At 36.4% G+C, this 108085-nt stretch overlaps 1 protein-coding gene across 1 annotated transcript; it reads left to right on the forward strand.

Moving 5' to 3' along the window:
* The first annotated feature begins 5066 nt into the window (after window positions 1-5066).
* On the forward strand, window positions 5067-82312 carry LOC149418258 (cadherin-AgCad1-like). The gene is made up of 33 exons (XM_089639828.1): window positions 5067-5182; window positions 30385-30461; window positions 39677-39814; window positions 43489-43745; window positions 44767-45003; window positions 50751-50955; window positions 51210-51286; window positions 51846-52043; window positions 52872-53045; window positions 55982-56175; window positions 56799-57018; window positions 57861-58030; window positions 58156-58334; window positions 60598-60772; window positions 61894-62083; window positions 63891-64032; window positions 65469-65666; window positions 66428-66543; window positions 67280-67507; window positions 68441-68566; window positions 71014-71131; window positions 72201-72295; window positions 72629-72764; window positions 74582-74689; window positions 75403-75575; window positions 75986-76084; window positions 77073-77265; window positions 77836-77945; window positions 78712-78866; window positions 79907-80113; window positions 80389-80559; window positions 81546-81666; window positions 82086-82312. Exons 2-33 carry the CDS (start codon window positions 30389-30391, stop codon window positions 82143-82145), a joined length of 5043 nt encoding a protein of 1680 aa, XP_089495954.1. The 5' UTR covers window positions 5067-5182; window positions 30385-30388; the 3' UTR covers window positions 82146-82312.
* Window positions 82313-108085: the final 25773 nt, after the last annotated feature.

Genomic DNA, 108085 nt, shown 5'->3' on the forward strand with positions numbered 1-108085 from the left:
TTTAATTGTTCTGGGAAGGTTCCTGATTCAAAAGATTTGTTAATTAATATTTCCAACGGGTAACTTAACGCTTCTGCACATGCTTTTATAATTTTTATAGGGATTTTGTCAGTGCCAACACTGCTTTTATTTTTCAGTTTTACGATGATTTTAATAATTTCCTCCCTGTTTACAGGCGTTATAAAGAATGATCGCGACTGTTTGTTTTTGACTGTTTTGGCAGATTGTGGATGTAGAGATGTATTTTGTGGTGGTGGCGGTGGTGCAAAGAAAATGTTAAATTCATTTGCAATGTTTTTTGGTTCTGATACCAGGTTATCATTTATTTTAAGACAGATTTTTGGTTTAATTTTAGAATTAGAATTATTTGAGTTCTCTTTTATTATGTTCCACGATGTTTTGGTTTTATTTTGCGCGTTTTGAATTCGTTTACTATTGTAATTCCGTTTAGCTACCTGTTTTACTTTACTGAGAATTTTTTTGTATTGTTTGTAATTGTTTATGATTGTGAGGTCATTTGTGTTTTTTTGTTTCATGTATAGATGTCGTTTTTGTTTAATAGATATCTTAATACCAGTCGTTACCCAATTTATTTTGCGTTTTTGGGGATATTTATACTGTTTAAAGGGGAAACAAGCTTCATACCATTATTTATTTCATTAATGAAGTATTCGTAGCTGTCATTAATGGATTCAAAGGATTTCAGTGGTTCCCAACATATACACGATATGTAATTGTTAAAAATGTTTGTGTTTTCTGTGTTAAATAATTGTTTTTTTATATACCACGTTTGGTTTATATTATATTCTGTTTTTACGTGCATTAACTGTGCCATATGATCTGATACAGCTAATTCTGTGACTTCCCATGTGTAAGAGCTTTTTGATATATTTGTACCTATATGATCAATTATACTTTTTTTATTTCCTTGTATACGAGTAGGCTTATCAATAATCAAGCGTATGTTGTGAGATTTTAGTGTGTTTTTGAGTGAATCTGCGTTTTTGTTCTTGTAGCTTGTATCAATATTTAAGTCACCGCAGAGTATTATTTGTTTTTTGTTGTTTTTGCAAATTTTGTTTAATAATAGTTCAAGTTGTTCAAAAAAAATATTTATATCAGAGTCATTATAGTAAACTGTACAAATTATCATTTTAAGCTTTGGGATTTCAATACCAACACATTCAAATACAAATTCTTTCGTTATTTGTTTAACACTTTCTAGTTCTGTAAAAGCAATGTTTTCGTTTAGGTAAATGCAGACACCTCCATGAATATGGCTCTGTCGACAAAAAATTGAACCTAATTTATAGCCCTTAAAATTGATAGATGTCGCTTCACCCTTTTGTAACCAGTGTTCGCTAGCACAAAAAACGTCGATATTTTTTTCACACAAAATATTTTCTAATTCTAAGATTTTATTTCGAATGCATTGTACATTTTGATGCATTATATTGATGGTTTTTCCGGCTCTGGCGGATAACTCTTCATGGTGAGCAGGCGAACTTTGTATGTTATGGATGTAAAAACTCTCTTCGTTATCTGATTGGTTGTCCGAAGATAATTTTATGTTACTGTTTACCATAGAGCAGGTCTTTAGTGACATAAAAAATCAATTTTCTTTTTTTCCGCTTCAATTTTTCTCATGTGCACAGAACATTCATCACTCCAAGCAAAATGGTCAGTTGGCAGTTGTAATTTTAGTCGATCATTCATTTTCTTGCAGTTAATGCATTGGATGTCGTTTTGACAGTTTTCATTGTCGTCGTCATGTGTTCCGGAACAACGAGTGCATGCTTTTTCATTTCTGCAATCTTGTGATTTGTGCATGTAGCCATTGCACTTGTAACACTTTAAAAGTGAAATGTTGTCGAATACTCGACATCTATCCCATCCAATATTTACTCTGCCTTCTTGTAACATTCTATGGTATGTTTTTCCGTCAACTTCCGCGAAAATGATGTAGTTAACGTCACCTCGTTTCGTTTTGACTTCTTTTATAAATTTTATTTCAATTTTTGATTCAATTGTTTCGAGGTAATCATTTTGCATTTTAATTTATTATTGTATATACCTATACATACATAAATTAAATATTGTGTGCTAAATAGCAAGGGAAAGGCCTTGGAGATATAATTTTTTTAAAGGTTTTAGAAAATACAAATCTGTTGGAGACACCACCGACTGCAAATTTAACTGGGTCATGTTGTATGTACCCTACGGTCCACCTGTTAAAAAGGTTGCTCAACACTGCTATATGTATGTGGTAGGCAATCAGGCAATATTCTCGATGAACAAGAACAGAACGCAAATAGTTTCTTCTGTAAAGAAATCTATAACATATATTTGTTGTGCTAATTTCGTAATCTTGTTTTATGGTAATATGAAAGCAGACGTACGACAGACACTGTGTGGCGCCTAAAACCATAAACAAATCAATTTATTAAAATCCTTAATAATTTTATTCTCGACAGCGAATAATGTGCATTTATATTTATTGTCAAATTATTTTAAGTTTTTTCGGTAAATTTCATGTTATTGTCAAAACTGAATTTTGTTGATAAGTATATTTTTTGCGTAATGTTTGGAAGTTGGAAGTCCTAATTGCGACCCCTCTCCTCTATTCTGCATTTGTGTTTTTTTTTCTCATTTTCACTATGGCATTTTTCTTTCTTTATTTTGTTTATCGTTGATCATTTTATTAACATTATTTTTATACTATCTATGCAGGTACTTTAAAGCTGTGTGTTTTTTTTAAGATATTCCCTTTCTATCAATCCGCTTTATGTTTATCTTAAATCGTTATGTTTTTGGTATAACATATAAATCTTATGCGGAAACTTCACCGGTTCATTAAACATGTATTTTTTAAATGTAAAATATGTATAACAGTTTGTTTTCCTAACAAAACAAAATAAAATAAGCAAAAGATCAAGGACAATTCCGATGACGTGCAACACATAGGTAATATAATTTATTAGAATGCATCAGGAAGATGTATATCTAGGTGGGTACTATAAATGTTTATTTAATCAATTTTAAAGAACGATTTAATAATTCCACGAATGTTTATACACCTGCAATAAAACTTTTATATCTTAATAAATCTTAATCGACATTTGTTGATGAGTCGTAAATATTTTTCATTCAAGTTGCTCCCTCAGAGAGACATTTAAAAATCTCTATCTCTTTACATAATCAATAATTCTTTTCACTACAGTGTATTATATGTACATATATTGTGTCTATATAATATTATGATGTTTTACCCCTCCAACGTTTGAGGGTCATATATGACCGGGCGTTCATATTTTATAAAAGCATTTTTATCTTTTTTTTATAATACAGAAATACGTAATTTTTTTGACGTTAGAAAGATAAATAATAATTTAAAAATATAACTTACAGTTTGTCTCAAATATTTAATAAAATCAATATTTCAATGAAATTATTCACGTTTAACTTTCATTTGATAAAAAAGTAATGGGGCTTTTACAATGGGAAGATTGAAATTCTTACAATTTTCTACATAAGGGATAGTTATAAATTATAAACAATGGATGCAAAAAATCGGATTAATTATCAGAAATAATATGTTGACATAAAAACTCATATTCAGTAGACCATTATCCGCCGACCGTCGGGCGTCCCCCACAGCATATCTCTGTATATCCTATTATCTCTGGTATTTCCTATTATTGCATTGTCCGCTGCGTACATCACATTATATTCGACTTATCAAAGAGGATGTTAGATTTTAAAATTTCAAGATAATATTGTTTTTTTATTCCTTATAAATAATTGCACATTTTCAAAAATATTTATCAAATTGCATAAGCTTAATTATTTAAAAAAACACCTTTGAAATATATTTGTATTAGATTAGTAGCATGTCAAAAGTGAGAATCAGAACAAAAGAATTGCATTTTTGTAATGGTAAAATAGAATAAAACATTTAGCAATTACTAATTATTTGACCCGTATTTTGAACTGCAGACTCTCGTTGAGAGCATCTCGTTAAAATGCATACAGTTCGATGTCTAACAATAATAATATTATATAGGGTTTTCCAATAAGAAGTGTTATTTTTAATAGCCCGCTATTTCGGTAGATGTTACTTTTGAAGCTGTCATTTTTTGACATTTGACAAGTAGAAACTACGCCATTAATAAAAATGGAACGATACACGATGCTGATTGGGTCCTTGAAATGCGTCAAAATGATCCGAAATTCCATCGAAAAATCATCTTGACTGATGAGGCCCATTTCTACCTCGGTGGCTTCGTCAACAAGCAAAATTGTCGCATCTGGGGCTCGGAAAAACCAAGAGTTATTGTTGAAATGCCTTTCTATCCTCAACGTGTGACTGTTTGGTGCGGTTTATGGTCCAGCGGAGTCATTGGACCTTACTTTTTCGAAAATGATGCTGGAGCAATAGTTACGGTGAATGGATTGCGTTATCGAGAGATAATTAATGATTTTTTTTGGCCGGAATTGGATGGTATTGATCTGGACAACGTTTACTTTCAACAAGACGGCGATACGTGCCACACAAGCAACGAAACCATTGATCTTTTACGATTGAATATCAAAATAACACCTCTTATTGGAAAAGCCTGTATCTATCTATACAGGAACGGGCTCACACTCGTCAGGGAGATCATGTGGAGATTCCCCTTTCGTATTTTGACAATTTGCATACTAAGTTTTAAAAAATCCATTGTCTTTTCAGTCATTAATTATTGTTGTTATTTGCCCCATTCTTATCTTTTTATAATCCCTGGGGTGTCTGATATGTGAAAATATCAATGACTTCATTTATAAATATATGGTTTACACCATGTCAGGGATGTTTGGGTTCTCGACGAAGAATATGTGTAATCACCATTCGAGAGGTTGTTACGTTATTCCCATTTCCGCACAATCCATCGGAATTTTGTTTCGCTTAATTAATTGAGATAGCGGTATCGATTAGAACTAAATTCAACGCTTAACAATACTGATAAATGAATACCTTATCTTTTATCTGACGCAGATAGGATTTTTGCTCAGTTAATCAGCCAACGGCGAAGGTGACAGTGAACGTTATTATTAATCTTAGTGAAATTGTGAATATCTTCGTATTACAACAAGAATTATTAGTTTTGGAAAATACACGTAGCAACATTAAACGAACAAGCAGGTATAATATAATATAATTATTTGGATTGTCGATTGAATCACACCATTCCATTCAAAATCTTGGTATGTGTGGGGCTATTTATGTGATTATAATGATTTGTTTTATATTCTTTTATTCGTAAAGAGTTATGGCATCAGACATTAATAATTATTATATTTATTTTTTGGAATAACTTAATGAGTAAAACCTCAATTTGTAATATTTAATTATTGAAGACAATATTAGCGATTCCTGAACGAAAATCTGAATCAGGAAAATCAGAAAAAGTTACGGTCACATCTAGGACTCGAACCCAGCCTTGCCTTTCAGATTTTCATACAAGAATCGCTAGTATTGTCTTCAATAATTTAATAATTATTTTGTTTTTAATGAACATTCCACCAACTGTATTCTCCTTCCAGCTTTTAAAGGTGGATTTCAAAATGATTGTAGGTACTTTTAATAATACATTTAAAAATAAGTCACCGACAGGTTTTTCATATGTCCATGATGAAGGTAGGCGACACATTACTCTGACGCATCATGGCTACCTCAGGAATGTATGGCGAGGGATATGTTGAAATAGGCCAAGCCACGAATATATATCGCGCTCTGTCACAGACTGAAACCAAATACGTCACCCTTATTCATTGTTAGTTTCGTATGAAACCCGTAGACAGGATTCTCGTGTCCATGATGAAGTTAGGCGACACATTACTCTGACGCATCATGGCTACCTCAGGAATGTATGGCGAGCGATATGTTGAAATAGGCCAAGCCACGAATATATAGCGCGCTCTGTCACAGACTGAAACCAAATACGTCACCCTTATTCATTGTTAGTTTCGTATGAAACCCGTAGACAGGATTCTCGTGTCCATGATGAAGTTAGGCGACACATTACTCTGACGCATCATGGCTACCTCAGGAATGTATGGCGAGCGATATGTTGAAATAGGCCAAGCCACGAATATATAGCGCGCTCTGTCACAGACTGAAACCAAATACGTCACCCTTATTCATTGTTAGTTTCGTATGAAACCCGTAGACAGGATTCTCGTGTCCATGATGAAGTTAGGCGACACATTACTCTGACGCATCATGGCTACCTCAGGAATGTATGGCGAGCGATATGTTGAAATAGGCCAAGCCACGAATATATAGCGCGCTCTGTCACAGACTGAAACCAAATACGTCACCCTTATTCATTGTTAGTTTCGTATGAAACCCGTAGACAGGATTCTCGTGTCCATGATGAAGAGAGGAGACACATTACTCTGACGCATCATGGCTACCTCAGGAATGTATGGCGAGCGATATGTTGAAATAGGCCAAGCCACGAATATATAGCGCGCTCTGTCACAGACTGAAACCAAATACGTCACCCTTATTCATTGTTAGTTTCGTATGAAACCCGTAGACAGGATTCTCGTGTCCATGATGAAGTTAGGCGACACATTACTCTGATGCATCATGGCTACCTCAGGAATGTATGGCGAGCGATATGTTGAAATAGGCCAAGCCACGAATATATAGCGCGCTCTGTCACAGACTGAAACCAAATACGTCACCCTTATTCATTGTTAGTTTCGTATGAAACCCGTAGACAGGATTCTCGTGTCCATGATGAAGAGAGGAGACACATTACTCTGACGCATCATGGCTACCTCAGGAATGTATGGCGAGCGATATGTTGAAATAGGCCAAGCCACGAATATATAGCGCGCTCTGTCACAGACTGAAACCAAATACGTCACCCTTATTCATTGTTAGTTTCGTATGAAACCCGTAGACAGGATTCTCGTGTCCATGATGAAGTTAGGCGACACATTACTCTGACGCATCATGGCTACCTCAGGAATGTATGGCGAGCGATATGTTGAAATAGGCCAAGCCACGAATATATAGCGCGCTCTGTCACAGACTGAAACCAAATACGTCACCCTTATTCATTGTTAGTTTCGTATGAAACCCGTAGACAGGATTCTCGTGTCCATGATGAAGTTAGGCGACACATTACTCTGACGCATCATGGCTACCTCAGGAATGTATGGCGAGCGATATGTTGAAATAGGCCAAGCCACGAATATATAGCGCGCTCTGTCACAGACTGAAACCAAATACGTCACCCTTATTCATTGTTAGTTTCGTATGAAACCCGTAGACAGGATTCTCGTGTCCATGATGAAGTTAGGCGACACATTACTCTGACGCATCATGGCTACCTCAGGAATGTATGGCGAGCGATATGTTGAAATAGGCCAAGCCACGAATATATAGCGCGCTCTGTCACAGACTGAAACCAAATACGTCACCCTTATTCATTGTTAGTTTCGTATGAAACCCGTAGACAGGATTCTCGTGTCCATGATGAAGTTAGGCGACACATTACTCTGACGCATCATGGCTACCTCAGGAATGTATGGCGAGCGATATGTTGAAATAGGCCAAGCCACGAATATATAGCGCGCTCTGTCACAGACTGAAACCAAATACGTCACCCTTATTCATTGTTAGTTTCGTATGAAACCCGTAGACAGGATTCTCGTGTCCATGATGAAGAGAGGAGACACATTACTCTGACGCATCATGGCTACCTCAGGAATGTATGGCGAGCGATATGTTGAAATAGGCCAAGCCACGAATATATAGCGCGCTCTGTCACAGACTGAAACCAAATACGTCACCCTTATTCATTGTTAGTTTCGTATGAAACCCGTAGACAGGATTCTCGTGTCCATGATGAAGTTAGGCGACACATTACTCTGATGCATCATGGCTACCTCAGGAATGTATGGCGAGCGATATGTTGAAATAGGCCAAGCCACGAATATATAGCGCGCTCTGTCACAGACTGAAACCAAATACGTCACCCTTATTCATTGTTAGTTTCGTATGAAACCCGTAGACAGGATTCTCGTGTCCATGATGAAGAGAGGAGACACATTACTCTGACGCATCATGGCTACCTCAGGAATGTATGGCGAGCGATATGTTGAAATAGGCCAAGCCACGAATATATAGCGCGCTCTGTCACAGACTGAAACCAAATACGTCACCCTTATTCATTGTTAGTTTCGTATGAAACCCGTAGACAGGATTCTCGTGTCCATGATGAAGTTAGGCGACACATTACTCTGACGCATCATGGCTACCTCAGGAATGTATGGCGAGCGATATGTTGAAATAGGCCAAGCCACGAATATATAGCGCGCTCTGTCACAGACTGAAACCAAATACGTCACCCTTATTCATTGTTAGTTTCGTATGAAACCCGTAGACAGGATTCTCGTGTCCATGATGAAGTTAGGCGACACATTACTCTGATGCATCATGGCTACCTCAGGAATGTATGGCGAGCGATATGTTGAAATAGGCCAAGCCACGAATATATAGCGCGCTCTGTCACAGACTGAAACCAAATACGTCACCCTTATTCATTGTTAGTTTCGTATGAAACCCGTAGACAGGATTCTCGTGTCCATGATGAAGAGAGGAGACACATTACTCTGACGCATCATGGCTACCTCAGGAATGTATGGCGAGCGATATGTTGAAATAGGCCAAGCCACGAATATATAGCGCGCTCTGTCACAGACTGAAACCAAATACGTCACCCTTATTCATTGTTAGTTTCGTATGAAACCCGTAGACAGGATTCTCGTGTCCATGATGAAGTTAGGCGACACATTACTCTGACGCATCATGGCTACCTCAGGAATGTATGGCGAGCGATATGTTGAAATAGGCCAAGCCACGAATATATAGCGCGCTCTGTCACAGACTGAAACCAAATACGTCACCCTTATTCATTGTTAGTTTCGTATGAAACCCGTAGACAGGATTCTCGTGTCCATGATGAAGAGAGGAGACACATTACTCTGACGCATCATGGCTACCTCAGGAATGTATGGCGAGCGATATGTTGAAATAGGCCAAGCCACGAATATATAGCGCGCTCTGTCACAGACTGAAACCAAATACGTCACCCTTATTCATTGTTAGTTTCGTATGAAACCCGTAGACAGGATTCTCGTGTCCATGATGAAGTTAGGCGACACATTACTCTGATGCATCATGGCTACCTCAGGAATGTATGGCGAGCGATATGTTGAAATAGGCCAAGCCACGAATATATAGCGCGCTCTGTCACAGACTGAAACCAAATACGTCACCCTTATTCATTGTTAGTTTCGTATGAAACCCGTAGACAGGATTCTCGTGTCCATGATGAAGAGAGGAGACACATTACTCTGACGCATCATGGCTACCTCAGGAATGTATGGCGAGCGATATGTTGAAATAGGCCAAGCCACGAATATATAGCGCGCTCTGTCACAGACTGAAACCAAATACGTCACCCTTATTCATTGTTAGTTTCGTATGAAACCCGTAGACAGGATTCTCGTGTCCATGATGAAGTTAGGCGACACATTACTCTGACGCATCATGGCTACCTCAGGAATGTATGGCGAGCGATATGTTGAAATAGGCCAAGCCACGAATATATAGCGCGCTCTGTCACAGACTGAAACCAAATACGTCACCCTTATTCATTGTTAGTTTCGTATGAAACCCGTAGACAGGATTCTCGTGTCCATGATGAAGTTAGGCGACACATTACTCTGATGCATCATGGCTACCTCAGGAATGTATGGCGAGCGATATGTTGAAATAGGCCAAGCCACGAATATATAGCGCGCTCTGTCACAGACTGAAACCAAATACGTCACCCTTATTCATTGTTAGTTTCGTATGAAACCCGTAGACAGGATTCTCGTGTCCATGATGAAGAGAGGAGACACATTACTCTGACGCATCATGGCTACCTCAGGAATGTATGGCGAGCGATATGTTGAAATAGGCCAAGCCACGAATATATAGCGCGCTCTGTCACAGACTGAAACCAAATACGTCACCCTTATTCATTGTTAGTTTCGTATGAAACCCGTAGACAGGATTCTCGTGTCCATGATGAAGTTAGGCGACACATTACTCTGACGCATCATGGCTACCTCAGGAATGTATGGCGAGCGATATGTTGAAATAGGCCAAGCCACGAATATATAGCGCGCTCTGTCACAGACTGAAACCAAATACGTCACCCTTATTCATTGTTAGTTTCGTATGAAACCCGTAGACAGGATTCTCGTGTCCATGATGAAGAGAGGAGACACATTACTCTGACGCATCATGGCTACCTCAGGAATGTATGGCGAGCGATATGTTGAAATAGGCCAAGCCACGAATATATAGCGCGCTCTGTCACAGACTGAAACCAAATACGTCACCCTTATTCATTGTTAGTTTCGTATGAAACCCGTAGACAGGATTCTCGTGTCCATGATGAAGTTAGGCGACACATTACTCTGATGCATCATGGCTACCTCAGGAATGTATGGCGAGCGATATGTTGAAATAGGCCAAGCCACGAATATATAGCGCGCTCTGTCACAGACTGAAACCAAATACGTCACCCTTATTCATTGTTAGTTTCGTATGAAACCCGTAGACAGGATTCTCGTGTCCATGATGAAGAGAGGAGACACATTACTCTGACGCATCATGGCTACCTCAGGAATGTATGGCGAGCGATATGTTGAAATAGGCCAAGCCACGAATATATAGCGCGCTCTGTCACAGACTGAAATTAAATACGTCACCCTTATTCATTGTTAGTTTCGTATGAAACCCGTAGACAGGATTCTCGTGTCCATGATGAAGTTAGGCGACACATTACTCTGACGCATCATGGCTACCTCAGGAATGTATGGCGAGCGATATGTTGAAATAGGCCAAGCCACGAATATATAGCGCGCTCTGTCACAGACTGAAACCAAATACGTCACCCTTATTCATTGTTAGTTTCGTATGAAACCCGTAGACAGGATTCTCGTGTCCATGATGAAGTTAGGCGACACATTACTCTGATGCATCATGGCTACCTCAGGAATGTATGGCGAGCGATATGTTGAAATAGGCCAAGCCACGAATATATAGCGCGCTCTGTCACAGACTGAAACCAAATACGTCACCCTTATTCATTGTTAGTTTCGTATGAAACCCGTAGACAGGATTCTCGTGTCCATGATGAAGAGAGGAGACACATTACTCTGACGCATCATGGCTACCTCAGGAATGTATGGCGAGCGATATGTTGAAATAGGCCAAGCCACGAATATATAGCGCGCTCTGTCACAGACTGAAACCAAATACGTCACCCTTATTCATTGTTAGTTTCGTATGAAACCCGTAGACAGGATTCTCGTGTCCATGATGAAGTTAGGCGACACATTACTCTGACGCATCATGGCTACCTCAGGAATGTATGGCGAGCGATATGTTGAAATAGGCCAAGCCACGAATATATAGCGCGCTCTGTCACAGACTGAAACCAAATACGTCACCCTTATTCATTGTTAGTTTCGTATGAAACCCGTAGACAGGATTCTCGTGTCCATGATGAAGAGAGGAGACACATTACTCTGACGCATCATGGCTACCTCAGGAATGTATGGCGAGCGATATGTTGAAATAGGCCAAGCCACGAATATATAGCGCGCTCTGTCACAGACTGAAACCAAATACGTCACCCTTATTCATTGTTAGTTTCGTATGAAACCCGTAGACAGGATTCTCGTGTCCATGATGAAGTTAGGCGACACATTACTCTGACGCATCATGGCTACCTCAGGAATGTATGGCGAGCGATATGTTGAAATAGGCCAAGCCACGAATATATAGCGCGCTCTGTCACAGACTGAAACCAAATACGTCACCCTTATTCATTGTTAGTTTCGTATGAAACCCGTAGACAGGATTCTCGTGTCCATGATGAAGAGAGGAGACACATTACTCTGACGCATCATGGCTACCTCAGGAATGTATGGCGAGCGATATGTTGAAATAGGCCAAGCCACGAATATATAGCGCGCTCTGTCACAGACTGAAACCAAATACGTCACCCTTATTCATTGTTAGTTTCGTATGAAACCCGTAGACAGGATTCTCGTGTCCATGATGAAGTTAGGCGACACATTACTCTGATGCATCATGGCTACCTCAGGAATGTATGGCGAGCGATATGTTGAAATAGGCCAAGCCACGAATATATAGCGCGCTCTGTCACAGACTGAAACCAAATACGTCACCCTTATTCATTGTTAGTTTCGTATGAAACCCGTAGACAGGATTCTCGTGTCCATGATGAAGAGAGGAGACACATTACTCTGACGCATCATGGCTACCTCAGGAATGTATGGCGAGCGATATGTTGAAATAGGCCAAGCCACGAATATATAGCGCGCTCTGTCACAGACTGAAATTAAATACGTCACCCTTATTCATTGTTAGTTTCGTATGAAACCCGTAGACAGGATTCTCGTGTCCATGATGAAGTTAGGCGACACATTACTCTGACGCATCATGGCTACCTCAGGAATGTATGGCGAGCGATATGTTGAAATAGGCCAAGCCACGAATATATAGCGCGCTCTGTCACAGACTGAAACCAAATACGTCACCCTTATTCATTGTTAGTTTCGTATGAAACCCGTAGACAGGATTCTCGTGTCCATGATGAAGAGAGGAGACACATTACTCTGACGCATCATGGCTACCTCAGGAATGTATGGCGAGCGATATGTTGAAATAGGCCAAGCCACGAATATATAGGGCGCTCTGTCACAGACTGAAACCAAATACGTCACCCTTATTCATTGTTAGTTTCGTATAAAACCCGTAGACAGGATTCTCGTGTCCATGATGAAGTTAGGCGACACATTACTCTGACGCATCATGGCTACCTCAGGAATGTATGGCGAGCGATATGTTGAAATAGGCCAAGCCACGAATATATAGCGCGCTCTGTCACAGACTGAAACCAAATACGTCACCCTTATTCATTGTTAGTTTCGTATGAAACCCGTAGACAGGATTCTCGTGTCCATGATGAAGAGAGGAGACACATTACTCTGACGCATCATGGCTACCTCAGGAATGTATGGCGAGCGATATGTTGAAATAGGCCAAGCCACGAATATATAGCGCGCTCTGTCACAGACTGAAACCAAATACGTCACCCTTATTCATTGTTAGTTTCGTATGAAACCCGTAGACAGGATTCTCGTGTCCATGATGAAGTTAGGCGACACATTACTCTGACGCATCATGGCTACCTCAGGAATGTATGGCGAGCGATATGTTGAAATAGGCCAAGCCACGAATATATAGCGCGCTCTGTCACAGACTGAAACCAAATACGTCACCCTTATTCATTGTTAGTTTCGTATGAAACCCGTAGACAGGATTCTCGTGTCCATGATGAAGTTAGGCGACACATTACTCTGACGCATCATGGCTACCTCAGGAATGTATGGCGAGCGATATGTTGAAATAGGCCAAGCCACGAATATATAGCGCGCTCTGTCACAGACTGAAACCAAATACGTCACCCTTATTCATTGTTAGTTTCGTATGAAACCCGTAGACAGGATTCTCGTGTCCATGATGAAGAGAGGAGACACATTACTCTGACGCATCATGGCTACCTCAGGAATGTATGGCGAGCGATATGTTGAAATAGGCCAAGCCACGAATATATAGCGCGCTCTGTCACAGACTGAAACCAAATACGTCACCCTTATTCATTGTTAGTTTCGTATGAAACCCGTAGACAGGATTCTCGTGTCCATGATGAAGAGAGGAGACACATTACTCTGACACATCATGGCTACCTCAGGAATGTATGGCGAGCGATATGTTGAAATAGGCCAAGCCACGAATATATAGCGCGCTCTGTCACAGACTGAAACCAAATACGTCACCCTTATTCATTGTTAGTTTCGTATGAAACCCGTAGACAGGATTCTCGTGTCCATGATGAAGTTAGGCGACACATTACTCTGACGCATCATGGCTACCTCAGGAATGTATGGCGAGCGATATGTTGAAATAGGCCAAGCCACGAATATATAGCGCGCTCTGTCACAGACTGAAACCAAATACGTCACCCTTATTCATTGTTAGTTTCGTATGAAACCCGTAGACAGGATTCTCGTGTCCATGATGAAGAGAGGAGACACATTACTCTGACGCATCATGGCTACCTCAGGAATGTATGGCGAGCGATATGTTGAAATAGGCCAAGCCACGAATATATAGCGCGCTCTGTCACAGACTGAAACCAAATACGTCACCCTTATTCATTGTTAGTTTCGTATGAAACCCGTAGACAGGATTCTCGTGTCCATGATGAAGAGAGGAGACACATTACTCTGACACATCATGGCTACCTCAGGAATGTATGGCGAGCGATATGTTGAAATAGGCCAAGCCACGAATATATAGCGCGCTCTGTCACAGACTGAAACCAAATACGTCACCCTTTTTCATTGTTAGTTTCGTATGAAACCCGTAGACAGGATTCTCGTGTCCATGATGAAGTTAGGCGACACATTACTCTGACGCATCATGGCTACCTCAGGAATGTATGGCGAGCGATATGTTGAAATAGGCCAAGCCACGAATATATAGCGCGCTCTGTCACAGACTGAAACCAAATACGTCACCCTTATTCATTGTTAGTTTCGTATGATACCCGTAGACAGGATTCTCGTGTCCATGATGAAGAGAGGAGACACATTACTCTGACGCATCATGGCTACCTCAGGAATGTATGGCGAGCGATATGTTGAAATAGGTTAAGCCACGAATATATAGCGCGCTCTGTCACAGACTGAAACCAAATACGTCACCCTTATTCATTGTTAGTTTCGTATGAAACCCGTAGACAGGATTCTCGTGTCCATGATGAAGAGAGGAGACACATTACTCTGACGCATCATGGCTACCTCAGGAATGTATGGCGAGCGATATGTTGAAATAGGCCAAGCCACGAATATATAGCGCGCTCTGTCACAGACTGAAACCAAATACGTCACCCTTATTCATTGTTAGTTTCGTATGAAACCCGTAGACAGGATTCTCGTGTCCATGATGAAGAGAGGAGACACATTACTCTGACGCATCATGGCTACCTCAGGAATGTATGGCGAGCGATATGTTGAAATAGGTTAAGCCACGAATATATAGCGCGCTCTGTCACAGACTGAAACCAAATACGTCACCCTTATTCATTGTTAGTTTCGTATGAAACCCGTAGACAGGATTCTCGTGTCCATGATGAAGTTAGGCGACACATTACTTCGACGCATCATGGCTACCGTAGGAATATATGGCGAGCGACATGTTGAAATAGGCCAAGCCGCTAATATATACCGCGCTCTGTCACAGACTGAAACCAAATACGTCACCCTTATTCATTGTTAGTTTCGTATGAAACCCGTAGACAGGATTCTCGTGTCCATGATGAAGTTAGGCGACACATTACTCTGACGCATCATGGCTACCTCAGGAATGTATGGCGAGCGATATGTTGAAATAGGCCAAGCCACGAATATATAGCGCGCTCTGTCACAGACTGAAACCAAATACGTCACCCTTATTCATTGTTAGTTTCGTATGAAACCCGTAGACAGGATTCTCGTGTCCATGATGAAGAGAGGAGACACATTACTCTGACGCATCATGGCTACCTCAGGAATGTATGGCGAGCGATATGTTGAAATAGGCCAAGCCACGAATATATAGCGCGCTCTGTCACAGACTGAAACCAAATACGTCACCCTTATTCATTGTTAGTTTCGTATGAAACCCGTAGACAGGATTCTCGTGTCCATGATGAAGTTAGGCGACACATTACTCTGATGCATCATGGCTACCTCAGGAATGTATGGCGAGCGATATGTTGAAATAGGCCAAGCCACGAATATATAGCGCGCTCTGTCACAGACTGAAACCAAATACGTCACCCTTATTAATTGTTAGTTTCGTATGAAACCCGTAGACAGGATTCTCGTGTCCATGATGAAGTTAGGCGACACATTACTTCGACGCATCATGGCTACCGTAGGAATATATGGCGAGCGACATGTTGAAATAGGCCAAGCCACTAATATATAGCGCGCTCTGTCACACGCTGAAACCAAATACGTATTTGTTTTAATACTGGGACTGGCCACGCTATACAAGTTACCCTTTGTTTTAACTTAATTACTACAAGAAACTACTATTTACGCAGGGACAGATATATTTTCTACGAACCTTGTGGAGAGATGGCAAAAGATTCCCCTTTATTGAAATTCCCCCAAAAATTGTATTCTTATTTTATTAGTAAATGTTTTATATTACCCACGCTTAGTTTACCTTTTTAACATTTTGTACCTACGTAATTTTTTATTTGTAAAATGTATATGTAACTATGTAAAAAAATCGGGAAAAATAAAGGAAAAAAAAACTTTTTCATCATTTTATATTTTTTATTGTGCGTTTGAGGTTTGCGTTTCGTTTCAATCGAAATATGCATAAATTACTTATTTAACCAAAACTAAGAACCTAATAATAATAATATTTGGATGAGTTGTATATCGCCGTTTTTGTGCAAAATCACCTCAAGGGCTCTGAAAACCTATATTGTGTATGTAAATAGTTGTTTCTTGTAGTTATTGTTGAAACTGTGTAATTTACATAATCTGTATCTAAAAGTAGTGCGGTTGGGTAAATATTTCTGCAATCGTTATTTTTTTCGCTGCTGATTTTTTTATCCTTCGTTATCATTTTGTTCATTTCTGTGTAATATTATAGAATAATAACAATTTGTAACGATTCATTATCATTAAATTATGATAACAAATTTACTTAGGTACCTACTCATACATTCCCAATCAATTCTTTATTTTAAAGTTTTCATTCTTTTGTATTTTTGTACATATTATTAAGATACGTTGAGCCCCAGCTTTAAATAAACCATACAATCATAGCTCGTTCTCGTATCGTCATATCATGATAGTCTACATTGATAAAAACTAAATAATGCATTTAAATAATAAACGAGCACTAGAACAGATAATGTTAATTTACATCAAATGTTTTTAATAGTAAAAACGTAACTTTAGTTTCGTAGGAGAGGTGTTTTATTTAAAATCCCTTTAATCTCAATGGATTTTTTGATTGATTGTTATATAAATCATCTCTCTTGTTGGTTCGGCTAACAGAGCTGGAAGACGTAACAACTCATGAATCATGTCAAGAGTACATACCATAAGTATGAATATGAAAAGGTAGGTAGGTTTGTGATGCTGAAATATAGAAAAGGGGGTATGTGTATTGTGTAAATCGTGATACAGTTAGATAATTGTAGCGGCAAGCTACTACCTAATAAGTTCTGGAACATCGATATGTGCAACGCGCATCGCATTTGGAACTTAACGAGATAAGCGGCGAAAGCACGTCGATCTACTCGCAACTGCCGGGAAGATTCTCGATTCTACCAAACCATATTCTATACTTGTTTCCTATACAGGGTGTCCGGAAACTCGTAGTACAAGCGGGAAACTGGTGAATCTACATCACATTTGGAGTCGATTTTGTAGTATATTTTTTTTTATTTGAGCTTTCGTTATCGAGTAAATCGAGTTTGAAGTTGATTTTATTTTTTTTTTTTTAATCAAATTCTTATAAATTATTACTGAAGATCAAAGTACCCAACTAATTAAAACTATTTGAAAGTAAAACAAATGAAGAAACTCGGATTTGAAGCATTATTTTGAAATCACCCTTCATTTAACCCGGTGTAATCATAAAATATTTCTGCTCTGCAGGGTTAAAACATCTGTTATTCAACCCTAAACACCAGAAAAAACTTTAACCCTAAAATAGCCGAAAAATATTTTTTTTTGGTTTTTTTTTTTTTTTTGAAAATGCTCAAATCAAAAAACTTTATGTTTTTTTTGGGTTCCCCATGTGGTGTAGATTCTCCAGTTTCCCGCTTGTACTACGAGTTTCCGGACACCGTGTATATCATCTACGTCACGGTACTCAGTCCATAAACAGTCCAATAGATAAACCACTCACTACATCGATATCTTCGGGCTTTTTTTATGGTAAAAGTTTGTACCGTAAATAAACCGCTCACTAGATCGATATTTTCGGGCTTTTTGTATGCAAAAAAGTTTGTACCGCAAATAAACCACTCACTAGATCGATATATTCGGGCTTTTTGTATGGAAAAAGCTTGTACCGTAAATAAACGGTCTCAGAGGCCTAAAGGCCTCAGCACGGGTAAGCCACCCAGTGAGGTCAACATTACTGGATAACTATAAAATGTAAAAAAAATATTGTACCAAAAAAAAAAAAAATACAGTGTGTGGCAAGCCTACGCACGACGGAAGTGAAACTTTTAGTATTCTTCTCTCTCTCTTTTCATTATTTTCTCTCTTTTTTTTTGTCTATTGACATATTTATAAGTAGCATGTGATAAAAAAATTAAAAGTTATAAAAGGGGGAGGGGGGGTTGAAGTTTGAAATGAAAAATGTATTGAATTGGTTTTCATTTAATCTGACATCTGACAGTTACGTTTTTCACATTCATACAGAATAATGTGATGGTAATGGCACGGACATTTCTTGATGCATTACCATCATATAGAAAATTTAATATAGGTTTGGGTACTTTTATTTATTATTTCTTAGTTATTAAATTTCTTTATACATCGAGAAACTACAGAAAATACATACAGAGAAATAACATTTCAAAGGCATAATATAAATTAGATAGATATAATATAGGCAACATATGCGTAGAATTTTAAAATCGTCATTGAAAAACAACAAAAAACCTCACATTAAAACACACAGTACTTAAATCATCAGTAACATCAGAAACGAAGTAGGTATTGTTTTTGGTAATTATGCGGGTGTGGCAGAATAGGCAATATTTAGGAAAAAACATTTGAATAGAGTAAATTGTTAAGATCAAATACTAGCATTACATAACATAATGATACCTTAATCAGGAATTGTGTGAAGTAGAAGATTACAGTAAAAACATTCGAATAGAGTAAATTGTTAAGGTCGAATACTAGCAATAGGTACATAACATAGTGATGCCTTAATCTGGAATTGTGTGAAGTAGAAGATTACAGTAAAAACATTTGAATAGAGTAAATTGTTAAGGTCAAATACTAGCAATACATAATATAGCGATGACTTAATCTGGAATTGTGTGAAGTAGAAGATTACAGTAAAAAATATATTTTAATGATAATAATAATCGTATAATTTGTATAGCGCTGTTTTTGTGAAAACTATCTCCGAGTGTATGTCTGATTTGCAGATTAAGGCATCAATAAGTTATATTCATTGTAATTGGCTTCTGTGATTGTGGGTTCTAGTCATACGCCGAAGATTTTAATTTAAATTTAGCAAGGAACAAGAAAATTTGGATTAATAATATCATAAAAATAATAGTTTGGATAATTTGTATAGCGCCGTTTCAGTGAAATATTACGTCAAGGGCGCTTTAAATATAATATATTAGTACAGGTTGAAGACTGATTGAAGTTCATCAGTTTGGCACTTGGGATAATACAGAAGTGAAATGACAGAGGACAAACTGAATATTTAAAGCGTGAATAAAACCTGTACTGTTTAATGCCGAACAAAACCCAGAAGTTCAGTTAATCATAAATACTTTTATCCAATTTGTTAACCAATGTTTTCCCTATTTCAAAATCTATGCAGGCATTTGAAGAAATTAATGTTTTGGAATGTAATATTCCGGATAATGTTTTGGTTGACAAACGGTTTCTAATTTTAGTTTTATTTAGATTAATTTGCGAAAATAGTCTCTCTACTGTTGCACTTGAGTGCGGCAAACACAGCATTGTTAAAATAAATTTTGAAAGCTTAGGAAATTTAAGAGTGTCATCGCCCAATTTTGTTTGACTGATTCTAATCCAAAATTGTAAAATCAAATGGTCGGGCGATGGGCCAAAATCAAAACATTGCAACTCTCTCCACTCTCTATCAAGGTCATTTAAATCTCTCTCTCCTACCAGATTTGGATATAACATTGCTAGAGGAGCGATCGACCTGCATTGTTTTGACTTGACACTAACCGGATCTAATACTTTCAAATGTTTTAATATTTTCACTGTTTTATCTCTAAAGTTAAATCTTTTTAAAATTTGGCTAACGCCTTCAATATAAAATTCTAAGCATCTCTTTCTTAAATTATCTAGACTTTCAGAATCTATTTCAATCAGTCCGTTTGATATTTTGCCAGCCAGTACACCACCCAAGTACACATTTTCTAATGTAAGAAAATAGCGCGGATTATTATATTCAACATCTACTAGCTGGGTCCAGTTTAAATAATTCGGTTCAATATAACAACCTAGAATAGTTTTTAGAGTAGATTCTACACGGCTATATAAGAGATGGATTTTAATTTTTTCTGACTGCATCTCTAAATTGAGATCATAAAAAAAAGATAAAGAAAATTCTAAGAAAAATAAATACATTTTGACTAAGGGATCTCTGAGTTTGTCTAAAATAGATGCGGCTGCGGGAATGTTTTCCTGAAGATGAGCATGTGTAAAAAATAATACGAGTGCTTCGTATTGCTCTAGCAACCTTTTCACAACCGCGATCAAGGATAACCACCTGGTTTGAGATGGGTGGAGAAGTTTGTGTGGTTTGAGCGACAGAAATTCCTGAAATTCGACTAACTCAGACTGTCGCTTATAACTGTTTTTTAAATAGGAATATATGTCCCTTGCTAAATTTTCCACACCGGATGGAATCTTTTCACACGCATTGCTAGCACACAAGTGAAAAGAGTGACACACACATTTCATTATAAAATGACCTGGAATATCATTTTTGAAAAGAGAAGAAAGCGAATGCCTAGAACCCATCATCACATTGGCACCATCTGCAGCAAAGCCCACCATATTAGCAGCATAAGGGATATTATTTTTAATAAAAAAATCTTTAATTTCACTATAAATATTATCGGCAGTTGCAGAAGGCACGGGAACTAAATTCAAAAATAAATCTACTACTTGGTTAACGCTATTATCAAAAACTCTACTTACTAAGGCTAAATGCTTAATGCTGCTAATATCAGTGGACTCATCTACAATCAAAGAAAATTTATTCTCCCTTAATAATTGACACACTTTGTCAAAACCAACTTTCCCCGTGACGTTATTGACAATTGCTGTGCATTTTCTCCTGCAACATGTAACTTTTTTGGCAATTTCCGAGTCTGGGAAAAGAGCTTGGCCCAACTTGCTCAGATGGTCCATGGCATTAAATGGTATGTTATGTTCTACAGCAAAGGCGGCCAACCTGAAATTACAAATAAATAATTAACAAAATAGTAGATATTATACATTTCAAAAAATGTTATAAAAATAGAGTAGATTTTTTTCATATTAATGTCAAATAATTTAAAAATACAGTTTAGAACCAATAGCGTACCTTATCTCAGCTTCTTTTATTTTTGAAACTTCTGCTGTCCTTTTCTGTATAGCTTGCATACCAAATAATGTGGGCTGGGAAGCGGCAGCTCTGATATTCGTAGTGTGTTTGATACTTTTCGCATGTTTTTGAATCTCTGACTTTCCACAAACAAAATCTTTATTGCAGGCATTACAGTAGAAGAATGTTGGCCCCTTTTTGCTCTCTTTTAACCACCCTTTAAAACTTTCATCAGTCTCCCACTTCTCTTGATATTTTTTGGGTATAATAAGTTTTCTTGCACTTCTTGGCCGAAGACGAAGTTGACGAAGCGTCTTCCTCATCTGACAGGTTCCTCCTTAAGCCAGAAGTAGAAGGTGTTGAATCCATCGTTTTGGCCTATAATAAATACTACATTATATTCAGGATGCACTTTTAAGTTGTCTTAATGATATATTAGAAAGTAGCAGCTCAACATTGAACTTATATTGTGTTACACTAACACCTAACACCGTTTTATATGTTTATTAATTGGAAAGAGATTGGAATGATTGGAACGTAGTAGATGTACTTATAATATTGTGCTTTTCCAAATAAAACAGTGTTTACTAATGTAATAATATTGCCAATTAATAGTTTCAAACTATGTATGTACTTACCACAGAATTCCTAGTAAAAACCACTAACTTTGTAATAAAAAATCAAATAATTAACTGCAATCACCGAAAGACAAGATAATTTCTTGCAATATTCATAGAAAAAAACGTAATCGGAAACCTATAAATATCTTTGAGGAATCCCCATTAATGGTTTTTATTTTCATAAATACACATTATTTTGAGTTGTCAGTGTTAAAAAAAATATTATTTAAGAATAATGGGAATCCCAATAATATAAAATTATAATAAAACCATTTTCACTAGCAATCCCAGCTATATTGTAATATGTAAAAAAAATTTTTACCAGAAATCGAAATTTCCCTAGATTTCGTAACATTTTGTGCTAATTTCCCTTTTCACTAGACAATATTTTTCTCCCCTAGATCTAGGGAAATTTCCCTAGACATCCCATCACTGCTACTACCTAGGGCCTAGTAGTCCAAGCGATGACCGTAAAAATCCCATCCCATAGGCCACATGAATCAAATTAGTACTGGGCTTTAACCCCAAATAAGATTAGTTAAAAAAACGCATTCATCCAGATTTCGGCCCGGGAGGAGTCTTGGAAAGCGACGACTCCCGGTGTCATTTTTGGGATGAAAATATCCGACGTGCCACATTACCAAAACTAGGTAACGGCAAAAGTTGATTGCAAATTTGTTATGAAAAAAAAATCGTTCGGCCAACTTTTGTGTGGGGAGAAGTACCTAACAAATGACATTGTAGGTATCCTCCAGATGCGGCAAAATATCTCATCGGCCACACGAATGAAATCGATGTCAGAATTTAGATAAAAATTCCCTGTTTACGAATATGTCGTTCGGCCGAAATTCGGCCGAGGAGAACCTTGTGGTCTACGCAGGGCCGTATTTGTACTTTTCACAAGTATAGGCCACTTCGTTTGCGCCGCCCCCTACCCCCTTCTTGGAAATTGCCACCGATAATATCTACCATAAAAAAAAAAAATTAAAAAAAAAAAAAAAAAAAAAACATAATCACTCAGTTTTAGGCTGCCATTAGGTGACACACAATTTTCAAAATAAATATTCAAATGTAGGAAGTAGGTATTCAAAAATAAAATAAACAAACGAATTAGTACAATTTAATTTAATTAGTAAAATTTAATAAAAGATTTACAATTTTTTTCGGTTTTTTTTTATTGACAAAATCATCTATAATATCTTCATAGCTTATAGTATTCATTAAGTCTGCTTCAACATTATACAGAGATTGTTTCCTCAAAAACTTAAAAAGATTCAGTAATGATGTCGATTCAGGTTTCTCTGTCGTCTTATTAGAGAAAATGTGACTACAAAAGTGTACACATTCCTGAACTAAATCGTCTTTTAAATCATTACAGTAATATTGCACAAGAGACTGAGCTTTTTCTGAGACTCTTTATGTTGAAAGTTACCTCATTCTTGTTAAAAATGAAATTTTTTCTTTAAAGATTATATATGCACCATGTCTTCTCTCTAATTCAGCTCTCAGTCTGTCCAGAATTACCAAAAAGGTGTTGACTCTGAAAGAGTCTCTGGAGGTTGTTTCAATTTCCTCATTTGATGCTTCGTCTATGAAGTTTTTTCTCTTAGGGTTCCTCTTACTCTTGTCGCCCTGATATTGCTTAAGTGCGCTCATTTCAGTTGCACTTTTTTCGAAAAAATCAAAGTTTTCTCGCTCTGCTATTGTAAATTCGAGAAGAGATCCATAAAGATCAGATACCGTCAGTACATCAACAGATGAGTTCTAAATCTGAGCACTCACTTTATTTAATCTGTCCAAAATAGCATTCCAAAATACGATCATAAATGCCGTTTCTAGTTTCTCCAATTTAAGGCGAATTCCCTTTGCTTCAATTCGTGGGATGGGTTTCTATGTAGCGTCATTTTCAATAATTTTTAAAACCGTAAGTACCTACTTCATCCCAGGAATATCTTACACTTTGACAGTCATCTGCTCTTGCTGACCAACGTGTGAGGTTTACTCTCTTCAGCGTCTTTCGTTTTCCTATTTCATTAGCCATTTTTTTCCAACGGTCGGTTGACTTCACAAAGAAAGTATATACCTCTTCCAGCAACATGAAGAAGTGACAGGCTTCTGTACAAGACTCAGCGGCCGAGGTTCCCACCAAATTTAATGAATGAGCTGAACAAGGGACGAAAATGGCAAGTGGTGCTTGTTCTTGAATTTTGGCTTGTAAACCATTATAAATTCCTGACATGTTCGAGGCATTATCATATGACTGACCCCGGCAGTCTTCTAGATTTACGTTCAACTTTTCTAGCTCTAAAGTAATGGCATCAAACATATCTTGAGCCTTGTGTCCTACAGAAGGTAAGAATTTAAGAAATCTCTCACATGGCTCTCCATTATTTAAAACATATCTAATCACAAGTGTCAGTTGATCTACGTGTGCTGCATCCGGTGTAGAGTCTACAATTTATTGACACAAGTATACACAAGAAACTGCCGCTTTGCACTGTCGGCCGGCCCGGCGCGCGCGTGATACGGTATATTATGTGTTCGTACGGGCGCGGGCGGGAAGCGGGGGTGACTGTTCATCACATCACCCGCCCCCGATCCGCCGCCACCCTTTACCCTTGCCGCCCGGGCAGTAGCATAAATATAAGTAACTATCTAACTAAAGTACTAGGAATTAGCGCCTTTAAAAATGATATTTATCGTCTAATAGTTATAAAACTCTGTCTATCCACAGGGACTTTTTTTTGTTTATAATCGCATACACGGCTTACCAAAGCGAGCGAGTGCCGCCCCCTGAACTCTGCCGCCCCTAGGCCGCGGCCTATAAGGCCTATTGACAAATCCAGGACTGGGTCTACGCGATTATTCGAGCGAAAAATACCTTTCTTCTAGCGACATTTTTAAATTACCCGCTTAAGGAGCATCAGCTTGGTGAACGGTGAGTGCCGGTGCTGACAAGGGGCGGCCGCGGCCATCTGCCGGCACTTATGATGACGATTTTTTTTTTCATAACAAATTTGCAATCAACTTTTGCCGTTAGTTTTGGTAATGTGGCACGTCGGATATTTTCATCCCAAAAATGACACCGGAAGTCGTCGCTTTCCAAGACTCCTCCCGGGCCGAAATCTGGATGAATGCGTTTTTTTAACTAATCTTATTTGAGGTTATAAAGCCCAGTACTAATTTGATGATGGATGGGATTTTTACGGTCATCGCTTGGACTATTTGACAAGGGGCGCTAAAATTTTACACGCGCCAGGGACGGCCCTGATTAGACGAACAATTACATTAACGCCTTTTAACTACATACGAGTAGTATAACTTAAATCATAAGACATAAACCATAATATGAGAAATACAAATCGCGTGAGTAATAAAAGCTTGAAAAGATAATAATGTAATAAAAGCTTGTAAAACAGCAAAGGATATTATGAAATGGAAGTTAAGAACATGTATTTAATATTTCTATTTTTGATACTGACAATTCGTGGTGGAATTCCACTATAATGATATATTGAAACAAATTTAAATCTTTTTTCCACTTGTGAAAAATGAATCTAGAGAGAACGTGATTTAAATTAGAAAGAGAATCTTATGCTTTATTATGATATGTTTGTTTAAAGAATAATAATTGTTTCCTTTGACATATCGCAGCTGTTTGTTTAAAGAATAATAATTGTTTCCTTTGACATATCGCAGCTGTTTGTTTAAAGAATAATAATTGTTTCCTTTGACATATCGCAGCTGTTTGTTTAAAGAATAATAATTGTTTCCTTTGACATATCGCAGCTGTTTGTTTAAAGAATAATAATTGTTTCCTTTGACATATCGCAGCTGTTTGTTTAAAGAATAATAATTGTTTCCTTTGACATATCGCAGCTGTTTGTTTAAAGAATAATAATTGTTTCCTTTGACATATCGCAGCTGTTTGTTTAAAGAATAATAATTGTTTCCTTTGACATATCGCAGCTGTTTGTTTAAAGAATAATAATTGTTTCCTTTGACATATCGCAGCTGTTTGTTTAAAGAATAATAATTGTTTCCTTTGACATATCGCAGCTGTTTGTTTAAAGAATAATAATTGTTTCCTTTGACATATCGCAGCTGTTTGTTTAGAGAATAATAATTGTTTCCTTTGACATATCGCAGCTGTTTGTTTAGAGAATAATAATTGTTTCCTTTGACATATCGCAGCTGTTTGTTTAAAGAATAATAATTGTTTCCTTTGACATATCGCAGCTGTTTGTTTAAAGAATAATAATTGTTTCCTTTGACATATCGCAGCTGTTTGTTTAAAGAATAATAATTGTTTCCTTTGACATATCGCAGCTGTTTGTTTAAAGAATAATAATTGTTTCCTTTGACATATCGCAGCTGTTTGTTTAAAGAATAATAATTGTTTCCTTTGACATATCGCAGCTGTTTGTTTAAAGAATAATAATTGTTTCCTTTGACATATCGCAGCTGTTTGTTTAAAGAATAATAATTGTTTCCTTTGACATATCGCAGCTGTTTGTTTAAAGAATAATAATTGTTTCCTTTGACATATCGCAGCTGTTTGTTTAAAGAATAATAATTGTTTCCTTTGACATATCGCAGCTGTTTGTTTAAAGAATAATAATTGTTTCCTTTGACATATCGCAGCTGTTTGTTTAAAGAATAATAATTGTTTCCTTTGACATATCGCAGCTGTTTGTTTAAAGAATAATAATTGTTTCCTTTGACATATCGCAGCTGTTTGTTTAAAGAATAATAATTGTTTCCTTTGACATATCGCAGCTGTTTGTTTAAAGAATAATAATTGTTTCCTTTGACATATCGCAGCTGTTTGTTTAAAGAATAATAATTGTTTCCTTTGACATATCGCAGCTGTTTGTTTAAAGAATAATAATTGTTTCCTTTGACATATCGCAGCTGTTTGTTTAAAGAATAATAATTGTTTCCTTTGACATATCGCAGCTGTTTGTTTAAAGAATAATAATTGTTTCCTTTGACATATCGCAGCTGTTTGTTTAAAGAATAATAATTGTTTCCTTTGACATATCGCAGCTGTTTGTTTAAAGAATAATAATTGTTTCCTTTGACATATCGCAGCTGTTTGTTTAAAGAATAATAATTGTTTCCTTTGACATATCGCAGCTGTTTGTTTAAAGAATAATAATTGTTTCCTTTGACATATCGCAGCTGTTTGTTTAAAGAATAATAATTGTTTCCTTTGACATATCGCAGCTGTTTGTTTAAAGAATAATAATTGTTTCCTTTGACATATCGCAGCTGACGCGTCGTCCCCAAAATCTCCAAACGCGTCTTCTTTTTCCTGTAGCTCTAAATGCCATTCCTCTTACCAAGAAAAAGACAACATTTGAGGCCAATGATTACACATTATTCAAACAAAAGATACCAAACAATGATGGACAAACAAAAAACTAGTCTAGTATTGTAAACATGGTTATTAAATTAGTATTATTCAATTACACAGATAAAACGAATCAAAAATATTATAAGAAAAAGGGGACATTTATATTTCGCCACTAGTTATTGTTTGTGATGGATTCACAGAATTTCTAAGGTCCGAGGAACAAAACTTCTTAAGGTGACACAATACCCTGATTCACTGCTCACATTTTAATTATTTCTGATGTACGTGTTACTAAAATCGTAAATGTTTCTAGAGGGATTCCCAGAGATGCAAGTTATTTATATTTAAGATTGAGATTTAAGAGAGGAAAATATCATTGGAAAATTTTTTTATTAGAAAACACAAATTACGACATCAAAAACGTACGTTGGAGATATATTTTCTGAAAAAACAAAAGTTGGGAATATTTAATTATCCGTGTACATTGTACGCACTTTATATGCTACAGGGTCGTTCGAAAGAATCAGTCAGAATACGCATTTGGCGATAATTTTGTGTTGTTTAATTTCCAGGGAAAATAATCAACTATGGACTATCAGGAGTTTATGTCTGTCATCGATGTTTCATGTATAAATTTTAAAACTTATGCCAAAGTACATGAAACTGTTGGTAGTCAAAAAGTGCCACGAACCAAATGAATTTTGATTCGTGATATGCGATTCGAATCATGTTTTTGTTCATAATTTCTATTCTATTGTCCAATTCACTATTGCATTGGTATAATTCAACATATTTAATATTTTTGTGTTACTTTTTGTCAGTTTCATATTGTCATATTTTTCAATTGAAATTTACCTCGTGAATTTAATAACATTTCGAAAATTAGACGAGTCAGGTATTTCTACCTCCGTTAACCATAAAAACAAATGGTGACCGGATAAATCATAAAAATAATAATTAATCACATCTTTAAAAAGTTATATAAAGTCATGGAAAGTGATGAAACAGAAACTTTATTAACTGGGTTAAGTAAGTTAGGTTAGGTTACTTTTTTTTCATCGTTTCTAATGACTTTATATCACTTTTTAAAGGCGTGTTGAATTGTCGATGTGTTTATTTATCATTGAAACAAAACAAATACATAAAAGCGATACAATATTATGCAATCGCATAACTACGATATGTAGGTAGGTACCGTAGAAAATAGGACATATAGCTAGTCCTAAATCTTCACACACTTAGTCCCAATTTTGAAAATTACACTTACATTCAAAGCTAATTTGAGTTCATTGAACCAGAATTTTCAGACAACAGAAATTAGTATTATTGATGTGATGACACAAAGACTTTATTAAAGGCCTCCGTGGTTTTATTTCACTAACTATTTGGCATCCGTGGTCGAGGTATTAGCAAATATCTAGTACCAAATTTAAGTTTTGTATGAAAAAGGCTACTCAACCGTTCCTCTTACCACGCATACACAACTTAGGTAATTATACAGAAGTAGCAGATATTTTAATAGCACTCGTTTCCACAAACTCGAACCGCGTAGGGAAATAAAATATACAATATTCACGAATACCGGGCTAGCTCAAGCAGGTTTGGTGTCTCCAGTTCGTTTGTATGGAGAGAGAACAGCCGCCTCCTATAGGTTGATAGAATAAGGGATTTCTTGGAAATAAAACAATCTAATTATGGTGCTACAAAATTCCTTCAAGAAGACCTATATTACAACACGTGAATCTACGTGTAGGAAAAGCTTAAATCTCTTTGTGAACGGTTAAAAGAATGGAAAATGATGTTAAATTTATTGGAAGAGGAGCAGAGACAGAAATAAACAGAATAAAACTGGAACGATACCTCAGAGCGATGATTTTGTAGACGTCCAGGGTGGCAGCAGCGGCAAATACTGACTCCAAATATACTAGTAATTATTATAATTTTTGGTGGCAAACACTGTTTTGCAAAGCAAATCTCGAATTCCAAGCGGAGAAGCGAAACAACCTGTGCTCACGAAAGCTAAGAACCAAGAGAGCTCTGCTCGCCAGCACCTCTGGGAATCCGGCGGTTTAGCCCCGCCTACCCCGGTAATGGTTACATCCACTTTTAACGCAGCCACGGGGTTACCATATGAAAGAATTTAAATGGACAAAGTGTTGAGTGTTTTCATTTTGAGAAAGTTCATTTCATAACACACCGAAAGAACTTACAAAAAGCATCTCACGTATTTCTTGAAAAGTTTCGAAGATTTTTCGTAGAATTTTACTCTCAGAGACTTCTAGGTTGGTTTCATCATTTTGTGTGAGGCAGCATGTCTCACAATCTTAAGTCTGATTTTCGATTTATAAATGAGCAGTTTGGTTTTTCGAACCTAGTAGTCCATTACAGGTATGGTAATTGATTAATTAATTTTTTGTATGAAAATTTTCAGGAAACCCGTGCGGTGCACGGCCAAACGCCAAAATAATGCAATTTTTTGTAATATGCACTCTAGAACACCCAAAAGTCACGAGCCGCCAATGATGGTAACATCTGCTTCCTGCAACAAATGTTAATAAGACAAGGTTTTATGCATAACATAAAGGATAATAAATTATTATAAACAATAATTAGTCGCTTTCTCGTCGGCGATATTTATTTTTACTCGGGAGATATTTTCAATTTGTATTGATATTTTAGGCGACTAATTATTGCTTGCAAGGATGTTGGGAGGTTACATATTAATACTTTGGTATGGTACACAAATACAATATAATGACTTTTTTTTAAATATGATAGGAATAATAATAATATAATGTTTAAAATTAAACGTTTGTTACAATACGTAATAATGCATAGTGTAATCTGTATCTTTTCAGAGCCATGGAGGTCGGAGTTCACCTTCGGTGTTTACTCCTAGCATTTGCTTTCACACTCCCCTGCGTACTCAGTCAAGGTAAGTGACCCCACTACATAATTGTGGGTGAAAGTATCGCATAGAAATGTCATCATTTATATATGTGTTGTATATTTTCCTCCAAATACAACATCTGAACAGTATCAATTATTTTACGACAAAACTATAAGTGAAAGTGTAAAGTTACAATCAAAAAATATTATTATTTTCGGTGATTTTAACTTTCCCTCAGGGAAAAACCCAATTGACGTTTTCGATTACTTTTGTTCTTTTTATAATTTAACACAATTCAACACTGTTTATAACATAAATGCACACATGTTAGACCTAGTATTAAGTAATGTAAATTCTAAAAATGCTGTTATCTGCCGCCATAACTCCCCATTAGTCAGAGAGGATATTCATCACCCTTCACTTTCATTCACATTCGATTACACAACTCAATCACATATACAAACAGACACATTGCCTCCAGACATAAACATGGGTTGGATTTTCCACGAAAGCTCAGATAACACACTTAAGAATGCCTTAGAACAACATCACTGGAATCATTACGATTGCCTTGACGTAAATCTAGCTGTCGAAATGTTTTATGAACAGCTCAATAATATTTTCAACATTTGTTTTAAGAAAAGATCTACACGTATGCTCAAAGATGTTAGACAATATCCGAAATGGTTTAGTGGGGAAATCATTCACCTCATACGAGAAAAAACTAAAATGCACTATCTTTGGAAAAAAACAAAATCCGAACATGCCTTAGCTAACTTTAAAACTTTGCGAAAATCAATCAAACGGTTAATTGGTCAGGCCTACACTGACTTTACACGTGAGGCCGAGAACAGTATAATAACAGACCCAACTCGATTTTGGTCTTACACTAACGATAAACGCCGCGGCTGTGACAAACTTAACCACATGGACTACAAAGACAATAAATATGATGGATCGTCTGAGATCGCCGCAGGTTTCGCACACTATTTTCAATCAGTATTTAGCGACAATATACCCAAACTTGACATATCCTCTATAGCTTCATCGTCATTTAACTCTTTACCTGTACAAATTCATGAAATTAACGATGACGATATTATTACAGCTTTCCATAAGCTAAAACCTAAATACTCCGTCGGCCCAGATTGTATTCCACCTATAATCCTCAAAAGATATGCAAGTTATTTTGTTCAACCTCTAAAACATATTTTTAACCTATCACTTCGCAAAAATATATTTCCGGAAATGTGGAAACTAACGAAAGTAACGCCTATACATAAAAAAGGAAAAAAGTCAGAAATAGATAATTACAGACCTGTAGCTGTGTTGTCAGCACCCGCAAAACTTTTAGAAACCATAATTTATTCACAGATATATAACCAAACAAAACACGCACTCACCGAAAATCAGCACGGATTTCGTCCCACACTGTCACCTTCAACGAATCTTATGAATCTCATTACCTATATTAATAATTCATTTGAAAATTTTGTACCTGTTGATGTGATTTATACAGACTTCGAGAAAGCATTTGATAAAGTCGACCATGATATTTTATTAAAAAAATTAAGTGACATCGGATTCTCTCAGAATTTCCTCGCTTTTGTGGCTAGCTACTTACGCAATCGTCGTCAGTATGTCAGTTACGGACACCATATCTCTCACGAATACAAAACTAACTCCGGGATTCCCCAGGGATCGAATCTAGGACCCCTTCTCTTTCTCTTATTCATCAATGACATTGGCAACACTATAAACCACTCAAAATATCTCCTTTTTGCTGACGATATAAAACTTTTCAAAGCAATCAAAAGTTACATCGATTCCATTCTTCTGCAGAACGATCTTGATTCTCTTGTCAAATGGTCGGAACTGAACAACTTACCCTTCAGTATTCAGAAATGCAGTGTCGTTACATTTACAAGGTCCAAAGATACATTCCTGTTCCCCTACCACATTAATAAACATGAATTAACACGTAAAAATGAGATTCGAGACCTTGGCGTAATTTTTGAAGCAAATCTCTCTTTCAAATCCCATATATCTGATATTGTCTCCCGTGCCAACAAAATGCTTGGATTTGTTCTTCGTAATTCAAGATCATTTACCAACGGAATCGCAATCCGAAGAACGTATGAAGCACTTGTTCGCAGTATCTTGGAATATAGCTCCATTATTTGGGCCCCTTCTGAGCAAAACCATATTCTTGAAATAGAAAAAGTACAAAAGAGATTCATGCGTTACCTATATATGAGGGAATATATGTACTACCCTTTCCTGTATCCATCCTTATTCTTAGCAGGAATGCTCGATCTTAATACATTAGAAGCCCGCCGAAAAATATTTTTAGGAAAACATTTTTTTAAGATAATCTCTGGAACTATACATAATCCACCTATTTTGAAAGAGATTAACTTATATGTCCCAGACAAGTATACTCGTGGAAGGTCCCATACCCTTTTTTATGCTCCAAAAGCGAGGACTTCTGCCTATCAGAACGCCCCAGTCAACAGAGCGACTGAACTGCTCAACGAGTCTGCATTGACCATCGACATTTTTAACGTAACCTACAGGCAGTTTAACAATTATCTTTTGACGTATGTCACAAAGTAGTGAAACTGACCTTTTTATGTGTTTTGCTATACTTTTTGTCTAATTTGTAATCTTCTCCATAATGTATTGGTGAATAACCGTTTTACGGAGAACATGAAAAATAAATAAATAAATAAATAAATAAATAAATAATATATATACTTTTTTAAAATCTCATGTTATCATCAGGGGTAGTCATGCAAGCAATGATAGCACTGCTTTCCGCTTGCCTGACAGTTTGACAATAACCAATCGGTGTGAGTTTGTTGACAAAGTTCTTGTCGCTACGAATAACTGATGTCAAGTCGATGTAGTCTTGCACAATCTATTCTAAAGCACTTTTAGGTGTTTGGTATTGTATTTAAGCGCCTTTGCACTACGGCGCTCGGAGCGAACTGTTTCAATTGCGCCCGCGTAGGGTCGGCCTTGTGGGACCTATACCTACACGGTGACCTCCTTCGTTAGTTAACCTCTTATCTCGACAATAGCTGCAATCTACAACTGTACAAGGGTTCTGATCATGGTCGGATCTGTGGGTACCTACACCTCCACGGTAACCTCCTTCGTTAGTTAACCTCTTATCTTGACAATAGCAATCTGTAACTGTACACGGGTTCTGATCATGGTCGGATCTGTGGGTACCTACACCTCCACGGTAACCTCCTTCGTTAGTTAACCTCTTATCTTGACAATAGCAATCTGTAACTGTACACGGGTTCTGATCATGGTCGGATCTGTGGGTACCTACACCTCCACGGTAACCTCCTTCGTTAGTTAACCTCTTATCTTGACAATAGCAATCTGTAACTGTACACGGGTTCTGATCATGGTCGGATCTGTGGGTACCTACACCTCCACGGTAACCTCCTTCGTTAGTTAACCTCTTATCTTGACAATAGCAATCTGTAACTGTACACGGGTTCTGATCATGGTCGGATCTGTGGGTACCTACACCTCCACGGTAACCTCCTTCGTTAGTTAACCTCTTATCTTGACAATAGCAATCTGTAACTGTACACGGGTTCTGATCATGGTCGGATCTGTGGGTACCTACACCTCCACGGTAACCTCCTTCGTTAGTTAACCTCTTATCTTGACAATAGCAATCTGTAACTGTACACGGGTTCTGATCATGGTCGGATCTGTGGGTACCTACACCTCCACGGTAACCTCCTTCGTTAGTTAACCTCTTATCTTGACAATAGCAATCTGTAACTGTACACGGGTTCTGATCATGGTCGGATCTGTGGGTACCTACACCTCCACGGTAACCTCCTTCGTTAGTTAACCTCTTATCTTGACAATAGCAATCTGTAACTGTACACGGGTTCTGATCATGGTCGGATCTGTGGGTACCTACACCTCCACGGTAACCTCCTTCGTTAGTTAACCTCTTATCTTGACAATAGCAATCTGTAACTGTACACGGGTTCTGATCATGGTCGGATCTGTGGGTACCTACGAGTTACATACACCGTGACAACCTTCGTTAGTTAACAATGACAATATAATAAACTGACAATAGCATGCAATCTACAACTGTACAAGGGTTCAGAAGTCGTCTAGGTAGGTGTTATCATCATTATTTGTATATTTGTATATTTGCGTAGCGCAGAATTTGTGAAAAATAATCTCAATAATGTTGTGATAGGTATTATCAGCGCCTTGACAATTTGGCGCCCGTAGCGGATTGCGCCAACATGGAGCCGACCCTAGTTCTGATCATTACTATTTTCTGTGTTATTTCACAAATTACTCATTAAAAATAATATACAGTACATTTGCGGTACGTTCCAGAGTAATATAGTAGGAAGATACTCTCAGTGTCTCATCTGAATAACCATGCACTTCTCCACCTTCCTCTTTCCCATCTCCTTCCTCTCCCCATTGCCTTCAGCCTCATAACATACTCCAATTGGGGATGCCATAGTCTTGCTGGCTCCAGACGGTTCGGAGGAGTTGGGACTCTTGTGCGGTTTAAATTAATATTTTTTAAAATTATTCTTCCTTCTTTCTTTGGTTTAATAAAATCACTTTGATTACAATATATTGTTTTTATCGTATCCATGTTTATGTTTGAATTTACATGACAGTATAGGGTGCTAATATTAAAAAAAACGGCGTGAATTACAGAAATGGGGTTTATATTATTTTATTTGGTACATCATGCCGTTTTATAAATCAAGTTATTGAAGATGACATCAGAAAAATGTCCCCCTGCAATACATTGGCGAAGGCGATTTCTGAAGTTTTCTGCCGCATTATGGAACATCTCGACGGGTACAGCGGCGATTTCCTCCCGAATTCGATACTTTCTAGTTTTTATAAGTTACATTCAAATCAATGATAAAAAACACTTTCCATGGAATTATCTCAAATTTGAATGTTAATTTACCGTAGAATGTAAAATCACCTTCTACTACGACTAATTTCTGAAAGTATACATAAACATACAAACAATTTAAAGAACACCTCACTTTTTACAGGTTGCACCCGTTTGTTTACCTTTCAATCATCATGGTTTAGTTTCTATCGCTATAAGGTTGCACATTCTGTAAGCAGTGGCGGCTCGTAACTTTTGGGTGTACTATAGTGCTAATATTACAAACGAGCCGAGCATTAGCCGAAAACGTCGTTTTTGTATGAAGAATTTGTAAGGAAATTTCAATTTAGCCGCACAGATTTCCTGAAAATCTTCCTACAAAAAATCGTTTTGGACTAAAAAATATCAATAATGTCGAATTTTAACTTAGCACTCTATCACACTCAAAAGTGACGAGCCGCCACTGGATGTAAGAAAAAAACCTCATCTGAACCCTTCGACAGACCACACTATAAGCGCCCTATATTTTTGTAGCTTGGCTTATTTAAGCATATCGTTCGCCATACTTTCCCATTGGAATTGTATGGCAAGCGATATGCTGAAATATCCTAACCAATGATGCGTATAACGTAATGTTTCGCCTACCTTAACTGTACAGTTTGGGATTGTTTTAAGCAGAAGTGGCGCCCTCTGACATCAAAGAGAACCGTTTTCAAACAGTATAAAATGTCAAAATGAAAATTTACAAAACATCAAATTTCTCATTTCATCATAAAAAACTTTTACAACAGTTAAAAAATTCCCACACTTCAAAAACCAATAAGACGATAAACTTCACAATCAAAAAGATAAATATTCTAATAATTTCCAGATTTTTTTTTCAGGAAAATAAAAATTTGAAAACATGGAAAATTTTAAAACTTCAAATGATGTCAAAAAGATATTTGTTTTTATAAAAATTTCCCCACACAGTTCTTCATATTATATAATTTTCCAAATTTCCTGGAGGAATTTTCTGTTCAAAAAAATCAAAATTCCGTAAAATTTTCCAGAAAGTTCACATTTCAAAAAGTCTTTAAATAAATTTCCCCACCTATTTCCCACACCAATTTCACCATCTTCCGAGAAGAAATTGTTACAGAAAATAAACATTTCCCAACACTAAAAATTTCTAGAGTTTGCCAAAGTCAAAATTTAAAACTTATGAATCCAACTTCATGTACAACAATTTTCCTGTACTTTCTCTGTGACTTTGCTACCACTGGATCGCCCAATATTACTTACCGGCTATTTTTGGAATCGGTTCTTTTTGGATTTTATAAATACTCGAAAATTTGAGCTTTGCCTAAGAACAAAAAATGTATGTAAATGGTAATCTTGAAATTTTAGAACTCTTTGGTTTAAAATTGCTATAAGGGGAGAAACTAGAATTTTATGTCAAAATGCCGTTAACTTCAAATGAAAAACTAAATAATTTCAAAAGACGTACATAAATTACGTATTCACAAATGGTTTTCATTTGGAATTTAGGATTAAGTTAAATATTGTATTAATTTGTATGTTAGTGATTTATACCTAAGTATCAGTATGTTAGACTAGATAAGCAGTTCGTAGAAGGGAATGGCCGACACAGGTGTCGATGAGGCTCGCTATCCATCACATCGCCAACCCTTCGGTGGTGCAAAGAGGAGGAAGGAACTCGAACAATGTCGAATTGGTACGTGGAATATTAGAGGAGGTATGGAAAGAAAGGTGAATGAATTGTGTGACACAATGGTTAGCAAATGTTTGGACATACTTTGTGTAACAGAGAGTATGAAATAAGGGAGCGGTACACTGCAGCATAATGATAGGCTCGTCATTTGGTCTGAGAGACCAGAGTCAGTCCAGAGTAAGTCCGAGAATAATGTGGATCAGGTTCAAAATCGGGTTGACAAGGGTGTTTCTTGTTGTTTGTTATGCCCCTGTCAATTCTGAGAGTGACGAAGAGAAAGATGATTTTTGGACTGGTGTGAATGATGTAATGAGACTGAAAAACATTAATGAAAGGATTATAATGGCAGGCGATTTGAATGGGTGGGTGGGAATTAGACGTGACGGATTTGAATCGGCCTTAGGTATGTTTGTGGATAAAAGAACGAATGACAACGGGAACAGAATACTTGAAGTATGTTTAGAGTGGAACCTGTTCGTGTCCAATACTTTTTTCGATTTCGGTTTCCGGAAGTGCTTCCAGTGAAGAGAAGGATCGAGCGAAAGAAGTATATAAGGAATGTAAGAAAAAAGTAAGAGTTGGAGTGAAAGAAAGAAAGAAACGCCTGGAAGAGGAAGAAGGAATGAAAATGACAAACCATTTCCAAGAAAATATTAAGTTGTTTTGGAAGGAAGTCAAAAGGTCCCTGTATTTCCCAGAAAACGGAAGCATGAAAGTGATAAAATCGAAAGATGGAAAAATGTTGACGAATGAGGAAGAAATAAAAGAGAGATGGATGAAGTATTTCGAGGAAGTCTTTGAAAGCGAAGTGAGTGACAGTGATTCCAGCGGCGAATCAGATATGAATGATGATGGAGTGAATGTTACCGAAATTAGCATGGATGAGATAGAAAGATCAATTAAGTGTATGAAGAATGGTAAGGCTGTCGGTTTCGACAATATTGCTGCTGAATATTTTAAAGGAGGTAGCCGTATAATTCTCACATGGGTGTGCAATCTTTTTAACCAATGTTTAAAGGAAGGTTACACGCCTTTAGATTGGAGAAGGGCTGTGATCATGCCATTATACAAAGGTAAAGGGTCACGTATGGAATGTGGGAATCATAGGGCTATTAGCCTGCTAAGTTCAGTTGGCAAGCTGTATGGTAGAATTTTGATTGAAAGAGTAAGAAAGGAAACAAAGGATAAAATATGGGATGTGCAAGGTGCTTTTATGAGTGGTAGGGGTTGCATGGACCAGATCTTCTCATTGCGTATGCTCACTGAGAAGTTTCTGGCAAAAAACCAGAAACTTTTCTGTGCCTTTGTAGATCTACAGAAAGCATACGACCGAGTCGACAGGAAAAAGCTATGGAAGGTGTTGTCCAAGTACGGAGTGAATACGAATCTGACTCAGGCAATTGCGTCTCTGTATGAGGGAAGCGTTGCATGTGTTAGGGTGAACGGTGATTTTACGGGGTGATATCACAAAAGGTGTTAAACAAGGCTGCGTAATTTCACCATGGTTATTCAATCTATACATGGATAATTGTATGCAAGAATTGAAAGAGGTGGGATTGCGCGTGAATTTGAGTAATTTGAAAGTATGTTGTCTCTTGTATACTGATTATGCGGTGCTGATTGCTAATAGTATGGATGATCTGCAGTCTCTCGTGTCTAGGATGAACGAAGTATGCATGAAGAATGAGGTAATGATGAATGTAAGTAAGTATAAAGTAATGGTGTTTGAAAGAGAGAGTACGAAAACAGTGTGCAATATAGCTGTGAATGAGGAATACTTGGAGCAGGTGGATGAGTTTGTGTATTTAGGAAGCATGTTTACGAGAGATGGGAAGGCTGACAGAGATATTGAAAGAAGAGTAAATGCAGGTAACTCTATTAATGGAGGACTGAACGCAGTTGGCGCTAACAAAAAATTGTCCAAAGAAGCGAAGTTAGCAGTCCACAATGGAGTGCTGGTGCCTACCCTGATGTATGGAAGTGAGGCATGGAACTGGCAAAGAAAGGTTGAAAGTAGATTGAATGCTGTTGAAATGAGATCTGTGAGGCGATGTGTGGTAAAACCATGTATGATCGTGTGAGGAATGTGGAGATCCGCAAAGAGTGCAAGGCTGATGTAAGCGTAATGAGTAAGATCAAGAAAGGGACGTTTAGATGGTTTGGGCATGTAGAGCGAATGAGCGAAGAAAGGAGTGTAAGGAGAATATACGATGCAAATGTGAATGGTAGCAGAATTCGGGGACGCCCGAGGAAGACATGGCACGACCAAGTGAATCAGATACTTGAGTCGGGCCATGTCAAGAGTCAGAACAATAGAAGAGTATGTATGAGACGATGTATGAATGTGAATGAGGCAAGGAGTGTGTGCCAAGACCGAGTTGTTTGGCGGTCAGTCCTCTCTGCCTACCCCTGCGTGGAAACAGCGTGATGGTTAGTTAGTTAGTTAGTTTTTAGAAAAATGAATAGTAATAATTGTTGCTGTACATACAAAGAGACAAAATTCTACTATCGAAATTGGGTGAAGCAAAGGATGCAGAAAAGGGTTATTATACTAATAAACAATTCAATTGTAAAGAAAAGAGCAATAGATAACGTTTTTAATTATTTTACTATAATATTTTATTCCAGCATGGGAAACACCACCTTTTCTGGACATTGACCCAAGGGAAGAGTTGGTATATGGAGACGTCACTGCGCAGGGCCAGATTATAACAATGGATGAAGAAATTGTTGGTGAAGTTACTCTCGGCCTATTCAATTACGCAGGTACAGTAAATTAAATTAATAATAATACATGTTAATCTGTTTTCACACGGTAGATAAGTTCCACAAAATACCAGAAATCAATTAAATGAGAAAATTGGTTTACTTTTCGCGCTTTACTTCGTTTGAAATGAACGAAAAATTCATGACTTTTGCCTGAATCAAAAGAAAATGTATGAAGCAGTTAGGCTAGTTAGGAGAGCGAAGGACGAAAATTATAAATGTAGCCAGAGTTTTTTGTTGTTTGTTTTTGGGGTGTTATGCCGTGTTGCGCTAACTCCTTCTTTAGCCGACGTTTCGGACAGCGTTGCAGTGTCCATCATCAGGGCAGATCCGGTAGATCCGAAGATGTGTAATTGATGTGTAACATCTTCGGATCTACCGGATCTGCCCTGATGATGGACACTGCAACGCTGTCCGAAACGTCGGCTAAAGAAGGAGTTAGCGCAACACGGCATAACACCCCAAAAACAAACAACAAAAATGCTTTTGGCCGTGAAAATCTAAAAACTTACCGTAGCCAGAGTTATTCTTTTTGCTAAAATGTATTCAGAGCAGACCAACAGGATTTTTCAATAAGAGGTGCTATTTTGAATAGCCCGCTATTTCGGTAGATGTTACTTTTGAAGCTATCATTTTTTGACATTTGACAAGTAGAAACTACGCCATTAATAAAAATGGAACGATACACGCTTCAAAAACGCATTGAAATTATTAAAATTCACTTGAGTGAATCAAATGCAAATCATCTTGAGTGATGAGGCCCATTTCCACCTCGGTGGCTTCGTCAACAAGCAAAATTGTCGCATCTGGGGCTCGGAAAACCCAACAGTTATTGTTGAAAAGCCTCTCTATCTTCAACGTGTGACTGTTTGGTGTGGTTTATGGTCCGGCGGAGTCATTGGACCATACTTTTTTGAAAATGAGGATGGAGCAACAGTTACGGTGAATGGATTGCGCTATCGAGAGATGATTAATGATTTTTTATGGCCGGAATTGGATGGTATTGATTTGGACAACGTTTAATTTCAACAAGACGGCGCTACGTGCCACACAAGCAACGAAACAGTTGATCTTTTACGATTGAATATCAAAATAACACCTCTTATTGGAAAACCCTGTACATTAAAAAAAATTGAACAAAGTCCCCAATTTATTATTATAAAGTGACTGATACACTGAAGTGATAAAAGTATGTTCTTTGCCGATTTGATCTTAATTCGGAGATCCACAATAAGTAACTAATTATCGCCCAATCTGTCGAATTTGAAACATAGGAGAGAAATGTGAATAAACAATTGCCGATTTCCTAGGAAGTAATAAAATACTACACAAAAACCAGTTCGGTTTTATGAAAACACTCAGCAGACAAGATGCTATAGCTAATGTAACTTCATATATAATGTACGAATCATTAGTAATCACTAATCAGTAATCGGGTATATTGATAATCATTATAATAATCATATAATATTGATGATCATTTTCGATAGTATATCCCATGAGAAGCTAATGAAAAAATTAAATGACAAAGTAATTGAATAGTTCACTACTACTTAAAAAAATCGTTGGCAAGTCGTAAAAATCAATCTTATTAATAGTGTTCAAGATAGACCACGGAATCCCCCAAGGTATAGTGCTTGGACCAATCCTATTTATCATACAATATAATGTGGTAAAAATAATAGAAAACCACATAATATATGGTAAATAATAATTGTAAACCGGTGAATAGATAATATACGGTGAATAGGATTAGTATATTACGACATTTTCTTTCAACCCTTATCAATAACAAAAGAGAAGACAAAAGAAGGGAAAATGTTAAATTATAGGTTACTGAAGACTTAAAACACTATTTTTCAAGTACATTAATTAAAATACCTAACTCAATAATTCAAATCATAAAAGAAAAAGAAATTTCAAATTTTTAACTGAAAACTGCCCAAAATCAAATACTTTATTTGCACAAAATCATTGTACTTACCAAGGAAGATCTTTTTCAATCGCCTGCCAGAAGCATTCAGGATAAGATTCAAATATTGAATTCCATTAAGAAATATTTTAAAACATTCTTATAAAAAAATATATATCCACTTAAGAGGAAGCTACAAGCCAAAAATGTGTATATTCTTAGTACACCTTATATCGTAGGTAATAGGCATTACAATTGCTTGACAAACGGAGTCTAGAAACATTCGATTTCAAGCAAAAAACTGATTTTTACTTATTTTGTAAATAATTTTATAATAAAGCAAAAAAGATAATCAAGTGAAACTGTCACAGATCTTCAGCTATAAAACAAATCAAATCTTAGCTATAAAACTATATTTTTTAAAAGTTTTTAAAAGTAGTTTGTGTTTATATTTTTTATTGAGTAATTTATTTTTTAATTTTTATTCTACTCAAGGGAAGCGATAAGAAAACTTTCAATTTAACTAAAGCATATTTTTGGTTTTCATAATGTACATCAATTCGTTATAAAGATTAATCAAAATAGTGATTTGGCATTAAGCTTCGCCTTAACCCTTAGGAGTCACAGCCCTGCAATTTCAGTGTTGAAGAATTTTGCCCACTCACGTCACAAAGCACTGCAATTTCAGTGTCGACCATTAACATTAATTTCGCCTTTGGATATTACTTCTACTGGGTTTGTTAAACACAAAAATTAAAATGTCACGTATGGTTTTGTCTTCATGTTGGCCTTAACAAAAATGTATTTTTATTTCTTGAATATTCTTGCCGGCTCCTACGGGTTAAATTAATCAAAAATATCCTTGTCTCATTTATTTCTATAATATTATGCATTATTCTTAAATACAATATACTACTCACACTAGTGTCAACTTTACCATACATATACCACGACAGCGCATTTAACTGCAATGTATTTACTATGTACAGCATGCATAACTGCAATGTACTTAATACAGCACACATAACTGAAATGTACTTACTACATCGCACATAACCGCAATGTGCTTATAAGCACATATAACTGCAATGTGCTTACTATAGCATGTAACTGAAATGTACTCACTACAACATGTATAACTGCAATGTATTTACTACAACGCATATATGTACATGAACCATTATCATTAACCATTACTGATATTATTGCAATAATGGACACTCCCCTTTCAATATCAAGCAAAAGTTTCCATGGAAAAACCTATTGTAAAAACCTTTTTTATATGTACCTCAAATTTCCACCAGCCTTTTTACGTGTTAAATGGTGCGTGCTTCTTAAAAATAACAAATTAAAATTGGAAGATGACCTCATACTCTTTATCTCAAACACAGAGTCAAGTTTCGACAAATTAGTTGACCAGCGGACCCGTCGCATTAATTTGTATCACACGGGTACATATTTAATTTCTGTTAGTGACCTACTTCTTCTGTAAAATTATAACCATTGTTTGCAAGTATAACAAGTAGGTCTTTAAAAATATGTTTTACTAATTTTATTTATTGATGTCTCACAACCCACACCTTGAAAAGCACTGTATTAGACACTTGCAATACAATAACTAATTATTATTTGAAGAAAATGAACCGTTTAATAATGAAAATTTATTGGCCGAAACAAAAACTTCGATTGGTCACTAGGTAAATGTAAATACATATTATTCACTATAAGGAATACAATGAAAAGTCTTTATTTATGTTTTTAGGCAATACACCGCCTTCTATCGAGACCTTTTATACGGGCAATAATAATAACTTGGGTGCAGAAATAAGACAAGGAGATGCAGTTGAAGGCAAAACATGGTATCTGTACATCACCAAAAAACAAGATTACGAGATCTCCGCACAACAAAGATATGTTTTAGATTTCAATGCAGGAGGCACTACCAACACTCTGTACTTATTCATCAAGAATATAGATGACAATCCTCCAGTCATTCAAGGAGGGACGTGTCAAGTGGAGGTAAAATATATTTAAATATTAGTCAAAAATCTTAATGTTTCATTTCATTTATTTGTCTCTGTTTTATTGAGATTAAAAATAAATAATAATAAGGTGCAGATAATCAGAATAAAGTGTACTTCATTTTATTTTTATTAACTAACTATGCCAACTAACTAACAAGTGTGGTATTTTTATTCATTTTGTTTTTATTTTTGTGCCCTTCTGGAAAACATCAATTTATTAGCTGTGCTATTTAGACACTATACTATATATTGGCTTGACAGTGGTTGAACCCGCAGTGATAATATTTGGAGATTACCCAGATTTTAAACTGTACTATATATTGGCTGGACAATGGTTGAAACCGCAGTGATTATATTTGGAGATCACCCAGATTGTAAACTGTACTATATATTGGCTGGACAATGGTTGAAACCGCAGTGATTATATTTGGAGATCACCCAGATTGTAAACTGTACTATATATTGGCTGGACAATGGTTGAAACCGCAGTGATTATATTTGGAGATCACCCAGATTGTAAACTGAACTATATATTGGCTGGACAATGGTTGAAACCGCAGTGATTATATTTGGAGATCACCCAGATTGTAAACTGTACTATATATTTGCTGGACAATGGTTGAAACCGCAGTGATTATATTTGGAGATCACCCGGATTGTAAGGCTTCTTTAATACTGGGTGTGTAGCGGAAATTGCAGGCGGGTGTTCCAAACTTGTTTGAACTAGTTGTACACTCGTACCTACAGTTCAACTCGCGATAGTTTCAGATCAGTTTGCATTCAAAGTGAGCTCTGTCAAATGATTTGCATGTACTAAATACACGGTGTCCGGAAACTCGTGATACAAGAGGGATACCTCACAACACACCCCAATTGGGGATGCCATAGTTTCACTGGCTTCAGATGCTTGGGGCCAGTTGGGGCTCTTGTGTGGTGTTACACCCCCTGCCCTTTATCATCACCCCCTCCCATAAAATATTTTATTAATGAATGTTTCCTTTGTCCTTATTCTCCAGGAGCTGTATGTGGGAGAAACAGACTGTGCTTATTATGTGACAGATGCCGACGGAGCACTGAGTATTGACGCCATGAAATTCCGCATAGATTATCGGGCCGGGGAAAAAGAAGTGTTTGGCGAATTCAAGGAAATCAGAAATGATACTTTAAAAATGTCCATGTGGATTATTCTGACAACTAAGGTAGAACTAGATTACGCTGAGAGCCAAATCCACATCTTTACAATTGTCGCAATGGTAAGTCTGACATTTACATTCGTACATAATATTTCATTTCCCTTTATGGGACAACTTTTTTTAAACGATACGCCCTTAATGGTTTTATTTATGTATTCTATATTCATCGTGATGAACAGAAAAACCTTTTTTTTTTTTGCTTAGTCTATTTAGGTAAGAAAAAAACATGATCAAAATTATTTGTTTTCATTACAAAAAGACAGGTTGGTAAGGAAAAATTTACTTTTATTTATTTGCGTTACAGGAGAATAACTGCTTTGATAATTTTATAGAGAAACTGACCACGATGCGATTTTCGTAAATTTACTCAACATGTGCGAACTTCTGGGCGGTTGGTTCGATTCAAGACCTCTGTGCGTTACCTCAGAATGATTACAACCCATAAGGGCGATTATAACTTGTAAACATAAAGAAATATAGACCTTAATGTTGCAGGTCTCAAAACTATCCGTTTTTAGCTTAGAACCTATAAAGGGTTAAAAGTCACTCACACGCTCAGAATAGATCTGATTTATGGAAAATTAATACATATTAACAATAGGTACTAAATTAATAATTACGTCTCATTCTTCTAGCTATAGAACAGCAATAAGTAGTCTGATTGCTTCATTACATTTTTGTTTTACAAAGTCATTTCAACCGGAAGCCTCAAGTTAACAAAATAGGTTGAATACCGAACACCAACCAGTCGGTGGCTCAGTTGTCATCGCGTTTGGTTCCCACCAGGCGTTGTGTATTCAATTCGTCGGCTGTCTAAGTCCTCCATCACAACACAAGCAACATATTCCATTTACTGTGGTGGTAGTAGGAGTTTTTCAAATATTGTCTGGTTATTCGTAACCCGGGAATGTTTGTCTTTAAAAAATAAGGTATACTAGGGAATTGCAATAGAAAACCACATGATAAATACACCAGCCATTTTCCTTACAACAATGACCTGGGCAAAGTATCGGTTCCACCGGATGAATTACTATACAAGTTTAATTAAATACATAAGTCTGGCAGAGGCACATAAAACCAAAATACGTAATTACGTACAATTTTAGTCAATTTTACATTAAAAGAAAATACACATGTCGCATTAATTCGTAGAATGCGTAACTCCCAAATGTAAAATTTTACCGGAGGCACAAAAAACCTCGTAGTGAAAAAAAATGAAAGACGGCTTATTCTTTTTATTTATGTTTCGAACATATAATATATTTGGAAATTTTTTTTCAATCATTAAACTTTTGTAAGTTAAGGCTTTCTATTTCAAATCGGAGTTAGGAAGTTTACGTAAAAACCGAGAATGGAGATACGCATTTTACAAAAGATACATACTTTTCTGCGAACAGTTTTATGAACAACCTAGCGGAAAATTTGGGAGATAGGAATTTTACATTTACAAAATAAAACACAACAATGTATGTGTATGTCGAGGCAGTCTATTTAGATGCATTTTAATGATTTTAATGATGCGGAAGGTTATCGTTAAAGGAGTGGTAATCCTTTTCTAATGTCTGTTTTAAGTCTTGTAAATGCTGGTACTTTTCCTTCCTTAAGGGATTAAATCTGACTCTCAAGTGAAATCTTCAAACTCTGGAGATCATTACAGATTCGGCGACGGTTTTGTGCTGGGTGAGATCTACACTGACCGGGAGTAGTCGTGTCAGAGATGATCGTTAAGTGACGCTTGGAGTTGATGAAGGAGATTGTCGATCACCCTTGTTGTCCTGTAGAAATAAAACTGATGTACTTACTAGGGTTTGCAAGACCCGGGCAAAGAGTAGCCATGACAGGAAACGTTGTGAAAGAGACTCCTCAGAGTGTGAAGATAGGTGGGAGAGACTTGAAAGTGGAACTGGTGAGCAAACATGTGCTTTAAGCGTAGAAACTCTTCATGCTCAGCATCACTTTGGAGTAAAGTGAACGCTTCATCTTGCCCGGCTGGTCGATCTCGAGGTGAGAAGAAAGGACGTCGATAGATGCGTGCGTTCCTGCGTACAATGCAAGACAATTGACCCTCCACCATCATCCCATGAAGCGGGTAATCTTAATGTTGTGACAACCTGGAGTCGCTTGGCAGTTGATGTTACTCATTTCGGTAGGAAATGTTTACTCACATTTATCGATTGCGGTCCAAGTAGATTTGCCGTGTGGCGGGAAATCGAGTCAGATAATGCAGCTTCGATTATCAGACATTTGGAAGAAGTGTTTCGGGAAAGAGGCCCGCCCAAAGTAGTTCTCATGGACAATGGTACTGCATTTTGTTCCTACAGTGTTACAGATAAGTGTAAGAGATGGAATGTTCGTCAAAGATTTTGCGCGGCATACCGACCAGCTGGAAACGGTATAGTTGAACGACATCATCAAACAATAAAGAGAACTGCAGCCAGAAGTGGAAGCGATCCCCTGCAGGCAGTGTTTCGGTACAATCTTTGGCTGCAAAAAGTCAGGATGATCGAGGTATTGCGCTGTCTAGTATAGTTCACACTTCACACTCGTGGAGACACCCTTCTGCGCAAGTGAATATAGAAGAGGAAGTATTGACTGAGCTCTAAGTGGGCGATCTTCTTGCGGTTAAACCATTAGATGGGAGATGCACATCGTGCATGGAAGGGTGACAGGACTTACTTCAGTCAACAACATCGAAGTAGATGGCATACCAAGACATGTGCTTGACCCGCGGAAGATGCCTGACAGAGAACGGACTGTGTCTGAGGAGAGACGAGATGGAATTGCCGCACGTTCCACCGTAAATATTTTGGGTTTGTTTGAAGAGGACAGTGAAGAACCGGTTCCAGATATGCATTAGGAGGAGATCCACTTGCAAAGAGATGGTGACCTTGAAGAAGAGATAATCACAGAACAAGGACCTATTAGGTATTTACGAAACCGCAGAGGCACATAAAACAAGAGAGCTACGGCAGAGCGTCACACGGTGCAGAAGACGTCAGTTTAGACTACAGATACAAAACACTATTCGTGACTTCACAATTAAAATTAAGGTTATAAAATGTTCAAAATTGATTAATCAACTTATCTCAGTTAATTTCACGGTAAAACTATTACACCGTAAATAAATTTCCTCAGTCAAAAACACAACAAGCGTGCACGGCTCACCGGCCAATACTGAATTAAGGAGTTACGAAGTATTCGCGAGTAAAAATGGCACCATGGTGTTACGCAGTTTCCTAATTTGTGTTTATCTAAAAGGTTATTTTTTTTTTAATTTTCGAGTTTTACTAGTCGATGCGGGTCTAATTTTAACACCAGATGGCATTAAAAACGTATTTTCGAAAAATTTGGAGTTACGCAGTCTACGAATTAATGCGACGATATAGAAAACTACAAACTAAAATGAAAAAACTTTTTTTTGTATAATCCTCCTCTCTAGGCTGAGCCTGTAAAAAATAAATTGAATTTTAAAATCCTAAAATATAAAAAAAGAAAACAAAATATATACATATAGGCGTGAAGTTTGTTGTTGTTTCTAGCTCATCTTTCAAGGGTGTTCTAGGCCATCATTTAAAATTATGGAGAGAGGGAATGTGAATTTATACATCAATTTAGTTAAAATTGCCAAATTTAAAAATTATATGGAAGATTGGAGTCGAATTCAGACTTAGAAGAGATGAGATGTTGAATGGAGGGGAGGCAATTATAGATAAGGCTTGATAGAAGAGAGGATATTTTTTTAGAGAGGGACAACCAAAAAATATGTGATCTAAAGTTCCCACTTCTAGACCACAGAATGTACAATCTGAGGAGTCAAGTAACTGAATTTTACAATGTCCAATCCTTATTCGAATAAGTGATGAAATTTATTTTTTGGAGAAATCGTGGAATTGTTGAAACCACAGTTTTGATGAGATAGTCCTTTGTATTGAGGCATATCAGGCTCCCTTGGATTGACTAGCAATGTGCCAATACTCCGACCAAACATTGCGGGATCTATCTTTGAGGATGGAAAAATGTCAGATAGGGGAATGTGGTTTTCAAGGGTAGATGCTCCTTGTTTAGTCAAGGAATCCGCAATATCATTACCCAAGATGCCAAGATGTCCAAATCAGGTTGTACCAAAGCTTTGAATGGAGGCTATCAGCATTCAAATAAATTGAAACATTTCGATAGTTACATTGGTCAGATTGGTGTTTTTCTCCACATTTAAAACATCCGCATGCAGCTTTGGTATGAGCACAACGGCAGCAAACAAAACATTGAGTGGTGAGATAAGTGTACATTGTACAGCCGGTAATGAATTGAATAATAAGTATATATGAGATGGAAGAGATTGCCCTTCAAAGGTAATGTTTGGTAGGAAATGTTGCCCTCAAGTTTGTTGTTATATTGTAGAAGACCTGAATATCTGTCCGCAGTAGATATGTAATGCCTTTGTAGACTATCAATGTACGAAGTTCGTGTTTGAGATAATAATTTTAATGAAGGCTTTTTTGGCAGCACCACCCCAACAAAGCATATAATGGGTGTGTGGGTTTGTTTTTAGAGTCTTCGTTGATATTATGCTACGCATGTTCTTAAATAAATAGATAAGTTTTTTTGACTTTAACTGCTGTTTTATTTATTTGTTCTGTCCGTCTAAAATAGTTATCATTGTAAATACCTAAGTATTTGATTACCTTGTTGGTGGTGTGCACATGCAGTTTTTTTCAAATGTGCAATTGTGTATTGTTAAGTTTTGTTTTCTTCTGGGAGCCAAGCGAAATATTATGTACTTGTTTTGTCTATATTTAGTGTCAGGGATGGTTGTTGTCGGAGATCTAACCTAAATGTCATGTACTTTGTTTTGTCTATAGTTAGTGTCAGGGATGGTTGTCGTCTGAGATCTAAGCTAAATGTCATATACTTTGTTTTGTCTATATTTTGTGTCAAGGGTTGGTTGTCGTCTGAGATCTAAGATAAATGTCATGTACTTTGTTTTGTCTATATTTAGTGTCAGGGATGGTTGTCGTCTGAGATCTAAGCTAAATGTCATGTACTTTGTTTTGTCTATATTTAGTGTCAGGGATGGTTGTCGTCTGAGATCTAAGCTAAATGTCATGTACTTTGTTTTGTCTATAGTTAGTGTCAGGGATGGTTGTCGTCTGAGATCTAAGCTAAATGTCATATACTTTGTTTTGTCTATATTTTGTGTCAAGGGTTGGTTGTCGTCTGAGATCTAAGATAAATGTCATGTACTTTGTTTTGTCTATATTTAGTGTCAGGGATGGTTGTCGTCTGAGATCTAAGCTAAATGTCATGTACTTTGTTTTGTCTATATTTAGTGTCAGGGATGGTTGTCGTCTGAGATCTAAGCTAAATGTCATGTACTTTGTTTTGTCTATATTTAGTGTCAGGGATGGTTGTCGTCTGAGATCTAAGCTAAATGTCATGTACTTTGTTTTGTCTATATTTAGTGTCAGGGATGGTTGTCGTCGGAGATCTAAGCTAAATGTCATGTACTTTGTTTTGTCTATATGTATTTAGTGTCAGGGATGGTTGTCGTCTGAGAACTAAGCTAAATGTCATGTACTTTGTTTTGTCTATATTTAGTGTCAGGTATGGTTGTCGTCTGAGATCTAAGCTAAATGTCATGTACTTTGTTTTGTCTATATTTAGTGTCAGGTATGGTTGTCGTCGGAGATCTAAGCTAAATGTCATGTACTTTGTTTGGTCTATATTTAGTGTCAGCAGGTTATTTTGTCTAACAAATATATTATACAGAAATTTAAATACAGGAGTTGAATTTGTATATTTGTTTCCAGGATTCACTTCCTAACGAGGGGAGTGTCAATGCAGTTGTCCAGGTGATCGACATGCCTAATCAGCCTCCTATCTGGAAAACTATTTTTGCATCTCAAAGGTTTAACGAAAAAACAGAACAAAACTTCAAAGTGTTGGCGGTGGACGGTGATACTGGAATCGATAAAAAAATCTTGTATAGATTACAGTTCAACGAAGAAGATGATTGTAAGTGTGTTCATATTCCGCATATAACTCTGTGATCTGTATCCAGGGCCAGACCTGTGAGGGTGAGTGTTATTTAATTATCAGAGCCTTGGCTCCTTCGTTCATTGGCTCCCGAAGTGGACTGCTTCGATTGCACCCGAATAGGCCATACCACAGAAATCAATCCCGTATAGCTCAAAACTATATTAACAGCTTGACCAACTAACCGGAGTTAAATTCATTCAAATTATAATTAAGATTATTGATTTTTTCAGATCCATTTTTTTCAATTGGCAATGAAGATGGAATTCTGCATGTCGATCCGATAGATCGTGATGAACTTGAGCAAGAGGTTTGTCACTTCAAGTAAAACTATTTCAAGGAGAAAAAACTCCACACTATTATGCATCACGATGAGAATATAAAGACAATATTTCATAATTATTAACATTTCTTTCAAATTTCAACTTCTCACTCAATTTACTCGAAAACAAAAGTTCAAATCAAAAATATAAATATTTATAATCCAATCAAAAATATACATAATATGTAGGAGAAGATAATATGTACTAATAATCTAATTAGTAGAAATACATTTTTAATTTGATAATAAATTTATTGCAAATATTTATGTACTATAAATATACATATTTATAAAGTATGCTTATATTAGGCTTTATATTTTCATCATGTACAAATTTTGGCATAGAAACTAATTAAAAAAGGTTATTCCACAAAATCGACTCCAAATGTGATGACACCATGTACACATAACATTCCATCATGATGATATCTGCACTGCCGAATCCTCCCAAGTCTCTTGACAACCTTTAGTCCTTTGTTATTTGTCTGTTCAAACAAGCAGCTTTTGTTACGGATGTATTTCTAGGTTATTTTGTATTTACTCGCAGGTGTTTGAATTCGTCATAAGTGCCTACAAGATAGACAATGACACATGGGAAACCACAAGCAGCGTGTTCATCATCATTGATGACATCAATGACCAATTGCCCATTGTACTAACTCCCAGATTTGAAATGGATATCGAGGAAGAAAAATTTACATCGCTAGAATTTAAACCAAGTATTTTCATCCACGACAGAGATTTGGTATGTTATTATTTGAATAAACATCTATCAATTTTACAACACGAAATTTTTTGTTATCGATTTACATTTTAAAGAGGTGATAAGTAGAACAAGCAAAGTTGTTTTTTATTTTGGACCTCTTATATGTGTTGCTATTTTGAAACAAAAATTCGGAAAATTCAGTGCCGTACGCACAGACCTCTTTTGAAGCCCAGTTTTACGATATCCATTTTGTCCAACTGGTTTTCTCTCACATGTGAAGGGCCTTCAAAAAATATTGAATCAGTAATTTTGGCGATGTGTAATAAATTACAAGTTTTTTTTTTTATAAAATGAGATAAAACTTTATGTAAAAAGCAGAAATTTTCAGCAATAATTATTTGTGTGAATGCCAAATTTCATGTTAGTATGATTTCTAACAGCGGGGCATGTTTAAACTGTTATTTCTAATAGCGGGATATATTTAAACTGTTATTTATAAAAGCGGGATATATTTAAAGCGTTATTTCTAATAGCGGGTAAGTAAGTAAGTTTTAAGTGACCTCCTTGTATAACTTATTCTAATCTGGGTTGTACCTATTATGACATGCGAATCTCGTAAATATTATTCTTAACTGTTTTGTAAGTAATGTTTGAGTCTTGTTACTTTGACTGGCTCTTAAAACCTGTGTTGTACGAAACATGTAGCAGGGCCGGCCCTAAGCCAAACGGCATCCCTTGTCTAGGTAGGTGAACACTGTAATTAATAATAATCAGATTGTCTGTAGTGTGTGAGTCTTGCAATTATAACCTGTATTGTTTGTAATAATGTCTAACAATTCTAATCTGTTTTATATAATGTGTGATTAGGGTGACAATGCCCAGTATAATGTGACTCTGGAGAGTGTGAACCCGCCCGACGCAGCCGACTCTTTCATCATCATTCCCGGGGATGGCTACCAAAACCAAGAATTTAAAATAATCATTGTGGAAGCATCTAACTTGGACTATGAAAACGTCCCTTGGCAGAAAATAGAGCTAACGGTATTTATTCTGTTTTTACCACTCGGCAGAATATTGAGCTAAGATTGACAATAACTATTTATTTCAATTGAATTACTCGGTTATAATCAGGAAATATCTCTTGGCAGAACATGGAGCCAAGATCGACAATTATTTGTTTAAGTTTAATCACATTTTTTATAAAGTTGCAAGTAAGTAAATACCCTGATGAACATTGATGGAACGTCCCAAATACATTATTACAGTAACAAATGATTTCATACACTTTATTTTGTCCTTTTAACTAGTAAAAATATACATTTGTAGAAGAAGATAATACTAATAATCTAATTAAATGCTAAGAACTTTTTTCCATAGGAAAGCTCATAGCTCAGAAATGCACAAAATAATTTGCAAGGCAGATAGAAATATTACACCTTTAAATTTATACGATGAAAATGCCAACATTTTTATAAATCCCAACCAGGAATTATTAGATTCCTGATCAAATAAAATTTTACACGCAAAACACTTTAATTATCTCAACCAAACGTATGTTGACAAATTTTCGTCAAACAAATGGTTGAGTATTGGAGAGTTGAGCGCAGAAATAGAAGGATTTATGCTTGCCATTCAGGATAGAGTCATTAATACTAAAAATTATAGGAAACATATAATCAAAGATACAAATCAAATTGATGATTTGTGTAGAAAATGTTTGGCTTTTCCGGAAACTATAGAACATATTATATCGGGATGTTCTATATTAGGACCGTCCGAGTATACATTTAGGCACAATCAAGTTTTAAAAATAATTCACCAAAGTTTGGTAATTAAACATAATTTGATTGACTGCCGTAATATAATTATTATGAATACGAACCAAATTCATTTTTAGAAAACGATTTTTTTTAAATATACATATTATGATTAAACTATACTAACAGACCGAACGATTAGTCATAATAGACATGATATAGTTTTACATGACAAAATTAAAAAATAACTTATATCATTGATGTCGCTATACCAAATTCCTGTAATATTCAAAAATCTGTTAATGAAAAAATAAGAAAATACACAGATTTAGGAAATGAGATAAAAAGAATTTGGCATTCTCAGACTTTAAAAATATTACCATTCGTTATTTCGGCTACTGGCATTATACCTAGCTCTCTCATTAAAAATTTAGGCGTATAAGATCTATCAAAAAATTTATATATAAAGATGCAAAAGTCGGTCATTTTGAATACATGTAGGATAACGAGAGATTTTTTAAATATTTATGTTGAGGGATCAGTAGGATTTATAGGCCCTGTTAGAAGTTCTACCGAGCCGAACCCTCTGATATGAAAATATCTGGAGTCAGTGAATTATTTTCCCATTTGATCTCTGGTGAGATGACGTGTTGTTCTTGTATTGTTTTGTATTTATTTTGCTTATATAATGCACTTGCATAATGTTGATTGACTAGATGATCATTTGTGGAAAAGTGTGTGGAAGGGTTTAGTTTTTCCTTTGGGGAAGATTTGACTCGGACATAAAATCGGAAGTGAAATTATATATATACACATATTTAATTTGATAACAAATATATTGTAAATATTTATGTACTATAAATATATATAAAGTATATTTATATTAGGCTTTATATTTTCATCATGTGCAAATTTTGCCATAGAAACTAATTAAAAAAGGTTATTCCACAAAATCAACTCCAAATGTGATGTGGATTAATCAATAATTTATAAATTAATCAATAGTTAGTTGAGAATGGCTCACGTGCGTTGTGTGGTGGTCTAGGCCACTTATTTTTTTATTTAAACAAATACCATAGGGTTTATTTGTCGAAGAAATACACCAAATAATGTCCCTTTATAAAATCATCAAATCCATTGCCATTTTATAAATGCCAATCATAAATATATTATCGTTTTTGTCACAAGTTAAAAAGACAAATTTGTGTTTAACTTATTTAAAAGACCTAACTAGCAGGTACTTAATTTATTTTAAAAACCTACCTAGCAGGTATTTAATTTAGATTAAAATTTCTGAATTTGTTGGTACATATTTAAAAAATTTTTTTACCAATTTTGCATTTTGCAAGAAGCTCATTCATTCACTCAATAAGATTTTGTTCTCAAACTGAAAACATCCCATCCACTTCAAGAAGTCAAGGCAGGTTCAAAGTCAGCAGCCCTGCTGAAGTAATAACAACATTTAACATTGCACTCTCGAAATATAAAATTCTGACATCCTGGATCTGACGTATTCGTAACCTATTGACTGGTGGGATTTGACTGGACGTGTTTATCTATTGGTTTTGATTTTATCCGTCATTTTTTGTGTTAAAGATACGTACACCGGTTTATCGGGACAGCGGGTTATTTGGGACAAAACCCAAGGAACAGAAACTAAGAAATTAATTTTTTGGACAAATTCCAATCTGAAGTTGATGCAAAAGTAAAAGAATTTTAGGCGGGCATGCGGTATGCAACGCGGTTGTGGGGAGTGGTTTGCGCCATTTCATTCGGCAGTAATTCGGTAGACTTCACTGTTTGGGTTACTGTTATTATGAAATGTTATGAAAAATTAGAAAAGAATAAAATACGACTTTGTATTTAATACCACTTTACTGTATATATACCGGTTTCAGTTCACCCCGAACCTTCATCAGTGTTATATGAAAACATATTATTAAAGATGTTTGAACAATTTGAAGTTTATGTTTGGACAATCTAGCAATTAGACTTGTCAAATAGCTCCATTTTAAACATATTCACCTCCCATCCACCTACTTTCACCCCTACCTCCCCCACACCCCCCATCTATATATACCCACTATCGCCCTCAGCCTTTTACAAATTTTGTTTATTTGCAAGTCCCATAAAGTTGCTTTGATTCCAATTATTTTGCTTATTGTTTGATTTGATTGTTGTTTCATCTTTTGATTAATGCAATGTTTTTATTATCCTCAGATAAAATCAACTGAAAAAAAAGATCCCACTCACATAGGAACTGCGAGTGTCCATTTGAACTTGATCAACTGGAATGACGAAGTGCCTATATTTACGGAAGATGAATACACTGCCGAATTTGAAGAAATTGTAGGAAAAGGATATAAGGTAGCGACGGTTTTAGCTAAAGACAGGGACATCGGTGACAGCGTAAAGTGAGTTACTGTTAAGTAAAAATCATATAATACAAATACCACAATTAAATAATAATAATATAACAACTCGTATTATGTACGAGTAAAAAGTCATAAAACCCAAACTCCGAGACTCGAAAGCGGCGTAAGTCGCAAGTCTTTACCCGTGATTTCCGAGTTTCTCTTATGCTGCCAGTACACGTTGGCCCAAAATATATAGAACCACTTGGTGTATATTGGCCATTACACGCATTGGCTGCCAACGGTAGTCACCAACAGTAGCCAACCAGGAAGCAGTTGTTGTTAATAAAAGTACAAACATAGTAAAAATAACATATAATTGACCAATTAAGTTCCGTTCAATGCATCAATGCTGTTTATAATTACAAATAACAAAATAATAAACAAGAGATAAATACAATTTTTAAGACAATGAACATATGGAAGAAATGCTATATGGCCAATTCTCTATGAACTAATCACTGGAGCGATTTTTGGCATATTATGCCAAGTTCGCAAAAATGGTTTGAGCGATCACTTGCAATATAAAAATATGGAATGGACTGTGAAATGTAGGTGGATTCGTTGGCTAAAACTAAACCTGTCAATGTAACTCAAATATAAGACCCTTTTTTCTTTTACAGGCATTCCCTGGTGGGAAGTGTTAACAATTATTTAGAGATTAACGAAGAAACTGGCGTGATCCTCGTCTCCAACGATAATGCGTTTAGTTACAACCGACAAGATGAGATAATAGTCCAAGTCATGGCTAAAGATACCCTCGGAGAGCCCTACCACACTGAGTATGCTCAGCTGACCATTAAACTCATAGATGTCAATCACCAACCACCAGAGATCCAAATGGTAAGTCTAAATCTCCCACCCAGGCGTCGTGAGTTCAATTCCTTGGCTGGCTAAATCCTCCATTACGACAAAAGCATCATTTTTCGCTTACTGTGATTTTTTAAAATATTGGCTGGTAATTCATAACCCGGAAATGTGTGTCTTTCTTAAGCCGTGTCTCCTGCGACTCTGTTTGTGCAAACATTGAACCAAATGTTCGCGCAAACATGCAAAACCATTGCGTCTGCATACAAAAATGTGTACAGCCGCGCACCCATTTTGCATGTTTGCGCGAACATTTAGATAAATGTTTATGCAAATAGTGTCGCAGGAGAAGCTTTTTAAAAAAAACAAAAAAATTGATGGCTTCATTTTAAAAAGGACTTCTATTTAAATTTGTTGCAAGATGTTTATCCTAATCTATAGTTGGCAGACAGAAATCAAACTAATGAACTTATTGTACAATTTGATTTGACACATTGCTGGCCAATCTGAGGACACAAACCTAAAGAAACTCAGCCACTGGGCAAATGGAAGAAGTGGAAGGCCGAAGAAGCAAAGTTGGACTGGTCATATATCTCAGGCGTTCGGAAGGTCGGTGTCCACAGTGCAGGATTGCGAGGAGTTGAGGAGCCTTATCCTCTAGGGAAATCGGAGTGAGGGTCACAATCCTCAGCATTGAGGAGATGACTATGATGGGAGTTATGTATAAATTTAAATTGTGTTGCAAGTTGTGACGCTATTGTGGTTTGAGTTTCTTCTTTGGCTGCCCGAACAGTTATTTTGTAGATCTGCAACAATACGCTTGTTGCGATCATTAACAAATATTTAGAAACTTAAATTTCATTTTGAAATCATTGCAGCCCCAAGAAACGGTTCGTGTGGAAGAAAACGAACCCAAGGGCCACCAAATAACAAACTTAATCAAGGGAAGTGATCCTGATAAGAAAGGTGTAGTTAAATTCTCCATAGATTGGTCTAAATCTTCTGCCACCAAACCAGGCAAAAATGTGAACCGAGAAGATTTCGTTGAGTAAGTGATTTATGAAAATTTTAATAAAATTTACAATTCATTACTGAATTAGTTATTGAGACAAATGAACTAAAGAAGCTATCTAACGTCTTCCCACCAATAAAAGTCACTCATTTTAATTTTAGATGTGTTGAAATCGAAACTTTTATTACGGATCCTAACAAGTTGGGAGAAGCCTTGGGAATTTTGAAAGTAAAGGAGTTGCGGGACAACGTCACAATTGACTTTGAGAAATTTGAAACCCTCTACCTTTCAATTGTGCTCACCGACACTGCTCAAACCATTGGAACTAACTTTGCTACTGGTAATCATACATACATATTTTAAATGTTTTTTAATGTACATATATTATTTGTTTATTTATTATAATTTTATACATCCACGGGGCTTTTAAATTAGGTACATAGGGTTAGTAATAAACTGTTGTTTAACTAGGTTTACAATCGGATAAATAAAAATAGTAAAAAAATCTAAACATTTTCGGAAATAATATTTTGACATTATTTAAGTAAGTTTTAAACATCATATTTGTTGTGTTAAATAATGTTATGAAGGGGAGGAATTGGCGAGTTTGCTATATAAATTGTTGGTGAAGGATTACAAATTATACTAAACTATATTTAATTATATTAAACTCCTGAGTACCAGACTCGGGAGTTTGCAATAGTCTAGCTCCTAACTACAACTCTAGTCGAATAGGTGATTATTTCTGCGCTGTTATGTAATTATGTGCAGTATTATTTTGAACAATATGTTTTTTAGATAATAGAAAGAAAGGAGGATGGGACAAAAGTATTGTCAATACTGGTCACCGTCTGTGCAGTTTGGTCGTAGCTCTGCGACAGTGGACACGCTTGCAAGCTATATCTCCCTTTATTTCTATTATCTATGCACGAGGGCTATTATTGTTTGTAAGGTCCTGCTTGTTTGTCAGCCTTTTTGTTCAGTCACAGTAAATTCTTCCAATGGAGAGGTCGTTGAGCGCTCCCGTGGGATATTGTCACCACCCCCCCTATTCACCCAACTTGGCGCCTTACGGACTATCACCTTTTCACTAAACTAAAGAAGATTTTGGGTGGGAAACGTTTTGCCAACGATCACGAGGTCAAGGAAGCTGTGAAGAAGTGCCTGAAAGCAGTGGCGGCATAGGGTAGATTGGCACCCGGGGCGGTTTTGTATTGAGCACCCCTACTTAAAATAAAACACCGAATACTAAACATGTTTACGAGACTTTATTTTACTGAAATATTCGATGACATTATCAAAATTTATTTTCCTGTCTCTTTCAATTGATAAAATCGAAAGATTGGTTAGTCGCGCTTGGCTAATTGTGGATTTTAAATAAGATTTTATTAATTTTAACTTTGAAAAGCTTCTTTCACATGAAGCCACCGAAACACAGATTGTCAAAAAAATCTTAGACACAGCGCTAAACTTGGAACTGACTCAGAATAGCCCCATTTTACAATGAATCTGAGGAGCTCCAATGTAGTCCATTGAACTGCTTCGTGGGCAGAAATGTTGGCGGCTTCTAAATGGCGCCTCAATCGTAATATCTCCAACACGATATCCTCTGCTGAAAATTCATCCTAAATTTTTAATAAATTTGGAATCATTCCACGAAGATCTCCTTCTGGTTATGTTACCAACGTTTTTGTCTGAACAACACTAAATATAACCAGAATAAAATCCATTGCCCTGTAACGATGGTCTAGTTCTTTGTAAAATCTATCGTGACATTCTAACATTGCTCTCTGCAGCTCGTCTGGTAATGTAAGACCAGCATCTCGGGCCATTTTCGCAGTGAGCAGCGCAGCAGTCTTAATAGGGAGATTTTGTGCGCATTATGTAGGCGTCAGACACAGCTATAAAATATAAAAGATGATCGCACGCCAAATATCGCTCTCCATACAATTCCATGAGACCTGTCACACCTAGCGCTTTTATGCGCAGATGAACCATATACCATCTTACGCCGTAACCGCTCCTGAAGTGATATATGAAAAGTTATCACCCCCACTCCGCGGTGAACAGGGGACGGATCTGCCTAAACGGGCGGATGACAGCTGTCAATTCAGTACAAAGAAATGGAATTTCGTGGCAGCTCTCTAATTCGTCTGACTCCTTCCCCTACACTAGGAAAAAATATTTTATAGCGTCTTGTGACTGTAGAAAAGATAAGCGCTCGCGGTTCAAAAGATATATGCTTGCGCTTTTATAGCTGTGTGTGACGCAGGTCTTATTTGGCTGCACAAGTGTGTTGTCGTTGTCACCCCTTGGTCCTTGGTACCCGGGGCGGACCGCCCCCCCGCCCCCCCGCCCCCCTTTTACGCCGCCACTGCCTGAAAGAACTGGCGGCGTCGGTCTATGACACTGGCATATAAAAGCTTGTGCCACGGCTACAGAAATGTCTCGATTTCGATGGCGATTATGTTGAAAAATAGTTATATTTGTGAAGTATCCTGTGAATTTCAATTAAATGCAAGCATTTCTCGATCCTACATAAATGTTGTAACCTTACTTTCTGGGTGACCCTCATAATAACTAGTTTGTGTTTCTTTTGACAGGTACGCTGTCTATTATTATTGACGATGTGAATGACAATCCGCCTGTGTGGGTTCCTGGAAGTCTGGAAACCAAACGCATAGTTCGAGAGCTCTCAAATCAGGGTGTATTCATTGGTTCCGTCCAAGCAACGGATGAAGATGGGCCTCTCTACAATAATGTCAAATATTATCTGAAGTAAGTACTATACAACTGATTTTCTTTAACAGCTCAAAATTTCAACACAAGCTACCAAATTATTGTAAAAGTAGGTGAGCATTATGATTTAATTGGAGAAAAGGTATAAATTGCAAGAATAATGCAGCCCTGCTAACCTGGCATATTTTTCAATATTGAGTTTTAGAAACCAATCCTTTGTCGATTGATATACTTCATTTAAGTCGTTTTGCAGCTGGCCGTAATGTATATGCGGGTTGGCAAATAATTTTGTATCATCTGCGAAACAGCTGGAATTCGATCGACCACCATAAAACGAGCATGTGCCTAGCATGGGGGTCGAAAAATCCTCAATGCATGTAACAAATAATTTCAATGAATAAAGAAACTTAAAAAAAAAAAAAAATGATGTTACGCAGATGTTACAGAATAAACAGAACTGGACCCAGAACTGATCCTTGAGGGACACCACTGGTCACATTTCGCTCAGTTGACAGCTGGTCGCTAATTCAAAATGTTCTCTCAGTGGGGAAGGATTTGATCAATTCGAGAAGTCGTCCTCTTATTTAGACATTTAAGTTGAACCAACCGTCTATCGGTTGGAACAGTATCGAAGCTTTTCAAAGTCAAGATATATTATCATGGGTGTAAGAGAACAATAGCACGAATATTATCGGGGCCTTAATATATTATTATTACTGCTAATGGAGTGAATTCGATTTCGCATAGTGTTTAGTGAGTTATCTACGTACAATGCTCGACCAATAGTTTCTCAAATTGTTTTGCAAGGGTGTTTGCCATGTCTATCTCACTGGTAACTGTTGCATTAGATAAGCTATAAATGTTTGTTTGTTGTTTATTATATGTTTGATGAATAATTTCACCAGAAGTAAGGAAAAATTGAGCTTAACTTCCTGTACACGGTGTGCGGAAATTCGAAGTACAAGCGGGGAAACTGATTTTCCGTCACCGTGTACATAAAACTTGAAAAAATAGGTTTACCTACCTAAAAAAAGTGCTCAAATTTAATTTAATTTTAAAAAATCTAGAACATCGAAAAATAGATTTTAATTACATATTCCAATGGATCAGTTGGTAAACTATATGAGTAGAGAGGACTGAGGTATTTGTAAATATTTTAGAGAAGGAAAGGACACCCCTGCAGGTCTGGTGGCAATTGACGAGAAGACAGGGCAGCTAACAGTGGACGCTAACCAAGAGATCACGTGTGACTACCCAGACCCAAGAGAAAAACTATTTTACGACATAACAGCTTCAGACTGTGATGATTATGGCGATGAAGAAGAAATGTGTTTCAGAACTCCAGGAAAGGTATAATCCTTTTTTATTTGAAAAGAAGGGGAAGAAATTCTGCGATGGAAAAAGGATCTGAGGGTCTAGCACGGTGAAATAGATAACTTTACGATGTCGGAACGGTAGGCCTAACTACCGATGATTTTATACCAATCCATAAAGCCCTATGTCAATACAGTTTGTACGTCATACAGTTATGTAAAAGTATTAATAAATTGGGAATTCTGAATTGAAATACTAACCTAAATATGTATTTACTTTATGGCACTAAAAATAGAGTTCATTAGTTAACTCGTCTCTTTATGGTGAGGAAAAGCTATTATTATTTACCTTTATAACACTGCATAATATGTATAATTGTATATTTATTGTAAAAAACATACAAATATTAAATAAAAAAAATAAAATAAAAAAATCTTGAGGTCTGAGCCCAAACAAATGTAGGATTATTGGCCCGAACGGATTAAACTCGCTGCGAATACGAATTCTTTCCATTCTAAGAGCTCTGTTCGTTAATAAGCCAGTTTTTTTTTGTGTACTTTTCATGAAATTAAGTATTTACCACATCATTCCATTCATTATTAAACCAGTAATTTTACATAAAGAACGATATTATTAATTACATATTGACATTAAGTTATGTTTATCAACAGTCAACCGAAGTTTAACTTACAGCTAAGAAGAAGTCGCATTAGATTTGGCGGGCTCTTTTGTCATTGACCGTGCTCTCGAATTTAGCTAACTGGCCGTAGATCCCTAATTCAGTCAATATTATATTGACATAGGGCTTTACCGATCGTCCGTGCTAGACCTCCTGAGGTCAGTGTGTCCAGGAGTTAAAGACGTGTGCAGTGGCGCACCCATGAGTTTAAATTACTTCAACTGGTAGATACTACTAGATCTTTTTCTCATAATTATTATGGGCTGCAGCTTGCGGCACGAAAATACAGAAACGGACTGTGCCTTGCGAAGATCAAAGAATTGCTTATGTGTTTCACCATTCATTGGACTGCACTTTATGGTTAGAAACATTTCCGAGACGGAATGTGCCTTGTGGCGTTAAAAGAATTTTTGTATTTGCTGTTTTTCAATCAAATTATTCCTGAAAAACGTACGCAGAGTGATACATTGAGATTTTTTTGTTAAAAACCATAAAAAAGATGTTTCAAACAATATTAGCGGCAATGTGACGGTTGGGACTCTTGTTGGGAGTTTAAAAAACACGCGAGATTTTCAGGTCCCCAATAATGTATCCTAAATTATTGAAATTGGCTTGATCAGCCAGAATATCTGTAAAATCTGTGTATGTTTGATTTTTATGACTTTATAATTAAAAATAATTGCATTTCATGCAATGCATATTTTCATTCTTTTAACTCATCCCCCCAAGACTGGGTGCGCCACTGGCAGTATGTACAGTACCATCTCCCCCACTGTGGGGCAAGGCAATGGGTCGAGCAAGTCTGGCTGGAAAGATCAAAGGGCAGTAGCATCTATCACCAAAACCTAGACCAACCTCACCCCATGAACCTGGGCGCCAGTCAGCAACCTATGTTGGGTATCCAACCAATGGTACCCATACACGCCTCCCAAATTGTAGTCTGCCCAGCTTTATCTACGAATTTCACTTTGTGTCACTTTCAGGTACAATTCTGTAAACAATTGGATGTTTGATAATACGAAGAGTCGACAAATAAACTTATTACTTCTATATTGTATACGGTTTTGGTCTCAGCCATTTCTCAGCTTGTGAACAGTTGTGAAAATGATAATTTGATATTGCTTTGTATCTAAGTGAAATTAATACTTCCCTTAAATATTTCAGGTTGAAATAGACATAATTGACGTGAATAATAAAAATCCGATAATAAAAAATGAAGATTTTCTGGACGTTATCGAAATTCTGGAAGGTTCCCCAACTGGAACTGTTATTGTGGATATTATTGCCTTTGATTTGGACAGAGATCGTAAGTATTATTATATTAAACCTAATTCAGAGAACACTATTTCATATTTATGTCATTCAGAATATATAGTCAAGGTATTTGAGAATGCGTTTGTATGTCCACATTTCAAAGGTTTCAATCTTCCATGTAAATGGTTGATTATGTACCCAGATTTCCAATTAATACTTTTGCATAGAAAAGATACAAAAATAAATTAAATAATCTCCATCATAATCTCCAATCTAAATGTATCGTCGGCGGATAAACATTATCACCCAAAGTCAAAAATCTAATTGTGCAGGAGAGATGAAAAAATTGTGTATCATTGGCGGATAAACAAAACCGTCCAACGCCAAAAATCTAGCCGGATGAGGAGACGAAATAAAATCAATAGAAATATAATTTACCAACCAAATTAATAATCGTGACACAAGAGCTCCTCATTTCTAATAACATACACATGACCAATGTAAAATGAAATTCATCATCATTAGCAATACAAAAGAATAGAGGACATATAATTGAACTAGAATGGTTCAAATACAATGAACCATTAGTCATAGGTTATGGCTGGGTACAAAAGAGTTTTTATCTTAACTGGGATTTTTTAATTTATTTTTTATTATTTAGTGTAAATAAGTGGGTACAGTGGTGTTATATAAATTACATATGGGTACAACATATATTTATAATCGCAATCTCACCAAAGAAGAAACTAGTTCTTGTGCTTGGTGAGCGAGCTACACTAATTATATATAATAAGAACAATTGAATCTTCTGGATCATCTATATGTGTAGGTGTACATATATAGGATTCTGTTACATACAAAATATTGAGCAATTAATTGAATGATTAGATACATCTCAATAAAGGAGAGATGAATATAGACTGATAGTAAATATAAATAAAGGGAAAAACAGGCAATTATTTAGTTAATTATTCCTGACAAGTATAACATCAGTTTGTTGATTTTTTTATTTCAATCGGAAGGTTGTTAAAATATTTTATTCCCACATATGTGCAAGATACAAACCATGATCTCAGTGCTTGTACAAAATGTATACAGTCTCTGCGCATATATGTAAATATCACAAAAAACTGCAGCATTTGTCTGTTATCATCCGTTATATCCATTATCATATATCAGTTACTGGTTATTACTTGAGCGGTCAGTAGCCTAGTTGACGGGCGTCGTGGGCTCAATTCCTAGTTGACAGGCGTCGTGGGCTCAATCCCGCTGCTAGCTATGTCTTCCACCATTGCACAAACAACATTTATAAAGATGGTAGTATGTATGTAGTAGTTTCACAAATATTATCAGGTTTGTCTTTCTTTCTTTCTGTTTGGTTAACGAAAGCATTCCCATTAATCTCAAAGTGAAACGTTACTTCTTGAGATGGATTCCATTAATTTACCGCTAATCCGATAATACACTACTTTATTTATTTTATTTCAGTGCCGTATAGAACTATAAATTATGCAATCAACTATGGTACTCAGGGTGGGGCGGAACTGAGAAAGTATTTCACGGTGGATTCTGCCACAGGACGAATGAGTGTCACTTTGGAAGCTGGAGAAGAACTGGATAGAGACGAGGGAGAATACAAATACTACATTTACACCATCCTAACTGATAATTATCTGCTGGAAGGGGGTAAGTTGTGCATATTTATCCATTTTACTTGGGATAAATACATAATACTCGTATATTTAAAACAGAACATTGAAGAAAAGTTATTACATAAACACATCTAACTTACGATGTATTTTACTCAGTTTAAATTTTGCCGGCAGTTGAGATCGGCCGTGCTTATTTTGTTTTTACACTTTGTTTTCACACTTTCGAAATATAAAAATGTTAAACTAAATTAATTAAAAAAAACCTGATTAAAAAAAAAAACAATTATTAAAAAACTCTAGCATTAAGTGGAGTATTACGATAAGAACGAAACAATTATAATAAATGCATTTGCACGTGACGAACCGACAATCCAGATAATATTAAGATACAAGCGTTGCCAAGCGAATGAAATCTATTTTACTATGCTAGGAGCATTTTTTGAGGTTCAAAATACAATAAAATTGAGACAAGTGCTACCAGCTACAAGCTATCAGCTAATCCGCTACGGATTCGCCGGCCCAGCTATGGGAACTAACTATGGTTATGGGTTTCTTGGCACACTAGAGGTTAAAACATGAGAATCGATGTAGAAATGTAAATATTTTGATCTTTGATTGAAACATAGAAATTAGAATTCGCAAAAGTACACACAAGAATTTTGATGCTAGTGTGGAAGGCCATAAGTTCATTATGAACACAATATTATACAGCTTTTGTTATATCGAAGGTAGGAAGAGCTTACTAGATAAAGAAAGTAAATTTTGCACTTAACATTTTCATACAATTTCTTTCAGATGGCTCGAGAAACACAAACGACACTATGATAACCGTTATTCTGTTGGACGTTAATGACAATGCGCCCATTTTCCCAAATGACCTATCCTGGAGCGTATCAGAAAATGAACCAAAGGTAAGTGATCTTATTCCATCAGTTAATCATGTTTTATCATTTTAGTTTTAACAAAATGCCCTAATCTCTCACTAATCCGCCGCCCCAACCCGGAACACATAAAACAGTTGCTGGAATACACACAATGTCCCACAAGAACAGAATTAACCCTGGTGACTGGTAAAATGGTTTAGAGAGAAAGCGAGCCAGAGTGTGTTAGAGTAAGATATCTTAACCCGTCGCGTCAGTGTACAAAGCCTGGTGCTCGAGTATAGGCATGCGGCGAACTACTGAATGTGACAAACGAATACCTATTATTAGTATAATTTAGTGCTTTCGACTAGTAAAAATAATGGCGGATTCTATAAACCAGTAGTAGTCAGAAAATCGGGTGGTGGAGTACTGCACATACAAAGTTCCAGACCTTCAACTATTCTGGTTTCTATTCTTCCCTTTAGTAATTCATCTGTCGATACAACTCACATTACCTTTTGCAATATTGATTGGATAATTTGCAGGTTGTATTAAAACTATTTACTATTTTTGAAATTGGAATATTAGGTTTGCTAGAAAAGCAAATGCCAATGTAAGCTATGATTTAAAAATGCCCCTTTAAAATAATAAAATTCAACATTTGATTTTTATAAATATTTAATTTATTATACACAACAGACAACGATAATGTGTCTAATTTTATAATTCTAGGTGTTGATATATTGATATGTTGATAATAAAGATGCGCGTCTTTTTATTTCAGGGTTTCCGATTGACACCCACGGTAGTGGCTACTGATAAAGATGAACCAAATACAGACAATTCCCGGGTGCGCTACAAAGTTTTGTCTCTGAAAGCCACCTCAAACCAGAACCCTGTGGATTTCCCACCAGACTTATTTGACATCTTGAGTCCGGACAATAAAACGGGCATTTTGATCACTAATTATCCACTCAAGTCTTACTGGGGAACTTATACAATTGAACTTTTTGTAAGTGATTTTTTTAAATAAATATTATCTCCCAAAAATAAACTTATGAAGCCCATTCCTTAGCTTTGTACATACACCGCGCTCTTAGTGTTCTTGGCAGTTAAAAGGTCAATTGAAATAAATTGTAACCGTAATGATATACGGTTTAGGCATGGGTCGCCACTCAGGATGGACCTATTTACATATCGGTAATAAGGCCTTAAATTACAGACATAAGCATTAGCCCTCAGAGCCTCAGCTAAAATGGCTTTCCCGATTACAATGGGATTCAGAAGATACCACCTTCGATAAATAATTATGTACATAGCTAGGTAGCTATGTAATTATCATGTATATATGTATCAAGTTTCTCTTTTTATGGACATGGAACAACAAAAATGCACATGACAAATGTGTCCGAACAATAATCGTAAAGGCCAAAACAGATCCTCCGTTCCCTTTGTTAGAATGGTCCGGTATTCGGTACGGTATAAAATATTAATTTAAAAAATCCTAACCCCTGAGAGACCAGAGAATAAAGGCAATAGTTTATTCAATAGATACAACTTTCTCTCTTTATTTTAACATTTGAAAAGCCAAGACGGCGTACATAATGTCCGGAATCCTGTGTGATATCACTCAGTTACCCATATATTTAACTGTAATGATATGTAAAATTTAACTATTCAACTGCTAGAACTGCTCCTTGCTAACTGGAGCCGGTGAGATTATGGCATCCCCAATTGTGAAGGGGAAAGAGATGGTCGAGAGGTAGGTGGAGAAGTATCTGCATATTCAGACCTGGTCACTAAACTCTCGGGTAAAGTCATTTCAAGCAACGTTTCGATCCTCAGTGGTGTTTTTTTATCAGTGTCTACCACATTTATTGTAATTATGGGGTTACTCAGTTTACCTGACATTAAATTAAACTTTTATTTGAATGTTTCCCTTTAGGCATATGACTTAGGAGTTCCTCAAATGGATTCAACCAAATCATTTGAGCTGAAGATTCCTCCATACAACTTTGAGAAGCCGGTGTTCATTTTCCCCACAGCAGGGGCCAAATACCGACTTAAGCTGGTAAGTTGGTCTTACTTAACTCTCTGTTCCTGCACTGAAATTTATATTATTTTGTAATGTTTGATAGTGTTAAAAATATCATGATGTTTAATCATCTTAACATTGTGCAAAAACTAATAATTGAAATTTTCTTAACCTTTCCCTTACTGAGCTAAAAAAATCCACGCGTTCCGGTGCTTGTAGTGAATACACATCTCAAAATAAGCGATATTCATAGCCAATAAATATGAATATTCATAGCTAATCGCTTATGTTTATTATATTTCATATCAAAAGTGATAATAATTGTAATTTAATTGCTGAAAACATGAAAAAACCATTGACAGATGCTAAAAAAACGTGCGAGAAGTCCACATCTAACGACGGTCCGCGATCAACTGGGCGGCGGCTAGCAGTGCTAGCACACACGCTATGCGGTCGTAGGTATCGATGGTCTAAATAAAAATACAACGCATAGCGAATTAAAGCAGGACATCAATAGCGTTTAATTTCCTCGCACACTCTTTGCGTAGCATTGTCACAATGTATTGGTGTAGCGATTTTTAACAAAAACTCTGATTTTTAATTGAATTTGAAAATTATGTAGAATTTTATTAGTGCATAAATGTATAACGGAGGAATACCTAAATCTGAACCCAGAATTTATTGTATTTGTAGAGTTATTAAAGTTATTAAAAGCAATGTGTAGTAAATACACACCACAGATAAGGAAAGGTTAGAAATCATTTTTACATCCATCAGTACTCACCATGAATGATTTTAAAGTCACAAAATAAAATATTCTGTTCCAATGCTCTCCACTTTACAAGTATTTAAAAAAGTTATTTTAAATAAAGCAATACAACATATTTCAGGCAAAAATACATGCTACCGATTCCGATATACAAAAAACTTTTCGGTTAACAGAAATACAAATAATACCAAGAAAGGAAATTCTTTAATAAATAACCAGAAAATATATGTCTCTTAATAATAACTGTAAAGAATTCAAAACACAGCTAAAAGTATTCTAAATAACTAAACAAATAACACTCCAATAGCTTTTTATGAGGGCACATCTTCAACAATAAATATATATATTAAAAATATATGTTACTGAGCAAAACAAATTATTATTATTATTTTATCAATAAAGTTTATATTTTTATGTAAATAAATTTCTTGTAAAAAAACACAAAGGTAAGTTAATAATAAGATAGATCATTGTAGAAATGTATTACATATTTGTGCAGCGCCCTTGAGGTGATTATGCACAAAAACGGCACTATGCAAATTATCCAAATATTATTATTATTTTAATTTAAATACATAAAGATATGTTACTGAACATAACGAATTTTTATTATTCTCTTATCAATAATGTTTATACTTTTGTATAAATAAATAAATATTTTTTTATAAATAAAGTACAACTTGATGTGCCCGAGAAATCTCAGTAATGTAAAACATATAGAACACGGGAAACGAAAAAAAATTGTTAAATACTTGATTTTTTAAAATAAAATATTATTATTTAATGAGCAGGCAACATTTCGCCGATGCTCTCATATCTCATTTCACGATAAGTTTATTAGATTACACAATATTAATTATCTTTTAAGTGAAATATAATCTTCCAACTGTGCATAAAACGAATTTGAGGTTCAAACACACATTATCTTATCTCGATAATTTATACAGTTTTTTTTCATCTACATATTAACAATTTGGCTGATGGTAAAATGACGTTGGTTCCTGATCCTGGCTGCTAACAAAAAACTGTCTCTGTAGTCCACTGCCTAGAAACATCCCAGCTGGCTGCTTATAAATAACTGTCTCTGTAGTCCACTGCCTAGAAACATCCCAGCTGGCTGCTTATAAATAACTGTCTCTGTAGTCCACTGCCTAGAAACATCCCAGCTGGCTGCTTATAAATAACTGTCTCTGTAGTCCACTGCCTAGAAACATCCCAGCTGGCTGCTTATAAATAACTGTCTCTGTAGTCCACTGCCTAGAAACATCCCAGCTGGCTGCTTATAAATAACTGTCTCTGTAGTCCACTGCCTAGAAACATCCCAGCTGGCTGCTTATAAATAACTGTCTCTGTAGTCCACTGCCTAGAAACATCCCAGCTGGCTGCTTATAAATAACTGTCTCTGTAGTCCACTGCCTAGAAACATCCCAGCTGGCTGCTTATAAATAACTGTCTCTGTAGTCCACTGCCTAGAAACATCCCAGCTGGCTGCTTATAAATAACTGTCTCTGTAGTCCACTGCCTAGAAACATCCCAGCTGGCTGCTTATAAATAACTGTCTCTGTAGTCCACTGCCTAGAAACATCCCAGCTGGCTGCTTATAAATAACTGTCTCTGTAGTCCACTGCCTAGAAACATCCCAGCCGTCTTCTGCACAAAGACATGAACATTGATCATGCTTACCTACAGTAATTTGTGTGTGTTTCTGAAACAGGAAAATGCTTATCCCGGAGCCCTGAACTACGTTATCACGGGGAGATTTGACGACATCGAGGCCAAAGATTCAGACGGCTTGGAGGGAGGAATCGTTACATTTGAAGTTGTTGATAAAGGTAGCCTTTTCTAACATGAAATAAACATATTAACAGAGATCTTAAATTTCGACATGCGGGGTTAATAAGATACCACACGCATATTATCACTATAAGGTTACAGATTAAGAAAGGAACGCTCGAAAGAAGTATAAGGAGAATATATGACGCAAATGTGAATGCTAGAAGAAGTGGGGGATGCCTTTTGGAAGACATGGTGCGATCAAGTGAACCAAACACTTGAGTAGGGCCGTGTCAAGAGTCATAATAACAGAAGGGTATTATGAATGTGAATGAAGCAAGGAGTGTGTGCCAAGAGTTGTTTGGCAGTCCGTCCTCTCTGCCCACCCCTACGGAAAACGTCATGATGGTCAGTTAGTTAGTTAGTCAGGCAAACCTTGTAGGTTATGTAGAAATACAAAAAATACCAACACAATAAATTAACTACTTACGCCGATGCAAGGATGATCATAATTTCAGAGATTTTTGGTACCTCTGTTGGCATCACGAAGGCTAAGTAATTCGAAATATAGATATTATATCGCTATTGCGTACAAATAGAAACGTTTTCCACAGTAGCAGAGCGGGGGGACTGTATTTGTTAGTTTGAAATTGTTTGGCGTTAGAGCGTTGGAGGTTAAATTGGACTGATTGGAGGTCTCATCAACAGGGATTGCAATTAAAGTAATAGTTTGTTCACTTTATCGCTTCTCCAACCAATAAAAAACACTTAAAATTTTGAAAAAGAAACTTAATTTCAAAGCATAAATTCTAAAGCTCATTGAGACACAACCAAAATTAGTATTTTGATTTTTTTTGTTTGGTTTCCACACAAGAGTCCCAACTGCCGGACACCTGTGACTATCGCATTTCCAATTTGGGGAATGTTGTGTAATAGGAAGGTAGAGAAGTAACTGGCTATTCAGATTTGGTCTTAATCAAAAAATGTGTAAAATAGTCCACTTTTAAATAATAATTAATTAATAATATAATTTATATTAATAATAAACTTATTTTATTTTGCCGAAATAGAGCTCTCTTACATCTCGATTGTTACATATTAAAAGTACAAAATAGTTTTTTTTTTCAGATAGCGCCGCTGATTTCTTTACAATTGATTCCCAAGATAATAACAAAGGGAGGTTGGTACTGACAAAGAAATTAGACGCCAAAACACAGTTTGAGGTTAGTTTAACATCTGTCACACTCAAACCATCTGTTAAAGTTCTATATTTGTACCAGCTCATCAGAAGATTCAGCTTAGCGGCGGATGCGCTGGATAAGAAGAGGTCGGTTGAGGAAGACCCTTTGACCTTTTCAGCTGGACTCTCGACCTGTCGCCTTGCACCTGGACACACTCTCCTTCCTTTCCATAAAAAGACCCTCCGCATGAATCCCCAAAGACGACATACACCAATAACTTGAGTGCTGTTTGGTTGATATCTCATTAAAAATCAATTTAATCCTTACTTATTGTAATGTATTTCACAGTTTATTTAATGAATATACATATTGCAGATTACAATCAGGGCTACGGATCAAGGAATAGACCCCGGGCCCCTTTATACAGAAATTACATTCACCGTCCTGTTTGTGGAAACGGAAGGCGAACCCAAGTTTGATGAACCGAGATCTGGCACAGCGAGGTTCACAGGTATCCAAAACGCTATTGACTCTTTGAAGGCGTGACAATTTCATCTGTATTTGTTCGTAAGACAAATAATTAAGTGTTTAGTATTATTTGTCGTATTTCATAAGGTTTGTAAGTAGATACTTGAATACCTACCTACTTAATTAAAAACCATATATTTTAGCAAATTTACAATAAGGACTTATACAATTATTCCTAAGAAACATCACTACCGCAAAGACAATTCTTTTTTCAATCTTTCTTCAGGCAGGTATGTAACATCGTATTAAAAATAAGAACCACTTTACTTTACTGAAACATTGTTAAAGTTAGCCATCTAGACAAAGTTAGTCATTTAGTCAAAGTTAGCCATCTAGTCAAAGTTAGCCATCAAGTCAAAGTTAGCCATCAAGTCAAAGTTAGCCATCTAGTCAAATTAAAGCTTGCTTGAATAATAAAGTGGATGCAGCAGATTTTAGAAACCAGAAACAAAATGCACACGCTAATTTAAAGGCAGATGTAATTCCAAACGACCGAGTTTAAACTGGACTTTGCTGCTTCAATTATAATATAACATTTATGAATGCTTTTTTTAGAAATTAAAATTAAGTTGTATTCTTCAAACATGGATTTAACCAAGTGTCATAGGATTAAAGAAAATAGAAAAACATTAGATAAAGATTTTAGAAATGGTTCAAATTATTAAAGATTAGTTAATTTTACATAAAAAATCGTATACAAGCTAAAATCTGAAATTTCACAATCAGTTTTAAATGTGGCTAAGTTTTGTTGTTCAGTGACTATATAAAACATGTGGACAAAATATTATGGTGTGTTTAAGTAAAGGAAAGCAAGAGGATAATAATAAGTAGCAGTGCGTTCTGGTCGCTTGCGGGCTCAATAGGTCGCGATTTCTGCAAATCTCGTCCACCACCTTTTACCAGACCCGACGGCTCACTAGCAAACACCGCCACCGAGAAGGCCAACTTATTAGGTAAAATATATGAAAAAGCCGAGGATCCGGCATCGGGGAGTACGGTGGGTCTTACGGGGGCTCGATGTCAATGAATATAGTGGGCCTGATGGAATACCTCCCCTGGTACGCGCAGATGCAGAGGTACCCTGCAGAAATAGCTCCAATTTTGACGAAGCTTTTTAAAATGTCTCTGAATTCTGGCTCTGTACCCTCTGGATGGAAAGAAGGATTATTCATCCTATTCCAAAGAAGGGTGATCGCTCCAACCCGGCCAACAACAGTCCCATAGTGATCACATCCATTCTATCCGAGGTGATGGAACGTGTGATCAACGACAAACTGCTCATATTCCAAGAGAAGAACAAAATTATTAACGACCGTGCCTCGAATATTACTGTGAGACTCAAACGGTTGCACTGGACATATCCAAGGCCAAGATTCACCTCTTCCTGACACTCAATAAACGCTGGCATCCCACAAGGATCGGTTCTGTCTCCGACTTTGTTATTTTTGCACATCAATGACCTTTTGTCATGTGCACCAATGCATTGCTACGCGGGTGATAGTACGTGATGGCTTTTTGTTTGCCAAGCCCCCGAAGGGTACACAAACTCCGACAGCCCGCAGATACTTTAATGTTACACAACTGCTCACCCTGCACAAATCTCTGTTGAATTTGGCCACCACCTCTGGTCTGGAGGCCCACAATACCTGAAAAGGGTAGTCTGTCTGTAGATTCCCCTATCTTAACTAGCGGCTTGAAATCTTCGTTTGAGAGCTCAGGAAGTTATGCTATCCTTGTTCTACCTGTATTACAATGGGATTGCTTTTTAGATTTTATCGCCAAAATATTGAATATTTTCAGAGTTTGAAGCCGGCTTGACACAAACTAAACAATTTCCTCAAGCAACGGATCCCAAGAACGAAGGCTGCACTGAGGACTGTGCTGAAATATATTATTACATCATAAAAGGTAATACATATTTACTTACTTAACTAACAAGGGATTAAAGTATTACATATTTACTTACTTAACTAACAAGGGATTAAAGTATTACATATTACATACAAGTCCAACAATAACGATTCTGGGATTATTTAACATGGAGTTAAATATATATGTACTGTTTGTGGATGTTTTTATAAAATAAATATGTTGATAAATAATATGTTCACAAATCAACAATAAATACTAGAAAGAAAATAAAGGCTTTATTAGATTTATAATCTAAATCCTGTGTAAAATTAATGTTTGAATGTCAGTGAAGGAGAATGAAGTGAGAGCAAAACAAGATTTATTTATCTCTCTATCAAAACTCTAACATTATATTAAGAAGATGTGGGTTTCTTTTTTAAACAAATCTGTAGTTTTATTCCGAGAATTTTGCACACTTGACCATGAGATTATGTAAAACCACCAACATTCCCTTTTAAAGCAGAATTTTGAAACTTCTTAATGAAATTCTGCACACTTGACATTCAAAATAAAGAGGAAAACCCGAGTAACGCCGTGGATTGAGCTGGTTTGTACATTAAATCAAGGCATACGAAATGTGGAATAATAAACTCCATTTTCTCCTACACACATTTGTTCACACACACAGCAGTTGTATTATAATGGGGTACATATTTACTGTCCCCAGCAATTGTACTATAATGGGGTACATGTTTTTTTTTTTATTTCAGGAGCTTCATCAGAGTTTTTCAGCTTAAATAAAAATACAAACACGTTAGGAGTTGCCAAAGAACTGGACAGAAGTCAACAGCAAACTCACGAGATAATTATTGCGGCTACAAACAATCGAAACCAAATAGAAGCTGTTACGTCGGCAGATTCAATGTTGAATATTGTGATTGAAGTGAGCATTTCCTTTCCTTTTTGTTTTCATACCACACAATAGTAAGAAGCGATCCACGGGAGGGGCGAGGAAGAGATAGACTGACTGGAGAGTAATGGCAAGGGGCCGCAGCCAGTGGCAATGACACCACAAGAGTTCTAATTGTCTAAAAACGTTAAGGATTAAGCCATTAAGCATATACAGTCAAACTTGCTTATAACGAGTATGAGGAGTCCAACTATTTGCTCCTTATAGCCATTACCTGTTACATCCAAAATAGGTATGTATTAGGTCGCGGGAGCTCGGTTTTTCAAAGGTGATGGATAGATTAATCCGTTAAACATAGATTAAGCCATTACACACAGATTAAGCCACTTAAGTATTTGTTTATTATTTAACATTGAGAGATTTGGTTTTTATCTTCTTTTTAGGTTAGAGAAGCCAATCCGATGCCGAGATTTAACCAGAGTCTATACGCGGGAGGCGTTTCTATCACGGATAAAATAGGAAAATTAATGTTCAATCTGAAGGTATGTTTTACTTTTAATTCTTTTGTATTTCAATGCATATTAAAAACTGTATATCTTTTTGTTCTTCCGATCTTTAATTTTATGCTTTAATTTGCCCTTTTCCACTGATCTGCTAATACATATTGCAAACTTTATACAAATGTTGTAAAGCAATATGGCCGCCGCCAAGAGCATTTGACGAAAGAAAACACATTTCTCAGATTTAAGCTAAATGTTAGAATGTCCAAAAAATAGCAATAATAACAGCAGTATAAGTATTCATGTTCATTTGTAGATCTAATTTAGCATTTATATAATGTGGGAATGAGAGTTTAGATTTGTAAATTTGAAGGTTTTATCTACTTAGTGACAAGTATAGATAACAATTACAATAAGACCGATTACGGGAATAGTTCAAGCGTCTGGTTCCCAACCTATAATAGTTAGTCATTACTTAGTTCATAAGTTCTCTATTAACCATTATTGGATAATCAACACCTCTGCCGTAGGTCACCCCGAGAGGTTCGCTACACTTGTTGACTTAGCAGGGGTACCTGGGTTGAGGTCATGGGGTGAGGTTTGTCTAGGCGTTGGCGGCGGATCAGGAATCGTGAGAGACTGGTTGAGGGAGACTTCAACCTTCCCAGCAGGACTATCTCGACCCATCATCTAGCACCCTAGTGCGAGGGATGCATTCATATTCCTTTCCTTTAAAAGACCCTCCACACAGCATTACCAAAGATGATATGTCATCTTTGGTTGCATCTTTGGTCATATTTGCCTTGAGGGAAATTATTTTCCTCAGGGCCACCTAATTAATCCTTCTTTATTCTCCAATATTAAGTTTGATATATTATAACCGTCTTATAACCACCAAACATGTGGTCAATGAGTGTGACTCGCAGACCTGGATGTTCTCCATTGATCCCACCATACGAAAGAAGAAGACTTCTTCCAAGTTAGTGTTTAATTTACAAATTTAGCACAACATGTGTTTCTGTGTTACCAGGCTACTCACACAGAAGACTTAGTGATAACTTACTCCATAGACAAGGAGTCTATGGTGGTGGATTCATCGCTCCAGTTGGTCAAGGACACGGCATTCAATCTCAATACGGATACTGGAGAAGTCACCTTAAACTTCAACCCACAAGGGTCAATGTCTGGAATGTTTGAATTCAACGTGATCGCCAAAGATACTGGTAAGTCCCAGCTGCACAACTATGGCATTCCCGATTGGGGTATTTTTTGAGGTTAAAAGGAGCGGGGAGGGGAAGGAGATGAGTGAGAGGGAGGTTGGGAAGTACCTGATTATTTAAAGCTGGTCATTCACCTGGGCCATTCATAGTAAGAATATCTACCGCTCTATAAATGATATATTATTTGTAATTGTATCAAATTCCGTTATTATTGGATGTTTTATGCATTTTGTTAGCTAGATTATTTATTATTTAAATTTTATTATTGACCGTCTCTGGCCGCAAGTCGGTCTCGGACAGCCGGTGCTCTGAGGGTAGCTCGACTGTAGCTCAGTTGTTGCGGCTGACTAATACTAGGCTGACTGTGTGGTTATATTTACAAAGGGCGCACGCCTTCGTGGAGCCCACCCGACAGTTCTAGAAACTGTGCGAAAGCCGGCGCATTCTTGTCGCAAGTCCCAGAAGTTTCCAGGCTGGAATGTAAGGAGCTTGTTGCTACAGATAATAGTTCATATGGTTACATGGTAATCATGATAATATACAAATGATAACATACTAGTATTTTGTTTGCAGCTGATAAATTCGATACTGCCGCCGCCAAAGTATACATGATTGCCGATAATAACAGAGTGTCCTTTATATTTGAAAATAAACTAACCGATGTCCAGGAAGACAGCACATTCGTAAGTTACCATTTCATAGTGGTTTCTATAATATACTTATTGTATGCCCAATAACTTTATACAGCATACCAACCAGCAAATAGTGGTTTTTATAACATTATTATTGTGTACTCAATAACTTCATACAGCATCCCAACCAGCAAACAAGCTCGTTTATTTTATTTGTGTACATAATATTATACCGTCACAGGTAATACAATAATACCTAATACTGGACCTACGCGGGCGCAATTAGAGCAGTCTGCTCATACCTGATACCTAACAGTCTATTTGTATTAACAACGCCCTTGAGATTATTTTTCATAAAAATGGCGGTACACAAAAATACAAATCATCCGAATATTATTGATTACAGTGATAACATATGCGTTAACCTATGCGTCTACTGGTTTTGACAAGGGGACTGTTTAGCTCAAGGCCAGTCTTAGTGTAGTGTAGTGCAGTCTTTGTAGGTTTCAAAGAATGCGTCCAATTTGTCGTCCACCGTATTCAGATAGCGAGTTGCTTTCCCCACAAGTGAATTCAGATACAGATTTGACGACAACGACTTCAACGACTCACTCGACTATACTCGACGATATCTCATCAATTCAAAGTAGACAAAGCACTCTCTAAACACTCCTGACACTAATAAGAACAAACTTAGAAGTTTTTAGCGAATTTGGTCTAGTAGTTTTTGAGTATATAGGAGACAAACAAAGCAACATTCATTTATATATATATACTGTAAATAACAAATTCAAAAAAACTCTTTTGTGGTTTTCAGATTGCAGAAACATTTACAAAAGTATTTGGCTTCCAATGCAACATTGACTACATATTGGTGGCTTCAGATAACGGAGTTGCTCTGGATAACCGAACGGAAATCCGATCTCATTTCATCAACGACTCTGTTGCTTTGGATGCTTCATACATCTCCGAGTGAGTAATATCTTCATTGTCATCTTAGTAACTTTTTACCGTATATTGTTGACTGGTTTTGGGAATGAAATAGTCTAATAATTGTCTAATGCGTGACATCCTGCAACACTGCAAAACTGGAGACCAGGTTCTATCACAACACGTCACACAAATAAAAGTGTTCTTTTCTCTCTACCACCCCTAATTTCACCCACAACGATACCTCTGTGTCAAAATTTGAATAAATGAAGTGGTGTCCACAATCCAATGGCTACTTCTTACTGTTTTGATGTTTGGTATAGTAAAACAATAGAATTCACTAGGCAGACTGAATGCCGACAAGAAACAATAAAACTAACTAACCCGAGTGACTCAGGGGTAGGCAGAGAGGTCAGACCGCCACACAACTCTGTCTTGGTATATATATAGTATCATATATATATAGTATCATTCAAACTCTTCTGTTATTCTGACTCTTGATATGAACCAACTTAATTATTTGGTTTACTTGATCATTTTGTGTTTACCTTGAGTTAAGTTAAACTAAGACTTTTAATTTTGTAATGGCTTGAAACACAATTTATTGTTCAGGTTACACAGATCACATATAGTACAATAGTCACAGTATTCAATTTACACGATATCAATACACTCTAAAATAACACTTATCGACTAGGCAAGGATTTATAAAGGATCCTTGCGGGATAATACTTGGAAATAACAAAGTAGTAGAGTATCGAGTCGCGGCACAAGTGTTTGGAACTAGCCTAGGTTTGCTTGGGGCGGATTACTGTCTCTCAAGGGCTGTGTAGCCTTCAAGTCGGTTGCTTAGCAATGGTAGTAGGTAGATAGCTGTTACTAGCCAAGGCGAACAGACAGGAGAACTGTGTCGCGTAAGGGCGAGTCGCTGCTTATAAGGGTTTCATCTCGTTGTCTCAGTGTAGCGTGACAGGGACAGTACCATTATGGGGAGACAGAGATAGTATACTCGCAATAATATCCCGCGTGCTGCAATATTTAATTTTAGGTTAGGTTAAATCTATATTTTGGGTTTATTTTAGGTTATCAACCGACCTGACTCTCATGAGAACCCTTCGCGATGAGCTTCGTCTGCATAACCTTTACCTCGAGGACTTCTCCACCACCAAGTCGGAAACCCCGAGTGACTCTCTGGAGAAGATGCTGCAGATTGTACTCATTGTGGTCTCCTGCGTTCTCGGAACTCTCTGCATTATCTTGCTGGTGGCTTTCTGCTTGCGAACTAAAAGGTAAAGGCGTTTTTGATATTTCTATTATGCAATCTGACCATACTACTAGTGCTTTAGATTCGATTTCAACATTTATAATAGAAACAATGGAGATAGGCCATGAATGATGACATTATTAGTATTAGTAAACCGCATGCACAAGTTTGCACCTTTCACCCATGCACCTCTGTTTCTGCCTACACACCAAATGTACTAGCTCGGTGAAATTCAGCATGATTTCACATAATTTATTTCTATTATCTAAGCATTTCAATAAAGTTTGTTATTTTTTTCAGCCTTAATCGTCGTTTGCAAGCTTTGTCCGAAACAAAGTTCGGTTCGCAGAGTTCAGGTTTGAATAGAACCGGGTTGGGAGCTGCCGTTCCTGGAACCAACAAGCACGCTCTGGAAGGATCCAATCCCGTTTGGAATGAGGAACTTAAAGCTCCCGACTTCGATGCAATAAGGTTAGTTTTATTGTTTCTTTATTTTGTATCTTTTTTACATTAGAATTTTTAACCTCACTAGGACAAGCCTGTGTTGAGGTTTTACATTTATTTACAGGTTTACATTTACCAAAAAATTTAGTATCATCAAAATCAGAAAAGGATACGGTCACATCTAGGATCCTGGGTTGTTCTTGGTGTTCTTAACTAATAATGTTCTTACTATTTTAAATAAAAAGGTTCTTTTATACGAAGTTTAGTTTATTGATAATTCAGTTGTTAAAAAGTACAGTGCAGTCTAACTGCAAGGAAGGAATCTAGAAGAATGCGCTCCCGCGCTCCCCACAGTTCACTGCCCGCGTTCTCCGAGCAGAGTCGGAAACGTTCGACAAACCTCGGCTATCTCCGGCCGTGCACGAACACCTATACGATATACTACAGTATTCTAAAGGATACCAAGGATGGTATTCTGTAGTGAATGGTGGAAGAAGTTGGGGATGCTCGAGAAAGACATTAGCATTGCGGGGTCTACTACTACTAAATAAACTCGAGAAAGACATTAGCATTGCGGGGTCTACTACTACTAAATAAACTCGAGAAAGACATTAGCATTGCGGGGTCTACTACTACTAAATAAACTCGAGAAAGACATTAGCATTGCGGGGTCTACTAGTACTAAATAAATTCGATTTGCGTCATTGAAAGGAATGTCAAAGTCAACATGCTATTATACTAGCTCCCTCTAGCGGCTAGAGTTGTTGAAATGGCCACTATTTCACTGGAGTTTGACGTATTATTAATATGTTCCAGAGTGCTAGATACTCTCAGAATCTAATTAGAGAATGGAACAAGCCATTGATTGCAATGGCTTTAGCCTTGTTTGGTGACCAGATCTTCATGCGCAATCCCTTCAGCCTCACAACGGTTGCGAGCAGTGGATATTATAATCAGATATCTAGTCATCACGCATGTATGGAATTCTGGACTAATATAATGTGTTTTTGCAGCAACGTATCCGGAGACTCTGATTTGATAGGAGTTGAAGACAATCCCCAGTTTGCGTACGAAGAACCAGCCAAAAATGCCAAACCAAGACGCAACACTGTTTTTGACAAAAATAAAAATACGGTAAATAAATCAGATTAACTATTAAAACTGCATTTTAATTATATTCACATACTTTGAAGTATGTATGTTTTATTTTTATTTATATGAATAATTTAAGGCTTAGCAGTAAGTAGGTACTAAATTTAATCAGTTTTTCAGAACTTTTTATTATAAAGCTTGAAAAAAATTCTCTCTCCTTTAAAGTAACTTCTTTTTTTTACATATTAACTTTACAAAATATTTATAATGTACCTCAAGATCTATTTTATCTTTGGGGATTGCTGTATAGAGGATCTTTTTGAGGAAAGGAAGGAGTGATCCTTTTTTTTATATATTAACATCAAAATTTTGATTTTTTGCCACTTTGGAGTGGCTATGTCATTTTGAGAGCACAATCTATCTATCTAATGTATTAATTATGAAAATATTTTCCATTGCAGGCACCCAGGAGGGCTACACGCCAAAACATCGCTTCCTCGCGAAACGAAATTGATTCATAACCAATTCTAGTAACTATTCCATCATCACGAAGATATTACAAAAATTTTATAAAATGCATATTGTAGGATTAAGTTTATAATGACATGGAATTAGATATTACCCATGTAAAACAAACCAATATGTGGATTGTACAAATTAATAAAATTACCCACCTATATTGTTTTTCGAAAAAATAACTCTTGCAACATAACCCATAAAAATATATTTAATAAAAACTGTTCATCCGTATTTTAAAAGTACTTCTGAAAATGTCAATAACGAATGTTCAAAACATGTCCCAGACGTATTGTTGTTTGGCGCGATAAGAGCTAATATAATAGGTAGGTGCTTAGGCAGTATTGTCCTTGGAAGAGGTGTTTTTTTTTTTTTTTTTGTATTAGGCAATTCACCCTAAAGAGAGTGCTTTGTGCCGATTGGGTTAAGATATATGGTTAAACTGATGTGAATTATCTATAAGGGGACTGGACATATCATATATTAAAGTCATTCAAATCTATAAACTTATAAAGAATAGAATATACGCGAGAGTTGTTGAGAGACAGCAAATATGGAATACTAAGGGGAGACTGGTGGGTGATTTTAATAAGCAATCGATACATGCCCTTGAAAGAAGAATGGTTTTTACAATTGAAGAAGACATGGTCAAGAGTCTCATCCTCCACACCACACTGGCATAATGAACTTTCGAGTACCCGAATTTTAAACAAATGAGTTGCTATAGAGCAGTGGCCAATTCTCATTCTCGAGATACAGGAAATAAATCTTTTGGACTTTTTTATTCCGTGGAACCAGGGTTTACTTGGAATATGATTTTGTATTCCAGCATAGAAAGATCCAGTTTGAGTTTTCGTGACTGTCCAATTTTCTTCCCAGGAACGAGACATGTTGGATTTAAGAATAGAGAAGACGTCAGAGACAGGAATTTTAAAATCTAAAGGAATAGAACCAGATACAGTTCCAAGTTTAGCGAGAGAATCAGCTTGCTCGTTACCCTCAATTCCTAGATGGCCAGGCACCCAAACCAGTATTGTCTCAAACATAGATTCGTTTAAAGAATCGAGGATGTTTTTAATATTACAAATAACATAGTCTTCTGGACTTCGAACGATATTAGAGGAAATTTTTAATACTGCACTTAGAGAGTCAGTACACAGTAAGGCTCGACGAATATTGAGGAGTTGGATTTGAATTAAAGCTTGTTCAATTGCGAAGCATTCTGCAGTGAATATGGAAATTTCTTTAGGCAATTTATAAGACAGATTAACATTGAATTCAGGAATATATACCGATGCGCCACATTCTTTGTGGTCGGATTTGGAACCATCTGTGTATATGAGGGAAAATCCAGGAAACTTTGAAAATATAAAGTTTTTAAAATGTTCTTCAACATTTTGAAAGTTATTAGCTGATGATAAAATGTTCGTCCGGAAGTCAGAAATTATTACGTTTGGGATAAAATTAATAGCATTAAACGGGGTACTGTAAATAGGAAGGATTGGATCATCTTGTAGATTTTGAAGGTTAGAAGACAGAGATCTAAATGATAGAAAACTTTTTAATAAGAGAAGGAACCGATCTCTATCTATTACCCTCCTTCTGTTATTCAAAATACTGAACAAACGATCGAGACTCTGTTCCAATGAGTGACGCGATAAAGATAACGCTTTGAAGATATATCTATCCGCGAGGTATTGTCTTCTCAAAAATAAGGGAGGATCTACACATTCTATCTGAAGAGCATTAATTGGAGAAGATTGCATTGCCCCAATAATCATTCTGAGCCCTTTTGATTGGATTCTTTCAAGTTTCTTATCCAGATATTTAGGAAGTGGGTCGAAAAGAAATGTGCCATAATCCAAGTGACTTCGAACGAGGGAATTATACATTAGTTTAAGAGTAGTAGGATGGGATCCCCACCATACTCTGGAAACAGCTCGCATCATATTAAGCCCCTTTTCACACTTAGCAGAAACGTTCTGAATATGCGGGAGCCAGGAAAGCTTATGGTCCAAAAGCAGGCCAAGAAATTTTATTTGCTTAACGATTTGAAGGGGGAAATTATCAAAATAGACTGTAAAGTGAGGCAGTTTTCTTTTGCGAGTAAAAGCCACTACCTTGGTTTTAGAGGTAGCTAAATTCATTCCATTTGTCAACATCCAAACTTTAATATTATGTAAGGCCAAATTTAATTCCTTCGCAGCATGTGATAAATTTTTGTGAGATAAATATATGAGAAAATCGTCCGCAAAATAAAGTCGCTTAATAGACGAAGGGATTACAATGTCTAAATCACTAATATAAATATTAAATAATAAAGGACTGATTACAGACCCCTGGGGTAGCCCTTTCCAAAGTTTGCGCTTCAATATGTTTGAGGAAGAGTGGATAATAATGGATCTGTCTGTTAGCAAGTTGATAATAAATTGAACTAATTTTATAGGGATTTTTATTTTAATTAATTTTTCCTTCAAAACATCAATTAATACATCGTCGTAAGCTGAAGAAAGATCTAGAAATGTGGCCAATGTACAAGAGTTAAGGGATTGAGAAATACGGATATCTGTTGTTAACAAACTTAAATTATCCATAGTAGATTTCTTTTTCCGAAAGCCGTATTGATTAGGAGGGATAATACTGTGATTTTCAACAAACCATTCTAATCTGTTCTTTATCAAATGTTCCACTACTTTAATTAAACACGACGAAAGAGCAATAGGACGATAGGATGAGACTTCGGACGGATTTTTCCCTGGTTTTAAAACCAGGAGGATTTTTTGAACTTTCCAGACATCCGGAATAAATCCTGTTTCAAACATGTTATTAATTAAGGATAAGAAATATTCAACCGACATGTCGGAGAATGCTTTAAAGAAGCTATATAATATTCCATCAGGACCCGGAGAAGAGTCAGAAAGAGATTTAATTACTCGTTTTAGTTCACTAACTAAGAAAGGAGAGTCTAGCCAGTTAGAGTGAGATGGATATGAAATAAAAGAGGGCATTTCTTCACATCTGGCAACTGAAGGAGGGGCAATCTTATCAGCAAAACCTATAATAATTTCCTCCGGAATATGTTTGGTACGCTCCGGAGCATATGACGAACCGAATTTTTTTTAAATTAGTCCAAACAGATGACTGGGGAGTTTCAGGAGACAAGTTTTCACAAAATTTTCGCCATCCAGACCGCTTTTTATTTTTCAAAATACGTTTAGTTTCTGATTGGACGCGTTTTACTGATAAGAAATTTTCAAAAGACATGCATTTGCGGTAAATGGAAACTGCTTCTTTTCTAGAGTTAACAGCACGAGTGCATTCTTCGTCCCACCACGGAGTCGAATGTTTAGTTTTAATGTTAACTTTACGCTTTGGAATGGATTTTTCTGCTGCTTTTATAACTATACTAGGAAATAATTCACATTGAGTTCTGATGTTCCCAAGAGAAGATTTTACAGAGTGAACAAGAGAGTCTAATACAGAAGAAAAAAATCTCCAGTTCGCATCTTTCGTTTTAAATTTAAAATTATTGTTAATTGTAAAGGAATGCGAGGTGGTTAGATAGTGAAAGAGGATTATAATAGGGAAATGATCACTGGAAAGGGGGTCTTTAAGTATGTTCCAAGAACATTTACGTATCACCGAAGATGAACAGAGAGATAAATCAACAACACTTTTCCTTTGTTGAGGGGGGGTGAATCGGGTTGGAGATCCGTCGTTTAAAATACATAAATTATGGGAATCAATAAAATCTAAAAGATTACGGCCAGAACGATTCGTTAATTCACTACCCCAAGAGGTAGAATGAGCGTTAAAGTCGCCCAGTAACATATACGGGGGACGGATCTGAGACATAAATGATGACCATTCGTTTTCATCAAAAATAGTGGAGGGAGGGACATATATTGATAGTATTGTAATATCACATACAACAGCTGCTACTATCTGAAAATTGTTAGAGAGAGTATGAAACATGATTGGTTTGAAAGGGATAGAGTCATGGATGATTAAGGCAGCGCCACCTTTACCATCCAGTCTATCATGTCTAAGACAATTATATCCCGAAATCTTAAATAGATACGAGGGTTTAAACCACGTTTCAGAAATAGCGGCAACTGAAATTTCATGTTCATCGAGTAATTTTACAAGTTCAAATTTATTACAGATTAGACTTCTGATATTCCACTGAAGAATTCTGTTCAGTTTCGGAGACATTAGGAAGACAGGATAGTAAAGATTTAATGCAATCGGCAGCGTTGGACGGTATATTATTGTTGTTTGAAAGAATAGAAATTAAGAGGGTAATTAAAGTCTGAATGAAAGCAGAATTTTCATTCACCACTTTCCCTAAATTAGGGGAAGATTGGGAACTATTTAAAGCACTCCCATTGAGTGTCTGAGATTTATAATTCCCATTTGGGTTAAACAAAATATCATTATGTTGATTTTTATCAATAGAAGCAATAAATTTTGGTTTTGGTTTTAGTGGTATAAAAATTGTTTCCCTGTGAGAAGATGATGGAGGAGATTTAGAGTAAGATAGATTGCAAGGAATTGAGGTAGATGTTACCTCTGCAAACGATTTTATTGCAGGTGGGAATAATTTTGATGCCTGGAAATAGGAAATGTTGTCTGAAGCCATTGATTGTTTAATATTCCTTTGTCTGGTCAATTCTGGACAGGCCACACTAACCGCTGTATGATTTCCCTTGCAGTTAATGCAACGTGGATCATTCGATGATTTTTGGCAAAGATCAAAGGGGTGGTCCTCTCCGCAATGAAAACAACGTGGAGGGGAACGACATATGGGTTTAGAGTGTCCGAAACGGCAGCAGTTAAAACACTGTATCGTCGGGAATTTATATACTTCCACAGGGAGCGCGTTGTAATAAATAAATACCCGAGATGGCAAAGTTTGGCCTTCAAAAGTAATAACAACCGATTGTGAGGGTTTCCATGTAGTGGTTCCATTAGATGTATCTTTGTAATTTAATCTACGTGCTTTTAAAACCTTAGGGGTCACTTGAGAATCATTAAGTGCATCAACAATTTCAGATTCTGAGAGATCGGTTGGTATACCTCTCACTCGGCCCATTCTAGTAAGGTTGTAAGTTGGAATATAAGCTTTAAATTTGTGGTGTGAAAGCGTATCAATTTTTTGGACAAATTCATTTGCAAAGTTTGCGGATTTAAATTCTAGGGATAACTTATAGCGGCCTTCCGGCTTAATAGATCCGTTAACTATGCCAAGGTTATTGTTTTTTGAACTAAAAATGAATTTCCCGAAATCCAGAGGATGAATAATTTTTCCTTGTTCAGTACTTTGGACATTGACAATGAATGGAGCCGAGGAGGATGGGGAATAACTTAGTTCAGTATTTTTAGATTCTGATAATATGGTATCCTTACGAATTTCCTTAGGGTTTGAGGTTTCATCGGATTGCGAAGGTTTAATTTTGGGAGGTACATTAACCCTTTCGTCCCGGAAAGAAAAAAATCACATTGGATCCGAAGCGGGGTCACTCAGTCCCCCAATTTGTTTTGCTTATTAAAAGGTGTTAATGACATAATTCGATGAAATTTGTTTTGGTTATAATTAGAGGGAAGTATATATTACATATTTCAGTAGTCATTATCAAAATCGTTTCATAAATAAAGTCATAATTAATGTTCTAATGAATTTAGACCATAACGCATATGTTTTCAAAGAAAACAGAGAAGGCGGGTACGTAGCAAGCATCGCGCCTCGTTTCCGAATCTCGACTGCCGATTGGCGATTAAGCGTCGACGTGGGTGGCTAGTTTCTTGCATAGGGTGGTCTGTAAATGATGGATATATTTTTTAAGTTTTAAAAACCTAGCACTACTAAACTAGGTGCGGATGTTATTTCGAATATTATGTGAATATTTAGATGTAAGTGAAGATTATAATTCCTAATTTATTATTTTATATAGTATATTTACATTTAGGGTTAAATCGTAGTGTTTGCCTTACCAAAAATAATGGGTTCGTTTGTATGTCGAGGGGTTCGAGATAAAACGAATTTTTGGAAAATAGTGAAAAATAAGGTATTTTTAAAACTTAAACGTGAAGTAAATTATTTTTCTATTGTAACCTCAGATATTCCTGTTGATTTTTCTATGTGAAAACACCACAACAGTCCCAACTGTTCCTAATCATCTGGAACCAGTGAGACTATGGCATTCCCAAATGGGGTATGTTGGAGTAATAAAACTTCTAACTTTTAGGTGTACTAAAGTGAAAATATTTCAATTATTAGTAGACTCAAAAGTCACGAGCCGCTACTGTTATGTTGTAAGGCTAAAAGTAGTGGGGAGGGTAAGGAGATGGGGAAGAGGAAGGTGGGGAAATACCTGGCTATTCAGATCTGGTCACCAAACAAGGTCAAAGTCATTTCAAGCAACATTCGAAATGAATTCTGGTCAGTAAATTGTGAAATATCACAAAGTAATCTATTAAATTTTACCTACGCACACCGGTATTTGAACCCGCGACCTCCGGTTTACTAGTCTAGAGCCTTACCCCTCGACAACGGATGTTGTAATATTTATGAAAGAAAAAATATATAATATCAAGTTGCAGGGCGGTAGATGCTTTCAGTATTGGCCTAGTAAAAGACCACCATGTAGAATCCAAACGTTGCTTGAAATGACTTAAGTCTATATGGTTATTAGATTTGCATATGCATGTACTTGAACCTTTGTCTTTCCCATATCCTCCCCCTCCCTATCCCAACTAACTTCAGCCTCACAAAATACCCCAATTGGGGATGCCATAATTCCACTGGCTAGGACGGCTCTTGTGCGGTTTTCACACAAATGAATTAAAACGATAGAATTTTCTGATCTTATTTAAAACATTGGTAAATATGGCGTAATAAACTGCAATAAATACATGCCGACTGATTACATGAATTCTAATATTTTAAGTACAGAATAAATATTTTACAACCCTGAAATAGATATTAATTTATAAACACCATTTCATAAGTGTAAATGTACTGCTTACCAGTCTGAAGATGCCCATAGCAGGGCGAAACTAGTCCGCTTTTACAGAGAATTATTTACCACGAAAATTTAGAGAATTAGCAACTAAAACCCAATATACAATTTAACAGAAGTTTGCGATAGACTTTTTAACCATATAGTACTTAGTTTTTATTCAAGTTCCTTCAAATGACTTAAAAATGTTAACAAAATGTGTCTCTTTCTGACCGATTTATTTTCCATGTGAGAAACAGAGACAGACCTAATTTTAATAATGTTTCTAAACATGAGAAATTTACCGGATGTACGCCAGACAGGCCGATCTTAGTCCTCAAGCGAGCATTTTAGCATCCCAAAAGGAAATACCAGAAGTGCAGTGTACGCGACCGGGAGTTAGCCCTTTCCATAAAATGCAACTTTTACGGTCCAATACGCTCGTCTTTTACGCTCGCTGGATCGTTCTCGGTGGAGAGCGGAGAGTGGGGATGGGGACGGGGGAATTTTAGCCGATGCTACGAAGCTGAGGTGCGGGGCAGGGGACAGGAATTTTGCCGGAATTTTGTACAAACTATTTAATATCTAAGAAACTAGAAATAATATATAATTTTTTTAAATGCAGATCGATAACCAAATAGTTTTTTTAGGAATACCTAAATTATAGAGTATGTGGTGTAAAAAACAACTTAGATATAGCATAAAACTCTCGTTAGTGTATGTGTGTTCCCCCCGTCCGGTACGGGAGTGTTAAGACAGAGCGATGGTCTTCGTTTTCTGGAAGGGAGTATTATAGAAACATCCGATTCATACTCATCTCCAATATTGAATATGGACTCGGGGTCAGGAGGTCGATCTTCATCTTCCTCCATATTTATAAATTAATTAACAAAAAAAAACAATAATACAGTCTATTTGATTGACTGTACACACGAATTTCAAAACCTAAATATAACAAACAAATAATAGAAAACAAAAATGTAACAATAATTTCTTATCTGTACGAAGTCCGCGACAGCAGGTAGGCAATTCGTCAAACACAGAGCACGACTATCCACTACCGTAGTTCGATGACTAATCTGGAAGAGGTGTTACATATAATCTAGACAGCCCCTACCTTAACCCGCCTCACAAGGCTGTCAAACCGGGTGGCGACTTGGCTCTCCTGCCTTACACTGTACACGTGGGCCGGGATATTAATTATGAAATTCAATCTTGTGACACACTATAATGTACTATTACAACACATTATAATACCGGTATTACAATGGAAGGTGCTCTGAGGAACTAGCGTCATTGATCCCTTCGGCACCGGTGCGTAGTCGGGATACACGCCAAACACGCGCCCAACATTTGTACACGGTTGACATTTGTCACATGAGAACGGGTCGCTTCTACGATTCGTTCTTAGGTTCAACAGCTCGGCTGTGGAACGAACTGCCGGTCTCTGTGTTTCCTCCCTCCTACAACTTGGGACTTTTCAAGACCCATGTTCACTCCTTCCTCTCCACAAAAAGACCCTCCACACAGCATCCCCAAAGATGACATAGGCCCTGAGGGAAATTATTTTCTTCAGGGCCTCCTGTGTGGAGTTAATAAAAAAATCAACAAAAAAAAAACACTAGCTCTACACTCTGATTCTCTATTTAAAACGGAATTGATTTTTCATTCCTTACGTTTGGCCTTGCATCCTACGATATTTAACTACACCATACATTTTAAATTTCTATTTTACAGTTAGATTATTTCAATGAGTTGTGTTATATTGACCCGTTAATTATTAGGAAACAAAATTTGGTCCCAAACATCATATGAATTTATTTTCCTAATATTTAAAGGGTTAAGGTAAGAATTATGTGTATTTGTGTACTGTAAACGATTTAAATATTATGTTTCGTAGGTTTTTAAATATTATTATATGGGCGGTATTGTGCACTCAATCAATCACAAGTATTCTGCGATACTTTAAGTGATAAAAGATCACCAGTGCCCAGCCGCTAAGTTCCGAGCAATTCATCCGCGCCGCTAAATTACCGGAGGAAGTCTCCAGCCCGAGTTATAAAACACCGCCAACTAGTTCCGAATTCCGAACATATCTTTCACTTGAACATATTCCGTATTCAGCTGTGACGTCTTTGTCCTAAGGTCCTCACATCACTATATTATTCATGGAATCAAACCATTTATGTCTTCTTCAGTATATACTCCTCCGCAACGGTCAACTTTTCCAGAATGTTTCATTTAATGTAGTTGTCTTTACTCATAACTAGGTCCGCAGTTAAGTCACTGCAAGGCTAAACACAAAACACTAGTCAAAAGTTACTTATTCTGTCAATTTCATTACATAGTCGGGCGAATACTTCCTAATAAAATTCATACAACAAAAAAGGCACAAACGTGAGAAACAAATACGATGATTATATTATTATTATCGTTTTCTGCTTAACTATTCACTCTCAGACGTAGATCTTTGTTAGATATAATAAATAGATTTGTAGATGTCAATTTGTCTGTCCTAGAACGGGAAACTTTCCTAGTTGGACAGGCAAAGCATCCAATATGTAATATGTACTTTCTTTTGATAAATAAAAAAAAAAAAAAAAAAAAAAAAAAGATAAGATATAAGGTCAGTCACAAAAAATTCATATTAAAATGTATTAGACCACATGAAGTGGAACTATTTTAAGTTTTAAGACCATCCTATTACATCGCAAGTGCTGGCCTAATATAAATACACTTTTATCACAATTTGCGTGTTGTTATATCCATTTTTATTACAATTTTATTTGGTTTTTTTTGTCAAAATATCGAATATTAATAAATTACATACCTACTCCCGTCACGCATTGTTTAGAATACAGTCTTTGAATGAATGTCTGTTTGATAATTTTTTAAACAGTCATCAATAAATAATAATTACAGTGATTTGTTTTTGGGGTATTATGCCATGTTGCACTACCTTCTTCTTTAGCCAACGTTTCGGACAGCATTGCAGTGTCCATCATCAGGGCAGATGTGTAATCTAAGGTTAAGGTACATCTCAGAAATATCTTCACCATTTGAAATGTTGATACAACGTTGCATTCGAATACTCGTGTGTTTTTATATACTTCTATTATATATCGTCGCTGTGAAATCAAACCGGCATATCTGCAAAATGCTTGTTTTTCACCAGAGCGCTTTAAAGATTTCGCATATGATATTTTCCTTTTTACGTCCGTTTGGTTCACCTCAATGCCACCTTATGAATGAATAAAATTTAGACGAATACTGCTTATTGAAGTAGTAGTTGCAAATAAATCGAAAATTGCTTAAATTAAGAGTAAAATGCAGATATGCCAGTATGGCTTTAAAATCAGTGTAATATTTGCATTTGTGTCACAGTGGCTTCTTCTTTTGGAACCTGTTTAAGGTATAAAAAAAGACAATGTTGTCAATGAAAAAATAATTTATTGCTTCACAATTTTTTTTATAAACAATTAACATAATACTGCTCTTTCCTTTGCTGGTAACTTCAAAGTTTCCCAATCGTTTATGGAAATCTGAATTGACGGTATTATCCCGGCGGTAACTAACTTTAGGATACCATTTTTCTTCTTCTCATCAATAGTCTCTTGGAATAAGCGTGCATCAGAACAGGATTCACGCTCCCATTGCCCCGTTTATTCCTTTTCTTCGCCTCCTCCCAGGCATGTGATCCGTAGGAGGTTTTGAAGTAAAAGTTGCCGTCGTAAATGAGACAAACATCACACTGATCTTTCTTCAGTGTGAAAGTTTGTATGACTTGAAAAAACCTCTGTACTGGTAGTAGCTGATTCCTGCAAGGTTTGACTCCTTTCTTTCTGTTATATTAGATAATCTCTGTGATCGGCGATAGATTTTCCACCATCGATATACTCCCGAGAACTTTGAGATCTGTAGTAATGACTAGGAACACTTGCGTTTACAGTTGTGGCAAGGAGGCTTCATGCTTCGTTGGTTCACTCTTCCACGGGTTTTAGACTCGTATTCCTCACCGCAGTTTCGCATCTTTCAGTTTGCTAAAGTTTTTTTTTTAAATTTGCCTATTATAATTTATTTTTTTAACCGGGAGAAATTTTACCCGGGTCAGACATTTTGGCATATATGCCGGTTTGTTTTAGTTGAGGCTGCTATAAACGCTTTTGTTAAGTGCAAACCGGATTATCTGCCAATAAGTCATACAATAAGTCATATTTGGTAGTAATAAAAATGTACTATTGTGAGATAATCCAGTTTTACTTACATGATGGACGCATTTCCCCCTTGAAAGTTTTGAAGCAACTGGCGTATTGCGGAATAGGTCTGTCTTCTGCTAAAAAAAATGGCGATTCACGCGTAAATGCATACCGGCCCAACGCCATCTGACAGATTTTTATTCAACTATACGACATGCCGGTTCGACATAAAAATAGAAGGGAAAAAAAGAAATTTTTTGACACCAATAACTCAAAATCTCCATTTTTGCATATATGCCGGTTTGATTTCACAGCGACTATATAAAACAGGCTTTGAAATTAATCTGTTGGACAAACATGTTTTTTGAAGAAACAGTGCCATCTCTTGGACGTAAAAGCAACACCCGCCATTGTTTCTTTATCTGCAGAGACAGTCTGAGCCAAAGCAACGCATGGCGGGGTACAGCTAGTACTAAATAAATTTAATGTGCCGCCATTGAAAAGAATGTCAAAGTAAACTTGCTACACTAGGTCCCTTTATCGTAGTGATTTACAAAGTGGTCAAAGGATTTAGACCTGCAAGGACAAAAAGTGTATCAGATGTAAATGGGGTCCACGAGAGCCCTTCAAATCATCTCAAAATATTTCTGCCTTAAAAGGAACTTATTTCCTACAGGGCCTCCCATTAAGGTTAAAATGCTGCAGACGGTTTAGTATGTCCTAGCAGACTACCCTCGTATGCAACCAATTAAAACAGGGATGGAGCTGGACTGTGATTTTATAAATATATTTTGAATGATCCAATAAATAAAAAACCATTTTTGCAAAGAAAGGTAGAATAATTTCGGGGGGAAAAGAAAAAAAGAGAAAATTAGAATGTACAGTCAAGATGGCAATGTGAAAAACCTTCAATAAGAAAGAAAAAACATTAATTTAAAAAGTTCTTTATCTTAAAAGTAGGTAGGTACTACTAGATACTCAAATCAAAATCCATTTGTTTCAGAAAAGTTTTTGAATTTGTGTATTCTTTGACAGAAAACAGGCATTGTGAAAAAAATAAAATGTCTGCAAAAGCCTCAGGTAAATGTAAACCTACAAAATAGAATTTTATAATGTAGAGAGTAAAATATTTAGATATTTTTAAAATAATGTTACGAGTAATATCGTTTTGTGTTCCCTTAGCGCACAGAAACTTGCTTTTCCGACTGAGGTCGGAAGATTCGTTGAGAAGTGAAAGTTTCACAGGATTTAATAAAACATCTCTGGCTGTTTCAAAGGACAATCCTAACACTAAATTATTCCTGAAAAGCTATGGGGCTATCTTAAAAGAAAGGAGAAGGCACGCGGAATCCAATAAAAACGTTTGCATTCACCCATTTAGCAAATGTCGGTAGGTATATCTGTACAATTAAATTATCAGAACGTACATTAGAATTCCAGTAATCCGTCACTACCTGAATCCGTTCCAAATAATGTCAGGAATCACTGGTTAAAGTAAGCCAAGTAATTCCTTAACACCCTGTATATAAGGAGAAAAATATACTCGGAATGTGGGCGGTGAGCCAGAAAAGGTTGGCAAACTCTGCTTTAACCATTTAGGGGGTATTTCACTATGTCGGGCTAAATATCTGACTAGCTATCCGTTGGCTGGCTTTAAAGATCAGAATAACTTCGTTATTCAACGGCACAGTCCGCACACCGCAAAGGGTGCATTTTTTTGGTTATGTTATGTTGATAATCAGGTCATTTTAGATAGATTCGTGTCGAATTAATACATTGTTTCTTATTTTGAACACAATCAAATAATTCAGGATGGATCATACAAGCATTCAAATTCATTCAACAAAATTCGACTCACTTCTCCGCTGTCAAACTCGGAATGTTTTGACGCCATCTTTGATTCGAGGAATAGCGCCTAACGTGAGGTTCGAGCACTGATTAGTCAAATCGAACTTTAACCCGAGCGTTAGCGTAATTCATATATAGTGAAAACGAAAAAATGACTAATCCGCGGATTAGTGCTTAGTCAGAACATAATCGGAGATAGTGAAATACCCCCTTAGTGTCAAACTTTGATGTATCATATTATAAAAGACATTGGCAACACCGTGACACAAGGAAAGTTCACTAGAAAAACTTTTGGTCATACAAATAAATTAATTTCTGAAACATGTAGATATGAGTATATATGCAATGCACATTTCTCCAATTCGAAGTCAAGGATTAACCTCGGTTGGCGTGCGCTGGAGACGTTTTTCAGAAAAAGGAAGTTCGATCTTTGTTCTCGCATGCTAGTGCATAGTACTTACCTATTGTTTATTTATATTTACTGTTTGTATACTCTTATAAATCATTGAATAATGTTATAAAGGATGTGGTATGAGGTGTACCTGATGGTTGTATACATGGCGCACTTCATCGCGGTGCCAGTGCGTCTCGCGTTCAGCATACGACTCAGGATACTGCAAGTGTCGGAGCTTGACATCCTCGTACTTCTGCTGGACTTTCTATTCCTGGTGGACGTGGTCGTTACGTTCAACACCGGATATGCGGTGGAACAAACCCAGCACGTCATATTGGATAAAAAACAAGTAGCCAAGTGAGTAAAACTACTAACACTAAGTGGAACACACATGCTTTATTCACATTCATACACAGGTACTATTAAAATGTGAGAGGCGGGTATAGATACCGCCGCCCAGGGAACCATTTATTGAATAACCAACACCTCTGCCATAGGTCACACCTTTCATGGAGTGAGGTTTGTCTAGTTAGTCTTGGCGGCAGATACGTCCGCTCTTATGTACACTCAGAACTTCCTCTTCTTCCTTTCATTAAGGCCCTGCAAGCCCAAACGGATTTATAATTTTATAAATGCCCACCGCCAATAGCCTCCATAGTTCCACACAGGGGTTACATAGTCGTTCAAAGATAAATTATTATGTACTGTTTTTGCGACATCTTTTGAAATCACATAAAACTAAAATTACCAATAAGATATAGATAGTCTCCATGTGTAGTGTTATTAACTAAAGTTGCCATGCATTTAACTGCCATATGTAGGAGGAGTACACGAGCTGATGGGTTCACCAACGGTTATTTGACATAAGCCAATAATAACTTTTCCACTCGGTGAACGATTGCTAACAATATTATTATATTCACTACATCGACGCACGGTCGATGCAAAATGCTGATAATTCTCAACTTGTGGGATATTTGATGTAATAAATTAAATAATTTTAAAAATATATTATACAGGGGGTTTAAGTGCGTTGTACTCCGAGGGGTCATTCTACACAATAGTATGAGTAAAAAAGATACATTAATTGTTTCAAAATTCCAATGTTTGAAGATAGTTTTTAGGTAAAAAATAATAATTTTTGTACCTTATTATTAACTGATTTACCTAAATTTCTAAAAAGTTACACTTTCTTTTTTACTTGTATACTTGTATATCACGCAGAATCACCTCCCGAAATTAGTTCACTTCACCTCGGGACACCTGTAGGTATGTATACATATATAATATTCTTAAATTTTCTGTCAAAAACTTTTGTACCTTCTATGATTTAAAATTGTAAAACAGAAGACTTTTTTGTATTTATTCATTCAATGATTATAGAGTAATGTGAGATATAGGCATTATAATGTTCTAACGTCTATTATTAACGTGGAATTATTTGCTGGCCTTTGTATTCTCCCTCTCTTCTACAACATGGATCTCTTTAAGACTCAGTTTAACTCCTCCCTTTTGTCAAAAAGACCATTCACACAGCATCCTCAAAGATGACACAGTCTCTGAGGGAAATTATTTTCTTCAGGGACTCCCTTGCGAAGTTACGTAAAAAACATCATCATTATTCAATGGCCAATACAAAACAAACTTACTCCAAACTACTATTTCAAGTTACCAATGCATTAGATATATCTTCAAATAGACGCATTCTGAAATAAATAAAGTATGTAGCTATGAAATAATAGAAAACATCATTTTTACTAGAATAAGTTAAATACAATTTTTAAACGATAATTTGTAATACTTTTTTTTTGATTATTTGATTAATTTTTTAAAGATGTTTGTAAATTTTATAAAAGTTTACGTGAGAGTTATATTTTAATTAAATAAATTAAAAATATAATAAAATTATATCAATAATCTCCCCACATTTTAATAATTATCAGCTACTCGGTGTGGTGTTATGAAAAAAGACTATGCAAAAGCCCTTTTTACACGTTTTCAGAAAGTTGGTTTTAAGTACATATTTCTGTAAAAGTTCATTTCTACGATTAATAAACTCCAGGTGGTGATTAGCGTTGTTACAGAGGCAGATAATATTTATCATGTATAATACACCTCAGGATTAGTATCAGCACTCTGATTTCTCCTTTGGACAAATTCTTATAACATACTGAATGAATTATACAATTGTTGTTGTTGTTGTTGATTGTGTTCCAGGCGATACTTATTGGGATTTTTCGCCATTGATTTTATTTCGTCATTTCCTTTGGATTTCATATTTTTAACGTCTTTCCCTACCCAACTCCACTTCTTCATCTACGCACAATTCCTGTCCCTCATCAAAATGTTTCGATTCAACACCTTTCTGAAATACTGTACTAACTTCATAGAGGTAAGATCAAGAATTATATTAATTTTACATAAGTATACATTAGGTTGTCCCAATTCTTCACAACAAAAAGTGTTTTTACTTTCTCTACCGTGATTAAAACTCTTGCATCAACTTAACCACCCTTTCAGCTGTATCTTTTACTGCCTTGAGCGTGGATAACGTCTCTCATGAAGAAGGACACTCTTGAATAAAACTGTCATCAATGTTGAGATAAGAGAACAAGTTCTTGCTCTTGCTTAAAATTAAATCGTCCACATTTTTCCCTGAACCAAAAGAAAAAGTATAAAGCATTAAATCAAATCAGTTACTTAAAACACCATTTATCTATTAGACTTACCGAACAATTAACCGCCAAGTTCATTTAAGAGATATATCATTTACCAGAGTTGGGCATGTTGTCTTTTGATACATTTCTTTTATGAGATATATCATTTACCAGAGTTGGGCATGATGTATTTCGATATTTTTTAATGAGATATATCATGCCAGAGTTGGGCATGTTGTCTTTTAATAAATTTCTTTTATGAAATATATACCTACCTAATTTACCAGACTTGGGCATGTTGTTTTTTGATAAATTTCCCACCATTTTTTACTTTCGTTTCCCTGTCAACCTCCTAATCGAAGTAGCTGCTTCTTTGGCTAGATACTAAAAGGTGCAGGCTAAACTTTTGCAGAGCTTCTTTTGAGGATACTTTGCTTCACATTTTCGTAAGATTTCAGTGACTTCAAAAAATGCAAATCTTGGTAAGGTGCTTTTACAGCCAGTTCGCACTGAAGCCAAGACTTGACATAGGAAGTCACAAATAAACAAGCATACGTCTAGCAAAACTATCTTGTCCTTGTTAGTCATTTTGAACTGATAACTAAGTAACGATATTTTCAGGGAATAGATCGATCTTGCCATCGATGTGAAAAGCAAAATTTAGAAAATCTCTATCTACGAGTAGTTTTTGTTCAATTAGAACACAGGCACCATTTATTATGACCTGTGTTCGAAGCTGTGGATAAACAACACAGAATCTTCACTTCATCTTCGAGATACAAATCAGAAATCGAGTTCCAAACAGCCTGTGCCTGTAGAATTGTCCAATTTTGGTACAGCAGTAAGATGTTCTCTATTCCAAAACGATATCACTATAATACAAGTAATGTAAAAATATGTCTAAAAAATAATTTGAAAATAATACACCAAAATATAAGAAAACTTCTAAGGATAGGAACATAAAACAAATAAATATTGAATTTTATATTATGATCCTAAGAGAATGTTGGTTTAAAAATTCTTATACGCTAAAAAATATAGAAGTCTGTCAGTGCATCAACACTTCAACAAAATGATGCAGTTGTAGTTTACATTAAAAACAATATGAAAGCTAATACCAAAGAAATCAAAATCAATGACTCCAATTGTCTGCACATACAAGCTACTTTAGGGATTAATAAACTAACTTTGTAGATCCCCATCCGCACCAAATATTACAAACTTCCTTACTTCACTTGAAACTGTAATATGTAACCTGTTTTTAATTGGAGAGACAAACAGAAAGAGACCTTTACCTCAATGCCATAAACTAGAATACATACTAGAGTCACTGAAGAAACTCTTTCTTGCATCAACCATATAACAGGTAGAACGAAAATACCTATCAATACTATAATATATGAATCCACAGTAACCACTAGACCACTACTCTAGAATATTGGAACTTGGAAATGAAAATAAAAGAAAACGTGATACCGTTAATGTACCTATCATGAAAAATAAAATGACTGGATAAAAATTGTATACAACATAAAAAACGAAAATGAGAAAATTTACTAGATATAATAGACTGATAATGCATGGAATTATTTCACTAATTTTATTCAAAACCCAATAAATCTACACACCAACCATAAAGAGATACAAAATAATAGAAAAATACAATACAATTTAAAAAAAAACCATGACAAAACCGTTCCAGGGCCTCGATTTATTCCTGAATGAGTGGTTCAACCCGAGTAATGTATGTAAGTATGTACCTTGGACTAGACTCAAGTATAAGAATGTCGACCAATGTATGTAGTTTCGACGGCGATTGCGAGCGACCTGGATTGGAGAATTGATACCCAGGACTCCCGTAGATCTATAAAAAGCATACAACGAGGCGACAGGAAACAGCTGTGGAAGGTGTTGTCCAATTATGGAGTGACTTCGAATCTCACTTAGGCAATTGCGTCTCTTTATGAGGGAAGCGTTGCATGTGTTAGGGTGAACGGTGTCAACAAGGCTGCGTAATGTCACCATGGTTATTCAATCTATACATGGATAATTGTATGCAAGACTTGAAAGAGGTGGGATTGGGTGCGAATTTGAGTAATCTGAAAGTATGTTGTCCGTTGTATGCTGATGATGCGGTGCTGTTTTCTAACAGTATGGAAGTTCTACAGTCTCTCGTGTCTAGGATGAACTAAGTATACATACATGAAGAATGAGTTAATTATGAATGTAAGTAAGTCTAAAGTCATGGTGTTTGAAAGAGAGAGTACGAAAACAGTGTGAATGAATGAGAAATACTTGAAACAGGTGGATGAGTTTGTGTATTTAGGAAGTATGTTTACGAGAGATGGGAAGGCTGACAGAGATATTGAAAGGACGGTAAATGCAGGTAACTTCATTAATGATGGACTGGTTGGCGCTAACAAAAAATGAGTTAATTATGAATGTAAGTAAGTCTAAAGTCATGGTGTTTGAAAGAGAGAGTACGAAAACAGTGTGAATGAATGAGAAATACTTGAAACAGGTGGATGAGTTTGTGTATTTAGGAAGTATGTTTACGAGAGATGGGAAGGCTGACAGAGATATTGAAAGGACGGTAAATGCAGGTAACTACATTAATGATGGACTGAACGCAGTTGGCGCTAACAAAAAATTGTCCAAAGAAGCGAAATTAGCAGTCCACAATGGAGTGCTGGTACCTACCCTGATGTATGGAAGTGAGGCATGGAACTGGCAAAGAAAGGATGAAATTAGATCGAATGCTGTTGAAATGAGATCCCTGAGGCGTATGTGTGATAAAACCGTAATGATCGAGTGAGAAATGTGGATATCCGCAAAGAGTGCAAGGCTGATGGGATGCTTAGATGGTTAGGGAATGTAGAGCGAATGAGCAAAGAAAGGAGTGTAAGGAAAATATATGAAACATGTGGATTATAGCAGAAGTCGGGGGCGTCCGTGGAAGACATGGCACAATCAAGTAAATCAGATACTCGAGTGTGTACCATATCAAGAGTCAGAATAATAGAAGAGTATGTATGAGACAATATATGAATGTGAATGAGGCAAGGAGTGTGTGCCAAGGCTAAGTTGTTTGGTGGTTCGTCCGCTCTGCCTAGCTCTGCGGGGAAACGGCGTGATGATTAGTTAGTTAGTTAGTTAGTCAGTTAGACTCCCGTACACAGGTATATTTTTTAATTTTTAATACTAACACAGTAATCCCAAGCTAATGCTTGCAGTGGGGGAATATATGGCTATTCAGATCTGATCACCAAACACGGCTACAGCCATTTCAAGCAACGTTTCTATTCTGAATGGTGGTTTTTCACCAGGACGATACTGAAAGTATCTACTAATCTGGTACATTTAGGTATATCATTGATGTATAGTAAGAAAAGTAGAGGTCCAAGAATCGAGCCCTGTGGCACTCCACATGTGATTTTTCCAAATCCGCTTAAGTTCCCTCCGATATCGACAGGGCAAAATCTGTAGTAAGAAAAGTAGAGGTCCAAGAATCGAGCCCTGTGGCACTCCACATGTGATTTTTCCAAATCCGCTTAAGTTCCCTCCGATATCGACAGGGCAAAATCTGTAGTAAGAAAAGTAGAGGTCCAAGAATCGAGCCCTGTGGCACTCCACATGTGATTTTTCCAAATCCGCTTAAGTTCCCTCCGATATCGACAGGGCAAAATCTGTAGTAAGAAAAGTAGAGGTCCAAGAATCGAGCCCTGTGGCACTCCACATGTGATTTTTCCAAATCCGCTTAAGTTCCCTCCGATATCGACAGGGCAAAATCTGTAGTAAGAAAAGTAGAGGTCCAAGAATCGAGCCCTGTGGCACTCCACATGTGATTTTTCCAAATCCGCTTAAGTTCCCTCCGATATCGACAGGGCAAAATCTGTAGTAAGAAAAGTAGAGGTCCAAGAATCGAGCCCTGTGGCACTCCACATGTGATTTTTCCAAATCCGCTTAAGTTCCCTCCGATATCGACAGGGCAAAATCTGTAGTAAGAAAAGTAGAGGTCCAAGAATCGAGCCCTGTGGCACTCCACATGTGATTTTTCCAAATCCGCTTAAGTTCCCTCCGATATCGACAGGGCAAAATCTGTAGTAAGAAAAGTAGAGGTCCAAGAATCGAGCCCTGTGGCACTCCACATGTGATTTTTCCAAATCCGCTTAAGTTCCCTCCGATATCGACAGGGCAAAATCTGTAGTAAGAAAAGTAGAGGTCCAAGAATCGAGCCCTGTGGCACTCCACATGTGATTTTTCCAAATCCGCTTAAGTTCCCTCCGATATCGACAGGGCAAAATCTGTAGTAAGAAAAGTAGAGGTCCAAGAATCGAGCCCTGTGGCACTCCACATGTGATTTTTCCAAATCCGCTTAAGTTCCCTCCGATATCGACAGGGCAAAATCTGTAGTAAGAAAAGTAGAGGTCCAAGAATCGAGCCCTGTGGCACTCCACATGTGATTTTTCCAAATCCGCTTAAGTTCCCTCCGATATCGACAGGGCAAAATCTGTAGTAAGAAAAGTAGAGGTCCAAGAATCGAGCCCTGTGGCACTCCACATGTGATTTTTCCAAATCCGCTTAAGTTCCCTCCGATATCGACAGGGCAAAATCTGTAGTAAGAAAAGTAGAGGTCCAAGAATCGAGCCCTGTGGCACTCCACATGTGATTTTTCCAAATCCGCTTAAGTTCCCTCCGATATCGACAGGGCAAAATCTGTAGTAAGAAAAGTAGAGGTCCAAGAATCGAGCCCTGTGGCACTCCACATGTGATTTTTCCAAATCCGCTTAAGTTCCCTCCGATATCGACAGGGCAAAATCTGTAGTAAGAAAAGTAGAGGTCCAAGAATCGAGCCCTGTGGCACTCCACATGTGATTTTTCCAAATCCGCTTAAGTTCCCTCCGATATCGACAGGGCAAAATCTGTAGTAAGAAAAGTAGAGGTCCAAGAATCGAGCCCTGTGGCACTCCACATGTGATTTTTCCAAATCCGCTTAAGTTCCCTCCGATATCGACAGGGCAAAATCTGTAGTAAGAAAAGTAGAGGTCCAAGAATCGAGCCCTGTGGCACTCCACATGTGATTTTTCCAAATCCGCTTAAGTTCCCTCCGATATCGACAGGGCAAAATCTGTAGTAAGAAAAGTAGAGGTCCAAGAATCGAGCCCTGTGGCACTCCACATGTGATTTTTCCAAATCCGCTTAAGTTCCCTCCGATATCGACAGGGCAAAATCTGTAGTAAGAAAAGTAGAGGTCCAAGAATCGAGCCCTGTGGCACTCCACATGTGATTTTTCCAAATCCGCTTAAGTTCCCTCCGATATCGACAGGGCAAAATCTGTAGTAAGAAAAGTAGAGGTCCAAGAATCGAGCCCTGTGGCACTCCACATGTGATTTTTCCAAATCCGCTTAAGTTCCCTCCGATATCGACAGGGCAAAATCTGTAGTAAGAAAAGTAGAGGTCCAAGAATCGAGCCCTGTGGCACTCCACATGTGATTTTTCCAAATCCGCTTAAGTTCCCTCCGATATCGACAGGGCAAAATCTGTAGTAAGAAAAGTAGAGGTCCAAGAATCGAGCCCTGTGGCACTCCACATGTGATTTTTCCAAATCCGCTTAAGTTCCCTCCGATATCGACAGGGCAAAATCTGTAGTAAGAAAAGTAGAGGTCCAAGAATCGAGCCCTGTGGCACTCCACATGTGATTTTTCCAAATCCGCTTAAGTTCCCTCCGATATCGACAGGGCAAAATCTGTAGTAAGAAAAGTAGAGGTCCAAGAATCGAGCCCTGTGGCACTCCACATGTGATTTTTCCAAATCCGTTTAAGTTCCCTCCGATATCGACAGGGCAAAATCCATCAGCTAGGTAACTTCGGTACAGTTTTAAGGATTTCCCAACTATGCCCAAATGTTCCATTTTCTGTAGAAGTATTTCATGGTTTACCGTATCAAAGGCTTTTTCAGATATATAAATATAGCTGCCACACGCTCTATGTACTTCTGAATGTTAAAGATGAAATCGAAGGTGGCACATTGGGTACTGGAGTTTTTCCGAAAGCCATATTGCTGTAGGGTTAGGATATCATTTCTAGATATGTATTTTATCAGTCTATCTTCGATAATTGGCCCAAAAAGCTTTGAAAGTACCGATAAAATCGATATTCGACGATAGTTAGAAACGCATTTCTTACAGTTTTCTTGAAGTCGTTTTAATTTTCACTAGCTTTAATTAGTTTGGAAATACTTCTGAGTCTATGGAAAAATTGATAAGTTGGTTTAGATGCCCGGCTAGTTCTTCTATACAGGTTTTAAGGATGCATGAAGTTACTCCATCGATTCCTGCCGCTGCATTCGACTTAAGTTTCGAGATGACCCTTTACTATACCTTCTCCTTATTCGTCCCAGTCATATAAAGGGATTGACGTGCCTTTGGTTCTTCATAGATTGTATTACAGTCATCCGGGAATGATGGAATTAAAGCTGTGACAGGAAAAGTTCATTAAATGCTGACGGTAATTGACCTGGTCCCCTAATTTCAAAATTATTTACGATGGGAGATTCGATTGTGTTGGTGGGTTTATGTGCATGGTTAGACAGGATTTAGGTTTTCTAAGTTTTTCTTGGGTTAGTTAGGCTTTGTTGAAAGCTATTGATATAATATTGGTTTTTCAATTATGCATCTTAGTGATCCTTGATTGGAGAATTCAATTAAGAATCAATCCACGGTGTATTTAGATGTTCCTATTTTTACTTCTGGTGTAGTTTTACCTGCTTCTATTGCATTTTTGATATAATCGTTAAAATCTTTATAATTGTCTTCGGGTTTGGTTGAGTTGATAGCGAATTTGTTAGCTGCAAGATAAGATTTTACTGCCATACTGTTAATGATAGGTTAAATATAGCGTGGTTTGGTCCTTTTATTAAACCATTTTGAAAAAATATTCTTAAAATCAAAAATATTCATCTTATGGTCACCAAGCGGGTAATTTATATTCGATATAGTAGTTGAAATGTTTTGTCTGTTTGATATGACATGATCTATGTACTGCTTGTATCAGTGACTCTCGTGGGATATGATTTGATATGGATATGATATGGATATTGCTTCTACTATCTTGGTACGAGATCACCCTATGGTAGGCAGGAAAACACTTTCTTCTTCTTCTTTTCAGCACATCAGTTTTATTTTTATACAATACAAATATGTACAAATATTACTGGTGGGTACCAGATTAAGGGTTTATTTTCCCAATCAATAGTGGAATTCCACTACCTACCACTTCTGATAGACAACTGTCACAGCCTACTCTCAGATTAAGGGTCTAAGTTCCCCTAACCAGACTGTTCTTCGAGACTGACTTTCGATGACTGACTCTGCATCACTGACTGCTGACTGACTCTACATGACTTACTGAGTCCCGATACTCGGGGTATCTGCCTTTTAAATAAAAATACAAAAACACAATAAAAAGTTAACCTTGCTAGGGAATTTTACTCCCACGTCTTGGTTGGAGTGTGAAATACATTTTTTATAAGCCTAAAACAATAATTTCAAAGGGACTTGACATTAAAAAAAGGAATGTATTTACATTATCTTGGGGTTGCATTTTGCAATTTGCAAGCTTTTGTTTTATTATAGATTAGCGGCATCCTTGCAATTATTACTCAGAGAGCAATAAAATCGGTCTTGAGGGCAATAAAATTTGGGAGATTTTAAACAACAACAATACATATTCAGGGGATTGTAAATTAATTATAATGTCGGTTCGTTTTACTTATCCATCCCCGGGGCGTAGTTAGGCGGAGAAGGAGAGAGGCTCCTCCGATTACCTCTTACTAAATGTGTTTAATATCATTTTTATTAAAACACTCGTTATACTTTGTGCTTTGCATAAAAACCTCGTCTGAAAAAGTAAAGGGATTAATCTCCTCCCTAACCCAATTTAACCTGTAACCCAACATTGTAACCCAATGGGTTACATAAAAATAAATTGACAGTTAACAGGAGCTTATCTGATACTATGGAGGCCGCGCTGAAATTAAAAGTAAAACGAACCGACACTAAAAACATATTACAGACAGAGATGTGCAAAATGGGTATCCAAAACCATTTGAAATGCAAAATGGAAATGGGTCAAAATTTTTCCATTTGAAAATGCAAAATGCAAAATGGTTTTTAGAAAAGCATTTCAAATGCAAAATGCAAAATACCTATTTTCAAAATGCATTGAAAATGCAAAATGGTTTCTCAAGTCAAACAATAAAATAATTATAGAATTTTTAAACATTTTTGTCATTTTAATGGATATCAATGTAGAGTAAACATATTACATGATGGTAAATAGAAAAACACCACGACTACAGATTATGAAACCACAAAAAATTTGCGCGGGACTAATGTTGCCAACGTAAAAACACAGAAACTGCTATCCAACATTTAATATTACAGCGTCATGGCCCCATGTTCAGTATTTTTTGTAATGGTATCACTCAATTGCCAGGGCTCCTACCAGGGAGCAACTTGACAAATGTAAATTATCTCTCATAGCGAGGTTGAGGACCGACTGATATTTGGGGCTTATAAAAAAAGATGAGTGGAGATAGTAGGAAGAATGTTGCAAAAAAGCATTTAAAATGGAAAATGCATTGAAAAAAGCATTTACAATGCAAAATGCAAAATGGTTTTTAGAAAAGCATTTAAAATGCAAAATGGAAAATACCCATTTTGCATTTTGCATTTCCATTTGAAATGGATTTATTTGAAATAAAGCACATCTCTGATTACAGAGAAATAATTTTTATTCCTAGAAGGACATTGTGATTAAAAAATACCAGGCTGCTAGATGTTTATTTGAGATTTTACATATCAGATGTGGGAAACAAATATTCTGTTGGGCTAGTGTTAAAAGTAAAAATGGTGGAAAAATTAATCTTATGTCTAAAGTTATTTCCAGTTAAGGGTATTGTCGCATTCATGCTGGAATGGACAGATATGATGTGGATATGATATTAATATCATTTAAAAGTGTGTTGTAGTTCAACAAATATTGCTCGAATACCAATTTTAAAATGTAGAAAACATACGAATTTATTTTGTTTTCTTTAAATAGCTTGCACATAAATATTGTGATTTGGGTTGGAATTGTACTTTAGTTGACTCCCTAATATTGTTGACATTTCTAGTAAACCTAGTTATAAATCCCAACATTTGTTAAGTATTTTCGAGATTTCCGTTACGTGGTTAACAAATGAGATTAGATTGAAAAGTGATGCCTATCAATGCTGTAATTAAAGATCACTGCATTTTTATTAGAGAAAACCTATTATACATTTTGAGATGTGTGTTTTCGTTGCACAAAATTGTGAATTTTTTGAGATCTTATCTTGAAGAATATTACAAGAACAAATATTTTGAATAATTTCAAAATTTTAAGGTCATTAACAAAAAGTAAGATAAATATTTTATATTTATTTTATCTAATACGTAAAGAGGCTTAACGCAGGAATATTGTGTACCAGTGATTTTGAATAAAGTAAAAAGAACTTCGGACTTGAGGAAAATGAGAAACCCAACACTAAAATCGTCAAAAGGTGGACAATAAATGAAAAACAAATGTATTTGTAAAATTATTTTTATTTTATAATTATTTAGTCTAAAACATTAGTCCATAACTTTTACTTGGCAGATTATTGATTTTATGATGTTGACAGTACAAATAATAATATTTTTCCCTCATGTATGAATGTGGTATGTACAATTCTTCTTATTATTCTTACTAAGTCACGTTGCTGGGCTACCATTTTTTTAACACAACCTGTTCAAACTACCACATTATATTTTTTTATATTTTAATA

The sequence above is a fragment of the Hesperophylax consimilis genome, chromosome 14, assembly GCF_061612785.1.
Source record: "Hesperophylax consimilis isolate HC1 chromosome 14, BYU_Hcon_1.0, whole genome shotgun sequence".
Lineage (NCBI taxonomy): Eukaryota > Metazoa > Arthropoda > Insecta > Trichoptera > Limnephilidae > Hesperophylax > Hesperophylax consimilis.

Excerpts from the sequence above, each read along its gene's own strand:
- LOC149418258 (XM_089639828.1), top strand. The coding sequence starts at position 30,389 with ATGGAGGTCGGAGTTCACCTTCGGTGTTTACTCCTAGCATTTGCTTTC. Across the intron at positions 72,296-72,628 it reads ACGCCAAAACACAGTTTGAG|ATTACAATCAGGGCTACGGA; the intron begins GTTAGTTTAACA and ends TACATATTGCAG. Across the intron at positions 75,576-75,985 it reads TGTTGAATATTGTGATTGAA|GTTAGAGAAGCCAATCCGAT; the intron begins GTGAGCATTTCC and ends TCTTCTTTTTAG.